Source organism: Anabrus simplex, chromosome X (assembly GCF_040414725.1).
Source record: "Anabrus simplex isolate iqAnaSimp1 chromosome X, ASM4041472v1, whole genome shotgun sequence".
Lineage (NCBI taxonomy): Eukaryota > Metazoa > Arthropoda > Insecta > Orthoptera > Tettigoniidae > Anabrus > Anabrus simplex.
Window position 1 is genome coordinate 174,343,531 of NC_090279.1, and position 114,387 is coordinate 174,457,917.

At 38.8% G+C, this 114,387-nt stretch overlaps 3 long non-coding RNA genes across 4 annotated transcripts in view; all 3 read left to right on the forward strand.

The window, feature by feature from the left end:
• The first annotated feature begins 11,306 nt into the window (after nucleotides 1-11,306).
• LOC136886399 (uncharacterized) lies at nucleotides 11,307-58,319 on the forward strand. The gene is made up of 4 exons (XR_011019020.1): nucleotides 11,307-11,414; nucleotides 18,486-18,518; nucleotides 56,935-56,955; nucleotides 58,099-58,319. It is a non-coding gene; the product is annotated as an uncharacterized lncRNA (long non-coding RNA).
• Nucleotides 58,320-76,849: 18,530 nt separating this feature from the next.
• Nucleotides 76,850-94,756, forward strand: LOC136886449 (uncharacterized). Of its 2 annotated transcripts, XR_011019018.1 has the most exons (5): nucleotides 76,850-76,921; nucleotides 85,867-85,899; nucleotides 90,154-90,180; nucleotides 93,400-93,426; nucleotides 94,536-94,756. It is a non-coding gene; the product is annotated as an uncharacterized lncRNA (long non-coding RNA). The 2 variants fall into 2 exon arrangements; XR_011019019.1 differs by lacking the exon at nucleotides 90,154-90,180 and having other exon boundaries at nucleotides 76,859-76,921.
• Nucleotides 94,757-109,435: 14,679 nt separating this feature from the next.
• Nucleotides 109,436-114,387, forward strand: part of LOC137503046 (uncharacterized) — a 31,753-nt gene continuing 26,801 nt past the window's right edge. Inside the window, exon 1 of the long non-coding RNA XR_011019016.1 lies at nucleotides 109,436-109,528. This is a non-coding gene — a long non-coding RNA (uncharacterized lncRNA). The remainder of the gene's footprint in view (nucleotides 109,529-114,387) is intronic.

The following is a 114,387-nucleotide window of genomic DNA, read 5'->3' on the forward strand; positions in this document are numbered from 1 at the left end:
CGAGTCCCTTGGCTGCTATTGACAGTAAATTTATAGGTCTCTAGTCACTGTTTAGTCTAGGAGATTTTATCTTTGGTAAAGGATGCACCAGGGCCATTTTCCAGACAGTTGGAAATACACTATTTTGAAGGGAGAAATTGTATACGAATGTCAATACTGGAATAATAGCGTCGATAATTTTCTTTAGCATTATAATACATATATTGTCCACCCCTGTGGATTTAGTTTTGATTCGCATGATAGCCGCTTTCACTTGAAGGGGTGAGACATAACTAAAATAAAATTTGTCTCTGCCTACGGGTGGTGTGTTGTAATTTGCACACAAAAGATTTTCTTTTGCTTCTGCGTTTAATTGTACATGGGAGGATACGAATTGATTATTCAATTCATCAAGAGAAACTTCCAAATCGTCTACCTTGTCCGGTTTATTTAGTCCAAAAGGGCGGATTGACTTCCATAAAGTAGCGGGTCTTACGTCAGGTTTTATAAGGTCATGGGCGTACCGTAGTCGAGCGTTTCTTACTGTCTGAGTCGTTTTATTACGTAGTCGTTTGTAATAGATAAAGTTTTCCTCCGTCGGGTAATGTTTATATTTCCTATGAGCTGCATCCCGCTTAGCCATCATTGCTCTAATATCATCATTTAGCCACGGGGAGAGTCTTTTACAGACGCGTGCTGTTCGTATAGGGGCATGTTTGTCAAAAATGTGTAGTATCATGTTATTGAAAGTGGTGACCATGTCGTCAATATTAGTTTTATGAGTTATCTCCTGCCACGGCATCGAAAAAGCGTCTTCCAATAATTTTTCGTTGTTAATACGGCTATAGTCTCGGTAAGTCACGTACTTAGGTTTATGTTTAGGGCATTGCAGTGCGTAAGACATAAAGATGATGTCATGGGCTGACAGTCCGGGAGCAGATATCTGGCCGTGATGTATTACTCTGTCAGGGTTGTTCGTTACTATTAGGTCCAGTAGTGTGTGTGAAGTTTTAGTGTGGTGAGTGGGAGAAAGTGGGAGGACCGCCATGCTGCATGCCTGAAACGTATTCAATAGATGGGTGGCTTCGGAAGAATCTGGATCTAGAAGATTTGTATTAAAATCTCCCATCATTATAAAATGTTGGTACATAGGTAACAGTCTGTTAATATCAGTCTCTAAGTCATTCAGACGGCGAGCTTTAGGCGGTTTGTATACTACACCTACCAAGCATTTAACAGTAGCGACCTGTATCTCTATGAACATGTACTCAGGTTTACGCTCGTACTGTTGAGGCGACTGACAGATAATTTGAGGTTTCTAGCGCGAAGAGACAAAAGCACAGACCCCACCTCCCACTTTGACATGTCTGTCATTCCTCAGAAGGCAGTAGCCAGGTAATTCAAGATTCTTAGCTTGATGTTTGACTTTCAACCAACTTTCACTGCATAAGATGATATCAAAGGACAGTGGAATGAAAATCGCTTTTAGTTCATCTATGCGAGTTTGAGAAACTAAACTCTGGGCATTAAGGTGACATATGTGAAGTGCGCTTTTATGTCTATTTAGAGCTGACTGGAGAATGTGTGTTGTAGCTTCAAAGGGTGGGGTTCGGGTCAATGGACTAGCAAGTAGACAGGTTGAAGGGCTGGGCGGGGAAGGGGAAGTGTGACAAGGAAAAGTATTGCAATGGTCAGAGGGATTACTGCTGTTAGTGGTATGCATTGCCAATTGCTAAAATGAAAACTAACTAGAAGTAGAACACAGCATGCGTATAGATCCAATGAATAATCAGCAATTTACGTATTTTAGATAGCTAAATTGTCTATAATATTAATAATAATAATAATAATAATAATAATAATTATAATAATAATAGTAACGTGCAACAGCAGATTACGCGTACAGAATAACTCGAGTAGGAGCTTATTCTACGTAGTGTAGATGTTAGATCTATGTAGACGTAAATACGGGGGCCTGATTTAAATTTGATCCAGTTAGGAAAGTGATTAAAGAGTAAGTCACTCGACAGATGGTAGGATAAGAAGACAGATAAGCTAATCGATATTTAGATCAATTAATACGGTAAATGGATGGATAGATAGACAGATGATAGATAGATAGATAGATAGATAGATAGATAGATAGATAGATAGATAGATAGATAGATAGATAGATAGATAGATAGATTGATTTTCTTAAACTAAATAAAAAGATAGCTTTTCGGCTGTGACTTACGGTAAAGGATGGGAAGTAGACTCACATTGTCAAGTGATAAGGCAGCACTGCAACAGAACCTTATGCCATAGGAAGTTCCTTTAACTGGCAAACTCTTAATTTCATCCCGTCCGCCTTCTTGATTATGATGTCTCCTGAATCAGTCCAAGTGTTTGTAAGTCCAAAACGCTGGATTGCTGTCTTCAAGATGGACATTCTGACAGCCGTAAGATCTTCATGGATTGTTGGAGATGATCCTTTCAGTTTCCTTTTCTTCGTGAAAACGTCCTGCCGTGAGCGATAAGACACAAATTTCACTAGGATAGGTCGTGTTTTTCCTGGAGATCGAGATCCTACTCTGTGACAACTATAGATGTCATTAAGTTTCACATCTGCACCTACTGCTTTGCACACGTTGAGCACTAGTTCATCACAGTTTTCGTTCGAACTTTCAGGAATGCCGAAAATTCTTACATTACTTCTCCTGCTATATTGCTCCAATGAATCACACTTAGCGTCCATATACCCCTTCAGTTTGCGGATTTCCGCCTCCTTCTTATCAAGTTTTTCAGTTAACTCTGACAACGCTTCGATATTAAATTTTAAACTTTTTTCAATTTCTTTTATGACCACTTCTGTTATGCGGGTCGAAATGGCACTTCACGAGGCGGTCTACGTTGGCAGCACTGGTAATGGCTGGGCTTCCAACTCCGTTGTTTCGGCGCCCCTTTTTCTTTACAATGCGAATTTGGAAGAAAAGAAGATCAATACCAACAAAACGTGTGTGTATATTGATTGGTAAATACAAATATTACGCTTCCGAAAATTTTTGTCACTTTCACTGATGTATAACACCTTCAAATCACTTGATTACTGTGGAACCTCACTCACTCACGTCCATCACCAAGCAATGTGGCGCCACTGAGGCAATGGCAACTTCCTTCCAATTCCTAGCCCCTTCCTATCACATCGTCGCCATAAGATGTATCTGTGTCGGTGCGACGTAAAGCATTTCATACCAATTGTAACATACGGGCTAGAAACGCTGGTAACTAATAAGATACAAGATGGTAAGATCCTAGAAGTAGAAATTATTTTTTTTAAGAACATCGGTTGAAAGACACGAAGAAATAGAATTCAAAATATTAAAATCAGACAAGAGCATAGAACATACAGAAAGCAACACTGAGATGGTTCGGACATGTAAAAAGAATGGGAAGGAACAGGTAACAAGAAGGGAATTAGAAAGGGAACTTAAGGAAAAAGGAGCAATTGGATGACGTAGAAGTAGGTGGATGGATCAGATTTGGAAGGACATTAGAGAAGCTGGATTGAATGTGGCGGAAATCATGGAGCAGGAAAAGTGGAAGGACAGAAAGGAGTGGAGGAGGCTTGTTAACCACACCCAGGCTACTGGAGTGGGACAATGATGATGATAATGATGATAATCAGTTTTAGCATGTTGTGGTTTTCGTTCCTCATACTATGCCCAAGGTAGACTGTGTCCTTTTACTTGATTGTACACATCAACATTGGTTCCCTCCTCATGCATCTGAATACGACAGCACTGGAGCCGTGGTCTGTCCACGAGATACGTAACATCTTTCAGAACATCCATATCTCGAAGGCATTTACTTTTGTAATGATGTTACATTTTAGAGACATAGCATACATAGCATAGCATACATAGCATCTGACGAGTTATGATGTGTCCCCAACCTGAGGCATCTGCCACACAGTAGATTCCTCCTTTACAGGAAGCTAATACGAGACAATTCTATACGTGCAGGCGTCTCTAAATCCGGGCCTATGTCATCAGTATTCCAGCTGCCAAGGTACATAAACTTCCGCAATAGTTCAACTTGTTCCCCATAAATATTCATAAGATTGTGCATGATACCAGTTCTCGAAATTGCCATCACCATGGTCTTGTCGCTGTTAATTCTGCGTCCAAGTTTACCAACTTCTCCTAGGATTATGTCTGCCAGACGTTGACGACATTCGATAAAAGTGTCATCTACATACCTCAGATTGTTGATCAGCCCACAGTTAACTGTTTTCCATCTTACGCCACTTGAAGAGCTGCTCGGAAGTTCTGCTCAGAGTACATATTAAACAGCAGGAGAAATAATACACATCCTTACCGTACTCCCTGTTTGATACTAATAGCGCCTGGCTCGCAGATTCCGATTCTTACGAAGGCTGCTTGAGGTTCATGCAACTTCGCAGACTTGGAAAGTTTTCGGTATGTTTGACACAATCTAATGCTCGGACATAATCAATGAAGCAGATATATGCACCTTCAGACTGGGCTGTACAACTATGTAAAAGTGTCAGTCAGGCAGAATAAGGGCTCAAATGTTCAAAATCTCTTACGAAAACAAACTGTGGTCCAACTCGCATCTTTAATGAATTGTGAAATGTATCATATATAGAAAGAATTTAAGAACTTGACTCACGAGGTTAATTAGTCGGTATTGGCTACATCTACTTCCACCATATAGATTTTGTTAAGTGCTTTATCACAGTTCCCATGAAAACTGACTGTCCACTTTACTCTTTAAATTATCTGTTGGTGACCAGAATTGATGAACTCGAGAACCATTTTTGTAGCTGCGAAAAGTAATGTCTGTTTCTTTCTTGTATCTGGTTTATGTGACACTTATTCAGACAGTTCATATTGCGACGTAGACTTATTGGAAATGATAACTATGAAAATGGGAAAACAGAGAGAACCACCTAAAGACCCGCCTATACTGGAGCATCTGCCGAATACAAGCTAACAGTTTCAACACGCTCGGTAATGTGACGTTTATCCTCATTCTTCTGTGTTTCAGTATCAGAATACCGCAATTTTGGTAGCCAGTCAACTGATATTTCTAAAGAATCCTATCTAAATATTCTTAGATAAATTTCGCACACAATACATCAATACCACGTCATCTTTGCAAAAATTGTGAAATTTCTACCGTTGACATTGAGGTTACCATAGAAACTACATTTGTGAACTTATTCGAAACTAATTCTGTCATTATAATTTCACCTCATTTCATTCAAAAATATGTGCTAACTTTTCTTATTACTTTTTCACTTAAATTCTTGTTTAATTAGGGGGATAAATTAATAATATCCAAAAAATTATTAGGATGGTCTCGGATTTCTCGAAAATCTTGCCCCGTCAGCAATAAAGAGGTAAAGTTTGCTTGTATCTAATGGCTAATTTCAGGAACTACTGGACCGATTCTAAAAATTATTTCACTAATATAAATATAACTTATTCCTGAGTGGTATACGCTATATTTTATTTTCAAAACAAGTCGATAGGGGTTGGGCGACGTTGGGAGATATAAAATACTAGGCTAATATACGTGGAATATCGAATTTGTCAAACATGGACGAGACAAAGCTCATTTTTAGCCCCTTAACGCAAAGAACAAAACTCCGTAAGCCCTAGGGGCCCAAAACCCATCTTTTAAGGCCCTAAAGCCAACCGTTGTTGAGATATTAGCACCAAACTACCCCTGCTCTAGGAATCGGATACATAAATGAACTGCCGTAATCATGGTAGCGTCAGCTCCACTATTCTTACAGCAGCGAGATTTTCTACAATGTATAACAAAAACGTAACATGTTACAGACATGAAAACTGATATATGTAATCTCCTTTAAAAATAAAAGAACATAATTTGTTGTTTTCAGAAAATCCACTTAAGGGGTGGAGGGGGGTGAGGAGAGTGAAAAGAAGTGAGGAAGGATTTGAATTATTTATATGAGGCTACATGTATCTCAGTAACTGAAGATATTACAGACGTTCAAACTGGTATTTGAAATCTCTTTTAAAAATAAATGAAAACACTTTTTTTGGAAAATCCACGTAAGGGGATGAAATACTAAAAAGGTGAATTTTTAAAATGAGTATCTTCTTCTTCTACCGCTTTTCCCACACCTGAGGGGTCGCGGGTGCGAACTGTGTCGCACACGTGGATTTGACCCTGTTTTACGGGTGGATAATCTCCCTGACGCCAACCGCGTGTGTAGGGAGGTAATTACTATTCCATGTATCTGTTATGGTTGTTAATGTGGTGTGTTTTGATCGAATATGAAGAGGAGAGTGTTGGAACAAACACAAAAAACCTGTCCTCGAGCCAGATGAATTGATCACACGCGATTAAACTACCCGACCCAGCCCGAAATTGAACCCGGAACCCTGAGAACCGAAGGCCTGAAGGCTGACCACTCAGCCAAGGAGTGAGGCAGTTTTTAAAATGAGTATATCTACAGCATATCTCATAAATTTAACATGTTACAGACGTGATAATTGGTACCTGTAATCACCTTTAAAAATAAAGAAACACGTACCCTTTGTTTGTGGAAAATCAACTTAAGCTGGAGATCGAATTTAAGTTAAGAAGGAGTTGAATTATCTTTGTGAGGATACTTATGCCTCAAAGACTAAGATGCTACAGACGTGAAAATCGGTATTTGGAATCTCCTTTAGAAAAAAAGAAACTTTTTTACTTAAAAGAGGACTGTTTCTCTGTCGCATGTTCCAGATTTAGCTCTGCCTGTAGCCTGGACATCTTAGCCCCTAAAGGCAATGCCACAATCGTGGTTTACAAAGACGTTCTGGGGTAAATGAAATGCTACTTTTCGGTGAGTTTTTATACTTTAGGGATTTCCAGAAAATGTCTTAGTGCAGTAAGAGGAACAATTATTTTTTATCAACTTTCCAAATCCACGCGAGTGAAATCAACAACAATCAATACTGATCTGCATTTAGGGCAGTCGCCCAGGTGGCAGATTCCCTATCTGTTGCTTTCCTAGCCTTTTCCGTATTGATTTCAAAGAAATTGGAAATTTATTGAACATATCCCTTCCCATTCCCAGGCCTTTCCTGTCACATCGTCGCCATAAGAACTATCTATGTAGGTACAACTTAAAGCAAATAGGAAAAAAAGAAACGCCGGTGTCCTAGCACACGATTATGGTAATCACTTGCATTAATCTTCATGTGAAAGTTCGAACACTTTCATAAACACCCTTGTTTATTAATGAAATTATGCTGACTGAGATTTAAAGAAAAAATGTCACAGTTCATAGTACAACGTAATAGTGTCACACTGAAATTAATGATGTGTTCAGAGATTAAGCTCAGCTGACTGAGATTTAAAGAGAAATATCACAGTTCCTAGAATATTGCAGTAGTGTCACATTTAAATTAATATTGTTTCGGAGATAAGTTTCACACAGGCAACGTGGTAATGAACTCAGTTCCACAAGAACGAAAGTAAGTTATATCGAGAAGTTTCTATGTGCGCACAGTATATCAGTTATACTTTACTGTTGTCAATAAGTCCAATACACGACTTGTCATAATCAGAGTTCCAATACGCGCACAGATTATAAGTTCAACTTGATTGATAGACTCAATGTTTATTATAAAGACTTTGTTATACATTACAGTTCACACGCGCACAATTATACGTTCAACACGCCTGCCAGAGTTTAAGTCCCACATGAAGACTTTGAATATTCGAAGTTAGACTCTGTCAGCACTTCGACGAACACCGCAGCGTGGAGAGTTAGGCTGGACACCCAGCTAAGGCTGCATGATTGGGTCAAGTGAGCTCAGCTTATATTCAGCTTGGGGCTCCCACGCCATCAAATATTGAGGCTGATTATCTCGCGAATCCCTCGACGGTTTTACTCGAGATTCACAATTTGAGGCCTTCATGTTATCCTCTTCAAAATGACGTATCGCTCAAGTCGCTACGATTATTATTAGAGAATTTTTGAAATGTTTTCAATCGAATGTTCACGAAAGCGTGACGTTCATATCCAGAACATACCAGGCCATGAAGGTTACACGTGGCGTCAGGCGGGTAGTCTATATTGTCCCTGCAGCTACGTCACACACACAGCTGTCGCTGGCTCGCCTGCTCGCTCCTCCAAACGTAAATAAACCAAGTTCGCTCTGAACGTCTTGCGTGATGATGAAGTACAATTCATAGTAAAACAATACGGCATGTACAGGTCGTAACCGGTACAATAGTCGGTGTCGTTTAATGAAAGTTGGACATAAATGTTAGTTTGATTGTAGAATATAAATGTGCGAGTGTATTTATATGAGTCAGTGGACACTTGGGATCTGTAATCCTACCAAGTATTGTGAGAATGGTGTTTATTTTGACCGTACTGTGAACCAGGTTTAAGTCTACCTATGTCAATGCCTCTCATACAACTATTCTTAATTTTTCTACGGAATAAAACTTAAAGAGAGGAATGGATTGGGAATATGCATATGATAAAACTGTAGTGTGCATATATTACTTTGAGAATAAGTCTGAGGTTAGGGAAGACATTCCTTTAATTCCAAACGGTGAACCTTTTCATGTTCCTCGAAAAATATTAATTTAGATATAATACAATTGATATCGTGATAATCCGTCAGTGTCCATGTGTTTTAAAGGGTCGACTGATTTAGATGCAAGTGTATTTTATAATAATCTGTGCTTGCCTTCGGAAATGTTTGGCTGGATCTTGGAGAATAACAAAACATGGGAAATGAAATGGCGTATGGCTTTTAGTGCTGGGTGTGTCCGAGGATAGGTTCAGCTCGCCAGGTGCAGGTCCTTTGATTTCACTCTCGTAGGCGACCTGCACGTCGTGATGACGATGAAATGATGATGAAGACGACGTATACACACAGTCCCCGTGACAACGAAATTAACCAATAATGGTCAAAATTCCCGACCCTGCCGGGAATCAAACCCTGGTCCCCTATGCTCAAATGCTAGCACGCTAACCATTTAGCCATGGAGCCGGACAACAAAACGTGTAAGTGTGACAGATAGAGAAATCGGTGTACTGTTCCACGGAAGAAATAGTGATTTGGAAGGCTTAGCTGGGTTTGTAACGCAGGGTTTTACACTACCAACACCTTCCGATTCATGCTGGGTTTATCTGTTATAAAGCAGGCTACACCGAACTGAAGCTCGTCCATGTGGTTAAGTATCAGTGTTTAGAGTCAATAGAGATTTTGCACTCGTGTTCTATAACGGGGAAAAAACTATTATTGTTTAGTGCTTGAACGTTTCATTACAAAGGTTACCGTCATTGTGTGAAGTGTTGCTATGCCATACATGTCAACATTATGTTACCATTACCACAGCCGTTCATTGGGCTAACATAATCATTTTTAGTTTAGGAGCTGGCCTTCTGACCCCATGTTGGCAGGTCCGAATCTGGCTCAGTCCGGTGGTGTATAGAAGTTGCTCAAATACATCAGCCTCGTAGGCTTACTGATACGTAAAATAACTACTGTAGGACTAAATTCTGGCACTTCGGCGTCTCCGAAAACCGTCAACAAGTAGTTAGTAAAACGTAAAGCCAATAATATTATTATTACGGGTGTACTTCCCTTTCACTGGGTGCTGAATATAAGAAATCGTCCACGATTTTAAAACTAAAGCAACTAATTATGTTTCATAGTTCTCACGAGAGCGAATAAATTGAGGAATCTCGCACCTTAATTTATGTTGAAACATTCAAAATGATTTTTTAAATATCCTTTTAAAAGTTTTATCATGTATTTTCATCTATCCAGCGAAGTGAATTAGAATATGCTTGTTGTTAAGGGGCCTAACATATAGGTCATTAGCCTCTGAAATGTAAGAAAAGCGTTGCTTGACAAAATGAAATTTCTAAATAAATAGCATGTTCTCTTTTCTAGCAGAATATATGTGATTCTGGTGATGTAGGGGTAGCGTGCTTGCTTCTTACCTGAAGGCCCCGGGTTCGATTTCCGGCAAGGCTCCGGTCTAGAAAACGAAGAATAATGGCCGAGAGGATTCGCCGAGCTGACCACACGACACCTCGTAATCTGCAGGCCTTCGGGCTGAGCAGCGGTCGCTTGGTAGTCCAAGTCCCTTCAAGGGCTGTAGTGTCAGGGGGATCTTTTTAGTTGATGATATGTGCTGCGTACTAGTTGGCGAAGCGTTTCCGTACGTGAAAGATTGATTGTCCCTTTGATGTTACATTTATCATTTTAAATTACCGTCATTGTACGTGATATGTTCGCGTTAGCCAATCCCAGTAATCCGGCTACTTCGGCCGCCATGTTTTTTTTTAAATATTACGGTCTGAGGATTGGAGTCGGTGTTTGCACGATGCACATCTCACCTAAACTTCTTGCTTCATACGTCGACGCGAGTAAGTTTCGTTGTATCACAGGTGGATTTGAGCGGGGCGATCAAACCAAAGGACACGCATGATCTTCAACGCCATGTAGAGGATATGCTCGGGCTTCCCTCCGCCTCTGTGTCGTCAACGAATATCAATCGTAGCCATCACAAACGGAACGACGTCCTCGATCGCGAATGTACGCGGTTCACCGAGTTAGCTACTTGGGAAGGAAAACTATTCCGCGACGTTCGTCGTACAACACAATGATCGCTTTCCCATGCCCGGCGCGAGTTCTGAATAATTTGCCGAGAATTTCGCTGTCGTCTGGAACTGAACTAAGCCTCTGATATCAACGTATAAACAACCTTTAACTAAGAACTTGCCTTCTTACAGAAGCATATATATGGCGCTCCTAACAAGTTGTACGCCGGGCTGAGTGGCTCAGACGGTTAAGGCCCTGGCTTTCTACCCCATCTTGGTAGGTGCGATCCTGGCTCTGTCTGATGGTATTTGAAGGTGCTCAAATACGTCAGCTTCGTGTCGGTAGATTTATTGGCACGTAAAAGAACTCCCGCAGGACTAAATTCCGGCACATCGGCGTTTCCGAAAACCGTAAAAAGAAGTAGTTGGTGTGAGGTAAATCAAATAACATTAAAATTATTAAGAAGTTGTTCACAGACGAGGACAACTGGTCGGCATGGTTTCAATGGCCTTGGAAAGCTTACGCCACTACTTCCAGATAGAACCCCAGTGCAGGGACATATCCAAGTTAGAAATCTCCACGTGCCAATTAAACCGAGGGGAAGAAAATGAACTACACGTGCAAGCAATTTCCTGATCTTTTCCTTTTCTTTCAGCGTTATCGACATATTTGCATGTGCACTTCTATTAACACTGCACGGACTCGATAACAAGTCTCATGTTGCAATACACCTTCAGGTATATATTAATCAGGGGGAGCACCAAGCATTGTCAGAATACGCCTTGTATCAGTATGAGGATCATCGTTGCCTTCTGTGTCTTACTTCTCGTGCTGGTAAGATTTTTAACTTAGTTCTTTCCTTCCAAATTCTAGTTTTTTTTTTAAATTTTCTGGTCAATTTTTATTACTTTATACAATACTAGCTGTAGAACCGGACACTGACGTGGCAATCATAGAGCATGTGCAAGCTAATTTCGGCCAATATAGCGTTTTACTCGGGACGCATCGGGAATCTCATCTATCGGATATGAGTGGCAGCAGAAGAGACAAATCACAACTGAACAAGCAATGGTCAATATAATATTACTGTTGAACAGTTTTATGAGATTTTCGATATTTTAACCTTAACCCCACGGCACTAGAGCTCTGAAGGGCCTCGGCCTATTAAGCGACCGCTGCTTCAGCCCGAAGGCCTTCAGATCACGAGGTGTTGTGTGGTCAGCACGACGAATCCTCTCGATCGTTATTCTTGGCTTTCTAGACGGGGTCCGCTATCTCACCGTCAGAGAGCTCCTCAATTCTAATCATGCAGGCTGAATAGAACTCGAACCAGCCTTCAGATGGAGGTATAAATACCTGACTTGGCCGGGAATCAAACCCAGGGCCTCTGGCTGACAGGCAGGCACACTACAACTACACCACGGGGCCGGCTTTCGGTATTTTAGGCCTCCACATTTCGTCTTCTTACTATTCCGTAACATAAGGGCTTCTAATACAAAACGAATCCGTCCTTCTTTCAAGACTCCCTCTTGTCTTGTTTCTCAAGCGATAGTTCCTTTTACGATTTTTTTCTGACTCTTTATAATCATATTGACAATTTCCCTTGTCGATGTCGACAGATGATCAAGCGGTTTAACACCTAAATGAAATCATGGCAAAACCACGCTCTATGACACAAAAGGCTATTTCATGAATTTTATTACTGTCATAAATGATAAGAAACATTATTCTCGATACAATGTTCGATACGACCAATAACAAATGTATTTAAAAGTTAAATTTTAGGTGACTACCCCTAAACTATCATTTTAGCCTGAGAGAATATAATTATTAATAGCCTGCTACTATACTGCCTTTTGCACCGACTTAACATACCCATTTTCATTAAATACTGTTCTCAAAATTTCTCATAGTTCGGCGTTGATATAGACTTAGCAACAAACATCGATTTTTTTTTTTTGCTAGGGGCTTTACGTCGCACCGACACAGATAGGTCTTATGGCGACGATGGGATAGGAAAGGCCTAGGAGTTGGAAGGATGTGGCCGTGGCCTTAATTAAGGTACAGCCCCAGCATTTGCCTGGTGTGAAAATGTGAAACCACGGAAAACCTTCTTCGGGGCTGCCGATAGTGGGATTCGAACCTACTATCTCCCGGATGCAAGCTCACAGCCGCGCGCCTCTACGCGCACGGCCAACTCGCACGGTGACATCGAATTGTATGAACATATCTGTTATCATAGCCGAAACGGTAAAAATGCATAAGACATAAGTAGTCGAAAAATTAATTCTATACAATTAATGTAGTATTTTTCGATAGGATCATTAATAACATAGATATTTGATGATTAAATAGTAGGCCTTCCCCTAAACTATAATTTCACTCAGTCTGAATAAAATCATTTATGCCCAGGTAGTAGTGCATCATGTCCCAATTATTCATAACGATTTTCTTCATATTATCTTCAGCCATTACCTCACGAAGCGCGTACATATATAATACAGACAGATAGACAGGCAGACAGACAGACAGACAGACAAACAGACAGAAATGTCGGAAAATTAAAATATGCATTTTCTTGTTACTGTGGACACGACCGATTCAGAATTACCTTTTTTTTTTTTTTTTTTTTTTCAATTCTGAGCTATGTACAGACAAAACTCTTGTTATCTATAATTATAAAGGCTCATGAGCACTACCAGTATAAATTCTGCCGGGACGATAATTCTCATTGTTGTATGAATTCCTCTAGCGGCTAGTTAACGAGTACTGTCTCACTGCAGGACGATTTTGAGTGTTCAAACACTGAAGAGCCTGTCGATACTTAGAAAATTATTTAACTCCTACAATCGTGTGTTTTAGTTATGTCCTAAGAGTGGCTCTGACTGCATGAAAGTTTTTCAGGTAGGGGTGGTGTTGAGCAGAACTACACACACTCGTGCTGCTATAACACGTCCAGATCAAGTGAGGAAAGCAAAGGGAAACTCCCCTACACCTCATAGTGCCTACTATACCTCAAAGGGTTTAAGAGGTGCTATTTGAGGATCTCCCTGGCTGGCACGCTAATAACCTCACAGAAACAGAACCATCAGCAGATAATTTAATTTAATATATACTTAAGGGGAAGGCATCGAATCTAACGCTGCCAATCTAGAAGCAAATTGCGTTTTGTTACCCCAAAAAGAGCCAAGGAAGTTCGGGAGAGCGCATCCTCCCCTTATAACCAAAAACGATGCAACTAGAAGCAAGTCACATTGAAAAATTCAAATACCCCCTCATAATAATAACAGTAATAATAATAGCGGGTGAGTTGGCCGGGCGGTTAGGGCTGCGCGGCCATGAGTTTGAATCCGGGGGATAGTGGATTCGAACCCCACTGTCGGCAACCCTGATGATGGTTTTCGGTGGTTTCTTATTTTCACACCAGGCAAAATTAATTAACTAATTAATTAAGGCCAAGGCCGCTTCCTTCCCACTCCTATGCTTTTCCTATCCCATCGTCGCCATAAGACCTATCTGCGACGGTGTGACATAAAGCAATTTCATTATTGTTATTATTATTATTATTATTATTATTATTATTAATATTATTATTATTATTATTATTATTATTATTATTATTATTTTGTGCTTTTACGGCCGCATTGGACCACTGTAGTCAATTTCTGTCCGATATTCTATGATGTTTTTTTCTTTTCTGTTCCTCCAGTATTTCTTCATTAAATCTGATCAGATATAATATAATAATAATAATAATAATAATAATAATAATAATAATAATAATAATAATAATAATAATAATAATAATAATAATAATCATTAATAATAATATTAATAATAATAATTCTACATATTTCTTCTTCTTAATCCGTTTCCCCTCCAGGGTCGGTTTCTCCCTCGGACTCAGCGAGGGATCCCACCTCTACCGTGTCAAGGGCAGTGTCCTGGAGCTTCAGACTCTTGGTCGGGGGATACAACTGGGTAGGATGACCAGTACCTCACCCAGGCGGCCTCACCTGCTATGCTGAACAGGGGCCTTGTGGACGGATGGGAAGATTGGATGGGACAGGCAAGGAAGAGGGAAGGAAGTGGCCGTGGCCTTAAATTTGTTTCCATCCCCGCATTTGCCTGAAGGAGAAGTGAGAAACCACGGAAAACCACTTCCAGGATGGCTGAGGTGGGAATCGAACCCACCTCTACTCAGTTGACCTCCAGAGGCTGAGTGAACCCCGTTCCAGCCCCCGTACCACTTTTCAAATTTCGTGGCAGAGACAGGAATCGAACCCGGACCTCCGGGGAGGGCAGCTAATCACGCTAACCACTACACCACAGAGGCCGAGCCAAATACTGTTACTCCAAATGATACTATTGGCTATGTTTCTTGAAGTAGAAGCAGCTGCGTAGACACAGTCTCGGTCACAAGCAAACTGTGACCGAGAGGGGTAGCAGGTAATTCTCTGGAAAACAAGAAAGCCACACACACCACACACTTGTATGCCTGGATGTGCTATTGCTAACATGCCGATGCCTGCTGAGGAATGGGAAATGTGTTTCACCTCATTAACTAGGAGAAAATCAACGACAACTGAGAAGTAAGAACACGCTGTTTGTGATCGAGAGGCAAGTCAGCTCAAAATTCAAAACAGAAACCAAATGTATCACAGTTACGCGCTGCACGAACAAGTCAAGCTCATTTTACTGCCCTTTCATATTAGTTCTGGGCATATCTCCATCAATTTTTCTCACAAAATTACAATGGCTTTTCGGAAAATCATTTGATTAAATTTTCTGGAAATTTCCTTTACCAATATTTGGAGAATTCTGCAATATTTCCATTTCTAAAATTCTTTCAAAATACTCAGAAATATCGTTTTCAAAATTTTTAGAAAATCTTTGAACATTATTGTAAGAAAATCATTTCAACATTTACATGGTAACTTTTTTACAATTTCGTTGCAAAATACATTTAACATTGAATTTGGATATTATTTGGCAAGTTTCCCCTCCTTCACAGATTACGTTCGACTGTACTCTTTTATTGACAATTTTAAACGATTATTCGCTCACTAATTTACTGTGGATAGATAGCAGGGTATCACGTAGCGAAACGCGCTACCGACGAAAATCAAAACTCCACATGACAATAAACCACATCAATAATCATCAAAAGAATTAACACTTGTTGAAACACATGAATAAGCTGTCACACAATTACACAATCTCCCCCAATTATTTATCGGCAGATTATACTATAGTACCGAGATTATCATTATCATTATTATTATTATTATTCTTTTATTATTATGTCTCCCTTCAGAATTAGGTTGAAGACCCTCGCATTATTTGCAGATAATAGCAATGAATCACCATGACCTGTGATGAATGATCGAAATAGGATGAATAAAAAAATAGAAAAACAATCATCACCACCATCAGTTAGGGATACATCGAAGAATGCACTCATAACGTCAGGAAAAGGAAAAAACAAATTATTGTATCATTACTTTGCTCAATATAAGTTGTTGAGCGAAAGTTTATTATTATTCCCTGAATAATTAACCATATCGCCATAAATCACAATATCCTTACGACTAACATGTACCCTAGCGGTCATCATCTTGTCTAATATCTTAAAACTTTATCATCGCAATCGTCGCTCACATTTAACTCACAACAACAAGTTTAAATTGTTCCGACTCATTATTATTATTACTCCTAAACGCATCATCTCGAGGAGCTGCCTACTGTCCACAGCTACCACCTTCCCTTCTAAAGTCAGACTTACTTCACAAGTCATTTCTTTACCAAAGCTTCGATTTAATTATTGTTTTAACAAAATCCAATAATTCCTTGCTATAGTCATGATTTTTTATGAAGTCATATGTCTTCCTTATTATTATTATTATTATTATTATTATTATTATTATTATTATTATTATTTCAATTATTATTAGCCTTCGTTCCCCCGTAATTCATTTCGAAGACCTTAATCACACGTAACCTCGTGATATTCATTAACAACTGGGGTTATCAATCACTGAATCAACACAGCAATATTCCAATAAATGTACAAAATGAAATCAATGAATCAATGACTCAATGACTACTCTACCATCACCACAACTTAAATACTACATCTGTAACTAATCTACTTTTCACTACATAAGAATACAATCCAAGTAGCAATCTACTGAAAGAGAAGAAAATGTGACAAGGGTACATATTATTCCGATGTAAATTTCCGGCGTCTTGAATATAGGCCTAGGTGTAGATGTAGGTTCCTCTCCGGATTGTGGTGGGTTGTAGATGAACAAGTTCATCGTGCTGGCTCACACACGTCGGCTTAACACATCGGGATTCCTGTGCAGTCAAAAAGCGTAGAATCACTCCAGCGGTGTTTTAGAATTCCCCAGGATTTCCTTCTTGGTCTGTCATGATGACGACTCGCCTTCTTTAATGTTGCTGAAACTAAAATTTAGTATCAAAATTTGACCCACACTCGTTGTAGACTAACAGTTTGCCTCACAGTACTTAACTGGGGCAATGATGTACACTGTGGTTCATCCCTACAGAGAGCTTCAAATCTTGACCTCATTTATCAGTTTACAGCACTTCGTTGAGTTGTCGGAGTCTCGAATAATCCACTATATTACTGTTGAAAACGATGTTCTTTGGCCAGGTTTATTCTCAAAGGTTCCATTTCAATGATAATCTTCCCTCGTGATTCCTAATAGAACATTCCATAAATTTCTGCGCCAAAACTTGACGTAACGTCTTGTACTGACTGTCCGTGGTTTGACAACTTCCTCCCAGGCAAATGTGCGGCAATAATGTATCGCACTAGGCTGATCCGTCTAAACAGAAAATTAAATTAGCACGCTCGAATACCATAATCGTCGTGTAGTACTATCTCGTAGTAAATTAGTTCCTTCAATGGCTTTTGCAGTGACCATCGTACTCTGTCTGTCTCTCAGCCTTACTAAAACCACACTGTTCCTCTTCTTTCCAGAATGATTCTCTGACTATAGAACAGCTCACTAATTCTCATTGGTCTCAGCTATTCTGCGACGTGATTCGTTATTCCAAATTTGGAGCAGATCTTTCTGGAATCTCACTCCCTTTCGCCTCCGGCTCTGCTATGTGACGTAAACCCTATGACGTACGATGACCTTCACCGCCTGACACAGTTTCCTCTCGGCAACAGCGGAACGACACGGTAATCAGCTGGTGCTCGCTCGCGCATAAACCGGTGTTACATTACTAGAATTGAACCAAATTGTCTAAATCCAATAAAATACCATTTAAACCGGTACAATATTTATACATAGGCTAGATTCAAAAAGATCTGACGGAATATGACGATGTTCTAGTGGATGAGACATGCCATTCCTTGTTCAATGGTGTGTATTTTGTCAAGTTGGTTATAGTGTTGTATGTATTACAATTGATTTATTTTTTTGTCACAGACTGAAAACGTGTAAAGTTACACTTACAACGTCGAACTAGAAAATATAACTTCCTTCTTAACAAAATAATGCTAGAATAATTCAAATGTTCGAAAGGAATTGTCGTATCATATTGTTTTAAATTGCTAGTGATCCGCACGTCATAGCGGATATTCTTCAAATAAAATACTTACAGCGCGTATATATATACATATAGAGTAAGTTAGGAGAAGGAAAGCGGCAATGGCACTGTGTTACACATTTCGAGATCTTGCCACCTGTTTTGCTTCCGATCACTTCAGTTCCAGTTTGCTGGTTTGAACAGATTCTGTCTTAATCGCATGTTCTTCCAGTCAAGTCCTCTCTTTATTTCTTGGTTTGAAAGAGAATTCGTAGTATCTTGTCAGTGCAAAAATATTATAAATACTACAAATATTTCTTTGTTTGGTTTATATTTCAGGCAGTTGCCACGCAGCAGAGTTATGCAAAGCCGGTAAGTACAGTTCATCAATTTTGACATAAATCGACACAGTTCTCTCTCTCGATTTTTTTTTTTTGCCTAACGTCACACCGACACAGATAGGTCTTATGGCGACGATGGGATGGGAAACGCCTAGGAATGAGAAGAAAACGGCCGTGGCCTTAATTAAGTTACAACCCCAGCATTTGCCTGGTATGAAAATGGGAAACCATGGAAAACAATCTTCAGGGCTGCCGATATTGGCGTTCGAACCCACTATCTCCATTTTACTGGATACTGCCGGCGCTTAAGCGACTGCAGCTGTCGAGCTCGGTGACACAATTCTCAAACGTTAACATATGACACACAAAGATGTGAAGCAGATTGTTACCAATACATGAGATCAACTCATACATACAAATGAAAATGCATACACAATGTGAATCTACGTCTTTCAGAAATTATAGTAGGGTTCAGTAGATATTTTATCAAATATGAACTATGTTCAGAAAAGTACTGATCCCATTTCAAGGAAACAAAAAGCTACGTGTTTAAACATATCCCGTCTGCACCGACCATGTGCAGTCTTTCTGCGTCCAGTTACAAAACATCTCTAGGTGGAGACCACCAAGCGTAATTCTCCGGCACACTCACTGACAAAACACGTGTTACTCCAATATCCGCCGCTGCCACAACACACACAGGGCGTGTAATACTCCGGCACACCCAATGACAAAACACCTGTTACTCCAACATCCGCCGCTGCCACAACCCACACAGGGCGTGTAATACTCCGGCACACCCACTGACAAAACACCTGTTACTCCAATATCCGCCGCTGCCACAACCCACACAGGGCGTGTAATACTCCGGCACACTCACTGAGAAACACGTGTTACTCCAATATCCACCGCTGCCACAACCCACACAGGGCGTGTAATACTCCGGCACACCCACTGACAAAACACCTGTTACTCCAACATCCGCCGCTGCCACAACCCACACAGGGCGTGTAATACTCCGGCACACTCACTGAGAAACACGTGTTACTCCAATATCCACCGCTGCCACAACCCACACAGGGCGTGTAATACTCCGGCACACCCACTGACAAAACACCTGTTACTCCAATATCCGCCGCTGCCACAACCCACACAGGGCGTGTAATACTCCGGCACACTCACTGAGAAACACCTGTTACTCCAACATCCGCCGCTGCCACAACCCACACAGGGCGCGTAATACTCCGGCACACTCATTGACAAAACACCTGTTACTCCAACATCCACCGCTGCCACAACCCACACAGGGCGTGTAATACTCCGGCACACTCACTGAGAAACACGTGTTACTCCAACATCCGCCGCTGCCACAACCCACACAGGGCGTGTAATACTCCGGCACACTCATTGACAAAACACCTGTTACTCCAACATCCGCCGCTGCCACAACCCACACAGGGCGTGTAATACTCCGGCACACTCACTGAGAAACACGTGTTACTCCAACATCCGCCGCTGCCACAACCCACACAGGGCGTGTAATACTCCGGCACACTCACTGAGAAACACCTGTTACTCCAACATCCGCCGCTGCCACAACCCACACAGGGCGTGTAATACTCCGGCACACTCACTGACAAAACACCTGTTACTCCAACATCCGCCGCTGCCACAACCCGCAGAGGCTGATCTCCCGCTCCCTCCAGGACGGAAAGCAGATGTCAGAAGTTGTCTGCGCTACTCACTGAGGCGGAAGACGGGGGATAATTAGACGTGTGGTGCTGATTCGTTTGTAGGGGGGAAATGGTACGTTTTCTGGCAAGTGCTCGTGGTAAATGTAGTATCTACTCGGTCTTCCTATAAGCCCTTAAAGTGTGTAATAGGAATTTTAGGGCGTACCTGAAATAATTTTAACGAATATCACACTGGATAATCCTCAAAGACGTAGAGAATATTTATATGTAGCAGCGATAAGATGTGTCTCTTTTAGAGAAAATAAGACCATTGGTTCTCAAAGCCATTCCCTTAAAGCAAGAATCAATTTTATTCACCTATTTCTTGGAGAAGTTGAGGGTTACTTTTGAACTGCTTCTTTTGCTGTCTCCTGTGTTTCCCCGGTGTGCAGCTTTAATATCCATATGGAACTACGCTCCAAATGTCTACTTGTTTCATTCTTTAGGTATTTGCCGCCTTGTACATGTTCCCTTGGTTCTGAAGGCTTTCTCTTCCTCATATCATGGATACTTCCGGTGTCAACGGCGAAGGCGCTTCCAAGATAATAAAGTTCGCTAACGTGTTCATTTCTCGCATTGCCGTTTTTTTTTTCTTGAGTTATATATAACCTTGCTTTAGAGTTTACTTTGAGGTTCCACTTAGAGAGGATTTCACCAAATACTCTCTTCATTGCCTTTGCATTGTCAGCAACTATTACAAGTTCATTTGCTTATCTTAGGCAAATCTCCTGTTCCCCATTCATTTTATTACTAATTGATTTTCTATCAACACTGCAGTTTCCCCTACTTGGTATTGAACCCGAGTGACTTAGGCCCATAATCAATCATGATTTGATCGGTAAAATAATATGGTACATTTATTGAAATACAGAAGGGAAGTTGAAAATGTTTCGTTTAGGTAATGTCGAAATCAGAGCGAAGGAAGGACGACAGACTGGAGCCTGACGGATTAGCTCAACACGACAACTTTTAGCTACTTCACAGCAGGGAATATCATTAGTTGGCGTACAAGGAAATACAGAGTCCACAAATAAGTCTTGGTCAGAAAGAGGAAGGGGGAGAGTCATACAAAGAAAACTCACCACATGAGTAAGACCTTGGGATATTTTTGGTAGGACGGAAATTCCATGACCTCATGGAAAATTACAGCGGCTGAGTGTACGTTCGCTAGCCTAAGTTCGAGCAGGTGGAGATTTAAATCACGTGACCGCTTGCCGGCCAATAGTAAAAATTTGATGGGAGACTCAGTGATACCATCTTAAGGAATGATGGATGAGATATTTTCGTAACTACAAAAGTAATCAGTAATAAATTAATATGAGTACGCGGATGGATGTAATGAATTTATTAGATGTCACGCATGGAAAAATAATCAATACTTAATGGCAAATTAAATAAATTGAAGGCTGGATTTCTTGGAAACCGGACAGCTTGAATCTCATTGGCTGAAAGAAGACCACGTTGTCAGGGACGCTTACGAAGGCGCGAAATGTGAGGAGCGAAATCCATCCATATCTCCTAAATCTGTGATCACCTGGAGTTCATATTTTATCCAGCAGATATGCTAGCGGAGTGGATTAATTTGATGTAAATTTTAACTTCCAATTCGGAGTGCAAGTACCGATATTAAAAATCCACCCCCTCCCTAAGGGGCATGACGTCAACAAATCCGCGGGAAAAAGGCTTCATCCATATATACGGAGCTGAATTGACGGTCGCCAGCCACTTGTCTTGAATCGTTGGAGCTGAATTGACGGTCGCCAGCACACGTGAATTGAATATCGGGAGTTGAACTGTTGGTCGCCGGTAACTTAGAATTCTACGGACGTACAGTCATTTAATGGCGCGAGCATCCGCCAGTGTTTGTAAAGTGTGATCGCGCTCAAGCAACATGTTAAATCTGGAAATAGTTAACGTAGGATAGTGTTTTTTTTTATTTATGAATAATCAGTGACGTAAAGTAATTATCCTGCAAGAGAGTAGTATAAAATATATCACCATAAGTACGTACATAATAGACTGTGTGACGAACAGTACTTTAAGGAAGTAGTAGCCTGTACTTAGCTATACCGAACCGATGTAATGAACACGTCAAGAATGCCGTATAAATCGGGCGTATCGCGACGGGCGAAATAGTTGACACCTCGTCGTACGTGTCCAGGTCCATTGTGCGGTAGGTGGACGAAGATTAAATAGTGTAAATATATTAAATTCTTGGGTCTAGGATAGAAATTTGTTGTATCCAAATTAAAGCATACAGTGTTAACGTAGTAAATGGTGAAGGTTTGTGGTAATCAAGATATGAGTGTAAAATAATAATGTGCCAGGAAATCTTTTGTGAAACTACGCCATCAAGGATGGAGGAGTAAAACGCAGAGAGGGGCTGGATGAAGCCTCTCGTCTGCAAAGCTGCAATGGAATACCGATAACTAAGATGAGTACTAAATTGTAAAATATATTTGGGAAATGTTATCGTGATGGGAAAAATGGGAATAATTTGATTATACTTGGTTACCTTCTGTAACAAGATGGGTCGCTTAACGACCCCATCCTAAATTTGTAGCACGGACAGTAGTAAATCATAATAATGTAAATAATCGGGTCTTTTATGTATTCAGTTTGTTGGAGATGTAAATTTGTATATATAGTGTAGTACGTTAAGTCATGCATGCATTCATATTTTCTTTGTAGTCGATAATTTTCTTTACATTTGATTTTGATTATGCTAGTTAAATAAGACCCGAGATGTGCTTTTATGTTTTGTCATTTTAACGAGCCATTTAATGACATGGAAGGAAAATCCAGCTTCGCCATACCAAGTGTGTTTTGTTGAAATTAATATGGTCATATTTTCAAAGTGAAGTTGTTAAATTTGTGAGATGCGATTAATATAATATTTCCAAGTAAATCATATCTGGAGTGTTTAGTGCCAGAATAAATTGAATTTGTAAAAGGGGTTATGCGTTAAACATAATAAGAGTGGACTACCGTATTACAGGCGAAATTATTATTTTTTTTAAATATTAATAATAATAATAAATAAATAATATAACTACTTTTTTTTGTGAAGATTGTTTTTTTTTAAATATGATTTGGAGATAATAATAATTCATGTGATCAAGTGTTGAGTTTATTGGGAATCATTTAATGACGGGAGGTCGTTTTAATTCGGAATTAAAGTGCGTGATAACTTAATTTGATCGATTAATAATATTGAAATGTAGATCGGTGTTAATAATCCGTACATGTTAATGAACGTGTGGTTTAAATTACGGTCCAATTTTTTTTTACGTATAAATGTCGCGTTTTGAAGTTGCGATTCATTAGCCGGAACATGTAGTGCTAATATTACGAGACCATGATTGTCAAATTTTGGTAAATATAATTTCAAGATGTTACGATTATTTGTGGAGAATGAACTAAGGCATAGATCCAAATGAGATAGAAAATGTGAAAGAATTTGCAGTCAGATAATAAAAGGTCGTACGATGTCCGAAATGAATAAATAAGTCAGTTGATAATTCTGTGAGGAATAAATAAATGAATCGAGGAATATTGAGATAGAGAGAAAAATAAATTCCGTACGAGAGACACTTAGGATATTGATATGAGTGTAAAATGTACGGGCAGTGTCACAGAGAAATACTGAGTTACGCAGCGGGTAGAATTCGAACCCGTGACAGCATGTACGAAATAAATAGACTGCACAGTTATTCGTTGAGATACAAGGGATCTAAGGATAATGAGAGTTCAGATTCCACAGAAATGGTCGTATATTGTATTCATTGTAATAACGAGTGAGGACAATCATGATGTCGTGATAATAATAATAATAAATATTGCAGATAAAGGATTGGACCGCCTTAATTAAATGAGCGTTGATAAAGATGTTAAACGGGAATCTAAATGATAATGTGCAACCGATAATAATAATAATAATGTAAGGACGATGTTAAATCACCGCGGTCGGATTAATAATAATTGTCATAATAATAACTGTAATGATGTCGTTGGTTGATCAGTGAATTAATTTGTAATTGCGACCGATATCTTAATATATATGTTTTGGCGTAAGTGACCGGTCCATTAATAATAATAACCTTTTAAGTGACGTGAACAATAATAATATCTTGGGTCACCTATTCATTAATAATAATAATAACCACGAGAGGGATATAATAATAATAACAGTAATAACCATTTGTGTTTGCATCCCGCATAATAATGATGATATTAATCAAACGTGACAGTGCCAGGAACCGTTGAATAATAATAATAATAATAATAATAATAATAATAATAATAATAATAATAATAAAAATAATAATAATAATAATAATAATTTCGAGGATGATAATTTTGTGGATTAAATTGTTTGGTGACAACGTCCCTCTATTCGTATGTTTGAATAATGAGGATGATAATATTAGAATCATTTTTTTTACCGCGTTATTGTACGGTTTCCGTACGGGACGATGTGACAGTCATACTTGCGTGTTTGTTTACTTCGCTCGCGATGCGAGGGGGGCCATGGCCACGGTATTTCCCACCGCTTCTCGTTATCTCATCTGTGTCAGTAGTCTACTGAGGCTAACTGGTGACAATTCAGATCACATGTAAATAAAATGTAAATGCTAATTCATTGGTATGGCATCAGCTGGATATCGTAGGATAGGAACTGTCCGTGGAATCCAGTTTTCTAAATTCACGAGAAACATTACCCAGTCCGAGTACCGGTCTCGGAAAAATGTATATAGCCGGAGTACATCATCTTAGTTAAATCGGGAAGCCGACCGTAACATGGGTTATGCTCGGGCTCCCGATAGAAGGAAGCTATATCCTTGAGTAACGGTTCGATTCAAATGGAATCGATCCGTAAATTATACCTCCAAAATGTCATTTTATTTCATAAAGCAACGCAGCAAGATATTGATACCACTTGCGGTATGGCAAGTGATTTATATATGTAACATGTGTGTAAATTCAAATATTGTTGCCACGTGTATCAAAGTTTTATACGTCAAATGGCGTAATAAACCGCTCCTTCTGGCAAATTATTTCAAAGGAAACCACTCTCATAATCTTTTTATTGTAGTTAGATGATGCCCTTTTTTTTAAAGTAACAGTCACTTCCTAGTCCTATCATGGAGTCCTTAAATTCAAGTTACAATCGAGCCTTCCCCCTTTTAATTTTAAGTTGCTCCGTTCATCCCCGTGTTCTATTATGCCGTTATATTTATATTTGATGATTTAAATAATGAACCGACACCCCTGAGATAAATGCTAGTCTGGGACTCGGGAGGTGGACGGGTGCAAAATGGCTGGCCCAAAGTGGGGCTTTAAGAACGGCAAAGTGTTGCTTTAAGAACGGCAGAGAGGCCAATTTTATTGCTAATCAATTTTTATATTTTTATACTTTTTTTTCAAAATTTTATATTTTTTAATTTTTGATTTTTATTAATTGATGACCGCATCACGGTCAAGTGTGTGTTCACTTGTAACGTAATATCATGCTAGAATAAGGTTAGTTTCGAACGGAGCTAGATTTGACTAGTGTATTAATATAATCCATTGCTAATCTCTTCAAGTTTGGCAATGATTCAAAATTCAATAAGCTCGAAGATTTGGTGTTTCTCTTTTCCCATATGGAATTTAATATTTTTTTTGTAATTCAGGACTCCATTTAAATGTCATTGGACATCAGATGAATATTATAAACAGCTGTTTAGGAAGGCTTGAAATGGTAAAAATATTACTGAGCACCAGTTCAGGTTATTATTTAAAAAGAGGTTGAGATGGTATAAATTAAAATTAACGTATTTCAGGGCAGGAGATTTCCAACTTCATCGTTTTTTTTTAATGTTGTTGTTGTTGTTATATTGGAGCGGTTTATTGTGAAATCTTAGGCGCAAGCCAGCATTCAAGTTGAATGACCTGCAAATGTAAACAAGTTTTATAGTCAAAATTTTTTTTTGTTAAATGAAAGTTAGTGTAGGGGTATAATGTCATAGGATAGGGCCTAGACCCAATAGCGTATTCCTTCGTGTGCAGCAAGGCGAGAGGCCGATCGGCCCTTTTGCTTTCTCAAGAAAAGTTATAATGTCTGACGACGGTGGGGAGCAATCCCAGGACATATTGGTAGAAGGACAGGGAGAGGTGAAAGCTCTCACGTTAGAGGACTTAATGCAAGCGTTGGCTTTGAATAATGTTGCAATGGAACGTAGGTTAGATCAATTACAGGCCGATAGCGTGTCAGTTAAGCAGACAAATGACAAAATCATAAATAAAGTTGATCAAGTACAGGCTAATAGTGTTTCATTAGAAAACAAAATAGACCAAGTACAGGCCGCGAGTGTTTCACTAGAGAATAAGATAGACCAAGTACAGGCTGCTTGCGAAGTTAATAAAACAGAACTCAAGGCACAAATAGATGCAGTTCAGGCCGCGAGCGTAGCAATGGGACAGGAACTCAGGGACAAATTAACTCAAGTCCAGGAAGCATGTCACTTCGCGAAAGACGAATTAAAAGTGCACATGGATGCGTACATTACCATCGTTAATGAAAAGGTTGACCGCGTTAGAGATGAGGCTCAAATGGAACGCGCAGAAATTAAGGAAAAATTGAACGCTAGTGTCAAGGAACTCGCCGCTCTACGATTAACTGACAGAAAGGACATAGAATCACACATAGAGGAAATTCGGGATGAATGTCGGAAGGAGAATGACATCGTCCGGGGACAAGTCGAAGAAAAATGCGCGCAGATAGCTGGCACCTTGGACAAGCATGACAAGGGCATGAACGAGTTACGTGGGGAAGCCGCACGTACACTTGTCATCGTAGCAGGACTGAAAAACAAAGTCGAAGAACTAACTATAAATTTAGAAGACCGTAGCCAGAGAATAACTAAGTGCGAAGACGCAAACTTAGCGTTATTCCAGCGGACGGAAGATCTAATCGAACAGGGCCAATCATTTGCCGACACGGAAGTTCGCCTATTAGAACAATGCAAGGCGTATAATGGGCAAAATTCCGGCACAAAAGAAATGTCAAGTTGTAATCCCGACGGAATGGATGACATCCGAAAAGACTTGGAGATGTTGAAGGCTAGGTTGGAACCATCAGCGTCTAGCCAAGATTTTAACCTCCAATATCGCGAATACGAACCCCATGATAACCAAGGGATTCATAAGAAAGGAGGCCTATCCCAAACTGACACACACGGTTTCAAGTTTGAAAACAGAGATGGGTCATCTACGTCATCAAATGCTATCCCGACATCGGTGGTACACGTCATTAAGATGTCTGATGACAAGCCACCAAAGTTCGATGCCCGTGGGCATATCACCCCGAAAGGTTTCATCCGGGAAGTCGCCGGTTATATAAATGAGAATAAAATACCAGTAGAGCGACAACTGCGAACGGTCGAGAAATTCCTAGACGGAGCACCAGCTGTATGGTTCAGGGCTTTCTTGTATACCTTTGAAGATTTTGAAGGATTTCGGCGGGCTTTTCTCCAAAAGTTCTGGAGTATTCAGGAACAGCAGGAGTTAAGGCTGGAAGTATACTCCAGACGATATGCAACATCTTCACCAACGAAATTCTCTGATTACTTTGTGGCACAATTTCACAAGCTACGGGAGCTTGATAATCCAATGAGCGAAACAGAATTGATTAGCGCCATTGGAAAGCAATTGCCATTCGAGGTCCAACGAATGATGATAGCGTCAAATGTCCAGACAGCTGTCGAGGCGGAGGCTTTATTACATCAATTAGACCTCACAACGCATCATTCGAACCCAAGACAAATTAGGAGCAGGGACCAACAGGTGAATAATATCGAACGGACAATCGAACCGAAGACCACTAGTACGAAGAACCAGGGAACTAGTACTGATCCAGAACCTCGTCGAGCATATAATACGGAGTGGAAGCCGCGACAATGGACGAGACCAAGGAATTTTGCGGAAGGCAACCGGCAAACAAACCAAGGGAATTTTCTAGCCGACAGGGGATACCGTGGATGCCAGAGAAGTAATTACAGGCCGTATCCAGCTAGGAATCAAGGGAACCCGAGATATTACCAGGGAGGATCTCGTCAAGAGAAGGATGACAGATACCAAGAGTCTAGGCGGTACATAGAAGAGCTGAACAAGAGAAAATGGAAGGAGGCGATCCATGATCGAGGCCGTGATGAGGAAGCGACAGGAGCGGAGAGCTTGCAGTTCCAAAGAGCAAGGAAGGGTGGCAGCAACTTGAACCCAAATGCACCGACGTTCGATTCGGGACAAGGAAACAAAGAGATGTGACTAGAAGCAGAGGATGAACGAGAGGAAGCAGATGACGAGCCGGAAGAAGATGAGGTCGAAGAAGAGGATGAAGAAGATGACGGAAGGGAAGAAGAAGTCCAAGTAATCCATACACCAATTGAAGCAAGGCCATGTCCAGAGTGTGGAGAGATAGACAGCGACGTGCAGGAATTTGTCAATACGATCCATCAAATCGAAAGACAGAACGAGGAGTTAAGGGTCAGGAACCAGATGTTGAGAGACGAAATCAATAGCCGTCGCAGAACAGAGGATCCAATGTCAAATCATGATAGTGATGATATGGACACATCATAAAAAAAAAATCTCATGATGCTCACTAGATTTTTTTTTACCTGGGCAAGAGGAAGATGAACCTGAGTGACTTAGGCCCATAATCAATCATGATTTGATCGGTAAAATAATATGGTACATTTATTGAAATACAGAAGGGAAGTTGAAAATGTTTCGTTTAGGTAATGTCGAAATCAGAGCGAAGGAAGGACGACAGACTGGAGCCTGACGGATTAGCTCAACACGACAACTTTTAGCTACTTCACAGCAGGGAATATCATTAGTTGGCGTACAAGGAAATACAGAGTCCACAAATAAGTCTTGGTCAGAAAGAGGAAGGGGGAGAGTCATACAAAGAAAACTCACCACATGAGTAAGACCTTGGGATATTTTTGGTAGGACGGAAATTCCATGACCTCATGGAAAATTACAGCGGCTGAGTGTACGTTCGCTAGCCTAAGTTCGAGCAGGTGGAGATTTAAATCACGTGACCGCTTGCCGGCCAATAGTAAAAATTTGATGGGAGACTCAGTGATACCATCTTAAGGAATGATGGATGAGATATTTTCGTAACTACAAAAGTAATCAGTAATAAATTAATATGAGTACGCGGATGGATGTAATGAATTTATTAGATGTCACGCATGGAAAAATAATCAATACTTAATGGCAAATTAAATAAATTGAAGGCTGGATTTCTTGGAAACCGGACAGCTTGAATCTCATTGGCTGAAAGAAGACCACGTTGTCAGGGACGCTTACGAAGGCGCGAAATGTGAGGAGCGAAATCCATCCATATCTCCTAAATCTGTGATCACCTGGAGTTCATATTTTATCCAGCAGATATGCTAGCGGAGTGGATTAATTTGATGTAAATTTTAACTTCCAATTCGGAGTGCAAGTACCGATATTAAAAATCCACCCCCTCCCTAAGGGGCATGACGTCAACAAATCCGCGGGAAAAAGGCTTCATCCATATATACGGAGCTGAATTGACGGTCGCCAGCCACTTGTCTTGAATCGTTGGAGCTGAATTGACGGTCGCCAGCACACGTGAATTGAATATCGGGAGTTGAACTGTTGGTCGCCGGTAACTTAGAATTCTACGGACGTACAGTCATTTAATGGCGCGAGCATCCGCCAGTGTTTGTAAAGTGTGATCGCGCTCAAGCAACATGTTAAATCTGGAAATAGTTAACGTAGGATAGTGTTTTTTTTATTTATGAATAATCAGTGACGTAAAGTAATTATCCTGCAAGAGAGTAGTATAAAATATATCACCATAAGTACGTACATAATAGACTGTGTGACGAACAGTACTTTAAGGAAGTAGTAGCCTGTACTTAGCTATACCGAACCGATGTAATGAACACGTCAAGAATGCCGTATAAATCGGGCGTATCGCGACGGGCGAAATAGTTGACACCTCGTCGTACGTGTCCAGGTCCATTGTGCGGTAGGTGGACGAAGATTAAATAGTGTAAATATATTAAATTCTTGGGTCTAGGATAGAAATTTGTTGTATCCAAATTAAAGCATACAGTGTTAACGTAGTAAATGGTGAAGGTTTGTGGTAATCAAGATATGAGTGTAAAATAATAATGTGCCAGGAAATCTTTTGTGAAACTACGCCATCAAGGATGGAGGAGTAAAACGCAGAGAGGGGCTGGATGAAGCCTCTCGTCTGCAAAGCTGCAATGGAATACCGATAACTAAGATGAGTACTAAATTGTAAAATATATTTGGGAAATGTTATCGTGATGGGAAAAATGGGAATAATTTGATTATACTTGGTTACCTTCTGTAACAAGATGGGTCGCTTAACGACCCCATCCTAAATTTGTAGCACGGACAGTAGTAAATCATAATAATGTAAATAATCGGGTCTTTTATGTATTCAGTTTGTTGGAGATGTAAATTTGTATATATAGTGTAGTACGTTAAGTCATGCATGCATTCATATTTTCTTTGTAGTCGATAATTTTCTTTACATTTGATTTTGATTATGCTAGTTAAATAAGACCCGAGATGTGCTTTTATGTTTTGTCATTTTAACGAGCCATTTAATGACATGGAAGGAAAATCCAGCTTCGCCATACCAAGTGTGTTTTGTTGAAATTAATATGGTCATATTTTCAAAGTGAAGTTGTTAAATTTGTGAGATGCGATTAATATAATATTTCCAAGTAAATCATATCTGGAGTGTTTAGTGCCAGAATAAATTGAATTTGTAAAAGGGGTTATGCGTTAAACATAATAAGAGTGGACTACCGTATTACAGGCGAAATTATTATTTTTTTTAAATATTAATAATAATAATAAATAAATAATATAACTACTTTTTTTGTGAAGATTGTTTTTTTTAAATATGATTTGGAGATAATAATAATTCATGTGATCAAGTGTTGAGTTTATTGGGAATCATTTAATGACGGGAGGTCGTTTTAATTCGGAATTAAAGTGCGTGATAACTTAATTTGATCGATTAATAATATTGAAATGTAGATCGGTGTTAATAATCCGTACATGTTAATGAACGTGTGGTTTAAATTACGGTCCAATTTTTTTTTACGTATAAATGTCGCGTTTTGAAGTTGCGATTCATTAGCCGGAACATGTAGTGCTAATATTACGAGACCATGATTGTCAAATTTTGGTAAATATAATTTCAAGATGTTACGATTATTTGTGGAGAATGAACTAAGGCATAGATCCAAATGAGATAGAAAATGTGAAAGAATTTGCAGTCAGATAATAAAAGGTCGTACGATGTCCGAAATGAATAAATAAGTCAGTTGATAATTCTGTGAGGAATAAATAAATGAATCGAGGAATATTGAGATAGAGAGAAAAATAAATTCCGTACGAGAGACACTTAGGATATTGATATGAGTGTAAAATGTACGGGCAGTGTCACAGAGAAATACTGAGTTACGCAGCGGGTAGAATTCGAACCCGTGACAGCATGTACGAAATAAATAGACTGCACAGTTATTCGTTGAGATACAAGGGATCTAAGGATAATGAGAGTTCAGATTCCACAGAAATGGTCGTATATTGTATTCATTGTAATAACGAGTGAGGACAATCATGATGTCGTGATAATAATAATAATAAATATTGCAGATAAAGGATTGGACCGCCTTAATTAAATGAGCGTTGATAAAGATGTTAAACGGGAATCTAAATGATAATGTGCAACCGATAATAATAATAATAATGTAAGGACGATGTTAAATCACCGCGGTCGGATTAATAATAATTGTCATAATAATAACTGTAATGATGTCGTTGGTTGATCAGTGAATTAATTTGTAATTGCGACCGATATCTTAATATATATGTTTTGGCGTAAGTGACCGGTCCATTAATAATAATAACCTTTTAAGTGACGTGAATAATAATAATATCTTGGGTCACCTATTCATTAATAATAATAATAACCACGAGAGGGATATAATAATAATAACAGTAATAACCATTTGTGTTTGCATCCCGCATAATAATGATGATATTAATCAAACGTGACAGTGCCAGGAACCGTTGAATAATAATAATAATAATAATAATAATAAAAATAATAATAATAATAATAATAATAATTTCGAGGATGATAATTTTGTGGATTAAATTGTTTGGTGACAACGTCCCTCTATTCGTATGTTTGAATAATGAGGATGATAATATTAGAATCATTTTTTTTACCGCGTTATTGTACGGTTTCCGTACGGGACGATGTGACAGTCATACTTGCGTGTTTGTTTACTTCGCTCGCGATGCGAGGGGGGCCATGGCCACGGTATTTCCCACCGCTTCTCGTTATCTCATCTGTGTCAGTAGTCTACTGAGGCTAACTGGTGACAATTCAGATCACATGTAAATAAAATGTAAATGCTAATTCATTGGTATGGCATCAGCTGGATATCGTAGGATAGGAACTGTCCGTGGAATCCAGTTTTCTAAATTCACGAGAAACATTACCCAGTCCGAGTACCGGTCTCGGAAAAATGTATATAGCCGGAGTACATCATCTTAGTTAAATCGGGAAGCCGACCGTAACATGGGTTATGCTCGGGCTCCCGATAGAAGGAAGCTATATCCTTGAGTAACGGTTCGATTCAAATGGAATCGATCCGTAAATTATACCTCCAAAATGTCATTTTATTTCAGAAAGCAACGCAGCAAGATATTGATACCACTTGCGGTATGGCAAGTGATTTATATATGTAACATGTGTGTAAATTCAAATATTGTTGCCACGTGTATCAAAGTTTTATACGTCAAATGGCGTAATAAACCGCTCCTTCTGGCAAATTATTTCAAAGGAAACCACTCTCATAATCTTTTTATTGTAGTTAGATGATGCCCTTTTTTTTAAAGTAACAGTCGCTTCCTAGTCCTATCATGGAGTCCTTAAATTCAAGTTACAATCGAGCCTTCCCCCTTTTAATTTTAAGTTGCTCCGTTCATCCCCGTGTTCTATTATGCCGTTATATTTATATTTGATGATTTAAATAATGAACCGACACCCCTGAGATAAATGCTAGTCTGGGACTCGGGAGGTGGACGGGTGCAGTATATTGTAGTCGCTATAAGTTTTATATGATCCTCGCATTTTTATTTTATCAAAAATTAAATTATCATCAAAATATAATTCACCAGCCCAGTGGATACGCACAACAACCTTTATATTTACAGGTTCACTTGTTCTTGATACAACTTTTACTACAACGTGCGCTAATTAACTTACTGAGCAACTGTACGCTAAATTACAAGCTGCAAAACAATCATATAGAATGTGCAAAAGGTATCTAAATCCCCAGCTACTTTCCACCAATATTCAGCCCTGTTATTTTCCTCGACCCACACCAGCTATCCCAATTATCGGAGATGAGTGGCAGCAGAAGAAACAAATCGCATCACCACAATGGTCAATGTCATATTACTGTCGATCTGTTTTATGAGCTCTCGTTATTGTACCCTTTAACATTTCGTTTTCTTTTGACTCTATTATATTAGGGCATCTAATGTAAGGCTGTCCTTCCTTCTTTGACGACTCTCTCTTCTATTAATCCTTCACGTGATCGTTCCTTTATCATTTTTCTCATTTTTATAATCAATTTCATAATTTCCCTTGCCTGCAGTATATCCACCGATGAACATGCGGTTTTACGCCTTAAGATAATCACGACAAAGACCATCGCCAATTAACATGACTGAACAATATTTCCATGTTAGCAATACTCGGAGCTGATACGATCTAACCAACAAATGTCTAAATTCATTGTATTATCATAGTTGGTATGTTAAAACTTTATGAGATATAAATGATCGGAACACAATATATTCTCTAGAACTTTTGTTACGGTAGTAATACCTTTCAATAGGACCAATAGCATACAATAAAATTTTAGGCACCTGAATTACATTTTCACGCGGCATAAATAAAATTATTTATAGCCTAAACTCTAGTACCTTATTTCCAGGCTTTACATGCCAAATTTCATTAAATTCTATTCACCCTTTTTCTAGTGGTTCGTCGTTCATATGGACTTAGCAACAAAAAAAGAAATTCATTAATATCTCTGATATCATAGCCGTACGGCAAAAATGTATAAAATATAAATGATCAGAAATGTAATTGTAGTAAAGTAATATTTATTGATAGGACCACTAATAACATAAATATTTGAGAATTACGTTTTAGAGATTCCCCTAAATTACCATTTCACACAACATGTATAACATTATTTGTATCGTAGATTGTAGTGCATAATTTCGCGGCTTTAGATACCGATTTTCATTACAATTCCCTTCAGCCATTTTCGCATGATATCCGAACATACATACATACAGGCAGACATATGACGGTAAATTAAAAAGTGCATTTCCTTGTAACTGCGTACACGGCCGATACAGCAATTCTTATTAATGTACAGAGACAGCTTTTATTTTATATTTATACGGAATTAAGGTGACAGCTTTCAGTATTTTCCTTGTTTTGGTACGTTCTTTGCATGAGATATTTTTAGATTCACTTTTCTGTTGTTTGCACGCATTCAGTACAGATCATCTGTCCTTCAAGTCTGATGCTACCATTTAAGATATTTTGAAAATGAATCTTACAACCTGTGACAATAAAGTTCGGTTAATGAAGTCAGAAGGATCGATTCGGCAACACAGGCGACACACAACGCTGCACCTGCGTAGCAGCAGGTTTTGGCCACCTGCTCCCAACGTTATTCAGTTGAGCATCGTGTGTGTGCCCTGTATGACCTGTTTGACCCAGTGCGTGTTTAGTGCGTTGGTTCTGAACTGCGAACAGGAACATGAACGACCAAGAGATCATTCTACAGTTTTGTTTTAAACGCTTGCGATGCTGGTACGTGTTTATGAAGATCAAGCACTGTCCTTGAAGTGTGTGTACGTGTGGTTCGTCCGTTTTCAAGGAGGCTGGGAAAGTGTTTCTGACAACCCCCGTAGGGGAAGACCGGCGACCGACGTCAGTGACGATAACATTGAGAAGGTGAGGATATTATTCACGAACGATCGGCGATTAACTATGCGCATGATAGCAGATGCACTGCAGATTAACCTGATTCCGTGCGGAAAATCGTTACCTTGAAGTTAGGGAAGAGGATAACATGTTCTCGCGTTGTGCCACACCACTTGAGTGACGATCAGAAGCAGGCACGTTTATAGGTTTCACAGGATTACCCACGACTCAAACTCGCGTTGAAAGAAAAGAGACTTTTACGATATTCCTGACATCCAACGAAACGTGACGATGCTTTTGAACACCATCCCAAAGTAAGCCTTCTTGCAAAGTTTCCAGGACATGTTTCGCCGATCGCACCAGTGCATAGTTATGGGAGGGGAATATTTCGAAGGACAGTAAGGTCACTGTCGTGCACTGTTGATCTATGTTGATAGTACCGAACTATCCACCTAACTTTATTGTCACAGGTTGTACAACCCACCATCAGTACGAATTTTATATATAAAATGCATTTTTGTTCTACTGTTTCAGCAACAATCTACGAAACCTTGCGGCAACGTAAGTACAGTGCAACTATTACAATAAAAATCGTACTGTAGAGTAAACAGAGCGCAATTCCCGTAAGTTAAGGTATGACACACAAGAATCTAGGTTCAGAACTGAAGCGTAATGTTCCCAACATATAAGAGGGCATTTATTAGACTCATAAGTTTTTGGCATTAGAGGAGTATAAAGATAGGCACGTGGCAAATGACACACACATGAATCCACGTAAACTTCACATTAATTAAATCACAAAGCAATACGATTGCTTAATCAAAAATTAATGGCTGTTAATTAACTTTTTGTCTTTGAAATCACACCTGTACAAATTTTTCATTGATTTTGTCGTCGATTCCTTTCCCCTTGAATTTCCATACGACAGATTACGAACTGGAATTCAAATTAAAATGACATTTATTGGATAGTAACCTAAATAACATATTAAGTTTCCTTAAGATTCTAAATGCTCCTGATTTTCATCAAAATTTGTTAGCTTTCTCAGAAATAATGTTTCAGTTCATCACAGCATGATGCTTGACTGTATCAAAATTAATAAACAAATTAAATCTTCGATTTTCCACCGAATCATTCCTAATTTTGAAATTTGAATTTTAAATCTATCTATCTGATATTATTAATATGCCTTTGCTGGCAGGACCTAGTGTTTACAGTGCACTATATCTTCTGATATAGGCTAGAGTAATTTTGTTACGTTCATAGATCTCTCTCTGTGTTATCCTTGGCTTTGAAAATAAGCAAGTGACTGGGGTATGAACGATGTTATTAATTCCAATCCTTATGCAGCCAGTCCCTGCTATGGATGGTATGAAAATGTCGCTCATAGGGTCGGTTGGAGTATGCATTTCAGTGGGCTTTGCAGAATGATATATAATAGCAACTCTGTCTCGGTGAGGAAAGCAACGGGAAAATACCTCAGTCCTCATTTCCCTAGTACGCCTCTTCAGTGATATCTAGGCCATCTATGACTTCTGATGGCAGAGCTTTTGAGAATCCCACCAGCGTTAGCGCTGACGGACTGAACATACATACACCGAGCTCGATAGCTGCAGTCGCTTAATTGCGGCCAGTATCCAGTATTCGGGAGATAGTAGGTTCGAACCCCACTGTCGGCAGCCCTGAAAATGGTTTTCCGTGGTTTCAAATTTTCACACCAGGCAAATGCTGGGGCTGTACCTTAATTAAGGCCACGACCGCTTCCTTCCCACTCCTAGCACTTTCCTGTCCCATCGTCGCTGTAAGACCTATCTGTGTCGGTGCGACGTAAAACAACTAGCGAAAAAAAACAACATACATACATATTATTAATGATATAAGTTCACTGATTTTCAAAATTGTACATTAAATATATCGTAGTTAATCATTAACTTCATTACTCATATTTACAACTTTCATGTATTTTTAATGTAATCTGCTAATTAATTCTTAATTAATTAATTGAATACTATTGCCTATTTCTTATTTGTTAAATTTTATTTGACATGATTATCAAGTAAATATTCTAATATTTCTTATATTTACGTCAATAATTAACTATCGGTGTTTATTATCACAATAATCAATTAAGAATTCATTATTTCAACGAATTATATTAGCCTAATTTATTTTAATTGATTATTAAGCTCTCTAATTTTCATGGCTTGATTATTAATCTTATTTCGGCGAAAAAAATTAATATTAATAGTCATTACCACCAAACTTTAATACAGTCTTCTCATTACCTTCATGTCATTTTATTCTAATAGGAATACCGTCTTAAAAGAGCATTGCTCACTAGCGATATCCTGGTTTAAATAACACGTGGTTATTAATTTACATTTTCTATTACAATTATATAAGATTTAATTTTTCTCATATTTTATTGTCTTCACCTTTGTTTTCACTACACAGTAACACGGTATTCAAATACTCTAAACCTTACATCTACAAACTCTCCATCAGTGTAGCTATGCAATGTCCATCATTGGAATGCAATCAAATTATTTTACCTCCCAAAAATTCCTATCTTCAACATGATCTGAAATCTTCCACCATGTCAGAACAAGTGAAGTTGAGAAATTCCACATAAGAACACACGGCAAATGCAACAACTGGTTATCCGAAATCAGCACACTAATAGCATTCATTTTGCTCATAGGTTCGGAAGATGCATGCATTTCAGTGGGCTCGGCGGATTGATCTGTAACAGCAACTTGTGAATCGGCGAAGAAAGCAACGGGAAACTACCTCAGTCTCCACTTCCCTTGTACGCCTCCGTAGTGATGCCTAGGCCATCTATGACAGCTGATGGCGGAGCTGTTGAGGATCCAAACAACCATAGGGCTGACGATCGAACATACAATAGCATTCAGACACGCACATATATTAACGGAGTATTTACTTGGACACTGGTTTCTCTGTTTTTATTTATTCTTATTATTCCAATCTGGCTATCTTAAAGATGACAGCAACTTTTGTGTACCTTAGTAGATGATTTGTCTAAATAATCTTGTGACTGATTTCTACATATCCCTCAGTAGAACTAGTCGTTGTGTAACGGTTCAAATCCCGTTACAAGATGATATCTGTATTTTTATTATTTTATCTGTATTATTATTATTATTATTATTATTATTATTATTATTATTATTATTATTATTATTATTATTATGTCCGTATTATTATGTTATCTGTGATATTGTTACTATTATTGTAATTATCCTTTTTATTCAATTCGATTTTGCAATTACCTGTTGCTTGCAAGATTGTACTTAGATGTATGCATATATACGTATGTGTAGAGTAACACTCAATACCTGTACAGTGAGAACTGTTGTATATATCAGAGATTGGGTGTGACGTTGGGACATTGTGCAAGATTAGTGGCGATTCTGCCAAGTCATCGCCGCGCCATGGCTACGGCATTGTATTTATTTAGATATGCGCTCACGGAGTTAGCCGCCTCCGGGCTATTTCACCACTGTATGTAATATTTGCCGCGTTGTGGGAGTATGTCATGGTTATTTCTGGAGATTACGTAGCTGTGTCAACCAACGTCTATATAAGGTGGGTGCATATTGTAGCGTCAGTCATTAGTTATACGGATGCAGTACAGTGAAGTAGTCTACTAGATCAAGAGGCCTTAGTTGGTCAGTCAACCAGTGTGAACGAGAGATGGTGAAGACTCAAATTATTGGTCATTGAGAGAGTGAGACCAAATGGTTGGTCCGTCACTTAGTGGAAGACACGGACGCAAGGGCTTACCATGAAGTCAGAGAGGGCAACCCTGGACCTGCCAAGAGGTCATACCATATTGACTTACAAAGAAGTCAGATGATATGGAGAAGAAGCAGTCACAAGGATGTATCACCAAGTTAGGCGTGACACATCTACAGTAAACACCAGATCAAAGGAATACGTCGTAATTACACTAAAAGTGTTGAAGGTACAGTCAAGTGAATAAGTGAATCAATGTTTACATTGAAGAGTTTCCAAACCGTTTGACTAAATTTTACAAATATTATATAAGTCTGCATTTGTAATGGGAAATCTGAAATATCTGCATTTAACATGGAAATTATGAAAATTAACATTCATTAAATCAAATACACACTTGTTGGACCTTGTACTCACACTTACTTGTTACCTGCTTACTTACACATACGTTATTTGAAGGGCGCCAGCTGTCACTCAGTACAGCAATAATAGAATGAGACTCTTGACTATCTCTAGGGTGTGGGGTAATAAGCTTACTTTTAACAACATACCATATAAGTTCTGGGAAAAGGAGATTGGCGTTCGGTTTCCCCATTAATTTTGAGGTTAAGATATTTTACTGTCAATGAAATGAAACTATAAATTCGTTTGATAGAACAATATATATTCTTTAAATAATATATCAAAAAATAGTGAGTCTTGTTGCGATAAAACAGATGAGAATATGAAATTATGACATTGCAACTGAAAGAAACTAGGCATGAATTTGAATTCTTCTTGACCGGACATTTAACAGTTTATACGAAATATTTCCCTCACTGATTCACTTGACTGTACCTTCAACACTTTTAGTGTAATTACGACGTATTCCTTTGATCTGGTGTTTACTGTAGATGTGTCACGCCTAACTTGGTGATACATCCTTGTGACTGCTTCTTCTCCATATCATCTGACTTCTTTGTAAGTCAATATGGTATGACCTCTTGGCAGGTCCAGGGTTGCCCTCTCTGACTTCATGGTAAGCCCTTGCGTCCGTGTCTTCCACTAAGTGACGGACCAACCATTTGGTCTCACTCTCTCAATGACCAATAATTTGAGTCTTCACCATCTCTCGTTCACACTGGTTGACTGACCAACTAAGGCCTCTTGATCTAGTAGACTACTTCACTGTACTGCATCCGTATAACTAATGACTGACGCTACAATATGCACCCACCTTATATAGACGTTGGTTGACACAGCTACGTAATCTCCAGAAATAACCATGACATACTCCCACAACGCGGCAAATATTACATACAGTGGTGAAATAGCCCGGAGGCGGCTAACTCCGTGAGCGCATATCTAAATAAATACAATGCCGTAGCCATGGCGCGGCGATGACTTGGCAGAATCGCCACTAATCTTGCACAATGTCCCAACGTCACACCCAATCTCTGATATATACAACAGTTCTCACTGTACAGGTATTGAGTGTTACTCTACACATACGTATATATGCATACATCTAAGTACAATCTTGCAAGCAACAGGCAATTGCAAAATCGAATTGAATAAAACGGATAATTACAATAATAGTAACAATATCACAGATAACATAATAATAAGGACATAATAATAATAATAATAATAATAATAATAATAATAATAATAATAATAATAATAATAATAATACAGATAAAATAATAAAAATACAGATATCATCTTGTAACGGGATTTGAACCGTTACATTTCGCCTCCCTCATAAATAAATCGAAGAACAAAGAATCGAATGATTTATGAACAAAATTATATATATAACACTGACACATATAAACACTTTAAATGAGTATACAACAATAATTTTCTTTTTCAGCATTTTATAATACATCACATATATGAGAATTTTTCTCGCACATTGTCATCGCAGTTAACTGTCCAGTGTCCCATTCTCATACAATTCACAAGAGCATAGCCCTTCATTTAACACACACAAATAATTTTCAATCAATATACAACATTCTTCTCCTTTTTTTAACATATCAAAATATTTTGTGAAAATTCACTTATATGAGAACTTTTCTTGCATATTGTTATCGGAGATAACTGTCCAATGTCCTGTTCTCCGTTGTTTCTTTTTGTCACACAGTACATGACAATGTAGCACTTATTCTTCCAATACACCAATACGACACTTGGTGCACACGCAAATCGCAGATGTTAGTTTTATTTTGCCAGTTTCTCACAAAATATAATCATCTTACTCTTATTTCAACAAATCTCACGTGAAATACTTCTTTAAGTTCTTAATGTTGTAAGTACCGACAATCTTCCCTTCCTGATCTTTTAAGGAATATACACACTTCCCGATACGGCTCACAATAGTGAAATACCCCTGATACAAAAGAAAGAATTTAGACATATTTCCCGCCTCTGCAGATGATGGGAATGGAACTCTAAGTAGCACCTTGTCACCCAAACTGAATTCGTCCAATTTTGCCCTTTTCTGCTGGCGAATACGTTTATTGCCTGCTTTGATTAAATTTTCCCTAGCCAGCTGGATATAATAATCCTTAGATTTTCCCTCTCCCAAGTCTAAGCCTAGCATACTTGCAATTTGATCGGTTGGCTTCCTACCAAAATGAATTTCATACGGCGTACATCCCGTAGACTCGTGTAACGTAGTGTTACACCATCGTTCTACATCACCCAGTCGTGAAAACCACGAACTGTGCTTATCATGTACGTATGCTCTGAATATTCTCCCGATCTCTCTCATGACCCGCTCGACCATATTACCTTGTGGGTATCGAATAGACGAATATATGGCCTTAACACCCAGTTCATTCAACTTGGTAGTCCATATCTTTGAACTGAACTGACTCCCGTGATCTGATAATATTCTGAGTGGACATCCAAACTCAGGAATATATCTGTCAATAACCTGCTTTAGGCAACCCCTTCCCGTAGCTTTTCTCAGGGGATACATTTTGATATATTTGCTGAAGGCATCAATCAAAACGAACACATACCGGTATCCATACCGAGATTTTACTAGTTGCCCGAACAGATCTACGCATATAAGTTGGCCTGGCTTGTCTACAATGACTGCTTGCCGTGGACCCTCTAACGTTCTGTTAGGATGCTTACTACGTTGACATAGATCACAGGTCGCAAGTAATTTCCTAATACTCCTTCCCATATTCTTCCACACAAAATTCCCTTGAATAGCATAAAGAACCTTGTTTGCCCCAAAATGACCGAGTTCTTTGTGATAATACCAAATCATGTCTTCCTGTAATGCCTTTGGTACACAAACTTTAAATTCTCCAGAATGACACTTTCTTGACAGGAAACTACTACTTAGTTTGTATTCATGTTTACCTTTCTTCACAAGAACATCTGCCTCCTTATCTCTTAACCAGGTCAGGATAACATTCATCTCATCATCCCTCTCCTGTTCCACCATGAGATGACGTAATCGATCTCGTTCTGTCATATTGTCCGTCACATTACCCACACATACCAGTATTCCTTCTCTGATATCTACATACCTGGACTCCGTATTACCTGATAAATTCCTGCTGAGGAAATCGGCTAAGACATTATCTTTACCTTTAATATGTCGAATAGTGAAGTCATATTCACTGATAGCTAAAATCCACCTTGTCATTCTATTACTTGTTAACTTACATGTCTTAATAAATACTAATGCCTGATGATCTGTCCATATCTCAAACTTATTTCCTAATACATACATCCTAAATTTGCTTAATGAATAAATAATAGCCAAGAACTCAATTTCCGTGATGGTATACCTTTTTTCAGTCAAGCTGAGTCCCCGACTCGCCAAAGAAACAATACCCAAATTTCCTTCGTCATCCCTCTGACACAAACATCCGGAAATGCCCTTTTCTGACGCATCGGTCATGAGTACGAACTCGCGATCAGGCATAGGGTATTTTAACATAACGGCATCATTAAAACCTTTCTTCAGCCTAAGAAATGCCTCATCATGTTCAACTGTCCACTTCCATTTAGCTCCACCTTTCAATAAGCCTCTGAATGGCTCTAACAACGCTGCATATTGGATGACAAAACGTCTAAAATAATTAGAAACCCCTAAAAATGATTTTAACTGTTTACTATTACGTGGAGTGCTCGTGTTGTTAATCTTCTCTAATCTCGTTTGTTCTGGTTTTAACCCCTGTGCAGATACAGTGTGGCCCAAAAATGTAATCTGTTGTGTGCAAAATGTTGACTTATCCAGTTTTAATGTGAAGCCTCCCTCTCTAACTTTCTGTAAGACTATGTTCAAATGTTCCATGTGTTCTTCAAAAGTGTGAGATGCTATTACTACGTCATCAATGTACATTGTAACAAAATCCCCTGTATCCCGACCTAAAACTCTAGACATAGCACGAATCAACGCTGCGGAAGAGGTTTTCGTACCAAAAGGGACTCTAGCAAATTGATACAAACAATTCTTATATGCGAAAGCTGTGAGAGGTCTGTCCTCTCTTCTGAGGGGAATTTGCCAAAATGAAGACGACAAATCCATGATAGAAAACCATGTTTTCCCTTCAAAACGCTGAATGAGTTCTTCCACTGTTTCAGGCCTCTGTTGATCTGCCTCAATCCTCTGATTCATAAGCCTGGCGTCAATACACAGCCTGACTGACCCATCCTTCTTGGCAACGATAATTAAAGGATTAATACTATGGCTACAAGATGGTTCAATTATTCCGTAATCCAGCATAACGTTTATCTGTTCTTCGACAGCACTAGCATATTTAAGTGGAATGGGGTACTTAGGTCCCACAAATGATGAATGGTCACGTACAACAAACTTGTGTTCATACACATGTGTTCTTCCTGGCTTATCACTAAATACATCTCGATGCTCACCTAACATCGAACACAACTGCTCCTCCTGTAATTCACTCAAATTACTTCTCGCCACTGTCTCATACAGACTATCCCTTGGATCCTGCCGTATAGACAAGTGACACACGTCAAAACATCTCCTCTCACTGGGAACACCTTCACTCACCTCCCTAATACCTTTACCAGAACACACGTTATCAACACCACTTACCTCAGACCCTTCATAATACACACATACTTGTTTGCTAGTTTTCCCCCAGGACAAACACACACTACCCGAATCAAAGTCTAATCTAGCTCCATGATTTGTAAGCCAGTCAGCTCCTAAAATAACTGAATACACCAGATTTGGCACAACAAGGCATGGTTGAAAGTTACATTCATTTTCAATCGTAATTGGTACCGCTATCATTTTATTTACTTTCTGTGACTTGCTACCCACCGCTGTTATAATGAAGGTTTGCCTCACATGAATCTCTGTTATATCCTGACTTTCTTTCAGAATTTCCTCGTAAAGCTTGGAGCTAATACATGACCTTTCACTACCAGAGTCTAATACTACCTTCACTTTTCTTCTCCATATAATAATTTCTATCGTCGGAGTCACTACCTCACTACTTATATCCTCAGTATTATAACTACTTACATCGCTTAACAAATCACTCCTTGTATCTAAATTAATACTACTATTTCTTACTTTATTACCTATGACTACGTCATCACTTAAAACATTTGACTTATCACTACTTAGGTCACAATCACGTTGTTCTCTTAAATCAACTTTTACTACACAATTATCTACACTACCTACCTGTTTTTGACAACTTTTACCTTCGGACTGTTCACGTGACCTGTTTATGCAGTCCGCTGAGAGTTTAAAGTGCGCTGGCTCAATGATGGATCCTGGATAACACTCGTGTTAGGCCTATTTTCATCTCTATGACTCAAATCCCCACGCCTCCCATTGTCGGATTGTCTCGGGTAACTCTGCTGACCTCTATCACTATTGAAATTCCGATTAGCCCTCGTCTGATCATAATTGTTACCTCTCCTCTGATAATTATCTGACCTGTTTCCCGCTCCCTCTACAGTTCTACTGTGTGGTCGATTACCACCTATGCTACTATTCAGAGCCTGAAAACTATCTAGCAATACCTCCATTTCTTTGATAGTACTGACGTTCTGCATACACGCAGCTTCCCTAATCCTATCAGAATAATGTTTTAACATAATCCTTACGATATCAACTTCTGAACCAATACTATTAAGATTTTTCCAGATAAGCACGTGTGCCAGAAAGTATTCTGTCATAGACACTCCCTCCTGGTGTCTATATTTACCAAACATAATCCGTTCTCTCTCACGACCCTGAACATTCTCATCCCAAAACTTATTAATAAACTTCTCTTTAAATTCTTCCAAATTAGACATATTATTACGGTACACTTGAAACCAGGTTTTACTTTCACCGACAAAGGAATTAGACAAGGTCTCTAACACGTATTCCCATTCGATAATATTATCCCTCAACTTACTTGCAAATCTTTTCTCAACTAATGTTACAAACTCCATAGGATTAAATTGTTTTCCAGTAAACTTAGGCAAATCTTGGTCTCTATTGTATAAACCACTCGTTACTATTATTTCTCTGGTAATCTGACCTTCTCTCATTTCTTGCCGAAGTATCCTCTGGCAATTCAAAACTTTTTCTTCCGCCACTCTCTCCGCATTCTCTTTCATTATTCTCAATTCTTCCTGTAATTTTTCCTCTTTCTCTGTAACCTTCTGCGACAATGTTTCTTGTTTATTCTTTAGTTCTCTGACCTGCCCAAGCTCTTTTTCAAACGTTTCCACCTTACTGACACATTCCCTCATATCTTGCCCCACTGCATTAAGGATCTTGTCTATTCTTTTGTCTACAATCTCGTGAATTTCTTCCCGATTACTAGAAATCTTATTACTTAACTCTTTGATATTCTCTGTACATGTTCCTTTGACCTGCTCAATTTGAGTATGAAGATCGCTCCGACTCGAATCCATTTCTTCTCTAAGGTCAACACACTCTTTATTTAACTTATTTTCTAACGTATATATTTGATTAGTTACCTCTATTATCTTAGTATCTATTTTAGAATTTAGTGATTCACTTAACCCATCTATTTTATCATTGATCACATTAAGATTTTCATTACAACTACCAATCATTTCTTCCATTTTACTCCTTATGGAGTCAATCTGTTTATTACAATTTTCATTATTAGTACAAATTAATTCTTTCATCTCTTCCTTACTATTTTCGTTACTACTAATTACTTGTTCCATTTTACTACTTAGAGAGTTAATCTGTTTATTACAATTTTCATTACTACTATCAATTAATTCTTTCATCTCTTTCTTATTATTTTCACTCATCTTTTCCATTCGTTTATTGCTATTTTCATTACTATTACTAATTAATTCTTTCATCTCTTTCTTATTATTTTCACTAATGATCTCGGTAAATCTGGCCATCATTAAATTGATAGAATCTTGGTTCATTCCCCCCGCGATTTCTTTTTGAGTTTCAGTGTGCTTCTCAATTTCTGCACTTTCCTGAATTACCTCAGAAGTTTCCATTGTATTCATCTGTTCCCTACTCTGAATTTCACCTTGGATGTCCGCAGAAGCAATGACCTCGTCCTCACATGACTTGTTATTGTCTTCCTTGTCCATCTTTGGTTCACTAGTAATAGTACGCGATCTCAAATTAATTTCCCTCTTCAAATCCCTTGACATATCCCCAAAATACAAATATATATCACAAAGTTACACTCCTAACATTTACCGGTAATACTTCCGCTGGCTTAAATGTGCATACTCTTCCCAAATGAACCTATGATATCCTGTCATTCAGACCAAATTCTGAATTTATTCGTGCACCACGTTGCGGAGCCACATTGAAGAGTTTCCAAACCGTTTGACTAAATTTTACAAATATTATATAAGTCTGCATTTATAATGGGAAATCTGAAATATCTGCATTTAACATGGAAATTATGAAAATTAACATTCATTAAATCAAATACACACTTGTTGGACCTTGTACTCACACTTACTTGTTACCTGCTTACTTACACATACGTTATTTGAAGGGCGCCAGCTGTCACTCAGTACAGCAATAATAGAATGAGACTCTTGACTATCTCTAGGGTGTGGGGTAATAAGCTTACTTTTAACAACATACCATATAAGTTCTGGGAAAAGGAGATTGGCGTTCGGTTTCCCCATTAATTTTGAGGTTAAGATATTTTACTGTCAATGAAATGAAACTATAAATTCGTTTGATAGAACAATATATATTCTTTAAATAATATATCAAAAAATAGTGAGTCTTGTTGCGATAAAACAGATGAGAATATGAAATTATGACATTGCAACTGAAAGAAACTAGGCATGAATTTGAATTCTTCTTGACCGGACATTTAACAGTTTATACGAAATATTTCCCTCACTGATTCACTTGACTGTACCTTCAACACTTTTAGTGTAATTACGACGTATTCCTTTGATCTGGTGTTTACTGTAGATGTGTCACGCCTAACTTGGTGATACATCCTTGTGACTGCTTCTTCTCCATATCATCTGACTTCTTTGTAAGTCAATATGGTATGACCTCTTGGCAGGTCCAGGGTTGCCCTCTCTGACTTCATGGTAAGCCCTTGCGTCCGTGTCTTCCACTAAGTGACGGACCAACAATTTGGTCTCACTCTCTCAATGACCAATAATTTGAGTCTTCACCATCTCTCGTTCACACTGGTTGACTGACCAACTAAGGCCTCTTGATCTAGTATACTACTTCACTGTACTGCATCCGTATAACTAATGACTGACGCTACAATATGCACCCACCTTATATAGACGTTGGTTGACACAGCTACGTAATCTCCAGAAATAACCATGACATACTCCCACAACGCGGCAAATATTACATACAGTGGTGAAATAGCCCGGAGGCGGCTAACTCCGTGAGCGCATATCTAAATAAATACAATGCCGTAGCCATGGCGCGGCGATGACTTGGCAGAATCGCCACTAATCTTGCACAATGTCCCAACGTCACACCCAATCTCTGATATATACAACAATTCTCACTGTACAGGTATTGAGTGTTACTCTACACATACGTATATATGCAGACATCTAAGTACAATCTTGCAAGCAACAGGCAATTGCAAAATCGAATTGAATAAAACGGATAATTACAATAATAGTAACAATATCACAGATAACATAATAATACGGACATAATAATAGTAAATAATAATAATAATAATAATAATAATAATACAGATAAAATAATAAAAATACAGATATCATCTTGTAACGGGATTTGAACCGTTACAGTTGAATCCCAAAAACTCTGACATAGGAATTTATGAGGAGAAAATCAATCTCCTTTCCTTGATCATCATACAGTTCTTCGGGATTAAATATCTTAAATTATTTATACTTTTCAAGCAACATACTGTAACAGTAAATTGCCGTAATTAGTCTATGGCGAGAATAAGAGCAGACGCAGGACGTGTATGGGTTCAGAATGGAGTGCTTACAGAGGGAGACAGGTTTCCTTGAAATGATTCATTTAAATTTTGAGTTTATTAACAAAGTTCAAAATTCATATCATCTCTGTACAGATGATATACTGGTAAACGTTCTTTCCTTGCCCTGGGCTGGTGATGTACTCGAAATCCAGCTGTTCTCCTCGTACTACCATCAGTCTCCTCTCTGCACCACGATGGGTGCTCAGAGCCATTCCCTTAACGCAAGATTCACATTAATTAACCTATTTCTTGGAGAACCTGGATGTTATTCTTGATCTGTGTCCAAATTAACCCGTTCATTCTCCTCTACATCCATACCACTGGTGCTACCAATCGTTGTATTCGTGTTTCTCCGGAGTGCAGCTTTAACATTGGCACTGAAGTACACTCCAAACACAGGCCTACACAAATGCATACCTTTTTCCAGTGTTTAAGTACTTGCTGCTTTGTAGATATCTTCTTGCATTTGAAGGCTTCCTTAGCAATGTCTGTTCTTTTTTTTCACCTCTAGGTTGCTGGTGACAATAATTATTATATTATAATGTTGGCTAACGTGTTCAGTTTCTGTGATTCCAGATTTTATTTGAAAGCCAGTTATTTGGTTTGTCATGCTTATAACAATTGTCTTAGCGTTTACTATGAGGTTCCACTTAGAGAGGATTTCACAAATACTCTACTCATTTAATTACTTTGAGCTGTCAGCAACTATTACAATCTCACTTGCACATCTTAGGCAATTCACCTGTTTCCCATTCATTTTTGCACTAATTGTTCTTTATTCCAACACTGCTATTTCCTCTTTTGTGTCTGTGGTGACCATAGTAAGGTTGTGATTATTCATTATATTTGCCATCATAATTTGAACGGAAACTCTTATTCTAGGTAGACAGATATTATCATGTGCAATGAATGAACATTGTAGAGTGTTATCAGTTCATTAGTTACTGGTTATACTTAATATTTAATTTCTTATGACAGTTTACTCCTTGCAATGTTTTTAAGGCTGGCGATTCACTCCGAGCTGTCGGAAGGTAAACTCGAAAACTTCTGATGTGAGACATGAATTATAATTTAACAGCTACTACTCACAGCATGTAGGTACACCAAAATCATGATATTTGATGAAAATAGCTTTTTGTAGGAAATTACAAATTTGGCTATTCAGATTTTGTGAAATTTTGTTGAATATTTCATTACCTATTTTTCATAAGCAAAGAGCTACATTCATAACTGTAGTTCACGATTAAGACAATTCCACACCAAAACAATATGGCAAATTACATTGGCCTATCATTAGCACTTAGTGATATATTGGACTTATATATTCTTGCGCTATATTGCACTCCTGTAAATGTGCATTTTAAGAACATTAATTTTACAATCTTTGTAGCCATTAATAATAGACAAATGAATATGGAGCACTGTTTCTGTGTACAATCCATATACATAAAGTTGCAGGGGGTCCGCTGTCTGTAATTTCGTTTGTTTTGCAAATTTTTCAGATATTTTTCCCTTTTAGGTCAAGTGAAGACCGAATCGGTCTGTTTGTCTGTTTGTCTGCCTGTTTGTCTGTTTATTCCACCATCACGGCGAAGCGGCTGGATGGATCTGAACCAAACTTCATATTTAGAGTATACAGTACTAATCCCGAGGAAGGTTTCGATATGCATATCATTTTTAAATCTTCGAATATACGGGGCGTTTATAGGAAAACAAGAATGGTCCATTTTCTCAGTGGACCGTATGTGACACGTCCCTTCCTTATCAACAACTTTCATTATGTTCATAATTTACCCTACTCTTCAAATGACGGAGAAATATACTATTTTTTGCGGGTATCATGCTCCGCATTGAGTGACCGACAGACCGACAATGAACACACAGGTTACCATGGCAACGTCTCTGACTGCTTGCAGCAGGGAAGTACCGTATTGCCATTTTCCTCATCATTCCTATAAATTCGTGGTTGTTCCTTGCGTAGAAAGCAAGAGAGACGTCAATTGGCCATTCTGCGGGATATCAGCGGAATATCGTTGGAGGTTATAACCGTCCTCGAATAGCATAAGTAATAACACCATTAGTCATCTTCTTATCTATTTACCTAAGAATCCCTGCGCCTAAATGTATCCTCTTTTACTGCTTTATTATATCCATTACTCACACCAGCTTAAATTCCTTTATTTGATTTACCATTCTTCCGATGGAACGAGTAGACCTCCCCAAGATAACACTCCTATCCATCCCACAGGGGCTGTACTAGAAGAAATGGAAAGCAATTCCGCAGTGGGACTTCCCATTGACCTGTCATATTTTCTTTCACGGTAGGCGATGTAGGCCGGCGAGGTACCGAAATCCCTCTGCTGAACAATAAGGTGTCGCTGTAGATTGCGGTGAATCATTAACGGCACGGTTTTCTATCGCAACGATACTGTACTATGAACACACAAATTTCACTGCAGCTACTATTACACTGTTCACGCAACTAACGAAAAGAAAATAAGTGCACCTCACTGCACGAAACACAGCAACTTAACAAAGATCTCACAGAAACGAACTACGACACACATACTACGCAAAATACAGCAGGCCACTATATAAACCAACAGCAATATACGGAAAGAAATTAAGTATAGTTATTACGTGGAAATCCTTTCTTTATAAGAGAGACGTATTGAACCCTTGAACTTACCATTCCATCGTTGGTCGGCCACGGCTGCTACAGTAGAACAATTTAGAACTCTTAAATCCTGGGTCGTTGCGGGAATAAATTCGGTCACGATCTTAACCAAACGATGGGGTTCAGAAGAGAGCCTAACTACTTGAAATGAGGAGCAAAAATGTGCTTACTAACTTTTATTAAATTGAAAGAGCACGATAACATCATTAATTTAATATGCATTCTTGCAAAATAAAAAAATATAAATTATTGATTTTTGAATGTTCCAAACACCGTCACATTACATACCGTCACTTTGTTTCTTACAATGTCGAAGAGTTGCTTCGGAGAAGCTAATATGTTAGTGGACAGCGAAACTGAAAAACTGAAAAAGGGAAGACCTGAAAACCGGGCACCTATTATTCCAAACGAGAACTGAGAGTTAATCCACACGATCCGTGGAAAATCTGACTTTCAACAAGTAGAACGCCTGATTTTCTCTCAATTAAGGTTATCCACCAGTCGAATACCCTTAACGGATACGGAACACCCGCCGAATGGACCCTTAATCGAACCAAACTGACTATCAGTTGCTTTGGATAGGTTGCGAAATATTATGGGAAAGCATGGTGTTCACTACAAGTTAACAGCATCATTCACAATTGAAATAAAATCCCACCATGTATTTGTCATTCATGACACCCTTAAGTGATAAGGTAATCCCGATGCTAAATGTGCATCACCCCAAACAGCTGTTCGGAAGGAACCAACAACAACAGGATCCGTGAGGATCTTACGTTATGCCGTTCTAAAGGAACAAAACTGCGAAATGCAGGAAACAATTACTAATCATGCATTTAGAAGAAATGCCAAACACTGAAGATAATTAAAAAGTGGAAAGTCACTTGAAAAATATTATTATCGAACCGATTTTCAGGTTAGAAATGGGTTTGATATGCTTAATAAAATTACCAGTCCACGCTAAAATTTACTACAACTTTAAGGAATTCTTTCCCTTGAAAAACAATGCTACCAGTACAGATCTCTCTATTTACTGTCTGTCCCAACACACTACTCGTAAAGTGATTACTTACTTACTTTAACTATGAATAAAAATGAAAGTACGACAAGATTGAACATAAATATTGTTACTGGCTGACGAATCGAAACCGCATTCGCAACTCAAGTCTCACACTAATACACTGAGTGTCAATATGCACACTATCAAACGAGAACGGACGTCAAAACGAGAAAACAATAAAGTCCGTAAAAGTAAATTAACATCTCGAAGTCATTAAAGCTTAACACGCACGGAGAATCACAGAAAAAAATATTTAATCTATATCGAGCCGATATCCAACACTTGGACAACCCTCACTTGTCAACAGCTGTCCCGTTATCTCAATGGAGAGCTACGCATTGACCCTCTTCATAAATCATATCGTACTGTAGATGCTACCTTCACCCAGGCCACTTCAACAAAAAGAACAAACGAAACATCTAAACTGAGACTTGAGTGTGTACAGCTACCATCCCAGACCTATCGTCGGGCTCACTTGAAATCTGTACATCCTAACACTAATCATTATGTACATGATGCCTTCCAAATTCTATCGTCGGGCGTGACCTAGGACGTCTCATCATCAGTGACTCCAAGAATAACATGTGACGTCCTAAATCTATCGTCGGGCGTCAAAGTGGGTCGTACTACGCCTCCCTTAACATATCAGGCGAACTAGCAACTTCAAACACCTCCGACATTTAATACAAAATCAGGTCAGACAAATACCACACGATCGGAACCACGTCTCTTACTATCAAATGAATGCAAGTCGAAAAAAATACAGTAAGTCTCTACCATTACAATACGTGAGCTCAAAAATAAATATACGTGACGAACGATTCTCCACCTCGAACACAATCTCAGCCTGTGTACTGAAGTGTTAGGGAAGCAAATGAAAATTCCCAACACACGTTTACAATATAGTGGATGCCTTCAAAATAATAATCATCACTACCGCATTCGAAATTCTCAAATCGCCTATCATCAATTTCAACTATTTTATCAATGACCTCTCCAGTGAACAAATTCAGTACAACCCAACCATGGGTCCAAAGTGCTCTTTGATCCTTGAGGTCGCTCATTATCTTATTATCCATACGGGCTTTACGTAACAAGAATTACTGGATGTTTACTACGAAGACTTTAACATTTACTAAAGTCGTTTTCACTTGGGATCTTTCTATAAATTACCGATGCTCCACACCATAGTCGTCTCAAATTCGGATTGATTGCGGAAAACAATACAGCCTGCCTCAACACAGCCTGTTTCCTAAACACTTCCTCTTTAAAAATATAGCTTGTCTCAAACTCCTTCTCCTCGCTTTATTCCAGCGGTATCACTTCATCCATCTCTCTCATCTCCACATACATATAAATCCGTCGATCTCAATCCCTTTTCCTTCAAGACCCTTTTTCATACTTCGATCCCCTGGTGAAAACGACAACCATTATTAAACACATCTCTTACTTTACTATTATTACGCCTTCGAACCTCGAGAGTCCAAGAGCACCCAGCGACTTTTCGTATCATTGATATACACGATGTCTCAAAATTTCCTTCCCATTAATGACTGTGACTCTAACAAATTTCACCGAAATCATCTAAATATGCCTGCTATCCTTGTAAAAATATACTGGTTAAATGCACTTTAACATAGAAAAATTTCCTTATCCCGCGGTAGACATTATTATTATTATTATTATTATTATTATTATTATTATTATTATTATTATTATTATTATTATTATTATTATTATTATTATCGACCAACATTTCTGAATTCAACTGACATCTGAGATTAAGATATTCGCCACGACTAATTTACACTTACAACGTTCCAACAATCCACGCTTCGGATGATATCTCATCGAACATTCAACACAAAATTTTAGGCGTCGCATTTTACCGTTCTTGACATGACTTTACACACCGAAAATTTCACACGCTGACCAAAAATTACAACACTTTTCGCCTGATAATTACGAATATCAACCCGACAATCATCTGGAAAATTTGTTGGGACAGAACAATAACTAACTACAACATAATATAAAATAGACAGACCTGCACAATGGTGACATTCCCAGCATTCTGGTTACATCATCACGAGCTGACCTCGGGCTTAGCCGCTCATTTTCACAGATAACATTTTCATTTCCAAAATCTCACTCATACAAACACTACCCTTCACACACACGATATTAAAATTACCATATAAATCAGGCACTTTCTCTGTAATTTGCACCACGAACTTCCCTCGCTCAGCAGTCGACTACAACTGTCTGATGCGTTCCCAGCGTGGTTTCTCTCCGTTGCTTCAATAAAAACAGGTGTTCAGCAGATAAGGGAGCAGAACTACTCTGAATAGCTTCCCCCAAAAACCTCTTCACTTTCAAGCGTACATGAGATTATATAAATAAAACTTCCTGTGTATATTTCAACCAGCCTACACTTTCCTAGTTTGTCGGCAAACGTTCAGAACTTTTCCAATTACTTTCTCTTCTTAACCAAGTATATGGACCTTAGCCACGGACATGTATTTAATTATTTGTCGGTCAATCTGGCGCGAAATTCTAATGACGACGGGCACAAGCTCCCGCGGCTTCAAGTTCCAGATCGACACTGCAAAATCTACGGTGGGGGGTTTCTTTTATAATCTCAGAAGGGACGCTATCCCCTCTATGAGGCTTGATTGTGTAATCTGCCAATTTTGCGTCTAATAGACGGATTTTGATGAGACTTGTCCCAGAACTCCGGACAGACTTGCACTTATGTTAGACGTTAATTTTATAATTTTTCTACACTCATAACCGGGGAAATAAATTATTTCTGCCCGTGCGTTTCGCGCGTTTTCTTCCTCCCCTGACCTTGGCACGTGTAGCTGGTTCGCTGATCTCACGCTAACATGTACTTAGGCTTATCTGCATTTAAGTTTTTCCCTGGTGTCTCTGTCTTCACGGAGGGTGTACGAATAATTTTGCTTATTTATTTCTTCATTTACTATATTGCCAAAATCCCTCGTTGTATAGAATTCCATGAATTTAAAGAATTGTCGGGCACTCGAGTTCCACCGAGGTGTCCCGGCAATTCACGAGCTTGCCGTGAGTGAGAACCTTCCCACGTGACATCGGGGCTCTTAGGAGCGCAACATGGCTACCTTCAAACATAAAAGTACTTTCTTAATACCAAATAAATATTGGAGAAAAAAATATTTTTCTCACCGTATAATTATGGGTTCAGTATATAAACAACGAAATGAGATTCACGTGCGGATGTATGCTACACCGTCACGGTGCTCCTGTGATGACGTCACGAGCAGGACGAGGGAAAACTAATATCTACTGCGCAACCAATCTGGGCCACCCGTGAGCAGTGGCAGACAAAGCATATGGTCTCGCCGTGTTAGCAAATAGGTATTGCTAACCTGCTAAAGGAGAAGTGAATTCTCCGTTTCCAAAAAAAAACTCCCCATGGAGTTAGAACATCAAAAATGGCTTTCATGGCCGCATATCTTACAATCACATGAATAGAACCAGCTTTTGGGTGGTTAGGCAGTGTGCATTTTGCAGAGTTTCACCCAGATAATCAAATGAGTACTTTAGATATGGTACTATATCCCAACCGATTGTCCTTAGTATATCCACCGAAACCTTATCAATTCCTCTCTGAATCGTTACAGGGAGAGACAAAGCTTCGCCTACTCTAATTCTCTGAGTTCTAATTTCTAGAAACCCAGCCACCCATTCAGCCACTCTTTTCTTCAAGTCCAATTGCACTCATTTTAACCAGTAGTCTTCCTTGATCTACCCTATCAAATGCTTTAGATAGGTCAATCGCGATACAGTCCATTTGACCTCCTGAATCCAGGATATCTGCTATATCTTGCTGGAATCCTACAAGTTGAGCTTCAATGGAATAACCCTTCCTAAACACAAACTGCCTTCTATCAAACCAGTTATTAATTTCGCAAACATGTCGAATATAATCAGAAGGAATGCTTTCACAAAGTTTACATGCATTGCATGTCAAACAGACTGGCCTGTAATTTTCAGCTTTATGTCCATCACCATTTCCTTTATACACAGGGGTACTACAGCAACTGGCCGTTCATTTGGAATAGCTCCATCCTGCAAACAATAATCAAATAAGTACTTTAGATATGGTACTATATCCCAACCCAGTGTCTTTGGTATATCCCCCGAAACCTTATCAATTCCAGCTGCTTTTCTAGTTTTCAACATTTGTAGCTTACTGTAAACGTCATAATTGATTTTAATGTGATAATTTGTATCAACCTGAAATAATTATTTTGTCCAAATTATGTCCAAAATATTTTCTTCTACTTTACTGTGATCTTCACAACCATGTGCCCTTAATATTTATTCAGAATTATATTTAAGTATCATGAAAATCGAATTCACCTCTCATGTGGACAGAAACAAGGAACATTATATTTATAGGTTCACTTGTTCCTTATACAACGAATACAACATTGTGCGCTCATAAACGTATTGTGCGATTATATACTGTAACTATTGAAAATGTTATCTGGCCTGTCCTCATTTTGTTACTTCAACTACTACTCATCTGCCATTCCATTTATGTTCTACACTTTTATGGTTTAAAAGAGTATTTTCATGCCCGCCGTCAGAACAAACAGTTATAAATAAAACACGTCTCTCTTTCTTGTTTCAGATGCCACATGGTGCTTTCTATGTAAGTACACTACGCCAATTACAATCATTACCATAAAATACATAGGGTGCCTTTCTTGTAAGTTATGACACCACACCCAAGAAACAAAACTCAGAATGGAAATAGAATGTTACCAATACACTGTTCCTTATAAAATAAAGCTAATCTTTGCATGCTAAGCAACGTTACCATATTCGTTCATGTCGCATTATGTTATGAATCATATGCTGTATACAAACACCTTTAAACACAATGTAGATATGCATCTCGTGAGCACAGTGAATTTGGAGACTCAAAGTAAATCTTTATACATAAATACTTCAGACAGTATCTTCATAGAATTTAACACACACACACACACACACACACACACACACACTGAAACAGACTTCAGTGGTCCAGCAAGAAAATATTTTTTGTCTGGAACCAATAGATTTTCCAATAAAGTCTCCTCCTTCAGCGGTCACCTCACACCGCGGTCAGCGGTCAGAGACATTTCACAAATTGAGCTGAATTAAGACGCCGGTCTTGACCGCCCCGAACACATTGTTCAGTCCTGAGACAGACTATTACAGTCAACTGTTTTCACATCTACCCATCAGAGCACTATGCAGTTCTCTTTTCTGGTCCATTATAAATACTTTCCTCGGCTTTATCCTACGTTCTCCATAGCCCAGCAATAAACAATGCTGTAAATTGAGCGGGGCCGAATGGGTACCGTTCTTGATAAAAGTTCTCAAAAGCGAACAAATTTAAAGATAATTTGTTTGGAATAATGTTTGAAAAATTAAGGCCCGTACCTTTCATCGCTAGTACGAAGAGAATACAACCTCGCATCTGAATAAACGTTTGTCATTGTTTGAAACTTGTGTCACTAAAAAGAAACTAGTAAAATACTGCAATAGAAACCACACTAAATATTGTCCAGTATAGTTCTATTATACTTAGAGTACAGTATCGGCACACACCGGGGTTTTACCGTAATTTATATCTATTAAACATAATGCTCGTTTTATTGTACGGTAGGCCCTACAATTTATGTATTTCATTATTTCATTAGTTATTAATTAGTTCACTTATTACTCATTAGTTATTTAATGATTACTGATTTATTTATTTATTTATTTACTTATTTAATAATATTCTCACTGTTCTTCTTTCTAGGGTGATTGGCTCTGCGAATAACTAAATGTATCCAGTACTCTTGCAAGTATCGAAGTGTCTAAAGAATGATCCACTACTTTCGAAGAACTTTCCTATACCTACTAACATCATGATTTATGTTGATTGTTCGCACTGGAGAAGAGCTTTGCTTGTATAGCTCTTCAGTATAAAAGAAAATTGTACTTATATTAACAAAAAAATAAACAAGAATTTAAAAAATATCTATGTTCACATAATACCTCTATTTACCTTATTTACCTAACACCACGTGATAAAACAAGCGCTTGGAAAAATTACTGTGCGTTTGTTGTTACCCAGATCCACTGCCTGCCATTGCAGTGCTAAAAAATGTAATTAAACGCCACAATCCTGCAATGAGCTGCAGCTACTACTGAATTCTTCGTTGTCTGCTTATTACATAATATATACAATTAATGTATATAGAATATATCTATTAGGTGGCCATGACTATATCATTACATATATGAGAAGCTCTGTATTAGTACTATTATAATCCTGTTTTTTCTGAATTGATATAGTTTGATGCTGTTGTTATGAAACTTAAAAGTCATCTTTGTAATATACACTTACTGGTGTCCTGAATTTTATAGTAGTTTTTTGGGAAATATGAAAATTATGGTGCTGTGAAGGATTAGTGACAGTTGCTATGGTTATTATAAATAAGTCCTTTATATTCTTTGAAGATTGAAGTTTCCTTATACGTGAGTATTTTAAAATTATGAAATTTTATACACTTTATATGTTTTTATCTATACCATGAAGAACTTGGCATATTAACCTATTTGTTATTGTTCTGTATATTATCCAAAATTAACTTTATGTTGAATACATAACCTCTCCTGGCAATGAAAATTGCAGTGAAATGGACAAACATTGGAAGAAGAAAAATACTCTTAGATGTGCTACCTCGAATGTACAAGGTATCTCACACAAAGATGACAGGCTGGAGGACATTTTAATTGCAGCAATTTCAGAAACAAAAGAAAGCTTCAGGGATCAAAAGAGACAGTAAATTATTTACATTTTTCAGTGGGGTTGACAGAGATACTAGAGCACAGGCGGGTGTACTGCTCATGGTACACAAATGATTAAGATCAACAATTGATAGCTACACTTTTTGGAATGAAAGGATTATCCAATTGACTAAAACTATTCAGGGGTTATCTTACAGTTATAGGGGTATGCGCTCCAGTGGAGGGCAATTCAAACGAAAGTGATGGGTTCTATAATGATCTGCAAAAGATAGTCAATAAAATTAACAAGCAAGATATACTGGGAGATTTCAATGCCAGAGTTGGTAATGAGAAAATTCAGAATCACATCGGAATTCATGGAGAAACAACCCGTAATAACAATGGAACGAAATTAATAGATTTCACTGTCTTCAATCAGTTAAAGATTAGGAACACAATGTTCCCACACAAGGACACCCACAAGTATACGTGGTCTGCACGAAATCAGAAATCGATTATAGATTATATAATTTGTAATGGTAAATTGGCAGATTTAGTCTTGGGTACAAGAGTCTATCGAGGCCCTGAACTGGAAACTGATCACTGTCTATTAGTAGCACCTATTCGCCTGAGGCCTAGATGGTATAAAACAAACAAACAAACAACACAAGAAATTAAAACTTCTTACAAGGTTAACCAATTAAGAGACCCCAGTATAAAATGGCTGTACCAGAACAGACTTAATAATCTTACACAGATGACACCAGTTAGTGACAACGTGCAAATGGAGTGGTCTAATTTGTGTTCAGTTTTAAAGCAGTCTGCTTTTGAGAGTTTGGGAATTAAGAAAAAATGGCAGAGGAAAAAGCGTTTAAGAATCTGGGATGAAGAGATGGAAAAGTTATTTCAGACAAAAGAAATGCTTGTAAAATTTTTTTGTCAACTGGCAAATTAGAAGATAAAATAGAGTATCACCACAAGAGAACAATAGCAAAAAGGGAAGTGCGGAAAAAGCACAAAAAGATTTGGGAAAACTTTGTTTCACAACTGGAAACTGATATAACAAGATCACAACCACAGACCTACAAAATACTCATGAAACTGAATAATGATGTAAAATAAGACATACGCATTAATGCAATACCTCTAACGGAGTGGCTCATTTATTTTTGGAACATTTGGAGAGGTTCAAATATTGAGCCATTTCTTCTGCCAACATCTCTTAACAAGTCTTCGGAAACCATTACACTCGAAGAACTGGAGCTAATACTCAGAAAACTTAGAAATAGAAAAGCATCTGGAGAAGATTCAACAAATGCAGAATTATTCAAGTACTCCAGTGACATCTTCAGGCAAAGATTTCTCAAATTCATCCACTTAATTTGGAATGGCAGCAGACCACCAGAGAATTGGCAAAAAGCTATAGTTATTCCTCTTCTTAACAAGGGCAGTATGAAAGATTGTGGAAATTACAGAGGGATAAGTACACTCAACTCAGGCTACAAAACTTACTCTAATATTGTCAGAGAAAAATTATTCAAGTATTATGAAAATGTGATTGGAAATGAACAACATGGATTTCGAAAGGGGCGCTCATGTGCTAATGCTAACTTTACCTTGAAAATCTTAGTCGAAAAACGCAGGGAATATAACTTGGAAACTCACATAGCATGTTGATTTTAAGAAAGACTTTGACCTAGTTAACAGGAACAGATAGTAGCTTAGCAGAAGATAATATCCTACAACACTTAATAGAAAACATATACAACATGTACAGTGACAACCTTATTGCAATAAAGTTAGGTAATCATCAGACTGAATGGAAACCGATCAGCAGAGGTTTGAGACAAGGTTGTGGACTTCCTCCCTAAACATATATCTCACACATCTAGATGCCATACTCTTTGTTGATGATGTTGCATTGGTAGCATCATCAGAATATGATCTTCAGTGGTCAGTAATAATCTCCAGAAAGTCTCTTCAAAATCCGACATGATCATTTCACCACAAAAGAGCAAAATAATGGCCTTTAAGGGGATGGACCCTATCCCGACTAAAATCTGTTTAGATAATAAAAGTTGGAAAGAGTCAACGAATTCAATTATCTGGGATACAATTTATCTTACCGAGGGGAAATTGATATCTCTGTAAAAATAACCAAATTTATCAGAACAACAGGAATCATAAATCATATCATGAAGCCATCTCTTGTCCAAAAACACACTCGCTTACGTCTTTATAACACTTTAGCCAGACCAACCCTTTGCTACGGCAGTGAGGCATGGACAATAAGAACTCAAGACATTTCCAGAATTACAGCACGTCAAATGACGTTCATGCGCAGAACAGCAGGCTATACGAAATGGGATCGTATAAGAAATGAAGATGTGCTTAAGGGACTGAATGTGAAATCAGTAATCAATTACGTCTATGATTACCAAGAAAACTGGAAACGTCATGTTCAAAAGATGGAATTTGGAAGACTACCAAAGGAGATCCTACGCTATCAACCAAGAGGACATAGATCTATAGGACGTCCAATGAAGCGATGGAAAGAAAATAAAGACCGTAACGGGCCACATGGCCCAGTACTTGGAAGGATGATGATGATGATGATTATTATGACATAACCTCTCCTGCCCAAAGATGAAAAAACCTGTTCCCACAGATGAAGCCCTGTCGACAGAGTCACGGCGGTATTATCGTTACATCCTTTATGGAGGAAATGCTGTAATTTCAGCTAGTTCATTAGCTGAGAGATGGCAGTCCCACCAATGGTCTTACTTCCCTCAGGCTAGCAACCCGTCGGAAGGACATTTGATTGCTATCAAGTCTTGCAAAAAGTAAAATACAAGACCGTAACGAGACACATACCCCAATACTTGGAAGGAAGATGATGATGATGATGATGATGATGATGATTAATATTTATATTTGTGAAAGTATAATGAACAGCTTACCTTAAATTAATCAGTGTATGGGCCCTATACTGAAAGGCTTGCACTTAACTGCTAATTTACTGTATACTTCGCACGATACAATTAGAGTATTGAATTATTCTGGCGATCATTTCCCTTTTGTGGTTAATGCACGGAGACGAAAGGTTACAGACATGTAAACGTGTGGACACAGGTTCTTCACGCAAACTCTTGCCAGCTTGCACTGACAATGCTCCCCTTCAAGAAATATTCAGCTACAGATAACAATTTATAGAAGAATTCGCTTGTTTAACAACTCAAAAAATTCGTTTGTGGAACATTATAAAAACATTGTTGTCAGGATGGTACGGGATATCTGCACACATAGAGCACGCTACAAATTTCTTATAGCCTTTTGTGAAAAATCCTATTCTCCTCCTTCTTCTTGTTGTAGTGCCTTCTCCATTACTGAAGGTTGGTCACAATCAGGGAAGTCTTTACGATGCTTGCCTGTCCTCGTCAGTCTAGTCGAATCTAGTCCAGTACAATCCCGTGAGCCAAGTGTGCGTCCTTCGATCGCGATCCCTACGTCCAAAAATTTTACCCAGCATAATCAATAGAAACACAGTTAGAGGAAGAACAATATGGCTTTAGACCGAATAGATCAACAATAGACTTGATATTTACAGTGCGAACGATAATGGAAATACATCTGGAAAGGAACAAGAAAATAATCTCCGTATTTTTAGATTTGGAAAAATCTTATGATACAGCTTAGGAAAATCATGCATGGGAATGACTACTGAAAAGGAATGTACCAACATCATTAATTAACAAGATAAAAATGTTGTATCATGAGAGTAAAAGCAGTGTACAAGTGGCGAGTAAATGACTGAAACATGTTATACACAAAAAGTTCTCAAGCAAGGAAGTGCACTGCCGCTATTATTGTTTACTATATTGTTGGACGAAATCATAAAACGTGTAAAACAGAGTATCAGTAGTGATGGAGTGAATGCTTTGGTATTTGCAGATGATATTGTGATTTGGGGAAAGGGAGAAAAGGAAGTACAAAGGAGACTGGACATTTGGAATGACAATCTGAAGGAGTTTGGAATAGTAATTATTAAAAGAAAGCGAGCTCGATAGCTCAGTCGCTTATGTGTGACCAGTATCTAGTAATGGGAAGATGGTGGGTTTGAACCCCGCTGTCGGCAGCCCTGAAGATGGTTTTCCGTAGTTCCCATTTTCACACCAGGCAAATGATGTGGCTGTACCTTCATTAAGGCCACGGCCACTTCCTTCCATTTCCTAGCCCCTTCCTATCCCATAGTCGCCATAAGACGTATCTGTGTCGGTGCGACGTAAAGCAAATAGCAGAAAAAGTAAAAAGAAAACTGTAGTCATGCACTGTGGAAAAGAGCAAAAAGATAAGCCAAGTGAACATGGACGGAGAACGGTTAGAGAATGTAGAACAGTTTACATACCTGGGTAGCACTATTAATGGAAGTAATGAAATCAATCCTGAAACTAATATCAGACTAAGTAACGGCACAACATCTCATCATCAAGTGAGAGAGCTTTTATGTGATGACAAAATACCCAAGAGAACGAAATTAACATTATATAACGAATATTTCGTACAATTGTAACATACAGACTAGAAACGCTGGTAACTAATAAGATACAAGATAGTAAGATCCAAGAAGTAGAAATTAATTTTTTAAGAACATCGGTTAAACGACACGAAAAATAGAATTCAAAATATTAAAATCAGAGAATAACTAACTATAGAACCGTTAATACAGAACATACAGAAAGCAAGACTGAGATGGTTCGGATATGTAAAAATAATGGGAAAGGAACGGCTATCAACAAGTGAATTGGAAAGGGAAAAAGAGCAATTGGAAGACCAAGATGTAGGTGGAAATCATGGAGCAGGAAAAGTGGAAGGACAGAAAGGAGTGGAGGAGGCTTGTTAACCACACGCGGGCTACTGGAGTGGGACATTGATTATGATAATGATGATAATCAGTTTTAGCATGTTGTGATTTTCGTTCCTGATGCTATGCCCAAGGTAGGCTGTTTCCCTTTACTTGATGTACACATCAACACTGGTTCCCTCCTCATGCATCTGAATACGACAGCACTGGAGACGTGGTCAGTCCACAAGATCCGTAACATCCTTCGGAACATCCACATCTGGAAGGCATTTACTTTCTTAATGATGTTACATTTTAGAGACCATGTTTTAGCGCCATACAGAAGCGCTGTATATACATAGCATCTGACGAGTTATGATGTGTCCCCAACCTGAGTTATCTGCCACACAGTAGATTCCTCATTTACGGGAAGCTAATATGAGCCAATTTTATACGTGCACGGGTCTCTAAATCCTGATCTATGTCCTCAGTATTCCAGCTGCCAAGGTGCATAGATTTCCGCACTAGTTCAACTTGTTCCCCATAAATATTCATAAGATTGTGCATGATACCAGTTGTGGAAATTGCCATCACCATGGTCTTGTCGCTGTTAATTCTGAGTCTAAGTTTACCCCCTTCTGCTAGGATACTGTCTACCAGACGTTGACGACCTTCGATAACAGTGTCATCTACATACCTCAGATTGTTGGTCAGCCCACGGTTAACTGTTTTCCATCTTACGCCACTTGAAGAGCTGCTCGGAAGTTCTCCTCAGAGTACAGATTAAACAGCAGGAGAAATAATACACATCCTTGCCGTACTCCCTGTTTGATACTAGCAGCGCCTGGCTCGCAGTTTCCGATTCTTTCGCAGGCTGCTTAATGTTCATGCAGCTTCGCAGACTTCGTAGGATTTTGGCATGTTTGACATAATCGAATGCTCGGATTTCGAGCGTGGGTAAGAGAACGAGAAGGTTCAACATTATGGCGACGGCCGAAGAGATTGACACCATGGGAGATTAGGTGGTCAACTCCTGCTGTGCTGGTGAACTGGAGACGGATTAGATAGGTGGGGCCTTGGGTGTTAAAGATGCGAAACGCCCTCCAGATGGGTATGCCTTGACAACGAAATTGATGGTGAACTTCCGTTGGCGAGATGAGGGGGTCGACGCCGCGAACGACGCAACTGAACAGTACGGGTGGAGTTGATGTCGATGGCGTTGAGCGGTTGGCGGCTGCTGCAGGTGCGGTTGAAGATGCTGGTGACACTGTGGATGGCGGCAACGAAGGTTGACTGGCTGCTGCTGGTGCGGCTGAAGATGGAGTTGGCGTAGACAGTCGGTAGATGCGCTGAGGGTCGGGGAGGAATGTTGACATAACAAGCAATGGATGGGACGATGTAGTAGTGGTGAGGGAATGGGAAGAGTAGGTGTGATAACAGAAGGCTATGGTGGTGGTGATTGTGGATGTAGACATGGTGTTAAGGTATTAGGGAGGCTAACGTCCAACGAGGAGTCGGCCTATATGCTTTGTTGCCTCGGCGCGAGCCAATAGTATAGATGTGTAGCCACCTGGCCGATCAAAAATAGCAGGAGAGTCTTCGGCGAAGAGTTGTGTGTCCACTTGAGAGACGTCCGAAGGTGAACTTATCAAATGTCCATTATAAGAGGCACAGTATGATAACTGCATACGGGAGATAAAACTCCACAATGGAATTAATGCCCGCCTAGCAATTCCCTTGGAGGGAAATAGATATTTTTCCACCAATAGAGAATATTAGTATGAGGATACTTATATCTCAAAGACTAAGATGTTACAGACGTGAAAATCGGTATTTTTTATCTCCTTTAGAAATAAAGAAAACTTTTTTCCTTTTTCGACTTGAAAGAGGACTGTTTCTCACATTAGAGTTCCTTGTCGTATGTTCCAGATTTAGCTCTGCCAGTAGCCTGAACAACATAGCCCCTAAAGGCAATGCCACAATCGTGGTTTACAAAGAGGTTCTGGGGTAAATGAAATGCAATTTTTCGGTGAGGTTTTATCTTTAGAGATTTCCAGATAATGTCTTAGTGCAGTAAGAGGAACAATTAATTTTTATCAACTTTCCAAATCTTTGCGAGTGAAGTCGCGGGTGACAGCTAGTCTTGAATAAAATATGACCCAATGACAGTTGAATTACTGAATGATTGAGACTGTTTGTTACACAGGTTTGTTTGTCTGGAGTATTAGGATTCATACGTGCTCGAATCCATTTAGGACATACTCTTGAATTAGCTGCGTGTACTATGTCAGCAGCAAACAGCCTCCGATAGTGACACAACTTCATAGTATTTCGCTCAGTAATAAACTGTATCAAAGGTCTCGTATTCACTTGATTTCAAAGCATATAATCATAGGTTCGATGTAATTATTTTAACAGAAAGTTGGACAATGAGTAATGTGAATATAATATTTAAATATGTACAAGTTTAATACAATGGGGGGGAGGGGGTAGATAAAAGATATGATCGTGTTGTATTATTAGTTTAAAATGGTTGACTCTGATGACTTCAAATTTATCACAGAAGTAAAATTAACTATGATTAACTATGATAGCAAGAAAGTAGCTATTACAGGAGTATGTAAATAACAAACTGCAGCTCCTCGGTGAGTTTTATTATTATATTCTTGCGAGATGCCACGTTGAAACTGAACTGATAGAAGGGGACACAAATATAGACCTCGAAAATCCATACGACTGTGAAGGAAATCTCTTAATTTGGCAAGCAAACAATATTCTGTCCTAAATATACCATACCAGCACAGCAACGGTTACAAGTAGAATAATCTGGTCATTTTAATCCTGTCTTGATCATGCTCTGATTAAAAGTAGATTGAGAAATGATGACATTCTCGCTATCATCTCTTTAAGTAAAATGTTTATCATCATCCTATGATAGTAATCCTCAACATTCAACATGCATTCGTCTCACGTATTATACCAAATTTTCTACGTAACTCTTTCAAAATAGATCATATATTGCTAAAAATAATTTGAGTAAAATAAAATGGGGAGACATGTTTCATAGCAGTGATTTAAATATTGAAATTGATAAATTTTTGAACACGATTAGAAGATTCATGAGCCTGTGCACTCTACAATTGAAATCAAAGCCAGTTGAAGGAACAGAATAGATTTATTACAGTTTGGTAAAATCTATTCACACAAGAGCCCGACTTGACCAACAATATTTAAAAATTAATTGTACGTAGGTGGATCAAAATGTTAGTTGCACTAACGCGCCTCAGCAGCGCGCTGTGTGTCACAAATGTGGGCACAGCGGAGAAAAAGTCAGACACTGCCCATACGCCTGTTAGGCAGGTCGCTGTGGTGTCTCGTCTAGTATTGTGTGAATAGCGGCCAATGCCATGGTGCGTCAACTGGACGTTCACTCCAAATTTGAGGTGCGTGCGACAATCCGATTCCTATGGGCCAAAAGGAAGAATTGCACGGACATTCATCGTGAAATTAGTGCTGTGTATGGGGAGCTGGCCATTAACCGGCAAGGTATCGTAAAGTGATGTCAGCAATTCGAAGCCGGACGCACGGATATCACGGACAACCATTGCGAAGGCAGGCCCGCAACGTCTAGGACCCGTGCAATGGTCAACAGTGTGAATGCGATCATTACACAAAACCGGCACATTAAATTGAGAGAAATCGCGACGCAGCTGAACATGTTGCATGGCAGTGTGTTCGCCATTGTTCACGAGGACCTTGGATATCGTAAGCTGTGTCAAACATGGGTCCCACGTCTTCTCGCCGATCAGCACAAGGGACAACGTTTCCAATCCTCCCTGGCATTTTTGCAACGCTATGCTGCAGACAGCAACGGGTTACTGAGACGAATCGTCACAGGCGATGAAACGTGGGTCTATCACTTCACCTCCGAAACGAAGAGAACATCAATGGAATGGGTGCACCCCTCATCACCACAATGGAAGAAGGCCAAGGTTCAACCTTCAGTCGGTAAATATATGGCGACAGTGTTCTTTGACATTGAGGGTTTGCTGCACGTAGAATGCATGCCGAAAGGAACGACGATCAACGCGGCGTCGTATTGTCAAACGTTGTACGGGTTGAATAAAGCGATTAAAGAGAAGCGCGGGGGGAAATTGAGCGCCGGTGTGATTTTGTTGCACGATAACGCAACACCTCACAAGGCCCGCCAAACCAGAGAACTGCTGCAGCGTTTCAAGTGGGAGGTCTGGCAACATCCATCCTACAGTCCCGACCTAGCGCCATGTGACTTTCATCTGTTTGGTAAGCTCAAAACCTTAGCCTACAAGGAATACAAAGCCTACCCAATAGCCATCTATAGCTGTCCGCCCTGTGGATGCTATTCTTGCCGCTAGAGGCGCTGCAATTCAACCTCACAAGAATACCTCGGTTGGCGGTTTTTCTTCACGTTGTATGCTTACTGGTGACGTCTACTACGAAACTTGAATGTTAATACCGATAGAAATAATGAAACTCAATAATGATTTTGTTTTGTCCGAATCCTTGGCTGAATGGTCAGCGTTGAGGCCTTCGGTTCAGAAGGTCCCGGATTCGATTGCCGGCCGGACGGGTGAATATAATCATGTCTAATTAATTCTTCTGGCTCGGGGACTTGTGTTTGTGTTTGTTCCAACACTTTTCCTTTCATATTCAGACAACACACTACACTTCCAACCACCACAGGATCTTGATATAGTGATTACTAGACCTCGGATTTTTAGGTGCTAAAATGTTATTTTAGCTGCCTAAAACAGGCTCTCAAATAGGCTCTACTGTATTTCTGGGCAGCTGCCGTTTATTATTTTACTAGCAAATGTACCCGTGCTTCGCTACGGTACTCTACATTGTATACGGATATCGAAGTAAACTAGTGCACATTAAGTGAATAAGATTTTTAAATTGGGTTTGTCTTGGCTTTATCCGAGAATCAGTATTTTGAAAACCACAGACGTTGTTTCCAATGAAAGTCTGATTTGCGGAATTGCTATGATAACGGCAAGTCCACTTGTTTACTGCAATTCACAACGAAGAAAGTAATTTTCATTTAACGGCAGACCCCATTGCCTAGTGCGCGGCCAAAATCGATTTGGGGAGGTTTCATTACAATGGCAGACCCCATTTCCTACTTCCAGATAGATTACAGTTGAGGAAATTTTATTATATTTGCAAGGACCTTCCTTACTGCCAGTCAAAAGTGAGTTGCGTTCTTATCTTTATAATGGCAGACGCATTTTCAAATGCCAGTCAGCTTCCTGCCAGTCACACCGAGGGGGTGAGATTCCATTATAATAGCAGGCCACTATGCCTATCGTCAGTCACTTTTTAGATGGGTCAATTTATTCATAATGGAAGACACGCTCCCTAGAGTTCTGCTAGTCGAATCGAGAAGGGAATTATGCATAAAATAGTGCACAAGAGATGTAGGACGACAACATTCTTATTGCCTGTCAAAGTCGATGTGGGAAGGACTGAAAACAATAGCAGAAGTCCTCCTTCTGACAGTCACTATCGATTTGCAATGTATTTAATACCAATGGCAGACAAACCCTTTCTAGATTGCTACAAATCGACGCCAATGAAAGAATATAGTCGTCATACGGAAGTATAAGAATGTTAACCATCATTTACAGAATAACTCCTGCTAAACGGTACATCAAATCGAAAAACGGATTGTACGATAAGACGAACTTTCTGGCCATATCTTGGGGTCATCAGTTTCCCCCGTACCAAGTTACAAATTTCTGAGATTTCTGGAAGTGCCTCATTAATTCACGTCTTTTTCCATTTTTAAATATTTATATGTACATCACTCCAGTCCGACTTGCTTTTATATATAGAGATGACGGATAAGCATGAGCACGTTGAAAAGTGCAGACTTCCACTTCGAGATTCATATCCTCTAAACGGCTTATGATATTAGGAAACGGTTTGTGCCATCAGACGCCTCATTTATCGCTCTACATGTTTGTTTCTAAACCATATCCTCGTATCTCCCATATTAAGGGGGTAAATTGAGTTCAAATATTGAATAGGGTGAAATTTGGGTACATTTATAACATTTTACATTACTTTTTGCCTACTTATATATAAGCTAGAATCATGAAATTTGGTCCACATATGTCCGTTAATAGTAAAAATGTGCGCACTCAACGTGATGATCCTATCATTCTTATAAGTGTGTCAAACAATGAAATATACTTGTAAAATTCACCAAATTTACGAACAATCCAGAAATACGGCCAAATTTAACGTATAAGGGAGAGAGATACGACAAAATGTCACAGGAGCAAAGTTGTAGATCACTCCGAATTGAAAAGACATTGAGCCATACGTTTTGTGATACGACTTACCGTTTAGCCAAAAAATAGCTCAAAAGAAATGTCTGCACAGTCATTAAAATTGCCTCTATATTTCGATATCTTGAGGGGTAAAAAGTGAAAAATTTGAACATCTTGGAATTCTCCCGTCGGTTAGGGACCAAAAGCTATAATTTCACCAAATTTCAATTGTCTACCTCGTCTGGCAGGTTGTGCCGCCATCTTGATTTGGGGGGATGGGGGATAAAAATGAAGAAATTCCCGAAAATTTTTAAGCCCACGAAACCTATAGGTTATCTTTTTGGATATACTATACGACTGTGTTCTTATGCTGAGCCCAAAATTTGAGCCCCCCAGCGTGCCCCCTTCAGGGAATTTTGAGAATTTCCGATTTTTCTAGGGATCCTGGGGTCATCAGTTTCCCCCGTACCAAGTTTCAAATTTCTGAGATTTCTGGAAGTGCCTCATTAATTCACGTCTTTTTTCATTTTTAAATATTTATATGTACATCACTCCAGTCCGACTTGCTTTTATATATATAGATGACGGATAACCATGAGCACGTTGAAAACTGCAGACTTCCACTTCGAGATTCATATCTCCAAAACGGTTTATGATATTAAGAAACGGTTTATGCCATCAGACGCCCTATTTATCGCCCTACATGTTTGTTTCTAAACCATATCCTCGTATCTCCATATTAGGGGGTAAATTGAGTTCAAAATTTGAATAGGGTGAAATATGGGTGCATTTTTTACATTTTACATTACTTTTTGCCTACTTATGTATAAGCTAGAATTATGAAATTTGGAACACATATGTCCCTTAATCGTGCCAATGTGCGCACCCAACATGATGATCCTATCATTCTTATAAGTGTGTCAAACAATGAAATATACTTGGAAAAATCACCAAATTTACGAACAATCCAGAAATACGGCCAAATTCAAAGTATAAGGGAGAGAGATACGACAAAATGTCACAAGAGCAAAGTTGTAGATCACTCCGAATTGAAGCGACATTGTGCCATACGTTTTGTGATACGACTTACCGTTTAGCCAAAAAATAGCTCAAAAGAATGTCTGCACAGTCATTAAAATTGCCTCCATATTTCGATATCTTTGGGGGTAAAAAGTGAAGAATTTGAACATCTTGGAATTTTCCCGTCAGTTAGGGACCAAAAGCTATAATTTCACCAAATTTCAATTGTCTACCTCGTCTGGCAGGTTGTGCCCCCATCTTGATTTGGGGGGATGGGGATAAAAATGAGGAAATTCCCGAAAATTTTTAAGCCCACGAAACCTATAGGTTATCGTTTTGGATATACTATACGACTGTGTTCTTATGCTGAGCCCAAAATTTGAGCCCCCCCAACGTGCCCCCTTCAGGGAATTTTGAGAATTTCCGATTTTTCTAGGGATCCTGAGGTCATCAGCTTCCCCCGTACCAAGTTTCAAATTTCTGAGATTTCTGGAAGTGCCTCATTTAATTCACGACTTTTTTCATTTTTAAATATGTATATGTACAACGCTCCAGTCCGACTTGCTTTTATATATATAGCAATACCTTGTTGAATTTGCTAAATTGATAATCATTCGTTATGGGGATATATAAAACATGTTCCACTCACCTCTGTGCTTCAAACGTCGTAGAATACAATTTTACCATCCGATGTGAAACGGGTAAATTCTTGTAAATTGAGGATGAATTGGAACCTGACACTTTCGGCTTATTTCACACACTGACCAAATGGGAAAAGGGTGTTGATAAAATACGTCAATCATATTACAATGGTGTACTGTTTCGTACCGTGCTGTAAACAAGGCTCCAGAAATAAAGTTCCCGAAACTAGTTTCCATGAATTCCCTTGCTAAGAGCCAACTAGGGAATTATGGATTAAAGCAGTAGGCAGGCAAGGTATGGTACAGTAAATACGCAGACCATGTGACGGCAAAAATTAGGTTACTTACAATTATTGCTCCTGTTCTGATGATAATAATATTATCTTCGATATAAATCTCCTGGTCCGAGAGACGGTGCCACTGTCTAGGAAACCCGCCTCCCTCTTCAAGGTGAGGAATGAAATCATTTACTAGTTACATGATCCGTCATCATTAGTATATTATTTGGGAAGGTATAAGCAATGCCAGACCCCTTGGATGCCATGGCAATCGTATTTGGCAGAAATATTGCAGTAGGTACCCCAGGACTTGAAGGCTCTCTCATACTTTCATTATTTCCGTGGTATACTCTACATGAAACTCACATTGAGAATTGCCAGTGTCGAAACTGTGATTTGAACCTTGGAATATTCGAAGAGTGCAGCTGCCCATTCTTATCACGGAGTGTAAGTTAATGTGCTCGTCTATGCAAGAGGAAGAGAGGAATAATTGTGGAATGTAAAGTCTCATAATATGTAAGTAGTTCCATTTTACCTTTCAGTTTTTGTGAAAAATAACCAGAAAAGGCATAAATGGTCTCCTATAAGCATCTAAATGTTTTTCTTCTAATTTTTCGGAACAAATTAAATAGAATGTATCTTTCCCAACTTTTGCAACCGATAGTTAGTGAACAAATCGCACACGCGGACGGACTGGCAGCAACGAATCCTGGATTAGCAGGAAATTTTCAAACACAACTGATAAGGATCGAAAAGGAAGCTGAAGGAGCACGCACCATGGGTTTCTACAGTATATTGAGTGCTGCAATGGCATATATTGAAGGGTATTTGGTAAGAGTTGTCGAAGACCACATGCCATGTCAAGAGTGTGTTGATAAAATGAGAAGTATCCAGAGTCCACCTCCAGTAACGTCATTAATAAAAATCAAAGACAGAGATGGTCTCAGGTATTCAAAGCCAAGTTTTGTTTCACTGCTGATGAAAACTGGGTCAAGTAACGGACGAAATTAAATCGGTAACGCTGGGCAAACATTAACCGAAATACTGTTGCCACATGTTGCTAAAATCCTATCCTACAGTGTGGGAAAAGTGATCATCCTGTGGAACTAAGCAGAATAATTCTGCAAAATGAAAACTACCAAACAAAAATTTGGCCTTTACTGCCTTAAAAAAATTAAAGTATTTAACTAAAAGACTCCAAAGATTTTAATAAATGTTTGTACAAAATTAGTAGACAGCTGTCTCGCTTATTATTCCACTGAAAATTTGCTTAAGGCTTCATGAATTTATAATAAGCTCAACACGTGGTCAAAGTTGAATGCTGATGAATCTCAGTATTTAAAGTGTATACCATTCATTAATAACACCAGTAGAAGCTTTAGTGAAAATCGAAATTGATTCCAAAATTTAATGATAATTATAATAATAATAATAATAATAATAATAATATTAATTATTATTATTATTATTATTATTATTATTATTATTATTATTATTATTATTATTATTATTATTATTATTATTATTATTATTATTATTATTATTATTAACAATAATCCCTAACCTTGTCTGTGTAACATCTTGCTTTATCATCACACAAACGCATTTTCCAACTAGCGTATTTCACTAAGTAATCCTTATGGCAATTATAATTCACATTTTTAAAAAAATTTCTTCAATTAATTATTATTACACATTATCACTAGAATTCAAGTCTATTATGTCACTTGTGAATATTTGATTTTATCTTGCATAGCATTCAAAACTTCAAATTATTTTGAAAATATCTTGGAATTTGAATATAATTGCATTGAAAAATTTCTTATCAACGTATGAGTTAATTGAAAATTAATTTACAAATCGCTTGCCCTTGCGAAAATATAACGAGACGATCTTTTCCTTAAATCTTAATAAACAGCAAATTAAATTCTATTCTAGTCTTACTTGACACTAATCTTATTAAACTTTTCCTTAAGGTGCGCAAAATATATCTTTATGGGGACAAACAACGTTGAACAAAATCTGTGCCGTTGCCATAAATGCACGACCAGATTAAATCACATTGAATAATCAAAAGACACGTAAAATATTCATATTTACAACACACACACACACACACACACACACACACACACTACATTCATACAAGGTAACGTGTATTTTTTTATATACATTATTTTACAGGAATCCCGCCTTTTTAACTTTACCCATTATTTTAAGCATGGTCACATCAATGGTTTCCTGAAGACGAATTCGTGTATAAAAATACTCTTTCTCCAATAGTGGCTAGTGATCGAAATTCGTGATATCAGTTAGGTTGAAATATTGCTCAAACAACGATGGAGATTAATTTACATTTCTGAAATTTATTTGAAGAATCCACAATCATCACTATCACATGGGTTACAAGTCGCAACTATCGCGTTCGTGAGCCTCAATCGCATTATTATTATTATTCCTTATTCGTGAAATATAAATACACAACGTGTGCTCCACCAATAATAAATTTCATTGTGCTCCCACAAACACAACAACAAGTTATTCACCAATAATAAATTCTCCACTTAATAAATTACTTAATTATTATCCCGCAGGATAGCCGTATTCCAGGCACATCATGAACTGAGCACATTAAATCTCACATATGAGGAATCTAAGGTAATTTATAGCTCACGACCGTTTAATTCCATTTTAACCCGATCATTACTTGATTTCATTATTATTAAAGTGATTATTATATCTGTCAATCCTCATGAAATATCGTGAAATAAGATGAATCGATCCTAAAGAATACAAGTGATCTTAAAATGACACTAGGTTCAATCCTATCTCACTAATTTTACACGTCCCTTCAATCCAGATTAATTCCAATATTACAGGTAAATAACTAAAGTTTATCGCGTGGTCAGTGATTTTAGATATAAAACTCCTATGTATGGGAACTCCCTCAAAGATAGACTACACATCTAATCTAATAGGTTCCAAATTTCTGTCACACACACATGTAACGCGACTACCATGACACCTCAAGAAAATGAAAATGAAATGCTTCTATCTACAACAACTAATAGAGCTACGATTTAAAAATCCTCTAGTTTTACAAAGATGAGAAAGAAAATAAACTTTTAGATGGTATACACGATGTTGGAGCAACAAGTACACCCCTCCACTGCGCAACGCATAATTATAAAATTTCTTGCTCATGAAGGAGTTACAGCGGCGGAAATTTGCCAGAGATTGACTGCTCAGTTCGGTGATCAAACATTGTCAAGGACACATGTGTTTACCTGGCATAAAAAGCTTAAGGAATGACGAGAACATGTGGAAAATCAGCAACAGGATCGCCGTCCTTGGACCAGCGTTACAGATGAAAAACTTCGTGCGGTTGGAGACATTATTGACGCACAATCAATGCTGCTTACTACTGCGAGCTCTTGAGCAAGGCTAGGGTTGCATATCGCCGCAAAAGCGAAACCAACCGATTCGAAAGTTCAACATCGTCCACGAAAATCCTCGGCCCATACTGCAGCTCTAACTGTCTCCAAGGCACAGGAAACGCACTGGAATACACTTGATCATCCTCCTTACAGCCCTGGCTTATCGCCCTGTGATTCCCATTTGTTCGGACCGCTTAAAGAAGCTCTAGGAGGGCAACGATTTGAAGATGACGAGAATGTGGAAGACGTCGTGCCCAACTGGCTGGTGACACGACCCTGTTCTTTTTAACGGCAGGGCATCAAAAAGCTGTTCATACGCTGGGATAAATGCATATCCAAAACAAGAATATGTGAAGAAAAATAAATTGTAATTGCCATGTGTTTTTCCAATAAACAAATTTAAATAAAAATAATATCCCGTTTATATTTGAATCCACCCCACCCCTCGTAACTGACGACCATCGGAAACACGCCCTTCTTCCGCTCCATCCAGTTCTGTATCGTCTCGGGAATCGATTACAGGAATGAGGGATACCGCACGATGGACATCTCACGTCGACGCCAGTGAGTTTCGCTGTATCACCGGTGGATTTGAACGTAGCGAACAAACAAAAGGACACGCATAATCTGCATCGCCATGTAATGGTTATGCTCGGGCTTCACTCCGCGTCTGAGTCGTCAACGAATTTCAATCGTAGCCATCATAAACGGAGCGCCGTGCTCGGTCGTGAACGTACGCGGTTCATCGAGGTGGGTACTTGGGAATGAATGCTATTCCGCACCGTTCGTCGTACAACACACTGATCGCTTTCCCATGCCGGGTTCGAGTTCTGAATAATTCTCTTCCATCCACAACGGAGTGTTTTCTTTGCGAGAAACAATTTGCGTAGAATTTCGCTGTCGTAGAATTTTGCCTTCTTATAGAAGCGTATATATGGCGCTCCTAACAAGTTGTACTTGGACGACGACAACCGGTTGGCGTGGTTTCAAAGGCCTTGGAGAGCTGACGCCACTACTTCCGGATAGAACCCCAGTCCAGGGGCATATCTAAGTAAGAAATCTCCACGTGCCAATTAAGCCAGGAAAAATAATTAACTACATGTTCAAGCAATTTCGTAATCTTTTCTTTTTCTTTCAGCCTTATCGATATATTTGCATGTGCGCCTCTATTTACACTGCACGGACTCGATAACAAGTCTCATGTTGCAATAAACATTCAGGTATATATTAATCAGGGGAGCACCAAGCATTGTCAGAATACGCCTTGTATCAGTATGAAGATCATCGTTGCCTTCTGTGTCCTACTGCTCGTGCTGGTAAGGTTTTTAACTTAGTTCCTTGTTTTTCAATTTTCTGGCCACTTTTCATAATTTTGCACTGTACTAGCTCCAGTACCCAGTTAACTCCCAAGCTAATTTCGGCCAGTATTCAGGCGGGCTGTTTTACTCATCTATAGGAGATGAGTGGCAGTAGAAGAGACAAATCACATCTCAACAAACAATGGTCAATATAAAACTACTGTTGATCAGTTTTATGATATTTCGATATTTTAACCCTAATTCCATTTCACTAGAGCCAAGAAGGGCCTTGGCCTATCAATCGACCGCTGTTCAGCCCGAAGGCCTGCAGATTACAAGGTGTTGTGTGGTCAGCACGACGAATCATGTTGGCCGTTATTCTAGTCTTTCTAGACCGGGGCCGCCATCTCACCCTCAGATAGCTCCTCAATTCTAATCACGGGAATGGCCGGGAATCAACCCCAGGGCCACCGGCTAAGAGGCAGGCACACTACAACTACACCATGGGGCCGGCTTTCGATATTTTAGGCCTTCACATTTCGTTTCCTTACGACTCCGTGACATTAGGGCTTCTAATACAAAGCGAATCCGTCCTTCATTCATGACTCCCTCCTTGTCTTGTCTTCTCAAGCGATCGTTCCTTTTACGATTTTTTCTCAATTTGTATAATCATATTCACAATTTTCCTTGTCGATACCGACCGATGACCAAACAGTTTTGCACACAATTGAACAGTATTTCGCTGTTGTCCGGCCCCGTGGTGTAGAGGCAACGCGTACTCCTCTCACTCGGCGGCCCCGGGCTCGGATCCCGGGCGGGTCAGGAGTGTTTAATTGTAAATGATTAATATCCATGGCCTGGGGACTGGGTGTTTGTGTCGTCCTTAAATTGTCCTTTCCTCACATTCAACACTTTACACTTCCGCTATTTCCAAATACACGCAGTTTCCTCACATATGGTGCAGGTAGGGGCAAAAGATGTTTCTAGCATTAAAAAGAAAGCTCGGTGATGATATAGATTGTCGTACGGTAAAAACTGTATAAGTCATAAATGATCAGAAACTTTATTCTCGATACGATGTTCGATACGACCAATAACAAATGTATTCAAAAGTTAAATTTTATGGACCCTCCCCTAAACTACCATTTTAGCCAGCGAGTATATAATTATTAATAGCCTAGACTGTACTGCCATATGCCCCGACTTAACATGCCCATTTTCATTAAATACTGTTCTCACATTTTCTCATAGTTCGGCGGTGATATGGACTTAGTGTCTGACTCGTTAGCTGAACGGTCAGCGTGCTGGCCTTCGGTTCAGAGGGTCCCGGGTTCGATTTTTGGCCGGGTCGGGGATTTGAACTTGAACCTTAATTGGTTAATTCCAATGGCACGGGGGCTGGGTGTATCTGTTGTCTTCATCATAATTTTATCCTCATCACGACGCGCAGGTCGCCTGCGGGTGTCAAATGGAAAGATCTGCACCTGGCTAGCCGAACCCGTCCTGGGATATCCCGGCACTAAAAGCCATACGTCATTTCATTTCATGGACTTAGCAACGAAAATTGTATTTTATGAACATCTCTGTTATCATAGACAAAACCTTACAACTGTATAAGACATAAGTGGTCGAAGGTTTTATTTTTTATTTATTTATTTATTTATTTATTTATTTATTTATTTATTTATTTATTTATTTATTTAATGTTTTATTTATTTATTTATTTATTTATTTATTTATTTATTTATTTATTTATTTATTTATTTATTTATTTATTTATTTATTTATTTATTTATTTATTTATTTATTTATTTATTTATTTATTTTTCATAAGTCTGTACAGAGATTCTCCTCCATATTCAACAGACACTATGCGTATGGCTACATAATGCATGAATGAGTTAATTAATGAATGATTCCATGACTGAATTGTCATGCATGAATGAATGAATGAACTCTTCTCGCAGGCACGGATAACCACCAACTGAGGAGAGAGCTTTCGAATCGATGAGTAAATGCATGGGTGGATTTATGACTAAATGCATGAATAACTCTAAAATCTACCTTAGTATGTGACTCCTCATACGGGCGGAAAACCATTCCACATGGAAGGGTCACACCTATAACTACAAGATCTTACCATTTTATGGCTTCATGAATTAATGACGAAAGCTTAATTCTATATAATTAATGTAGTATTTTTCGATAGGATCATTAATAATATAGATATTTGGGAATTACATTTTAGGCCTTTCTCTCAACGATCACTTCACTCAGCCTGAATAAAATTATTTATGGACTAGGTTGTAGAGCCTAATTTCCCGATTATACATAACGATTTTCTTCAAATTCTCTTGTGCCATTTTCTCACGATGCGCGTACATATATCCGTACACACAGACAGACAGACAGACAGACAGACAGGAAGGAAAATTAAAAAGTGCATTTCCTTGTTACTGTGGACACGACCGATACAGAAATAATAACATTCTTTATAAATCTGAGCAATGTACAAACAAAATGTTATTATACATAATTATAAAGATTCATGAGCTCTACCAGTAGAAATGCTGACGAGTCGATAATTTTCCTTGTTATATGAATTCCTCTAGCGGCTAGATAATGAGTACTGTCTCACTGCAATGCGATTTTGAGTGTTCAAGCACTGAAGAGCCTGTCGATACTTAGAAAACGATTTAACTCCTACAATCGTGTGTTTTAGTTATGTTCTAAATATGGCTATGACAGTTTGAAAGTTTTCAGGTAGGGGTGGTCTTGAGCAGAACTACGCATTAGTGCTGCAATAGCACTTCTGATCAAGTGAGGAAGCAAAGGGAAACTCTCCTATACCTCATCTTGCCTAGAATACCTCATAGCTTAGCCTTAAGAGGTGCTACTTGAGGATCCCCCAGCTACCAGGCTAATAACCTGACAGACACAAAGCTATCAACAGCTAGTTTAATTTAATACATTACTTAAAGGGAAGGCATCGAATCTAACGCAGCCGAATCTTGAAGCAAATTGCGTTTTGTTATCCCCAAAAAGCCAGGGAAAATGGAGGGAGCGCATACTCCCCTTATAACCAAAAACGATGTAGTTAGAAATAGATCATACTGAAAAATCCAAATACCACCTAATACACCCAATAGTAATGATAGTGGGTGTGTTGCCCGGGCGGTTAGGGCTTCGTGGCTGTGAGGTTGCATCCGGGAGGTAGTGGATTCGAACCCCACTGTCGACAACCCTGAAGATGTTTGTCCGCGTTTTCCTATTTTCACACAAGGCAAATGCTGGCGTTATACATTAATTAAGGCCAAGGCCGCTTCCTTCCCGTTCCGATGCTTTTCCTATCCCATCGTTGCCATAAGACTTATCTGTGTCCGTGCGACATAAATAAATTTCAATAATAATAATAATAATAATAATAATAATAATAATAATAATAATAATAATAATAATAATAATAATAATAATAATAATAATTACATACATACATTATCATTATAGACTGTTATGCCTTTCAGCGTTCAGTCTGCAAGCCTCTGAGAATTTACTAAACGTCGCCACAATCCTCGATTTGCAACTAGTGTTGTGGCCTCATTTAGTTCTATACCTCTTATCTTTAAATCGTTAGAAACCGAGTCTAACCATCGTCGTCTTGGTCTCCCTCTACTTCTCTTACCCTCCATAACAGAGTCCATTATTCTCCTAGGTAACCTATCCTCCTCCATTCGCCTCACATGACCCCTCCACCGAATCCGGTTTATGCGTACAGCTTCATCCATCGAGTTCATTCCTAAATTAGCCTTTATCTCCTCATTCCGAGTTCCCTCCTGCCATTGTTCCCACCTGTTTGTACCAGCAATCATTCTTGCTACTTTCATGTCTGTTACTTCTAATTTATGAATAAGATATCCTGAGTCCACCCAGCTTTCGCTCCCGTAAAGCAAAGTTTGTCTGAAAACAGACCGATGTAAAGATAGTTTCGTCTGGAAGCTGACTTCCTTCTTACAGAATACTGCTGATCGCAACTGCGAGCTCACTGCATTAGCTTTACTACACCTTGATTCAATCTCACTTACTATATTACCATCCTGGAAAAACACACAACCTAAATACTTGAAATTATCGACCTGTTCTAGCTTTTTATCACCAATCTGACATTCAATTCTGTTGGATTTCTTACCTACTGACATCAATTTAGTCTTCGAGAGGCTAATTTTCATACCATTTCATTGCACCTATTTTCAAGTTCCAAGATGTTAGACTGCAGGCTTTCGGCACAGTCTGCCATTAAGACCAAATCGTCAGCATAGGCCAGGCTGCTTACTACATTTCCACCTAACTGAATCCCTCCCTGCCATTTTATACCTTTCAGCATATGATCCATGTAAACTATAAACAGCAAAGGTGAACGATTAAAGCCTTGTCTAACTCCTGTAAGTACCCTGAACCAAGAACTCATTCTACCATCATTCTACCATCAATTCTCACTGAAGCCCAATTGTCAACATAAATACCTTTGTTTGATTTTAATAATCTACCTTTAATTCCATAGTCCCCCAGTATAGCGAACATCTTTTCCCTCGGTACCCTGTCATATGCTTTCTCTAGATCTACGAAACATAAACACAACTGCCTATTCCTCTCGTAGCATTTTTCAATTACCTGGCGCATACTGAAAATCTGATCCTGACAGCCTCTCTGTGGTCTGAAACCACACTGGTTTTCATCCAACTTCCTCTCAACGACTGATCGCAGCCTCCCTTCCAAGATGCCAGTGAATACTTTGCATGGTATACTAATCAATGAGATAGCTCGATAGTTGTTGCAATCCTTCCTGTTCCCTTGCTTATAGATAGGTGCAATTACTGCTTTTGTCCAATCTGAAGGTACCTTACCAACACTCCACGCTAATTTGACTACTCTATGAAGCCATTTCATCCCTGCCTTCCCACTGTACTTCACCATTTCAGGTCTAATTTCATCTATTCCTGCTGCCTTATGACAATGGAGTTTATTTACTATCCTTTCCACTTCCTCAAGCATAATTTCACCAACATCATTTTCCTCCTCCCCATGAGCTTGACTGTTTGCAACACCACCATGATGATTTCCTTTTACATTGAGAAGAAGTTCAAAATATTCCCTCCACCTCTCCAGTGATTCCCTGGGATCTGTTATGAGTTCACCTGAATTACTCAAAACACTGTTCATGTCCTTTTTCCCTCCCTTCCTAAGATTCTTTATTACTGTCCAGAAATGTTTCCCTGCTGCTTGACCTAGCCTTTCCAGGTTATTACCAAAATCTTCCCATGACTTCTTTTTGGATTCAACAACTATTTGTTTCGCTCTGTTTCTTTCATCTACGTACAAATCCCTGTCTGCCTCGGCCCTTGTTTGGAGCCATTTCTGATAAGCCTTCTTTTTACGTTTACAGGCTGCTCTCACTTCATCATTCCACCAAGATGTTCGCCTTTTCCCATCTTTACACACACTTGTTCCTAGGCATTCCCTTGCTGTTTCTACTACAGCATCCCTGTATGCCACCCATTCACTTTCTATATCCTGAACCTGCTTACTGTCAACTGTTCGAAACTTCTCACTAATCATATCCATGTACTTCTGTCTAATTTCCTCGTCCTGGAGATTTTCTACCCTTATTCGTTTGCAGACAGATTTCACTTTCTCTAGCCTAGGCCTAGAGATACTTAGTTCACTACAGATCATATAGTGGTCTCTATCATCGAAAAATCCCCGAAAAACTCGTACATTCCTAAAATATTTCCTGAATTCAAAGTCTGTTAAGATATAGTCTATTATGGATCTGGTACCCCTAGCCTCCCATGTGTAGCGGTGAATAGCCTTATGCTTGAAGTATGTATTCGTAACAGCTAAACCCATACTAGCACAGAAGTCCAGCAAACGCTTCCCATTCCCATTAGCTTCCATATCTTCCCCACATTTACCAATCACCCTTTCGTATCCTTCAGTTCTATTCCCAACTCTCGCATTGAAATCGCCCATTAGCACTATTCTATCCCTGCTGTTGACCCTGACCACGATGTCACTCAATGCTTCATAAAACTTGTCAACTTCATCCTCATCCGCACCCTCACATGGTGAATACACGGACACAATTCTTGTCCTAATTCCTCCCACTGACAAATCTACCCACATCATTCGCTCACTTACGTGCCTAACAGAAACTATGTTGCGTGCAATGGTATTCCTGATAAAGAGCCCTACCCCAGACTCTGCCCTTCCCTTTCTAACACCCGTCAAGTACACTTTATAATCTCCTATCTCTTCCTCCTTATCTCCCCTTACCCGAATATCACTTACTCCTAGCACATCCAGATGCATCCTCTTTGCTGACTCAGCAAGTTCTACCTTCTTTCTTCCATAAGCCCCATTAATATTGATAGCTCCCCATCGAATTCCATTTAGTTCGCCAAGTTGTTTCCAAGGAGTCCCTCGCCTGTCAAATGGGAGTGGGACTCCATTACTCCCATAGGTCCGAGGCTTGCTTAAAGTGTTCTGAGATCGGTAAATTCATGAAGCAGGATGCTGCCCTACTTGCACATAGTCCAAGTGAGGATCTCTCCTCTAACGGGTTATGGACCACCGGTGAATTGTGTAGTCCTAGCCGCCTGAGCACAAGGAGGGCCACGACTCAGAATATGTCCGAGATGCCCACTCCCATTCCATAGCAACTGGTATCCCGACACTCAGGGCCACTTACTAGGCCACTCAGCCGTTGCCCATGGTTCACGAACTAGGACGTGACTACAGTAACCCACAAACATGAAATAATAATAATAATAATAATAATAATAATAATAATAATAATAATAATAATAATAATAATAATAATAATAATAATAATAATAATAATACAGTTACTCCAAACGATGTTTTTGGCTATGTTTCTTGAAGCAGAAGCCTGTTGCGTAGACACAGTCTCGGTCACAAGGAAAATGTGACCGAGAAGGGTCGCAGGTAATTCTCTGGAAAAGAATAAAGACACGCACTCCACTGACTTCTACGTCTGAACGTGCTATTGCTAACATACCGATGCCTGATGAGGAACGGAAAGGTGTTTCACTTCATTCATTAGAAGAAAGACTTTGCTGAGAAAAGCAATGACAACTGAGAAGTAAGAACGCGCTGTCTGTGACAGAGAGGCAAGTCCACTCAAAATTCAAAAGAGATATCAAAAGTAACTCTGTTTCGCTTTAATCAAACGTCGCGCTGCACGAACAAGTCAAGCTAGTTGCTAAATAATGCTGGTGTAACTTTAAAGCATCTCAGTCTATCGAAAATAATTATATAACACTAAAACATACCCCTAAGTAATACACACAATTAAAACAAAAATGACATGTTTCGTCCTAGAACAGCATCCTCAAAATATATCAGATCATATGTATGTATATACACTATTGTATACGTTGGGCGTCTCTACCTCTCCGTTGTTATTACAGCTTCCTCTGTGGATCAGCGGTAGAGTGTCGGCCTCCGGATCCCAAGATGGCGGGTTCAAACCCGGCAGAGGTAGTCGGATTTTTGAAGGGCGGAAAAAAAGTCCATTCAACACTTCATGTTGTACGATGTCGGCATGTAAAAGATCTCTGGTGACAAATTTGGTGTTTACCCGACAAAAATCATTAAATCTCAGCCGCAGACGCCCAGGAGAGTTTCGGTTTACTCTGTCTGTTATCTAGTGGGCCTAGAGTAAAACGGAACGTCAAATTGACGAGCAGAGAGCCAGATGGCGTCAAGTTGAAATGTCTGCACACGGTAGCTGAGGCCATACAATCATTATTAAGTTGTCATTATATTTCTCAGAAATGTCTTCTTTCTATTTAGTGATGAGAAACACCTTTCTCGTTCCTCAGTAGCACGTTGTGTATATTTGGTGAAATTTTGAGCAAGTAACTGCAACTGTAGAACGGACGCAGTTGCTGAAAGTGACGGACGATTAATCGGCAACTTGAATAAGAATAGAAGCTTTTCTGTATATAATACGGTGACAATCTTCTTTTATTACTTATTCATAATATCTTCAACTCTCAATCATTAACAATTTTACGGAACGTACACACACACACATATATACATGCTAGATTTAAAATGATTTGAAAGAATATGACGACGCTCTAGTGGATGAGACATGCCATTCTTTTAGACATGATACTGTATAGGCGTTTGGGCTTATGCCGTGTCAAAAAAATAAGGCGAAATTCTTTACGTTTCGCAGAGAACTGTGCTCTGCGTCATCAGAAGAAAATCTCGACTGTCCACGAGAAAGGCTTCTTAAACATAGTTCTCTGCGAAACGAAAAGAATTTCACCTTATTTTCTTGACAGCCATAAGCCCAAATGCCTACACAGTATCATGTCTATAAGTACGGGCCGTGAAAGCTACAATGGCAACATGCCATTCTTAGTTTATTAGTGTGTATTTTTACAAGTTTATTATAGTGTTGTATGTGTTACAATGTATTTATTTTGTGTCACAGACTGAAAACATGTAAAATAACCCTTACAAAGTCGAACAGGAAAATATAGCTTCCTTCTTAACAAAATAATGCTCGAATAATTCAAATGTTCCAAAGGAATTATCGTATCAAAATGTATCGAAATGCAAACACAAAATTGCTAGTGATTCCCATGTCACAGCGGACATTCTTCAAATAAAATACTTACAGCACTTATATATACATAGAGAGTAAGTTAGGAGAAGGAAAGAGGCAATGGTACTGTCGTTCATATTTCGAAATCTTTGTACCTCTTTTGCTGCCGGTCACTTCAGTTCCAGTTTGCTGGTTTGAACAGATTCTGTCTTAATCGTCTGTTCTTCCAGTCAAGTCCTCTCTTTATTTCTTGGTTTGAAAGATTATTTGTAGTATCTTGTCACTGCAAAAATATTACAAATATTTCTTTGTTTTGATGTTTCAGGCAGTTGCCACGCAGCAGAGTTATGCAAAGCCGGTAAGTACAGTTCCTCAATTATGACAGAAATCGACATAGTTCTCAAACGCTAGTCTATGACACACAATGAACGGAGATCAGACGTGAAGCAGAATATTACCAATGCATGAGGTCAGCTTATGCATACTAATTGAAATGCATATACAATGTGAATCTACCTCTGTCAGGACTTATAGCGGTGTTCAGTAGATATTTTATTAAATATGAACTACGTCCAGAAACGAACTGATCCCATTTCAAGGAAAAAACCACTATGTGCTTAAATATATCCCGTCTGCACCATCCATGAGCAGTCCTTCTGCGTCCAGTTACAAGAACATTTCTGCATGGAGACCACCAACTGTACCTGCTTGTAGTACCTCGGCACACTCACTGAGAAACACCTGTTACTCCAACACCTGACGCTGCCACAACCCAAACAGGGCGTGTAATACTCCGGCACACTCACTGAGAAACACCTGTTAGTCCAATATCCACCGCTGCCACAACCCACACAGGGCGTGTAATACTCCGGCACACTCACTGAGAAACACCTGTTAGTCCAATATCCACCGCTGCCACAACCCACACTGAGCGTGTAATACTCCGGCACACACATTGAGAAACACCTGTTACTCCAATACCTGACGCTGCCACAACCCACACAGGGCGTGTAATACTACGGCACACTCACTGAGAAACACCTGTTAGTCCAACATCCGCCGCTGCCACAACCCACACTGAGCGTGTAATACTCCGGCACACACATTGAGAAACACCTGTTACTCCAATACCTGACGCTGCCACAACCCACACAGTTCGTGTAATACTCCGGCACACTCACTGAGAAACACCTGTTACTCCAACATCCGCCAGTGCCACAACTCACACAGGCCGTGTAATAATCCGGCACACTCACTGAGAAACACCTGTTAATCCAACATTTGCCGCTGTCACAACCCACACAGGGGGAACTTCCTCTCCCTCCAGGACGGGAAGTAGACACATGACGTCAGAAGTTGTCTGCTCTACTCACTAAGGCAGAAGACGGGGGATTTTTAGACGTGTGGGGCTGATTCTTTGGTAGCGGCGGTGTGGTACGTTTTATGGTAAGTGCTCGTGGTCAATGAAGTATCTACTCTGTCTTCCGATAAATCTTTAAATTGTGTAGTAGGAATTTTAGGGCGTACCTCATATAATTTTAAGGAATGCCACTAAGGATATTCCTGAAAGACATAGAGATTATTTATTTGTAGCAGCGATAACAAATGTCTCTTTTACTGAAAATAAGAACATTGGTCCTCAGAGCCGTTCCCTTAAAGCAATAATCAACTTTATTAACCTATTTCTTGGATAGATGGGTGTTACTTTTGATCTGTATCCAAATTGCTTCGTTATTCTTCTGTAAATCATTATATCTAATGCTTCCAGTTGCTGTCTTCCATGTTCCTCCGGCGTGCAACTTTAATATCCATGTGGAAGTACGCCCCAAATACTGTATCTACTGTACTTGTTTTAATCTTTAGGTATTTGCCGCCTTGTACATGTTTCCTTGGTTATGGAGGCTTTCTTTTTCTCACATCATGGATACTTCTGCTGTCAATGGTCAAGGCACTTCCAAGATAATTACGTTCGCTATCCTGTTCATTTCTCTCATTGCCGTTTTTTACTTGAGTTACATATAACATTGCTTTAGTGTTTACTTTGAGGTTAGAATTAGGGAGGATTTCACCCAATACTCTCTTCATTGCCTTTGCATTGTCAGCAACTGTTACAATTTAATTTGCTTATCGAAGGCAATCCTCACGTTTCCCATTCATTTTGTAACTAATTGCATTTTCCACTTCTTGGGTTAGTCCTTCCTGATGTTATAGGATGCTCGCATTTTTATTATTAAATTATCATCAAAATATAAGTCACCTCTCATGTGGATACCAGCCCAGTGGATACGCACAACAAACTTTATATTTACAGGTTCACTTGTTCTTGATACAACTTATACTACAACGTGCGCTAATTAACTTACTGAGCAACTGTACGCTACAATTACTAGCTGCAAAACAATCATATAGAATTTGCAATGTTATTTAAATCCCCAGCTACTTTCCACCAATATTCAGGCATGTTATTTTACTCGACCCACAGCAGCAATCCCATCTATCGGAGATGAGTGGCAACAGAAGAAACAAATCGCATCACCACAATGGTCAATGTAATATTACTGTCGATATGTTTTATGAGCTCTCGTTATTGTACCCTTTAACATTTCGTTTTCTTTCGACTCTATTGTATTAGGGCATCTAATGTAAAGGCTGTCCTTCCTTCTTTGTCGACTCTCTCTTGTATTATTCTTCAAGCGATCGTTCCGTTACTATTTTTCTCATTTTAATAATCATTTTTACATTTTCCCTTGTCTACACTATACGGACCGATGACCATGCGGTTTTACGCCTTAAGATAATCACGACAAAGATCATCACCAATTAACATGACTGAACAATATTTCCATGTTAGCAATGCTCGGAGCTGATACGGACTAACCAACAAACGTCTAAATTCATTGTATTATCATAGTTGGTATGTTAAAACTGTACGAGATATAAATGATCGGAACATAATATATTCTCTAGAACTTTTGTTACGGTAGTAATACCTTTCAATAGGACCAATAGCATACGTTTAAAAAAAAATTTAGGCTCCTTCCCCTAAATTACTTTTTCACCCGGCGTAAATAAAATTATTTATAGCCTAAACTCTAGTACCTTATTTCCAGGCTTTACATCCCAAATTTCATTAAATTCTATTCTCCCTTTTTCTCGTGGTTCGTCCTTGATATGGACTTAGAAACAAAAAATTAAATTCATTAATATCTCTGTTATCATAGCCGGTATGTATAAGATATAAATGATCAGAAATGTAATTATAGGTAACCGTAGTAAATTAATATTTACTGATAGGCCCACTAATAACATAAATATTTGAGAATTACATTTTAGGCATTTACCTAAATTACCATTTCACTCAGCATGAATAACATTACTTTTATCGTATATTGCAGTGCATAATTTCCCGACTTTAGATACTGATTTTCATTACAATTCCCTTCACCCATTTTCGCATGATATCCGAACATACATACATACATACATACGTATAGACAGACATATGACGGAAAATTAAAAAGTGCATTTCCTTGTTAATGCGTACACGGTCGACACAGCAATTCTGATTAATGTACAGAAACAGCTTTTATTTTTTATTTATAAGGAATTAAGGTGACAGCCTTCCGGAGTATCCTTGTTTTGGTACGTTCTTTGCATCAGATATTTTTAGTTTCAGTTTTCTGTTGTTTGCACGCATTCAGTACAAATCATCTGTCCTTCAAGCCCGAAGCTATCATTTTGATGTTTTGAAAAAAATCTTACAACCTGTGACAATAAAATTCGGTGAAGGGGAAGTCAGAACGGTCGATTCGGCAACACTGGCGACAAACAACGCTGCACCTGCGTAGCAGCAAGTTTTGATCACCTGCTCCCAACGTTGTTCCTTTGAGCCTCATGTGTGCCGTGTATGACCTGTTTGACACAGTGTGTGTTTAGTGCGTTGGTTCTGAACTGCGAACAGGAACATGAACGACCAAAAGATCAATGTACAGTATAGTTTTAAGTTTGGCAAGGCACCGAAAGAAACGCATGCGGTGCTGGTACGTGTTTATGAAGATAAACACTGTCCTTGAAGTGTGTGTACAAATGGTTCGCCCGTTTTCGAGGAGGCTGGGAAAGTGTTTCTGACAACCCCCGTAGCGGAAGACCGGCGACCGCCGTCAGTGACGAAAACATTGAGAAGGTGAGGATATTAATCACGAAGATCGGCGATTAACTATGCTGTCGTCTTGTACCACATCACTTGACTGACGATCAGAAGCAGGCACGTTTAGAGGCTTCACAGGCTATCTTCCTATTCCCACGACTCAAACTCGCTTTGAAAATAAACAGATTTGACGATATTCCTGACATCCGACAAAATGTGACGAGGCTTTTGAACACCATCCCGAAGGGAGCCTTCTTGCAAAATTTCCAGGACATGTTTCGCCGATCTCAGCAGTGCATACTTATGGGAGGGGACTATTTCGAAGGACAGTAAGGTCACTGTCGTGCATTGTTCATCTATGTTGATAGTACAGGACTATTCACCGAACTTTATTGTCACAGGTCGTACAACCCAACGTCAGTATGAAATTTAGAAATAAAATGTTTGTTTGTTTTAATTTTTCAGGAAAAGTCTGCGGATTCTGATGGCAACGTAAGTACAGTGCAACAATTACAATAAAAATCGTACTGTATACTAAACAGAGCGCTATTCCCATAAGTTAAGGTTTGACACCCAAAAAACTAGCTTCAGAACTGAACCACAATATTGCCAATACATTATAGGGCATTTATTAAAGTCATAAATTTTTGGCACTAGACGTGTATAAAGATAGGCACGTGGCAAATACCACACATGAATCCACTCAAAATATACATTTCTTAAATAACAAAGCAATACCATTGCTTAATTACAAATTAATGGCTGTTAATTAACTTTTTGTCTTTGAAATCACACGTGTACAAATTTTTCATTTATGTTGTCGACGATTTATTTCCCCTGAAGTTCCATGCGAGAAATTTACGAACTGGAATTCAAAATAAAATGACATTTACTGGATAATAACACAAATAACAGATTAAATTTTCTTAAGATTCTAAATGCTCCTGATTTTATCAAAATTCGTTATCATTCTCAGAAATAATGTTTCAATTCCTTACAGCCTAATGCCTGACTGTATCAGAACTAATAAACTAATTAGATGAATACGTTTGAGTGGTGTTTTTAAAAGTAGGAATATGTGGAATTTCTCAACTTCGCATGTTCTGACAATGTGCAAGATTTCAGATCATGTTGAAGATAGGAATTTTTGGCAGAGGAAAGAATTTATTGCATTCCAATGATGAACAATGCATTGCTACACTGATGGAGAGTTTAGAGATGTAAGGTTTAGATCAATCATTTGAATACCATGTTACAGTGTACTGAAAACAAAGGTGAAGGCAATGAAAAATGAGAAAAATTCAAACTTCTGTGATCGCAAAGGAAAATTTAAATTAATAACCACGTGTTATTTAAACCAGGACATCGGTATTAATCAATGATAATTTGAGACGATATTCCTATGAGAATAAAATGAAGTGAAGGTAATGAGAAGCCTGTATTAAATTTTGGTGGCGATGATTTTTAACATAAATTTTTATTCATCGAAATAAGTTTAATAATCAAGCCAAGAATATTAGAGAGATTAATAATCAATTAAGATAAATTAGGCTGATACAATTTGTTGAACTAATAATTCTTAACTGTTTATTGTGATAATAAACACCGATAATTAACTATTGACGAAAATATAATAAATATTAGACTGTTTAATTGATAATCATATAATATAAAACTAATAAGAAATTGGCATTAGTAATTAATTAATTAAAAATGAATTTACAGACTATATTAAAAATCCATGAATGTTCTAAAAATGAGTGATGATGTTAATCGTTAACGACGATTTATTAAATGAGCAATTTTGAAAATATGTGAACCTATACCATTAATAATATGTATGTATGTTCAGTCCGTCAGCGCTAACGCTGGTTGGATCCTTAACAGCTACGCCATCAGCAATCATAGATGGCCTAGGCATCACTTAAGAGGCATAATAGGGAAATGAGGAGTGAGGTAGTTTCCCGTTGCTTTCCTCGCCGAGCCAGAGTTGCTATTACATATCAGTCTGCAGAGCCCACTGAAATATATACACCAACCGACCTTATGAGCAACATTTTCACACCATACATAGCCAAAGTTTACAACATTTTTGTAACGCTACTCTTTTGTCGGAAATCACCCACAACAAATCGAACTGCTTTTCTTTGCAGTTTTTCCAGTTCTGGAATCAAGTAACCCCGGCGAGGATCCCATACACTGGAACCGTACTCTAGTTGGGGTCTTACCAGAGACTTACATGCCCTCTCCTTTACATCCTTACAACAACTCCTAAATACCCTCATAACCCAGTGCAGAAATCTGTAACCTTTATTAACAATCATATTTATTTGATCACACCAATGGAGATCTTTCCTTATACTAAAACCTAAGTACTTACAATGATTCCCAAAGGGAACTTCCACCCCATCAATGTGGTAATTACAATCGAAAAAGTCACAAATTGACTTTTAATCCCGTTTATCATCATACCATTGCCCACTGTCCTTCCCACAACATAATCGACGTCATTTTGCAGTTGCTCACAATCTTGTAACTTATTTATTAATCTGTACAGAATAACATGAATCTACAAAAAGCCTTATCTCTGATTCCACTTCTTTACACATACCATTGATTTATATGTATAAGAAAACATGAAGGTCCAAAAAATAGCCTAGAAGAACTCCCATCTTAATTATTACAGGTTCAAATAAAGCTTCGCCTACTCTAAATCTCTGAGATCTATTTACTAGAAATAGCCACCCATTCAGTCACTTTTCATCAAGTCCAATTACACTCATTTTTGCCAGTAGTCTCCCATGATATACCCTATCATATGCCTTAGATATGTCAATCGCGATACAGTCCATTTCACCTCCTGAATCCAGAATATCTGCTATACCTTACTGGAATCCTGCAAGTTGAGCTTCAGTGGAATAACCTTTCCTAAACCCAGACTGTCTTCTATCAAACCAGTTATTAATTTCGCAAACATGTCTAATATAATCAGAAAGAATGCTTTCGCAAAGCTACGTGCAATGCATGTCAAACTGACTGGCCTGTAATTTTCAGCTTTATGTCTTTCACCCTTCCCTTTATACACAGGGGCTACCATGGCAACTCTCCATTCATTTGGTATAGTTCCTTCATGCAAACAATAACCAAGTATGTACTTATATATGGTATATATCCCAACCCATTGTCTGCAGTATATCTCCCGAAAACTTATCAATTCCAGCTGCTTTTCTAGTTTTCAACTTTTGTAGCTTACTGTAAATGACATAATTTTAATGTGATAATTTGTATCGACCTAAAATAATTCCTTGTCCAAGTTATGTCCAAAATATTTGCTTCTACTTTACTGCGGTCTTCACAGCCATGTGTCCTTAATATGTATTCAGAATTATATTTAAGTATCATCAAAATCTAATTTACCACTCATTCAGATACAAACAACAAACATTATATTATAGGTCCACTTGTTCCTTATACAACTTATACAACAAAATGCCCTCATTAACGTATTGCGCGATTATATATGCTGTATATACGTATATATTGAAAACATAAGGTGAGAGATTTCTGGCCTGTCCTTATTTTGTTTCTATAGCTACTAGTCATTTGGCATTCCATGCATGTGCTACATTGTTTTGGTTTGAAAGGGTATTTTGATGCCCGCCGTCAGAACAAAAATGTATAAATAAAACACTTCTCTCTTTCTTGTTTCAGATACCAGAGGGTCTTTACTATGTACCGGTAAGTACAGTACGCCAATATCATATCATAAAATGCATAGAGTGACTTTCTTGTAAGTTATGACACCACACCCAAGAAACAAGACTCAGAATCTAAATAGAATATTACCAGTATTCTGTTCCTTATAAAATAAAGCTATTTTTTTCATGCTAAGCAATGTTACCATATTCGTCCATGTCGCTTTATGTTGTATATGCTGTATACAAACACTTTAAACACAATGTAGATATGCATCTCGTGAGCACAGGGAATTTGGAGACTCAAAGTAAATCTTTACACTTTATAAATACTTCAGAAAGTATATTCATATAATTTAACACACACACTGAAACAGACTTCAATGGTCCAGCAAGAAAACATTTTTTCACTGGAATCAATATATTTTTCAATGAAGTCTCCTCCTTCAGCGGTCACATCACACCGCGGTCAGCGGTCAGATACATTTCACAAATTGAGCTGAACTAAGCCGCCGTTCATGACCGCCCCGAACACATTGTTCAGTCCTGAGACAGACTATTACAGTCAACCGTTTTCACATCTACCCATCAGAGCAGTATGTAGTTCTCTTTTCTGGTCCATCATAAATACTTTTCTAGGATTTATCGTACGTTCTCCATAGCTCAGCAATAAACAATTCTGTAAATTGAGCGGGGCCGAATGGGTGCCGTTCTTGAAAAAAGTCCTCAAAAGCGAACAAATTTAAAGATAATTTTGGTTGGAATAATATTTGAAAAAATTAAGGCCTGTACCTTTTATCGCTAGTACGAATAGAATACAACCTCGCATCTGAATAAACGTTTGTCATTGTTTGAAACTTGTGCCACTAAAAAGAAACTAGAAAATACTGCAATAGAAACCACACTAAATATAGTCCAGTATAGTTCTAATATACCTAGAGTACAGTATCGGCACACACCGGGGTTTTACCGTAATTTATATCTATTAAACATTATGCTTGTTTTATTGTATGGTAGGCCCTACTATTTATGTATTTCATTATTTCATTAGTTATTAATTAGTTCATTTATTTACTCATTAGTTATTTGATGATTACTGATTTATTTATTTATTCACTTATTTAATAATATTCTCACTGTTCTTCTTTCTAGGGTGGGTATTTACCCAACTAAATCTAAATGATCCAGTACTCTTGCAAGTATCCAAGTGTCTAAAGAATGATCCACTACTTTCGAAGAACTTTCCTATACCTACCAACATCATGATTTACGTTGATTGTTCGCAGTGGAGAAGAGCTTTGCTTGTATACCTCTTCAGTATAAAAGAAAATTGTGCTTATCTTAACAAAAAATAAACAAGAATTTAAAAATTATCTATGTTCATATAATACCCCTATTTACCTTGTTTACCTAACACCACGTGATAAAGCAAGCGCTTGGAAAAATTACTGTGCCTTTATTGTCATCCAGATCCACTGTCTGCCATTGCGGTGCTCAGAAATGTAATTAAACGCCACAAACCTACAATGAGCTGCAGCTACCACTGAACTCTTCGTTGTCTGCTTATTACATAATATATATAATTAATGTTTATATTTGTAAAAATATAATGAACAGATTACCTTAAATTAATCAGTATATGGTCCCTATACTGAAAGGCTTGCACTTAATTAGAGTCATGAATTATTCTGGCAATCATTTCGCTTTTGTGTTTAATGCACGGAGACGAAATGTTATAGACATGTAAACGTATGGACACAGATTATTCGCACAAGTTCTTTTCAGCTTACAGTGTCTATGATCCCCTTCAAGAAATATTCAGTTACAGATAACAATTTATGTAAGTATTCGCTTGTTTAACAACTCAAAATATTCGTTTCTGGAACATTATAAAAAGCATTGTTGTTCTGCACACATAGAGGACTCTACACATTTCTCACAGCCTGTTGTGAGAAATGCCATTCTCCTTCTTCTTCTTCTTGTAGTGCCTTCTCCATTACTAAAGGTTGTCCGCAATCAGTGAAGTCTGTACGATGTTCGGCTGTCCTCATCAGTCTAGTCGAATCTAGTCCAGGACAATCTCGTACGTTCGTCAGACAAGTGTGTTTCCGTCGATCGCGATCCCCACGTTCATCCGTTTTACCCTGCATAATCAATATAAACACAGTTAGAGGAAGAACAATATGGCTTTAGACCGAATAGATCAACAATAGACTTGATATTTACAGTGCGAACGATAATGGAAAAGTATCTGGAGAGGAACAACGAAATCATCTTCTTATCTTTGGATTTAGAAAAAGCTTATGATACAGTTAAGAGAAAACATGTATGGGAATGCCTACTGAAAAGGAGTGTAAAACGTTATTAATTAACAAGATAAAAATGTTGTATCATGAGAGTAAAAGCAGTGTACAAGCGGTGAGTGATGACTCTGAAACAGTTTATACAATAAAAGTTCTCAAGCAAAGAAGTGCACTGCCGCCATTATTGTTTATGATATTGTTGGACGAAATCATAAAACGTTAAACAGAGTATCAGTAGTGATGGAGTGAATGCTTTGGTGTTTGCAGATGATGTGGTGATTTGGTGAAAGGGAGAAAAGGAAGTACAAAGGAGACTGAACATTTGGAATGACAATCTGAAGGAGTTTGGAATGCTAATTACAAAAAAATGCGAGTTCGATAGCTCAGTCGCTTATGTGTGACCAGTATCCAGTAATGGGAAGATGGTGGGTTCGAGCCCCACTGTCGGCATCCCCGAAGATGGTTTTCCGTACTTCACATTTTCACACCAGGCAAATGACTTGGATAGATAGATAGACATGATTTATTTTAACTGGCAAACTTAGGGACACGTGTCCCTATCTTACACTTAACCAGTGAAATACATAATTAACATAAAAATATATAACATACTGAATAAATGAAAAAAGAGTCTGAAACAAATTACTACGGTACTATGCTATCCTGCTGTACATAAAAATAACTACTATAATACACAAATATAAATTAACATTTTGCTTCCTGCGAAGAAATTAGCATACAACAAATTTCAATAATAATAATAATAATAATAATAATAATAACAATAATAATAATAATAAAAGTAAAAGTGAACGCGTATCCTCATCCCGAGGTGGCACAACTCTTTTTAGGCACACCCCCATTGGAGGTGAGCTGCATGTACCATTTCAACCACATACCAGCCTTCCTCCCATTCTTAAATTCCTGCCAGTACCGGGAATCGAACCCGGGCCCCCGAGGACGGCAGCTAATAACACTAACCGTTACGCTACGGAGGCGGACATAATAATAATAATAATAATAATAATAATAATAATAATAATGATAATAAGAAGAGGAAGAAGAAGAAGGACCCTGGGGAGAAGAAGAAGAAGAAGAAGAAGAAGAAGACTGTCGAACTACGAGCTCGTTTCATAGAGATATTTTGAACTCATACTTTTAAATCTTCCGTGGTTTGATATACCTCTGACCTGCGGAAGGAAGTTCCATTCACGGCTGGCCACAACAGTGAAGGAATTGTTGTAGGTTGAGGATTTATGCTTAGGAATAGCGAGCAGTGTCGAGCTCAGCGCTCTGGTGTTTTTATCATGGTGTTCAGAAAGGCTATGAAATCGTTAATACAGGTAAGATGGGGATTGTAAGGTAAGGATTCGGTGCAATTAAGTCAGGGTATGCAGCTTGCGTCTGTCTTCAAGGCGTAGCCATCCGAGTTCGACAAGACTGGGTAACATGATATGAAAATTTCAGATTACATATAAATATTACACGGGCATTCTGTGCACGTTGTAGTTTATCTCGAAGCTCGGTTTTCACATCTTTGTAAACTACGTCACAATAATCGAATATTGGAAGAACAGGGTTTCAACTAGTTTCTTCTTTAAACTGAACGGAAAAGTAAATTTGAAATTGTTTAATGTGTGCAACGTAGCAAAAACTCGTCTACTCACAGATATTACCTGATCCGTCCACGAGAGGTGCTGGTCAATGGTTACTCCGAGATTTTTTACGCTCTTGCAAAAGGGCAAAACTTGATTTTGAAGTTGTACGTCGGGGATGGACATGCGGAAATTGTCGGAAATAAGTCTTGGGTGGGCAATTACTATAGTTTGGGACTTTTTTGGGTTCAAAATAAGTCCATGCTGGTAAGACCATTTACTTATGGCCTCTAGATCCATGTTAATTTTCTCGATTGCTGTCAAAACGTCTGTTGGTTTTGCATAGATGTACAATTGTACGTCGTCAGCATAGATGTGACGTTTACAATGTGTCAGCTGATTAGGTAGGTCGTTGATATAGACAGAAAATAGCAAAGGAGCAAGGGTTGACCCTTGTGGGATACCTCGTTTTACATATTGCCACGAAGAAAATGCACCTTGATTGGTGACACGTTGTTGACTTTCGTGTAAATAAGCTCCCAACCATCTCAGAGTACTGTAGGAGAACCCTAGGTGATAAAGTTTGGATAGGAGCAACTCATGATCTACAGAGTCAAATGCTTTGCTGAAGTCCAATAATACTAGGATAGTCAGTTTTGGCTCGTCAATAGCCTGTCTTATATCGTCAGTCACGCTTAGTAAGGCAGTACATGTACTGTGATTGCGTCGGAAACCTGACTGGTGTGGGTCTAATATGTCGTGGTCGTTGAGATAGTTGGTGATTTGATTATGCACTATGTGTTCGAGTCCCTTGGCTGCTATTTACAGTAAATTTATAGGTCTGTAGTCACTGTTTAGTCTAGGAGATTTTATCTTTGGTAAAGGATGCACCAGGGCCATTTTCCAGACAGTTGGAAATACACTATTTTGAAGGGAGAAATTGTATATGAATGTCAATACTGGAATAATAGCGTCGATAATTTTCTTTAGCATTATAATACATATATTGTCCACCCCTGTGGATTTAGTTTTGATTCGCATGATAGCCGCTTTCACTTGAAGGGGTGAGACATAACTAAAATAAAATTTGTCTCTGCCTACGGGTGGTGTGTTGTAATATGCACACAAAAGATTTTATTTTGCTTCTTCGTTTAATTGTACATGGGAGGATACGAATTGATTATTCAATTCATCAAGAGAAACTTCCAAATCGTCTACCTTGTCCGGTTTATTTAGTCCAAAAGGGCGGATTGACTTCCATAAAGTAGCGGGTCTTACGTCAGGTTTTATAAGGTCATGGGCGTACCGTAGTCGAGCGTTTCTTACTGTCTGAGTCGTTTTATTACGTAGTCGTTTGTAATAGATAAAGTTTTCCTCCGTCGGGTAATGTTTATATTTCCTATGAGCTGCATCCCGCTTAGCCATCATTGCTCTAATATCATCATTTAGCCACGGGGAGAGTCTTTTACAGACGCGTGCTGTTCGTATAGGGGCATGTTTGTCAAAAATGTGTAGTATCATGTTATTGAAAGTGGTGACCATGTCGTCAATATTAGTTTTATGAGTTATCTCCTGCCACGGCATCGAAAAAGCGTCTTCCAATAATTTTTCGTTGTTAATACGGCTATAGTCTCGGTAAGTCACGTACTTAGGTTTATGTTTAGGGCATTGCAGTGCGTAAGACATAAAGATGATGTCATGGGCTGACAGTCCGGGAGCAGATATCTGGCCGTGATGTATTACTCTGTCAGGGTTGTTCGTTACTATTAGGTCCAGTAGTGTGTGTGAAGTTTTAGTGTGGTGAGTGGGAGAAAGTGGGAGGACCGCCATGCTGCATGCCTGAAACGTATTCAATAGATGGGTGGCTTCGGAAGAATCTGGATCTAGAAGATTTGTATTAAAATCTCCCATCATTATAAAATGTTGGTACATAGGTAACAGTCTGTTAATATCAGTCTCTAAGTCATTCAGACGGCGAGCTTTAGGCGGTTTGTATACTACACCTACCAAGCATTTAACAGTAGCGACCTGTATCTCTATGAACATGTACTCAGGTTTACGCTCGCACTGTTGAGGCGACTGACAGATAATTTGAGGTTTCTAGCGCGAAGAGACAAAAGCACAGACCCCACCTCCCACTTTGACATGTCTGTCATTCCTCAGAAGGCAGTAGCCAGGTAATTCAAGATTCTTAGCTTGATGTTTGACTTTCAACCAACTTTCACTGCATAAGATGATATCAAAGGACAGTGGAATGAAAATCGCTTTTAGTTCATCTATACGAGTTTGAGAAACTAAACTCTGGACATTAAGGTGACATATGTGAAGTGCGCTTTTATGTCTATTTAGAGCTATCTGGAGAATGTGTGTTGTAGCTTCAAAGGGTGGGGTTCGGGTCAATGGACTAGCAGGTAGACAGGTTGAAGGGCTGGGCGGGGAAGGGGAAGTGTGACAAGGAAAAGTATTGCAATGGCCAGAGGGATTACTGCTGTTAGTGGTATGCATTGCCAATTGCTAAAATGAAAACTAACTAGAAGTAGAACACAGCATGCGAATAGATCCAATGAATAATCAGCAATTTACGTATTTTAGATAGCTAAATTGTCTATAATATTAATAATAATAATAATAATAATAATGATAATAATAATAATAGTAACGTGCAACAGCAGATTACGCGTACAGAATAACTCGAGTAGGAGCTTATTCTACGTAGTGTAGATGTTAGATCTATGTAGACGTAAATACGGGGGCCTGATTTAAATTTGATCCAGTTAGGAAAGTGATTAAAGAGTAAGTCACTCGACAGATGGTAGGATAAGAAGACAGATAAGCTAATCGATATTTAGATCAATTAATACGGTAAATGGATGGATAGATAGACAGATGATAGATAGATAGATAGATAGATAGATAGATAGATAGATAGATAGATAGATAAATAGATTGATTTTCTTAAACTAAATAAAAAGATAGCTTTTCGGCTGTGACTTACGGTAAAGGATGGGAAGTAGACTCACATTGTCAAGTGATAAGGCAGCACTGCAACAGAACCTTATGCCATAGGAAGTTCCTTTAACTGGCAAACTCTTAATTTCATCCCGTCCGCCTTCTTGATTATGATGTCTCCTGAATCAGTCCAAGTGTTTGTAAGTCCAAAACGCTGGATTGCTGTCTTCAAGATGGACATTCTGACAGCCGTAAGATCTTCATGGATTGTTGTAGATAATCCTTTCAGTTTCCTTTTCTTCGTGAAAACGTCCTGCCGTGAACGATAAGACACAAATTTCACTAGGATAGGTCGTGTTTTTCCTGGAGATCGAGATCCTACTCTGTGACAACTATAGATGTCATTAAGTTTCACATCTGCACCGACTGCTTTGCACACGTTGAGCACTAGTTCATCACAGTTTTCGTTCGAACTTTCAGGAATGCCGAAAATTCTTACATTACTTCTCCTGCTATATTGCTCCAATGAATCACACTTAGCGTCCATATACCCCTTCAGTTTGCGGATTTCCGCCTCCTTCTTATCAAGTTTTTCAGTTAACTCTGACAACGCTTCGATATTAAATTTTAAACTTTATTCAAGTTCTTTTATGACCACTTCTGTTATGCGGGTCGAAATGGCCTGCACAATTTTTTCAAGGAAGCTGTCCGAGTTAATGAAGTCGTCCAGCGCGCACTTCACGAGGCGGTCTGCGTTGGCAGCACTGGTAATGGCTGGGTTTCCAACTCCGTTGTTTCGGCGACCCATTTTCTTTACAATGCGAATTTGGAAGAAAAGAAGATCAATACCAACAAAACGTGTGTGTATATTGATTGGTAAATACAAATATTACGCTTCCGAAAATTTTTGTCACTTTCACTGATGTATAACACCTTCAAATCACTTGATTACTGTGGAACCTCACTCACTCACGTCCATCACCAAGCAATGTGGCGCCACTGAGGCAACGGCAACTTCCTTCCAATTCCTAGCCCCTTCCTATCACATCGTCGCCATAAGATGTATCTGTGTCGGTGCGACGTAAAGCATTTCATACCAATTGTAACATACGGACTAGAAACGCTGGTAACTAATAAGATACAAGATAGTAAGATCCTAGAAGTAGAAATTAATTTTTTAAGAACATCGGTTGAAAGACACGAAGAAATAGAATTCAAAATATTAAAATCAGACAAGAGCATAGAACATACAGAAAGCAACACTGAGATGGTTCGGACATGTAAAAAGAATGGGAAGGAACAGGTAACAAGAAGGGAATTAGAAAGGGAACTTAAGGAAAAAGGAGCAATTGACGTAGAAGTAGGTGGATGGATCAGATTTGGAAGGACATTAGAGAAGCTGGATTGAATGTGGCGGAAATCATGGAGCAGGAAAAGTGGAAGGACAGAAAGGAGTGGAGGAGGCTTGTTAACCACACCCAGGCTACTGGAGTGGGACAATGATGATGATAATGATGATAATCAGTTTTAGCATGTTGTGGTTTTCGTTCCTCATACTATGCCCAAGGTAGACTGTGTCCTTTTACTTGATTGTACACATCAACATTGGTTCCCTCCTCATGCATCTGAATACGACAGCACTGGAGCCGTGGTCTGTCCACGAGATACGTAACATCCTTCAGAACATCCATATCTCGAAGGCATTTACTTTTGTAATGATGTTACATTTTAGAGACATAGCATACATAGCATAGCATACATAGCATCTGACGAGTTATGATGTGTCCCCAACCTGAGGCATCTGCCACACAGTAGATTCCTCCTTTACAGGAAGCTAATACGAGACAATTCTATACGTGCACGCGTCTCTAAATCCGGGCCTATGTCATCAGTATTCCAGCTGCCAAGGTACATAAACTTCCGCAATAGTTCAACTTGTTCCCCATAAATATTCATAAGATTGTGCATGATACCAGTTCTCGAAATTGCCATCACCATGGTCTTGTCACTGTTAATTCTGCGTCCAAGTTTACCAACTTCTCCTAGGATTATGTCTGCCAGACGTTGACGACATTCGATAAAAGTGTCATCTACATACCTCAGATTGTTGATCAGCCCACAGTTAACTGTTTTCCATCTTACGCCACTTGAAGAGCTGCTCGGAAGTTCTGCTCAGAGTACATATTAAACAGCAGGAGAAATAATACACATCCTTACCGTACTCCCTGTTTGATACTAATAGCGCCTGGCTCGCAGATTCCGATTCTTACGAAGGCTGCTTGAGGTTCATGCAACTTCGCAGACTTGGAAAGTTTTCGGTATGTTTGACACAATCTAATGCTCGGACATAATCAATGAAGCAGATATATGCACCTTCATACTGGGCTGTACAACTATGTAAAAGTGTCAGTCAGGCAGAACAAGGGCTCAAATGTTCAAAAGCTCTTACGAAAACAAACTGTGGTCCAACTCGCATCTTTTATGAATTGTGAAATGTATCATATATAGAAAGAATTTAAGAACTTGACTCACGAGGTCAATTAGTCGGTATTGGCTACATCTACTTCCACCATATAGATTTTGTTAAGTGCTTTATCACAGTTCCCATGAAAACTGACTGTCCACTTTACTCTTTAAATTATCTGTTGGTGACCAGAATTGATGAACTCGAGAACCATTTTTGTAGCTGCGAAAAGTAATGTCTGTTTCTTTCTTGTATCTAGTTTATGTGACACTTATTCAGACAGTTCATATTGCGACGTAGACTTATTGGAAATGATAACTATGAAAATGGGAAAACAGAGAGAACCACCTAAAGACCCGCCTATACTGGAGCATCTGCCGAATACAAGCTAACAGTTTCAACACGCTCGGTAATGTGACGTTTATCCTCATTCTTCTGTGTTTCAGTATCAGACTACCGCAATTTTGGTAGCCAGTCAACTGATATTTCTAAAGAATCCTATCTAAATATTCTTAGATAAATTTCGCACACATTACATCAATACCACGTCATCTTTGCAAAAATTGTGAAATTTCTACCGTTGACATTGAGGTTACCATAGAAACTACATTTGTGAACTTATTCGAAACTAATTCCGTCATTATAATTTCACCTCATTTCATTCAAAAATATGTGCTAACTTTTCTTATTACTTTTTCACTTAAATTCTTGTTTAATTAGGGGGATAAATTAATAATTTCCAAAAAATTATTAGGATGGTCTCGGATTTCTCGAAAATCTTGCCCCGTCAGCAATAAAGAGGTAAGGTTTGCTTGTATCTAATGGCTAATTTCAGGAACTACTGGACCGATTCTAAAAATTATTTCACTAATATAAATATAACTTATTCCTGAGTGGTATACGCTATATTTTATTTTCAAAACAAGTCGATAGGGGTTGGGCGACGTTGGGAGATATAAAATACTAGGCTAATATACGTGGAATATCGAATTTGTCAAACATGGACGAGACAAAGCTCATTTTTAGCCCCTTAACGCAAAGAACAAAACTCCGTAAGCCCTAGGGGCCCGAAACCCATCTTTTAAGGCCCTAAAGCCAACCGTTGTTGAGATATTAGCATCAAACTACCCCTGCTCCAGGAATCGGATAAAGAAATGAACTGCCGTAATCATGGTAGCGTCAGCTCCACTATTCTTACAGCAGCGAGATTTTCTACAATGTATCACAAAAACGTAACATGTTACAGACATGAAAACTGGTAGATGTAATCTCCTTTAAAAATAAAAGAACATAATTTGTTGTTTTCAGAAAATCCACTTAAGGGGTGGAGGGGGGTGAGGAGAGTGAAAAGAAGTGAGGAAGGATTTGAATTATTTATATGAGGCTACATGTATCTCAGTAACTGAAGATATTACAGACGTTCAAACTGGTATTTGAAATCTCTTTCAAAAATAAATGAAAACACTTTTTTTGGAAAATCCACGTAAGGGGATGAAATAATAAAAAGGTGAATTTTTAAAATGAGTATCTTCTTCTTCTACCGCTTTTCCCACACCTGAGGGGTCGCGGGTGTGAACTGTGTCGCACACGTGGATTTGACCCTGTTTTACGGCTGGATAATCTCCCTGACGCCAACCGCGTGTGTAGAGAGGTAATTACTATTCCATGTATCTGTAATGGTTGTTAATGTGGTGTGTTTTGATCGAATATGAAGAGGTGAGTGTTGGAACAAACACAAACAACCTGTCCTCGAGCCAGATGAATTGATCACACGCGATTAAACTACCCGACCCAGCCCGAAATTGAACCCGGAACCCTGAGAACCGAAGGCCTGAAGGCTGACCACTCAGCCAAGGAGTGAGGCAGTTTTTAAAATGAGTATATCTACAGCATATCTCATAAATTTAACATGTTACAGACGTGATAATTGGTACCTGTAATCACCTTTAAAAATAAAGAAACACGTACCCTTTGTTTGTGGAAAATCAACTTAAGCTGGAGATCGAATTTAAGAAGGAGTTGAATTATCTTTGTGAGGATACTTATGCCTCAAATACTATGATGCTACAGACGTGAAAATCGGTATTTGGTATCTCCTTTAGAAAAAAGAAACTTTTTTACTTAAAAGAGGACTGTTTCTCTGTCGCATGTTCCAGATTTAGCTCTGCCTGTAGCCTGGACATCTTAGCCCCTAAAGGCAATGCCACAATCGTGGTTTACAAAGACGTTCTGGGGTAAATGAAATGCTACTTTTCGGTGAGTTTTTATACTTTGGGGATTTCCAGATAATGTCTTAGTGCAGTAAGAGGAACAATTATTTTTTATCAACTTTCCAAATCCACGCGAGTGAAATCAACAACAATCAATACTGATCTGCATTTAGGGCAGTCGCCCAGGTGGCAGATTCCCTATCTGTTGCTTTCCTAGCCTTTTCCGTATTGATTTCAAAGAAATTGGAAATTTATTGAACATATCCCTTCCCATTCCCAGGCCTTTCCTGTCACATCGTCGCCATAAGAACTATCTATGTAGGTACAACTTAAAGCAAATAGGAAAAAAAAGAAACGCCGGTGTCCTAGCACACGATTATGGTAATCACTTGCATTAATCTTCATGTGAAAGTTCGAACACTTTCATAAACACCCTTGTTTATTAATGAAATTATGCTGACTGAGATTTAAAGAAAAAATGTCACAGTTCATAGTACAACGTAATAGTGTCACACTGAAATTAATGATGTGTTCAGAGATTAAGCTCAGCTGACTGAGATTTAAAGAGAAATATCACAGTTCCTAGAATATTGCAGTAGTGTCACATTTAAATTAATATTGTTTCGGAGATAAGTTTCACACAGGCAACGTGGTAATGAACTCAGTTCCACAAGAACGAAAGTAAGTTATATCGAGAAGTTTCTATATGCGCACAGAATATCAGTTATACTTTACTGTTGTCAATAAGTCCAATACACGACTTGTCATAATCAGAGTTCCAATACGCGCACAGATTATAAGTTCAACTTGATTGATAGACTCAATGTTCATTATAAAGACTTTGTTATACATTACAGTTCACACGCGCACAATTATACGTTCAACACGCCTGCCAGAGTTTAAGTCCCACATGAAGACTTTGAATATTCGAAGTTAGACTCTGTCAGCACTTCGACGAACACCGCAGCGTGGAGAGTTAGGCTGGACACCCAGCTAAGGCTGCATGATTGGGTCAAGTGAGATCAGCTTATATTCAGCTTGGGGCTCCCACGCCATCAAATATTGAGGCTGATTATCTCGCGAATCCCTCGACGGTTTTACTCGAGATTCACAATTTGAGGCCTTCATGTTATCCTCTTCAAAATGACGTATCGCTCAAGTCGCTACGATTATTATTAGAGAATGTTTGAAATGTTTTCAATCGAATGTTCACGAAAGCGTGACGTTCATATCCAGAACATACCAGGCCATGAAGGTTACACGTGGCGTCAGGCGGGTAGTCTATATTGTCCCTGCAGCTACGTCACACACACAGCTGTCGCTGGCTCGCCTGAGGGCTCCTCCAAACGTAAATAAACCAAGTTCGCTCTGAACGTCTTGCGTGATGATGAAGTACAATTCATAGTAAAACAATACGGCATGTACAGGTCGTAACCGGTACAATAGTCGGTGTCGTTTAATGAAAGTTGGACATAAATGTTAGTTTGATTGTAGAATATAAATGTGCGAGTGTATTTATATGAGTCAGTGGACACTTGGGATCTGTAATCCTACCAAGTATTGTGAGAATGGTGTTTATTTTGACCGTACTGTGAACCAGGTTTAAGTCTACCTATGTCAATGCCTCTCATACAACTATTCTTAATTGTTATACGGAATAAAACTTAAAGAGAGGAATGGATTGGGAATATGCATATGATAAAACTGTAGTGTGCATATATTACTTTGAGAATAAGTCTGAGGTTAGGGAAGACATTCCTTTAATTCCAAACGGTGAACCTTTTCATGTTCCTCGAAAAATATTAATTTAGATATAATACAATTGATATCGTGATAATCCGTCAGTGTCCATGTGCTTTAAAGGGTGGACTGATTTAGATGCAAGTGTATTTTATAATAATCTGTGCTTGCCTTCGGAAATGTTTGGCTGGATCTTGGAGAATAACAAAACATGGGAAATGAAATGGCGTATGGCTTTTAGTGCTGGGAGTGTCCGAGGACAGGTTCAGCTCGCCAGGTGCAGGTCCTTTGATTTCACTCTCGTAGGCGACCTGCACGTCGTGATGACGATGAAATGATGATGAAGACGACGTATACACACAGTCCCCGTGACAACGAAATTAACCAATAATGGTCAAAATTCCCGACCCTGCCGGGAATCAAACCCTGGTCCCCTATGCTCAAATGCTAGCACGCTAACCATTTAGCCATGGAGCCGGACAACAAAACGTGTAAGTGTGACAGATAGAGAAATCGGTGTACTGTTCCACGGAAGAAATAGTGATTTTGAAGGCTTAGCTGGGTTTGTAACGCAGGGTTTTACACTACCAACATCTTCCGATTCATGCTGGGTTTATCTGTTATAAAGCAGGCTACACCGAACTGAAGCTCGTCCATGTGGTTAAATATCAGTGTTTAGAGTCAATAGAGATTTTGCACTCGTGTTCTATAACGGGTAAAAACCTATTATTGTTTAGTGTTTGAACGTTTCATTACAAAGGTTACCGTCATTGTGTGAAGTGTTGCTATGCCATACATGTCAACATTATGTTACCATTACCAGAGCCGTTCATTGGGGTAACATAATCATTTCGGGTTGAGGAGCTGGCCTTCTGACCCCATGTTGGCAGATCCGACTCTGGCTCAGTCCGGCGGTCTATAGAATTTGCTGAAATACATCAGCCTCGTAGAGTTACTGGCACGTAAAAGAACTACTGTAGGACTAAATTCTTGCACTTCGGCGTTTCCAAAAACCGTCAACAAGTAGTTAGTCGAACGTAAAGCCAATAATATTATTATTACGGGTGTACTTCACTTTCACTGACTGCTGAATATAAGAAAACTAAGGCAACAAATTATGTTTCATAGTTCTCACGAGAGCGAATAAATTGAAGAATCTCGCACCTTAATTTATTTTGAAACATTCAAAATGATTTTATAAATATAATTTTAATAGTTTTATCATGTATTTTGATCTGTCCAGCAAAGTGAAATAGAATATGCCTGTTGTTAAGGGGCCTAACATACAGGTCATCAGCATCTGAAATGTAAGAAAAACGTTGCTTGAAAAAATGAAATTTCTAAATAAACAGCATGTTCTCCTTTCTAGCAGAATATATGTGATTCTGGTGGTGTAGGGGTAGCGTGCCTGCCTCTTACATGAAGGCCCCGCGATCGATTCTCGGCCAGGCACCGGTCTAGAAAGCCAAGAATAATGGCCGAGAGGATTCGTCGTCCTGACAACACGACACCTCGTAATCTGCAGTCCTTCGGGCTGAGCAGCGGTCGCTTCGTATTCAGTGTCCCTTCAAGGGCTGTAGTGTCATGGGGATCTTTTTAGTTGATTATATGTGGCGCGTACTAGTTGGCGAAGCGTTTCCGTACGTGAAAAATTGATTTTCCCTTTGATGTTACATTTATCATTTTAAATTACCGTCATTGTACGTGATATGTTCGCGTTTTCCAATCCCAGTAATCCGGCTACTTCGGTCGCCATGTTTTTTAAATATTACGGTCTGAGGATTGAAGTCGGTCTTTGCACGATGCACATCTCACTTAAATTTTTTGCTTCATACGTCGACGCGAGTAAGTTTCGTTGTATCACAGGTCTATTTGAACGCAGCGAACAAACCAAAGGACACGCATAATCTTCAACGCCATGTAGAGGATATGCTTGGGCTTCACACCGCGTCTGAGTCGTCAACGAATATCAATCGTAGCCATCACAAACGGAACGACGTCCTCGGTCGCGAATGTACGCGGTTCACCGAGTTGGCTACTTGGGAACGAAAACTATTCCGCGGCGTACGTCGTACAACACAATGATCGCTTTCCCAAGCCCGGCGCGAGTTCTGAATAATTTTTCTCCCTCCACAATGGAGTGTTCTCTTTGCGAGAAAAGATTTGCCTGGAATTTCGCTGTCGTCCTGAACTGAACTAATCTTCTAATATCACCGTATAAACAACCTTTAACTAAGAACTTGCCCTCCTGCGAAAGCATGTATATGGCGCTCCTAACAAGTTGTACGCCGGGCTGTGTGGCTCAGACGGTTGAGACCATGGCCTTCTAACCCAAAATGGTAGGTTCGATCCTGGCTCAGTCCGATGATATTTGAAGGTGCTCAAATACGTCAGCCTCGTGTCGGTAGATTTATTGGCACGTAAAAGAACTCCTGCGGAACTAAATTCCGGCACATCGGCGTCTCCGAAAACCGTAAAAAGAAGTAGTTGGTGTGAGGTAAATGAAATAACATTCAAATTATTAACAAGTAGTACATAGATGAGGACAACCGGTTGGAATGGTTTCAATGGCCCTGGAAAGCTGACGCCACTATTTCTAGATAGAACCCCAGTGCAGGGACATATCCAAGTCAGAAATCTCCACGTGCCAATTAAACCGAGGGGGAAGAAAATGAACTACACGTGCAAGCAATTTCCTGATCTTTTCCTTTTGTTTCGGCCTTATCGACATATTTGCATGTGCACTTCGGACTCGATAACAAGTCTCATGTTGCAATACACCTTCAGGTATATATTAATCAGAGGGAGCACCAAGCATTGTCAGAATACGCCTTGCATCAGTATGAGGATCATCGTTGCCGTCTGTGTCTTACTTCTCGTGCTGGTAAGATTTTTAACTTAGTTCATTTCTTCCAATTTCTTGTTTTTCTAAAAAAAATTCTGGCCAATTTTCATAACTTTATACTATACTAGCTGTAGAACCGGACAATGACGTGGCAGTCATAGAGCATGTGCAAAGTTATCTAACCCCCAAGCTAATTTCGGCCAATATGGCGTTTTACTCGGGACGCATCGGAAATCTCATCTATGGGATATGAGTGGCAGCAGAAGTGACAAATCACAACTGAACAAGCAATGGTCAATATAATATTACTGTTGATCAGGTTTCTGAGATTTCGATGTTTTAACCCTAACCCCACGGTACTAGAGCCCCTGAAGGGCCTTGCCCTATCAAGCGACCGCTGCTTCAGCCCGAGGGCCTTCAGATCACGAGGTGTTGTGTGGTCAGCACGACGAATCCTCTTGGTCGTTATTCTCGGCTTTCTAGACCGGGTCCGCTATCTCACCGTCAGTGAGCTCCTCAAATCTAATCATGTAGGCTGAGTGGACCTCGAACCAGCCTTCAGATGGCCGGGAATCAAACCCAGGGCGTCTGGCTGACAGGCAGGCACACTACAACACCACGGGGCCGGCTTTCGGTATTTTAGGTCTGCACATTTCGTCTTCTTACTACTCCGTAACATGAGGGCTTCTAATACAAAGCGAATCCGTTCTTCTTTCAAGACTCCCTGTTGTCTTGTTTCTCAAGCGATAGTTCCTTTTACGATTTTTTCTGACTCTTTATAATCGTATTGACAATTTCCCTTTTCCATATCGACCGATGATCAAGCGGTTTAACACCTAAAGGAAATCATGACAAAACCATCGCTGTATAACACAAAAGGCTATTTCATGAATTTTATTATCATTGTCGTACGGTAAAATCGTATAAGTCATAAATGATAAGAAACATTATTCTCGATACGATGTTCGATACGACCAATAACAAATGTATTTAAAAGTTAAATTTTAGGTGACTACCCCTAAACTATCATCTTAGCCTGCAAGAATATAATTATTAATAGCCTAGACTTAACATACCCATTTTCATTAAATACTGTTCTTAAAATTTCTCATGGTTCGGCGTAAATATAGACTTAGCAACAAAAATCGAATTTAATGAACATATCTGTTATCATAGCAGAAACGGTAAAAATGCATAAGACATAAAAAGCAAAGTCACCTCCGTACAGGCCATGAAGGCCCTTGGAGGAGTGGAAGGTAAAGGCTTCCACCATTGTTAACCTCGGCACGTGATGGGATAGAGTGGTTAGCTCTACACCCGGCCCCCAGGAATTAACCGGGTACTAATTTTTTGTGTGGGCTGATTGAACCTCAGGGCCATATGCACCTCCGGAAATGTAAATCTAGTTTCTTAAATTTTACGACTTCCTGACGGGGATTCGAACCCATGTCCTTCCGGGCGAACCGAGCACGCCTTTACCGCCTCGGCCAGGCAGCCCCTCATAAGACATAAGTGGTCGAAAAATTAATTCAATACAATTAATGTAGTATTTCTCGATAGGATCATTAATAACATAGATATTTTGTGATTAAAGAGTAGGCCTTCCCGTAAACTATAATTTCACACAGCCTGAATAAAATTACTTATGCCCAGGTAGTATTGCCTCATGTCCCGATTATACATAACGATTTTCTTCAAATTCTCTTCAGCCATTATCTCACGAAGCGCGTACATATATTGAACCCATAATTCTACGATGAGAATTTTTTTTTTAATTTTCTCAATATTTATTTCAAATCAACAAGCTACTTTTATTTTTGAGGGCAGCCATGTTGCGCTCCTAAGAGACTCGATGTCGCGTGGGAACGATCTCACCCGCGGCAAGCTCGTGAAATACCGTGACACCTCGGCGGACTTCGAGTGCCCGATAATTCTTTAAATTCACGGAATTCTGTGTAACGACGGATTTTGGCAATACAGTAAATAAAGAAATAAATAATCTAAATTATTCTTAAACCCTACGTGAAGACAGATCCCCAGGGTAAAACATAAATGCAGTTAAGCCTAAGTACAAATCCGCGTCAGATCAGTGGACTAGCTCCATGTGCCAAGGTCAATGGATGAAGAAAACGCGTGAAACGCCCGGGAAGAAATAATTTATTTCACCTGTTGCGAGTGTGGTAAAATTATGAGATTAACATCTAAAATAATTACAAGCCTGTCCGGAATTCTGGGATAAGTCTCATAAAAATCGGTCTATTGGACGCGAAATTAGCAGATTACGCAATCAAGCTTAGTAGTGTGTGTAGCGTCCCTCCTAAGAATATAAGAGGAACCCCCCATTGCATATTTTCCAGTGTCGATCTGGTTTTTGAAGCGGCGGTAGCTTACGCCCGTCGTCAGCAGAAAATTGTACCAGACTGATCTACAAACAACTTAATACATGTTAGTGGCTGAGGTCCACATATTCGGTTAGAAAGGGAAGGTGACTGAAAATTTCTGAACTTTTGCCGACAAACTGTGAAAGTATAGGCGTCTGTTAAAGTACACAGCAGAAAATATTATATCACTTCATGTGCGTTTGAAAGTGGTAAGAGAGTTGGGGAAGCTAGTCAGAGTAGTTCTGATTTCGCTATCTGTTGAACACCTGTCGTGTCGTGGGTGTCAGAGAGAGACAACTCTGGGAAGAAAGCAGACAATCGCAGTTGACTGCAGAACGATTTAGGTTCGTGGTACAAATTATAACGAGGAAAGTGCGTGATTTGTGTTTTAATTTAATATCGTGTGAAAAAGGCAGTGTTTGTAAGAGTGATATGTTGGAAATGATGATGTTATTTGTGCAAATGTACGGCTAAAGGCACGAGGTCATCTGGCGACGATGTAGCCAGAATACTGAGGATGGCGCCATTTGCAGTTCTGTCTATATTTGTATTATGTTGTAGTTAGATTTTATTGTTCTGTCCCAACAAATTTTTCAAGATGATTGTCGGGTTGATATTTTTAATTATCAGGCGAAAAGTGTTATAAATTTTGGTCAGCGTGTGAAAATTTTAGTTCGTAAATTTCACGTCAAGAAACTGTAAAATGCGACGTTTAAATCTGGCGTTAACGTTCTATGAGATACTGTCCAAAGTGAGGAAAATTAGGAAAGCTATATTGGTAAAATAGTCGTGGCGAATGTCTTAATTTCAAATATCAGTTGAATTCGGAAATGTTTGTCGATAATAATAATAATAATAATAATAATAATAATAATAATAATAATAATAATAATAATAAGGTCTACCGCGGGATAAAGAAATTTTTCTATGTTAAAAGTGCATTTAACCTGTATATTTTAAAAGGATCACAGGCACCTAGAATTTCAGTGAAATTCGATAGAGTTATACTTATTCATGGGAAGTAAAATTTTGGGACATCGTGTGTATCAATGATACGGAAAATCGCGGTGTGTTCTTGGATTCTCGAGGTCCGAAAGTCGTAGTAATAGTAAAATAAAGAGGTGTATTTTATAATGGTTGTTGTTTTCACTAGAGGATTGAAAAATGAAAAGGGTCTTGGAAATATAAGAAAAATGAATTGAGAGCGAAGAATTTATATATGTGGAGATGAGAGGGATAGGAATATTGAAGATGAAATGAAGCCTGGATTTTAAGTGATACCGCTGGGATAAGGCGAGGAAAATGAGTTTGAGACAGGCTATGTTTGCCGAGGAAGTATTTGTGAAACAGACTGTATTGTGACAGGCTGTAGAGTATTCCGCTACCAATCCGAAATTTGAGACGACTACTGTGTGAGGCATCGTAGATTTCTAGTAAGATCCCAAGTGAAAACGACTCTAGTAAAAGGTTAAAAATCTTGGTAGTAAAAGTCAGGTGACTAGTTACGTAAGGCCCGTATGAATATTAAGATAATGTGACCTCAAGGATAAAAGAGCATTTAGAATACATGGTTGGTGTTGTATTGAATTTCGTTTCACTGGATATGTCATTGATATAAATATTTGGAATTGACGGTAGGCGATTGGAGAGTTTCTAATGCGGTAGTGATGATTATTATTTTGAATACATCCACTAAATGGTAGACGTGTGCTGGGAATTATCATTGCTTCCCGGAAAACTTCATTGCACAGGCTGAGATTGTGTTTGAGTTGGAGAATTGTTCGTCACGTATATTTATTTTCGAGTTCACGTATTGTAACGAGATGGAGACTTGCTGCATTTTCCGACTTGCATTCGTTTAATAGTAAGAGACGTGGTTCCATGTGTATTGAAATGTCAGAGTTGGTTTGAAATTGTTAGTTCGCCTGATAAGCTAGGGGATGCGTAGTACGACCCATTTTTGACGCCCGACCATAGATTTAGGAAGTCACATGTTTTCCTTGGAGTTACTGATGATGAGACGTCCTAGTTCACGCCCGACGATAGAATTTGGAAGGTATCATGTGCATAGAGATTAGTGTTAGGATGTACAGATTTTAAGTGAGCCCGACGATAGGTCTGGGATGTCAGCTGTACATACTCAAGTCTCAGATTAGATGTTTCTTTTGTTTTTGCGAAGTGACCTGGGCGAATGTAGCATCTGCAGTAAAATATGAAATATGAGGAGGGTTAGATCGACAATAATGAGGCCAAGTAGTGCGTAGCTCCAACAGCTGAAGGGTGTTCCTTAAGATAACGGGGCCGCTATCGGTGAATGAGGGTTGCCCAAATATTGGATATCGACCTGATGAAGATTAAATATTTTTACTGTAATTCTCCATGCGTGTTGAGTTTTAATGACTTCGATTAGTTATTTTATTTTACGGACTTAATTGTTTTGTCGTTCTGGCGTCCGTTTCGTTTGATAGTGTGCATATTGACACTCAGTGTATTAGAGTGAGACTTGAGTTGAGAAAT